The sequence below is a fragment of the Phyllobates terribilis genome, unplaced genomic scaffold, assembly GCF_046119375.1.
Source record: "Phyllobates terribilis strain yellow unplaced genomic scaffold, ASM4611937v1 Scaffold_2__4_contigs__length_985480577, whole genome shotgun sequence".
Classification (NCBI taxonomy): Eukaryota; Metazoa; Chordata; class Amphibia; order Anura; family Dendrobatidae; genus Phyllobates; species Phyllobates terribilis.
Genome location: NW_027362762.1, coordinates 381,339,703 through 381,483,881, shown reverse-complemented (window position 1 = coordinate 381,483,881; position 144,179 = coordinate 381,339,703). Strand labels below are relative to the sequence as shown.

The window sequence follows — 144,179 nt, the reverse complement described above, 5'->3', positions numbered from 1 at the left end:
ATTTGTAGGCCGGTCTGAGAGATTATGTAGCCCAGAAATGGAAGAGAGGTCTGCTCAAAGATGCACTTCTGATATTTAGCGTAGAGGTGGTTCTGCCTGAGCCTGAGCAGGACCTGACGAACATCCCTCCGGTGAGTAGGAAGGTCCGGAGAGAAGACCAAGATATCGTCCAGGTACACCACCACGCAGGAGTAGAGAAGGTCACGGAAGATGTCATTGACCAACTCTTGAAAGACGGCAGGAGCGTTACAGAGACCGAAGGGCATTACAAGGTACTCATAGTGGCCGTCCCGGGTGTTGAATGCCGTCTTCCACTCATCCCCCTGACGGATACGGACCAGGTTATACGCCCCATGGAGATCCAGTTTGGTGAAGATTCTAGCCCCCCTCAGGCGGTCAAATAATTCAGGAATGAGCGGGAGGGGGTATTTATTCTTCACTGTAATCTGGTTAAGGCCTCTATAATCTATACATGGACGGAGTGAGCCGTCCTTCTTTTTGACGAAGAAGAAGCCTGCTCCCGCCGGGGAGGTAGATTTCCGGATAAATCCCCGGGCCAGATTCTCCTCAATATATTCTGACATGGACCGGGTCTCCGCTGCGGACAAAGGGTAGATACGCCCACGGGGAGGAGTAGAGCCGGGAATCAGGTCGATTGGACAATCGTATGGTCTATGAGGGGGTAATGTCTCTGCTTCTTTTTTATTGAAGACATCCGCATAAGACCAATAGGGAACCGGTAGACCGGGTAGACTGACTGGGGTAGGAGAAGGACAAGCAGGATGAACGGGAACTAGACAAGTCCTATGGCAGTCCTGTCCCCAGCGAAGGACCTCTCCGGTCTGCCAGTCAAGCACGGGTGCATGTTTCTGGAGCCAAGGTAGGCCTAACAAGAGTGCGTGAGAGAGTCCAGGCAGAACATGAAAGGAGATGCTCTCAGAATGCAGCATTCCCACCTGCAGAGTTATGGATTCGGTGATGAGTTGGATGGGATGTGGTAAGAGGCCCCCATCCATGGTGGCGACAGATAAAGGTACGGCCAGAGGTTTGGTGGGAATGCGGTATTTCTCTACCAGAGACTGAGAAATGAGATTTCCAGCAGCTCCTGAGTCAAGTTGAGCCAGTTCGAAATAGCGGTTCTCTCCGCAGGAGATAGAGACTGACAGCATCAGAGATGGAGAGGGTTTACTTTTGTCTAGGGCGACCTCTCTGAGCGATCCTAGGCACAGGTGTTTCCCGACCTCTCTGGGCAGGAACGGATCCGGTGCTCCTTACTGCCACAGTAGAAGCAGCTCCCCTCGGCACGGCGTAAGTCTTGACGGGTTTTGACCATCTTGGTCTGGTCGACCTGCATAGGCTCAGGTGAGTGTGCCTGGGGAGTAACGGAGGGAGTGACGGGTTTCTGGAAGGTGGGGGCTAGACGTGGAAACCTCCTCTCACGGGTAACCTCTTTGGCGCGCTCCTGGAATCGGATGTCAATCCGGGTGGCAAAAGTTATTAAGTCGTCGAGAGTGGTAGGAATGTCCCGACCGGCGAGTTCATCTTTAATACGGCCGGACAGACCATCCCAGAAGACAGACACCAGAGCGTCGTTATCCCAGGCCAGCTCCGAAGCAAGGGTACGGAACCGTATGGCATATTGGCCCACGGTGAGATCTCCTTGACGGAGGCGTAGCAGAGACGATGCGGATGAGGTCTTCCGTCCGGGTTCGTCGAAGACTTTCCGGAAAGCCGTGAGAAAGGCTGGCAGGTCGGACACCAGGGGATCTCCTCTCTCGCACAGAGGATTTAGCCAAGCCAGAGCCTCCCCCGTGAGGTGGGACATGATAAAGGCTACTTTGGACCGGTCGGAGATAAACTGGTGGGACAAGAGTTCAAAGTGCAGGGTGCACTGGTTTATGAAGCCCCGAGCTTGAGCGGAGTCACCTCCGAAACGAGGAGGTGCAGAAAACCGGGGTCCGGGACAGGATACCATGGTATTGGTGGGCAGCGGCGCTGCCGGGTTGCGAGTCATGACACTAGCGGTGGTTGCAGGTGGAGCAGAAAGAGTGTCCAGGCGAGAGTTGACACTCCGCAGGTGACTCAGGATGGACTCCTGTTGGGACCTCTGACGGGACAGTTCATGACATAGGTCCGAGAGCGAGGGAGCTTGGGTGCCACCGGATTCCATGGCCCGAGCAAACTGTAACGGGTCTGGGAGACGGAACCTCTGAGCAACTATACAAGGGGGCGGTCCTTGTAAGGAAGCGGGTGGCTCCCAGGGAAGATGGGCAGGTAATCACGGCAAGTTACAGGGACAGTCTCTGGGTAGAAGGGCAGGTAGTCACGGCAAGTGACAGGGACAGTCTCTGGGTAGAAGGGCAGGTAGTCACGGCAAGTGACAGGGACAGTCTCTGGGTAGAAGGGCAGGTAGTCACGGCAAGTGACAGGGACAGTCTCTGGGTAGAAGGGCAGGTAGTCACGGCAAGTGACAGGGACAGTCTCTGGGTAGAAGGGCAGGTAGTCACGGCAAGTGACAGGGACAGTCTCTGGGTAGAAGGACGGGTACTCACGGCAAGTGACAGGGACAGTCTCTGGACAGGCAGGTGGTCACGGCTAGTGACGTCAGAGCCTCCAGGTAGGCTAGCAGGCAGGTAGCAGGTGAGCGCTCCTAGGTGAGCAGGCGAGAGTCTCTGGACAGGCAGGTGGTCACGGCAAATGACGGCGGAGCCTCCAGGTAGGCTAGCAGGGAGGTAGCAGATGAGCGCTCCCAGGTGAGCAGACAGAAGTCTCTGGACAGGCAGATGGTCACGGCAAGTGACGGCGGAGCCTCCAGGTAGGCTAACAGGCAGGTAGCAGATGAGCGCTCCCAGGTGAGCAGACAAGAGTCTCTGGACAGGCAGATGGTCACGGCAAGTGACGGCGGAGCCTCCAGGCTAGCAGGCAGGTAGCAGACGAGCGCTCCCAGGTGAGCGGGCAGGCAGGTCCATAGACAGATTGACAGGTGTCGGAAGGCAGACCGTCGGACCGCAGGCTTGCAAGCAGGTACACGGATATCTGGCAGGTATCAAGCAGGAATCAAGCAGGTGACTGGCAGGTAACAGGCAGGAATCTGGCAGGTGACTGGCAGGTAACAGGCAGGAATCTGGCAGGTGACTGGCAGGTAACAGGCAGGAATCTGGCAGGTGACTGACAGGTAACTGGAAACAGGACCTGAGGGCTGAAGCAGAGTGAAGGCTTTGGAACAACATTGCTCGGGCACCTCCATTTTGGAGGAGGTGCCTTATATATGGTGAAGTCCTCCGGCCATTGGCCGGGGACTCCTTAGGACGGCGCGCGCGGCCCCTTTAAGAGAGGGGGAGCGCGCGCGCGCCCTAAGCACCGTGACCGGGAAGCAGCGCGCGCTGCCAGCAGAGCGGGAGGAAGACGCCGGGCACAGAGCGGAGAGGTGAGGGGAAAAGCGTCCCTGCCTAGCAGGAGGCAGGGACGCCGGCGCTACAATTGGCATGTGCATTTGTGATATTTCACCCATAATCCCAATACAAAGCAATAGTTATACCCATATTCCTATTGAATGTAGATGAAATATGTTCCTGGGCATGTGTATTTGTGATATTTCACCCATAATCCTCATACAGAACAATAGTTATACCCACATTTCTATGAGAAGTAGATAAAATATGTTCCTAGGCATGTATATTTGTGATATTTCACCCATAATCCCCATACAGAACAATAGTTATACCCATATTCCTATTGAATATAGATAAAACATGTTCCTGGGCATGTGTATTTGTAATATATCACCCATAATCCCCATACAGAACAATGGTTATACCCTTATTCCTATCAGAAGTAGATGAAATATGTTCCTGGGCATGTGTATTTGTGATATTTCACCCATAATCCTCATACAGAACAATAGTTATACCCATATTCCTATCAGAAGTAGATGAAGTATGTTCCTGGGAATGTGTATTTGTGATATTTCACCCATAACCCCCATACAGAACAATAGTTATACCCATATTCCTATGAGAAGTAGATGAAATATGTTCCTGGGCATGTGTATTTGTGATATTTCACCCATAATCCCCATACAGAACAATAGTTATACCCATATTCCTATTGAATGTAGATGAAATATGTTCCTGGGCATGTGTATTTGTGATATTTCACACATAATCCCCATACAGAGCAATAGTTATACCCATATTCCTATTGAATGTAGATGAAATATGGTCCTGGGCATGTGTATTTGTGATATTTCACACATAATCCCCATACAGAACAATAGTTATACCCATATTCCTATCAGAAGTAGATGAAATATGTTCCTGGGTATGTGCATTTGTGATATTTCACCCATAATCTCCATACAGAACAATAGTTATACCCATATTCCTATTGAATGTAGATGAAATATGTTCCTGGGCATGTGTATTTGTGATATTTCACCCATAATCCCCATAGAGATCAATAGTTATACCCATATTCCTATTGAATGTAGATGAAATATGTTCCTGGTCATGTGTATTTGTGATATTTCACCCATAATCCCAATACAGAACAATGGTTATACCCATATTCCTATCAGAAGTAGATGAAATATGTTCCTTGGCATGTGTATTTGTGATGTTTCACCCATAATCCCCATACAGAACTATGGTTATACCCATATTCCTATCAGAAGTAGATGAAGTATGTTCCTGGGCATGTTTATTTGTGATATTTCACCCATAATCCCCATACAGAACAATAGTTATACCCATATTCCTATCAGAAGTAGATGAAATATGTTCCTGGTCATGTGTATTTGTGATATTTCACCCATAATCCCCATGCAAAGCAATAGTTATACCCATATTCCTATTGAATGTAGATGAAATATGTTCCTAGGCATGTGTATTTGTGATATTTCACCCATAATCCTCATACAGAACAATAGTTATACCCATATTCCTATCAGAAGTAGATGAAATATGCTCATGTACATGTGTATTTGTGATATTTCACCCATAATACCCATACAGAACAATAGTTATACCCATATTCCTATCAGAAGTAGATGAAGTATGTTCCTGGGCATGTTTATTTGTGATATTTCACCCATAATCCCCATACAGAACAATAGTTATACCCATATTCCTATCAGAAGTAGATGAAATATGTTCCTGGCCATGTGTATTTGTGATATTTCACCCATAATCCCCATACAGAACAATAGTTATACCCATATTCCTATGAGCAGTAGATGAAATATGTTCATTGGCATGTGCATTTGTGATATTTCTGTCACGCTGTCTCTGTATACTGGAGGTAGGGGGCCTAAGCTGACCCTAAGCTGGGGCCCTGACTAGTCCCTCAACCTGGAGGTACTGTTAAAGGTACAGAGGTCCAGGCCGCCAGCGTAACCCCTACCTCCTGAGGATCCCTGCACCTAAGTAATCTAGTCCTGAGAAGGACCCCGATCACAACAAAAGGGGACAAGTAATAATATGCCCACACACAGTACTTAGACGAACGAGACAGTACAAGGGAAAAACCAAAACCACCTTGCATACAACAACTACACAACTACAACAGAGGGAACACCAACGGGAAAGGAGATAAATGATAAAGCGAGGAAGGGAAAAAACACTCCAAATACACTTATCTCAGAAACTCCAAACACCACGATCCGCTCTGTTAGTCTGAATGAAATGCTTTCACCGACACTTCCCAAACAGACCAGCAGGCATTTGAAGGAGTCTCACTACAGCAGTATTGATTGCAGCTGGGCGAGGCTGGACCTCGTCTAGCACAGAGAGAGAGAGAGAATTAACTCCCTCACTGCCGAAAAACACAAAGCACCAACAAGTCAGCTGCGAGAAGTCAGGCTGTGTACTCGTGACGATCTTCGTGGCGACACACCCGTGACAGCCACTCCTCCAATGCCAGCTTAATGGCCAATAATTCTCGGTCTCCTATAGAATAGTTGCGCTCGGAAGAGGAGAAGAGTTTGGAGAAGAAGCCGCAAGTTACCATTCTCCCGGAAGACGATTTTTGGGTAAGTATCGCTCCGGCTCCAGAGGAGGAGGCGTCAACTTCCAGGAAGAATTGCTTGTTGCCGTCCGGGCGATGCAGCACCGGGGCGGAAGAGAAAGCCTGTTTTAAGGAAAGAAAGGCCTCCTCAGCTTCGGGCGGCCATTCTCTGGAATTAGTGCCTTTACGGGTGAGCGCAGAGATTGGGGCAGTCCGGGAAGAGAAGTGCGGTATGAAGAGGCGGTAGTAGTTGGCGAAGCCCAGGAACCGCTGAATAGCCTTCAACCCCTCTGGTCGAGGCCACTTCTCGATGGCAGACAGTTTCTCAGGATCCATTTGTAGGCCGGTCTGAGAAATTATGTAGCCCAAAAACAGAAGCGAGGTCTGCTCAAAGAGGCACTTCTCATATTTAGCGTAGAGGTGGTTCTGCCTGAGCCTGAGCAGAACCTGACGAACATCCCTCCGGTGTGTGGGGAGATCCGGAGAGAAGACCAAGATGTCGTCCAGGTACACCACTACGCAGGAATAGAGAAGGTCCCGGAAGATGTCATTGACCAACTCTTGAAAGACGGCGGGAGCGTTACAGAGACCGAAGGGCATTACCAGGTATTCATAGTGGCCGTCCCGGGTGTTGAATGCCGTCTTCCATTCATCCCCCTGACGGATACGGACCAGGTTATACGCCCCACGGAGGTCCAGCTTGGTGAAGATTCTAGCCCCCCTCAGACGGTCAAATAATTCCGGAATGAGCGGAAGGGGGTATTTATTCTTCACCGTGATCTGGTTAAGGCCTCTATAGTCTATACAGGGACGGAGTGAGCCATCCTTCTTTTTGACGAAGAAGAAGCCTGCTCCCGCCGGGGAAGTAGATTTCCGGATGAATCCCCGGGCCAGATTCTCCTCAATATATTCTGACATGGATCGGGTCTCAGCAGAGGACAAAGGGTAAATGCGCCCACGGGGAGGAGTAGCGCCGGGCATCAGGTCGATTGGGCAGTCGTATGGTCTATGAGGGGGTAATGTCTCTGCCTCCTTTTTATTAAAGACGTCCGCATACGACCAATAAGGAGCCGGAAGACCAGATAGATTGGCTGGAGTAGGAGAAGGACGGACAGGATGGACGGGAACTAAACAAGTCTTATGGCAGTCCTGTCCCCAGCGAAGGACTTCTCCGGTCTGCCAATCAAGCACGGGTGCATGTTTCTGAAGCCAAGGTAGGCCTAGCAATAGAGCGTGAGAGAGTCCAGGCAGAACATGAAAGAAGATGCTCTCAGAGTGCAGCATTCCCACCTGCAGGGTTATGGATTCGGTGATGAGTTGGATGGGATGTGGTAAGAGGCCCCCATCCACGGCAGCGACAGATAAGGGTACGGCTAGAGGTTTGGTGGGAATGCGGTATTTCTCTACCAGAGACTGAGAAATGAGATTTCCGGCAGTTCCAGAGTCAAGTTGGGCTAGTTCAAAATAACAGTTCTCCCCGCAGATGATAGAGACCGACAGCAACAGGGATGGAGAGGGTTTACTCTTGTCTAGGACGACCTCTCTGAGCGATCCTAGACACAGGCGTTTCCCGACCTCTCCGGGCAGGAACGGATCCGGTGCTCCTTACTGCCACAGTAGAAGCAGCTCCCCTCGGCACGGCGTAACTCTTGACGGGTTTTGACCATCTTGGTCTGGTCGACCTGCATAGGCTCGGGTGAGTGCGCCTGGGGAGTAGCAGGAGAAGGGACAGGTTTCTGAAAGGTAGGGGCTAGACGTGGAAACCTCCTCTCACGGGTGACCTCTTTGGCGCGTTCCTGGAACCGGATGTCAATCCGGGTGGCAAGAGTTATTAAGTTGTCGAGAGTGGTAGGTATGTCCCGACCGGCGAGTTCATCTTTAATACGGCCGGACAGACCCTCCCAAAAGACAGACACCAGGGCATCATTATCCCAGGCCAGCTCCGAAGCAAGGGTACGGAACCGTATGGCATATTGGCCCACGGTGAGTTTTCCTTGATGGAGACATAGCAGAGATGATGCGGATGAGGTCTTCCGTCCGGGTTCGTCGAAGACTTTCCGGAAAGCCGTGAGAAAGGCTGGCAGGTTGGACACCAGGGGGTCTCCTCTCTCCCATAGAGGATTTAGCCAAGCCAGTGCCTCCCCCGTGAGATGGGACATGATGAAGGCTACTTTGGCCCGGTCGGAGATAAACTGGTGGGACAGGAGTTCAAAATGCAGGGTGCATTGGTTTATGAAGCCCCGAGCTTGAGCGGGGTCGCCTCCGAAGCGAGGAGGTGCAGAAAGCCGGGGTCCGGGGCAGGATGCCATGGTATTGGTGGGCAGCGGCGCTGCCGGGCTGCGAGTCATGACACTAGCGGTGGTTGCTGGTGGAGCAGTCAGAGTGTCCAGGCGAGAGTTGACATTCCGCAGATGACTCAGGATGGACTCCTGTTGGGACCTCTGACGGGACAGTTCATGACATAGGTCCGAGAGCGAGGGAGCTTGGGTGCCACCGGGTTCCATGGCCCGAGCAAACTGTAACGGGTCTGGGAGGCGGAAACTCTGAGCAACTATACAAGGGGGCGGTCCTTGTAAGGAAGCGGGTGGCTCCCAGGGAAGACGGGCAGGTAGTCACGCAAGTGACAGGGACAGTCTATGGGTAAAAGGGCAGGTAGTCACGGCAAGTGACAGGGACCGTCTCTGGGTAGAAGGGCAGGTAGTCACGGCAAGTGACAGGGACAGTCTCTGGGTAGAAGGACGGGTACTCACGGCAAGTGACAGGGACAGTCTCTGGGTAGAAGGACAGCAGACAGGTGACTGGTGAGCGCTCCCAGGTGAGCGGGCGAGAGTCTCTGGACAGGCAGGTGGTCACGGCAAGTGACGGCAGAGCCTCCAGGTAGACTAGCAGGCAGGTAGCAGGTGAGCGCTCCCAGGTGAGCAGGCAAGAGTCTCTGGACAGGCAGGTGGTCACGGCAAGTGACGGCGGAGCCTCCAGGTAGGCTAGCAGGCAGGTAGCAGATGAGCGCTCCCAGGTGAGCAGACAAGAGTCTCTGGACAGGCAGGTGGTCACGGCAAGTGACGGCAGAGCCTCCAGGCAGGCCAGCAGGCAGGTAGCAGATGAGCGCTCCCAGGTGAGCGGGCAGGCTGGTCCATAGACAGACTGACAGGTGTCGGAAGGCAGACCGTCGGACCGCAGGCTTGCAAGCAGGTAAACGGATATCAGGCAGGTATCAAGCAGGAATCTGACAGGTGACTGGCAGGTAACTGGTAACGGGACCTGAGGGCTGAAGCAGAGTGAAGGCTTTGCAACAACATTGCTCGGGCACCTCCATTTTGGAGGAGGTGCCTTATATATGGTGAGGTCCTCCGGCCATTGGCCGGGGACTCCTTAGGACGGCGCGCACGTCCCCTTTAAGAGAGGGGGAGCGCGCGGGCGCGCGCGCCCTAAGCACAGTGGCCAGGAAGCAGCGCGCGCTGCCAGCAGAGCGGGAGGAGGACGCCGGGCACGGAGTGGAGAGGTGAGGGGAACAGCGTCCCTGCCTAGCAGGAGGCAGGGACGCCGACGCTACACCTGTGCATGTGTATTTGTCATATTTCACCCATAATCCTCATACAGAACAATAGTTATACCCATATTCCTATCAGAAGTAGATGAAATATGTTCCTGGGCATGTGTATTTGTGATATTTCACCCATAATCCCCATACAGAACAATGGTTATACCCATATTCCTATCAGAAGTAGATGAAGTATGTTCCTAGGCATGTGTATTTGTGATATTTCACCCATAATCCCCATACAGAACAATAGTTATACCCATATTCCTATCAGTAGTAGATGAAATATGTTCCTGGTCATGTGTATTTGTGATATTTCACTCATAATCCCCATACAGAACAATAGTTATACCCATATTCCTATGAGAAGTATATGAAATATGTTCCTTGGCATGTGTATTTGTGATATTTCACCCATAATCCCTATACAGAATAATAGTTATACCCATATTCCTATTGAATGTAGATGAAATATGTTCCTGGGCATGTGTATTTGTGATATTTCACCCATAATCCCCATACAGAACAATAGTTATACCCATATTCCTATGAGAAGTAGATGAAATATGTTCATTGGCATGTGCATTTGTGATATTTCACCCATAATCCCCATACAAAGCAATAGCTATACCCATATTCCTATTGAATGTAGATGAAATATGTTCCTGGGCATGTGTATTTGTGATATTTCACCCATAATCCTCATACAGAATAATAGTTATACCCATATTCCTATTAGAAGTAGATGAAATATGCTCCTGGACATGTGTATTTGTGATATTTTACCCATAATCCCCATACAGAACAATGGTTATGCCCATATTCCTATCAGAAGTAGATGAAATATGTTCCTGGGCATGTGTATTTGTGATATTTTACCCTTAATCCCCGTACAGAACAATAGTTATACCCATATTCCTATGAGAAGAAGATGAAATATGCTCCTTGGCATGTGTATTTGTGATATTTTATCCATAATCCCATACAGAACAATAGTTATACCCATATTCCTATTGAATGTAGATGAAACATGTTCCTGGGCATGTGTATTTGTGATATTTCACCCATAATCCCCATACAGAACAATGGTTATACCCATATTACTATCAGAAGTAGATGAAGTATGTTCCTGGGCTTGTGTATTTGTGATATTTCACCCATAATCCCCATACAGAACAATAGTTATACCCATATTCCTATCAGAAGTAGATGAAATATGTTCCTGGGCATGTGTATTTGTGATATTTCACCCATAATCCCCATACAGAACAATAGTTATACCCATATTCCTATTGAATGTAGATGAAACATGTTCCTGGGCATGTGTATTTGTAATATATCACCCATAATCCCCATACAGAACAATGGTTACACCCATATTCCTTTCAGAAGTAGATGAAATATGTTCCTGGGCATGTGTATTTGTGATATTTCACCCTTAATCCTCATACAGAACAATAGTTATACCCATATTCCTATCAGAAGTAGATGAAATATGTTCCTGGGCATGTGTATTTGTGATATTTCACCCATAATCCCCATACAGAACAATAGTTATGTGACGGGGTATGCGACAGAGCAAGAAGAGACCACCGGACTAAGAACAATCCAACGGGATTTATTGAGGCAGGCAGCATACCAAATCAAATATCCATGTTATTCCTGATGTCCATAATAAGTCCAAAATCACAGACAGACGTGAGGTCTTGCCGCAGCTAAGAGCCCTCACCCGTTCTCTCCAGAGATCTCCCAACACAACACTGGTCACGCATAAGTTCCTTGTCTTGGGCTACTGGGAACAGCCCAAGGGTAGGGGAGGAGAGGTTCCCACCTCCTAGTCAATGGTTTGGTCCATTGCATGGCTCCGATATGTCTATATGAATGTGTATTGTGAGTTCTCCCCCGGCTTAGGAGAACAATGGGGAGTCCTCTAGTTGTGTTGACATAAGCCTAAGTTAAATGATGATGGAGGAACAAAGTTATACAGAAATGCAGGACAGGGCAAACTATGTATCATGACAATTCCTTCCCCTCCAATTTTGTGTACGTACGAGGGACCTCTACAGGTCGCTTGTTAAGTACACACAGGCAGAGCTGACCAGACTCAGGGCTCCTGAGTCCATCTGCATTTTGGTGTTGGCTGCCTCTTCTATAATGTATGGTAAAGTTATAGGGCTGCAGAGCCAGGCTCCATCGTAGTAGGCGTCCATTGTCCCCAGAAGCTCTGTTCAGCCAGGTGAGGGGATTGTGATCAGTAACCACAGAGAATTCTCGTCCATACAGATACGGCTTTAGTTTCCGGAGGGCCCACACTATAGCCAGACATTCTTTTTCCACAGTTGCATAGGCCACTTCTCGGTCCAGCAGTTTCCTGCTGAGGTAGGCGACGGGGTGCTTGTCCCCCGCTGCATTCACCTGGCTGAGTACAGCTCCCAATCCATAAGCAGAGGCGTCCGTCTGCACAATGAATCCCCTCTTGTAGTCTGGAGCAGCCAGAACAGGGTCACAGACCAGGGCGTCCTTCAGCCGGTTAAAAGCCTCCTCACAGGCTGGAGTCCAGATTACCAGCCTGGGCATCGTTTTCTTGGTCATGTCGGTAAGAGGCTTGGCCACAGTGCTAAAATGAGAAACAAATTTTCGGTAATAGCTGGCAGTGCCCAAAAAAGCCATAACTTGTTTCTTAGTTTGGGGTACAGGCCAGTCTCTAATAGCCTGGATTTTTGCAGGTTCCGGACGGAGCTTCCCTCCTCCTACTCTATGCCCTAGGTACTGGACTTCACCCATCCCCAATTGGCATTTATCGGGTCGAATGGTTAGGCCGGCTGCAAGAATCCGGTCAAGAACAACTACTACTTGATTCAGATGTTCCTCTCACGTCTGGCTGAAGATGGCGATATCATCTAAGTAGGCACAAGCAAAGTCCCCACATCCCCGGAGGATCTGATCTACCATTCTCTGGAAGGTTGCCGGGGCATTTTTCATTCCAAAAGGCATGTTTAGAAATTCATACAGACCAAAGGGGGTTATAAAAGTGGACCGTTCTCTCCCTTGCTCCGTCAGAGGAATTTGCCAGCATCCCTTACTGAGATCTAAGGTAGTGACATATCGGGACCCAGCCAGTCGGTCTAGAAGTTCGTCAATACAGGGCATTGGGTAAGGATCACTGACAGTATGGTCATTAAGTCGTCTGTAGTCCACACAAAATCGAGTACTCCCATCCTTCTTGGGTACTAACACCACAGGAGAGGCCCAAGGGCTATGAGAGGCCCGGATTACCCCAAGCTGTAACATTTCCTCTAGTTCGTGCTGCATGGTGTTTCGAACTGATTCAGGTACCCGGTATGGAGCCTGTTGTATGGGACGGATACCCTGAGTGTCCACATGATGTTGGGTGACGGTGGTTCGACCTGGTTGAGATGAGAAAGCAGCCCGTCTCTGTTGAAGCACTCCCAGCATCTGGTCTTTCTGTAAGGGGTCCAGGTGATCTCCTAGAGGAACCTGTTGCACAGTGGAAGGGGCTCTCGCGGCTTCCACGAGATCAGGTAGGGAGTCCTCTTCCTCGTGACCGTCTTCTGAAGCTAGCCGACAGCTTGCTGTCATTGGAAGGTTCCGGTCGTGGTATTCCTTAATCATATTCACATGAACAGTCTTTTGTCTTAGTCCCTGATCATCTAAAGCAAGAAGGTAATTGGTATCATTTAGTTTCTGGAGAACCCGGAAGGGACCCTCCCACGTGGTCTGCAGTTTATTTTGTGGATGGGGAATAATCATTAAGACCTGTTGTCCTTCTACAAACTCCCGATAGCGTGCCTTACGGTCATACCAGGTCTTCTGTCAGGTTTGAGCCATACGCACATGACTCTGGGCAAAACTAGCAAGTTGAGCCAGGGTTTCTCGCAGCTTTAGGACATAAGGGACAACAGGGGCTCCTGTATCTTCAACTTGCCCCGCCCAGTATTCATTGAGCAGAGTTAAGGGTCCTCGCACCTTTCTCCCATAGAGGAGTTCAAAGGGGGAAAACCCGGTGGACTCCTGAGGAACTTCCCGATAGGCAAACAAGAGATGGGGTAGGTACTTCTCCCAGTCTGAATCTCTGTCAGTGAAGGCCCTCAGCATATTCTTCAGAGTGCCGTTAAATCGTTCACAAAGTCCATTTGTTTGTGGATGATACGGTGTCGTTCGAATCGCTCGTACTCCACAGGTGCGCCACAGACACTGGACTAGCTCTGACATGAACTGGGAGCCTTGGTCCGACAAGATCTCACTGGGAAATCCTACTCTGGTGAAAATGGTAACCAGGGCCTCGGCCACCTTGGCTGCAGAAATACTTGACAAGGCCACAGCTTCCGGATATCGGGTGGCATAGTCCACAACAGTGAGAATGTACTGCTTTCCTGATCTACTTGGTTTAGCCAGAGGCCCAACGATATCGACAGCTACTCTTTGAAATGGTTCTTCTATGATAGGGAGTGGTTGCAGAGGTGCCTTTGGGTGATCTCCGGGTCGCCCTCTACGCTGACATATATCGCAAGTTCGGCAGAAATGCGCCACTGCCTGAGAAATCCCTGGCCAATAGAAGGTTTGAGTCAATCGTCTCTCGGTGCGGGTTTTGCCTTGATGGCCAGCAGTAGGAATATCATGAGCAAGGTGTAATAGGGGAATTCTGTATTTCTGAGGAACAATCATCTGTTTGTTACAAGTCCAGGGCTTATCTGGGGAGGCAGCATTGGTAACCCTATACAAAAGTCCATTTTCTCGGATAATTCTTTCCCCGTTCTCCCCTAACTGCCCTATCTCAGCTCGTGCTCTAAAACTAGCTAGGGTGGGGTCAGTATCGACCTCTCGTCGAAACTGAACTCTATCCCAGGTATCACTCACATTGTCCCCACAAGAAGAATCACTCACCGGCTGTGTCGGCGGTTCTGGTGGCCTCATTTCCATGGAGGAGTTGTAGGCGTCCCCAATTGCTGCTCTCTTGGCTTGACTTCTGGTTACCGCACCGACAAAGTGGCAATGCAGATGTCCCACATCATTTCCTAAAAGAACGTCTGCAGGGAGGCCGCTCATCACACCGACCACACATTGTTTGGCCCCAAAGCCATAATCGAGGGTCACCCTCGCTCTTGGAATATATCTCTGGGTGCCTCCAGCCAATACAATGGCAATTCCTGGTCCCTTTTGAATTGCTTCTGGCTGAAGTACTCGGGGATCGGCTATGGTGAGAAAAGCCCCAGTGTCATGGAAGCCAACAACTTTTTGGCCATCCAGCACGACCTCCTGTAGATGTTGGTGCTGAAGGTCAGAAGAACAGGTGGCTGGGGCTCGCACCTCATAGACTCCTGGTATGGGAGCTAGGGTATCGGAGTCACTTGGCAAGTCATCAGGGACTGAATCCAGCTCTTCTCCTGGTGAGAGTGTCTGTAGATAACAAACCGGCAAAGGCGGTCTGTAGCCGTCCTGTATCCGAACACCTGGACATTGAAATTGCAGATGCCCAGGCTGCCCACATCTATAACATCTGCGCTCTGGGACTCTTCCCCCACGTCGTAGTCCCGAAGGTGGAGCAGGAGTAATGCGAGGCCCAGTCACACGAAGGTCACCATGAGTTGATGGTCTATTGGGATGGTGAATATGGGAGGCCGAAGGACCAGGGGCCGCCATCGTCGGGGGGCTGGTAGTTCTTTTCTCACTGAGTAGTAGTTTTTTCCATTGAGGCTTGATGGTGAGAGCCTCATCCGCTAGAGCTGCAGCTTCCTCCACAGTGGCTGGTCTCCTTTCACGCACCCATTCTCGGATCTCAGCGGGGCACTTGAAGTAAAACTGCTCTTTCAAGATGACCTGGAGGAAGGCCCCCCAAGTTAAGGCCTCCTCTCCCTCCAGCCAGCGATGACATATTTGTTTGAGTCTGTGGGTATACATCTTGAAGGACACCTCCCCATCACAGGCCAAAGTACGAAACTGGGTCCTATAAGTGTCTGGGGTCACAGCGTAGTGTTCCAGAATAGTCCGTTTAATGTCTGCATACTCACAGTCCCCCCGAGGGTCCATAGCTCTATAGGCTGCGGCAGCTCCACCCTCTAAGAGCCCCACCAGATGTCGCACTCGCTCTCTTTCTGGGACTTCCATTAATCGACACTGAAGCTCAAAGTCCTGGAAGAAGCCCTCAATGTCACCTGCAGCCTACTGGAATGGCTTGAAATCTTTGCGGGACACTCTGGGGAGTTCCCTCATGGTGGGTGCTGGGGTTACAGTCTGTCTGGCGCTTCTAGCTGCTTCCAAAGCTATCTGCCTCTCCAGCAATGCCATCTCCTTAGCTTCTCGCATGACCTCCATCTTATAGTCTATGGAGACCTCCTCTCCCATCATTGCCATCTCCTCCTCGTACCACACAGCCCACTGACTTTTTTGGGTATTTACCTCTGCCTGCCGCCTTTCCTCCATTTGCCGTGGAGGTGCTTCCTCAGTGTCCTCTTGCAGTCGAACTCCTTCCAAAGCCTCAGTTAGCCGCTCCTTGGAGAGTCCCTTGTAGCTGACCCCCAGTTCACGGGCCTTTGTTTGTAAGCTCACCACAGTCCAGTTCTTGTACTCTGAGGCTCTGGTTCCAGAAGTTGATGGGCTGTTGTCCTCCATTCGTTCTGCTCTGATGCCACCGCTGCCAACCAGCTTGTGACGGGGTATGCGGCAGAGCAAAAAGAGACCACCGGACTAAGAACAATCCAACGGGATTTATTGAGGCAGGCAGCATACCAAATCAAATATCCATGTTATTCCTGATGTCCATAATAAGTCCAAAATCACAGACAGACGTGAGGTCTTGCCGCAGCTAAGAGCCCTCACCCTTTCTCTCCAGAGATCTCCCAACACAACACTGGTCACACATAAGTTCCTTGTCTTGGGCTACTGGGAACAGCCCAAGGGTAGGGGAGGAGAGGTTCCCACCTCCTAGTCAATGGTTTGGTCCATTGCATGGCTCCGATATGTCTATATGAATGTGTATTGTGAGTTCTCCCCCGGCTTAGGAGAACAATGGGGAGTCCTCTAGTTGTGTTGACATAAGCCTAAGTTAAATGATGATGGAGGAACAAAGTTATACAGAAATGCAGGACAGGGCAAACTATGTATCATGACAAGTTATACCCGTATTCCTATCAGAAGTAGATGAAATATGTTCCTGGGCATGTGTATTTGTGATATTTCACCCACAATCCCCATACAGAACAATAGTCATACCCATATTCCTATCAGAAGTAGATGAAATATGTTCCTGGGCAGGTGTATTTGTGATATTTCACCCACAATCAACATACAGAACAATAGTTATACCCATATTCCTATCAGAAGTAGATGAAATATATTCCTGGGCATGTGTATTTGTGATATTTCACCCATAATTCCCATACAGAACAATAGTTATACCCATATTCCTATTGAATGTAGATGAAATATGTTCCTGGGCATGTGTATTTGTTATATTTCACCCATAATCCCCATACAGAGCAATAGTTATACCCATATTCCTATTGAATGTAGATGAAATATGTTCCTGGGCATGTGTATTTGTGATATTTCACCCATAATCCCCATACAGAACAATGGTTATACCCATATTCCTATCAGAAGTAGATGAAATATGTTCCTTGGCATGTGTATTTGTGATATTTCACCCATAATCCCCATACAGAACAATGGTTATACCCATATTCCTATCAGAAGTAGATGAAGTATGTTCCTGAGCATGTGTATTTGTGATATTTCAACCATAATCCCCATACAGAACAATGGTTATACCCATATTCCTATGAGAAGTAGATGAAATATGTTCTTTGGCATGTGTATTTGTAATATATTTCCCATAATCCTCATACAGAACAATAGTTATACCCATATTCCTATTGAATGTAGATTAAATATGTTCCTGGGCATGTGTATTTGTGATATTTCACCCATAATCCTCATACAGAACAATAGTTATACCCATATTTCTATGAGAAGTAGATGAAATATGTTCCTTGGCATGTATATTTTTGATATTTCACCCATAAACCCCATACAGAACAATAGTTATACCCATATTCCTATTGAAGGTAGATGAAAAATGTTCCTGGGCATGTGTATTTGTAATATATCACCCATAATCCCCATACAGAACAATGGTTATACCCATATTCCTATCAGAAGTAGATGAAATATGGTCCTGGGCATGAGCATTTGTGATATTTCACCCATAATCTCCATACAGAACAATAGTTATACCCATATTCCTATTGAATGTAGATGAAATATGTTTCTGGGCATGTGTATTTGTGATATTTCACCCATAATCCCCATACAGAGCAATAGTTATACCCATATTCCTATTGAATGTAGATGAAATATGTTCCTGGGCATGTGTATTTGTGATATTTCACCCATAATCCCCATACAGAACAATGGTTATACCCATATTCCTATCAGAAGTAGATAAAATATGTTCCTTGGCATGTGTATTTGTGATATTTCAACCATAATCCCCATACAGAACAATAGTTATACCCATATTCCTATCAGAAGTAGATGAAATAAGTTCCTGGGCATGTGTATTTGTGATATTTCACCCATAATCCTCATACAGAACAATAGTTATACCCATATTCCTATCAGAAGTAGATGAAGTATGTTCCTGGGCATGTGTATTTGTGATATTTCACCCATAATCCCCATACAGAACAATAGTTATACCCATATTCCTATGAGAAGTAGATGAAATATGTTCATTGGCATGTGCATTTGTGATATTTCACCCATAATCCCCATACAAAGCAATAGTTATACCCATATTCCTATTGAATGTAGATGAAATATGTTCCTGGGCATATGTATTTGTGATATTTCACCCATAATCCTCATACAGAACAATAGTTATACCCATATTTCTATGAGAAGTAGATGAAATATGTTCCTTGGCATGAATATTTTTGATATTTCACCCATAAACCCCATACAGAACAATAGTTATACCCATATTCCTATTGAAGGTAGATGAAAAATGTTCCTGGGCATGTGTATTTGTAATATATCACCCATAATCCCCATACAGAACAATGGTTATACCCATATTCCTATCATAAGTAGATGAAATATGTTCCTGGGCATGAGCATTTGTGATATTTCACCCATAATCTCCATGCAGAACAATAGTTATGCCCATATTCCTATTGAATGTAGATGAAATATGTTCCTGGGCATGTGTATTTCTGATATTTCACCCATAATCCCCATACAGAGCAATACTTATACCCATATTCCTATTGAATGTAGATGAAATATGTTCCTGGGCATGTGTATTTGTGATATTTCACCCATAATCCCCATACAGAACAATGGTTATACCCATATTCCTATCAGAAGTAGATGAAGTATGTTCCTGGGCATGTGTATTTGTGATATTTCAACCATAATCCCCATACAGAACAATGGTTATACCCATATTCCTATGTGAAGTAGATGAGATATGTTCTTTGGCATGTGCATTTGTGATATTTCACCCATAATCCTCATACAGAACAATGGTTATACCCATATTCCTATCAGAAGTAGATGAAGTATGTTCCTGGGCATGTATATTTGTGATATTTCAACCATAATCCCGATACAGAACAATAGTTATACCCATATTCCTATGAGAAGTAGATGAAATATGTTCCTGGGCATGTGTATTTGTGATATTTCACCCATAATCACCATACAGAACAATAGTTATACCCATATTCCTATTGAATGTAGATGAAATATGTTCATGGGCATGTGTATTTGTGATATTTCACCCATAATCCCCATACAGAACAATAGTTATACCCATATTCCTATTGAATGTAGATGAAATATGTTCCTGGGCATGTGTATTTGTGATATTTCAGCCATAATCCCCATACAGAGCAATAGTTATACCCATATTCCTATTGAATGTAGATGAAATATGTTCCTGGGCATGTGTATTTGTGATATTTCACCGATAATCCCCATACAGAACAATAGTTATACCCATATTCCTATTGAATGTAGATGAAATATGTTCCTAGGCATGTGTATTTGTGATATTTCACCCATAATCCTCATACAGAACAATAGTTATACCCATATTCCTATCAGAAGTAGATGAAATATGCTCATGGACATGTGTATTTGTGATATTTCACCCATAATCCCCATACAGAACAATGGTTATACCCATATTCCTATCAGAAGTAGATGAAGTATGTTCCTGGGCATGTTTATTTGTGATATTTCACTCATAATCCCCATACAGAACAATAGTTATACCCATATTCCTATCAGAAGTAGATGAAATATGTTCCTGGTCATGTGTATTTGTGATATTTCACCCATAATCCCCATACAGAACAATAGTTATACCCATATTCCTATGAGAAGTAGATGAAATATGTTCCTTGGCATGTGTATTTGTGATATTTCACCCATAATCCCCATACAGAATAATAGTTATACCCATATTCCTATTGAATGTAGATGAAATATGTTCCTGGGCATGTGTATTTGTGATATTTCACCCATAATCCCCATACAGAACAATAGTTATACCCATATTCCTATGAGAAGTAGATGAAATATGTTCATTGGCATGTGCATTTGTGATATTTCTCCCATAATCCCCATGCAAAGCAATAGTTATACCCATATTCCTATTGAATCTAGATGAAATATGTTCCTGGGCATGTGTATTTGTGATATTTCACCCATAATCCTCATACAGAACAATAGTTATACCCATATTTCTATGAGAAGTAGATGAAATATGTTCCTTGGCATGTATATTTGTGATATTTCACCCATAATCCTCATACAGAACAATAGTTATACCCATATTCCTATTGAATGTAGTTGAAACATGTTCCTGGGCATGTGTATTTGTAATATATCACCCATAATCCCCATACAGAACAATAGTTATACCCATATTCCTATCAGAAGTAGATGAAATATGTTCCTGGGCATGTGTATTTGTGATATTTCACCCATAATCCCCATACAGAACAATGGTTATACCCATATTCCTATCAGAAGTAGATGAAGTATGTTCCTGGGAATGTGTATTTGTGATATTTCACCCATAACCCCCATACAGAACAATAGTTATACCCATATTCCTATTCAATGTAGATGAAATATGTTCCTGTGCATGTGTATTTGTGATATTTCACACATAATTCCCATACAGAGCAATAGTTATACCCATATTTCTATTGAATGTAGATGAAATATGTTCCTGGGCATGTGTATTTGTGATATTTCACCCATAATCCCCATAAAGGACAATAGTTATACCCATATTCCTATTGAATGTAGATGAAATATGTTCCTGGGCATGTGTATTTGTGATATTTCACCCATAATCCCCATACAGAACAATAGTTATACCCATATTCCTATTGAATGTAGATTAAATATGTTCCTGGGCATGTGTATTTGTGATATTTCACCCATAATCCACATACAAAGCAATAGTTATACCCATATTCCTATTGAATGTAGATGAAATATGTTCCTGGGCATGTGTATTTGTGATATTTCACCCATAATCCCCATACAGAACAATAGTTATACCCATATTCCTATGAGAAGTAGATGAAATATGTTCTTTGGCATGTGTATTTGTGATATTTCACCCATAATCCCCATACAGAACAATGGTTATACCCATATTCCTATCAGAAGTAGATGAAGTATGTTCCTGAGCATGTTTATTTGTGATATTTCACCCATAATCCCCATACAGAACAATAGTTATACCCATATTATTATCAGAAGTAGATGAAATATGTTCCTGGTCATGTGTATTTGTGATATTTCACCCATAATCCCCATACAGAACAATAGTTATACCCATATTCCTATGAGAAGTAGATGAAATATGTTCCTTGGCATGTGTATTTGTGATATTTCACCCATAATCCCCATACAGAATAATAGTTATACCCATATTCCTATTGAATGTAGATGAAATATGTTCCTGGGCATGTGTATTTGTGATATTTCACTCATAATCCCCATACAGAACAATAGTTATACCCATATTCCTATGAGAAGTAGATGAAATATGTTCATTGGCATGTGCATTTGTGATATTTCACCCATAATCCCCATACAAAGCAATAGTTATACCCATATTCCTATTGAACGTAGATGAAATATGTTCCTGGGCATGTGTATTTCTGATATTTCACCCATAATCCCCATACAGAGCAATACTTATACCCATATTCCTATTGAATGTAGATGAAATATGTTCCTGGGCATGTGTATTTGTGATATTTCACCCATAATCCCCATACAGAACAATGGTTATACCCATATTCCTATCAGAAGTAGATAAAATATGTTCCTTGGCATGTGTATTTGTGATATTTCAACCATAATCCCCATACAGAGCAATAGTTATACCCATATTCCTATCAGAAGTAGATGAAATAAGTTCCTGGGCATGTGAATTTGTGATATTTCACCCATAATCTTCATACAGAACAATAGTTATACCCATATTCCTATTGAATGTAGATGAAATATGTTCCTGGGCATGTGTATTTCTGATATTTCACCCATAATCCCCATACAGAGCAATAGTTATACCCATATTCCTATTGAATGTAGATGAAATATGTTCCTGGGCATGTGTATTTGTGATATTTCACCCATAATCCCCATACAGAACAATGGTTATACCCATATTCCTATCAGAAGTAGATAAGATATGTTCCTTGGCATGTGTATTTGTGATATTTCAACCATAATCCCCATACAGAACAATAGTTATACCCATATTCCTATTGAATGTAGATGAAATATGTTCCTGGGCATGTGTATTTGTGATATTTCACCCATAATCCTCATACAGAACAATAGTTATACCCATATTCCTATTGAAGGTAGATGAAAAATGTTCCTGGGCATGTGTATTTGTAATATATCACCCATAATCCCCATACAGAACAATGGTTATACCCATATTGCTATCAGAAGTAGATGAAATATGTTCCTGGGCATGAGCATTTGTGATATTTCACCCATAATCTCCATACAGAGCAGTACTTATACCCATATTCCTATTGAATATAGATGAAATATGTTCCTGGGCATGTGTATTTGTGATATTTCACCCATAAACCCCATACAGAACAATGGTTATACCCATATTCCTATCAGAAGTAGATAAAATATGTTCCTTGGCATGTGTATTTGTGATATTTCAACCATAATCCCCATACAGAGCAATAGTTATACCCATATTCCTATCAGAAGTAGATGAAATAAGTTCCTGGGCATGTGTATTTGTGATATTTCACCAATAATCCTCATACAGAACAATAGTTATACCCATATTCCTATCAGAAGTAGATGAAGTATGTTCCTGGGCATGTGTATTTGTGATATTTCACCCATAATCCTCATACAGAACAATAGTTATACCCATATTCCTATCAGAAGTAGATGAAATATGGTCCTGGGCATGAGCATTTGTGATATTTCGCCCATAATCCCCATACAGAACAATGGTTATACCAATATTCCTATCAGAAGTAGATAAAATATGTTCCTTGGCATGTGTATTTGTGATATTTCAACCATAATCCCCATACAGAACAATAGTTATACCCATATTCCTATTGAATGTAGATTAAATATGTTCCTGGGCATGTGTATTTGTGATATTTCACCCATAATCCTCATACAGAACAATAGTTATACCCATATTTCTATGAGAAGTAGATGAAATATGTTCCTTGGCATGTATATTTTTGATATTTCACCCATAAACCCCATACAGAACAATAGTTATACCCATATTCCTATTGAAGGTAGATGAAAAATGTTCCTGGGCATGTGTATTTGTAATATATCACCCATAATCCCCATACAGAACAATGGTTATACCCATATTCCTATCAGAAGTAGATGAAATATGGTCCTGGGCATGAGCATTTGTGATATTTCACCCATAATCTCCATACAGAACAATAGTTATACCCATATTCCTATTGAATGTAGATGAAATATGTTTCTGGGCATGTGTATTTGTGATATTTCACCCATAATCCCCATACAGAGCAATAGTTATACCCATATTCCTATTGAATGTAGATGAAATATGTTCCTGGGCATGTGTATTTGTGATATTTCACCCATAATCCCCATACAGAACAATGGTTATACCCATATTCCTATCAGAAGTAGATAAAATATGTTCCTTGGCATGTGTATTTGTGATATTTCAACCATAATCCCCATACAGAACAATAGTTATACCCATATTCCTATCAGCAGTAGATGAAATAAGTTCCTGGGCATGTGTATTTGTGATATTTCACCCATAATCCTCATACAGAACAATAGTTATACCCATATTCCTATCAGAAGTAGATGAAGTATGTTCCTGGGCATGTGTATTTGTGATATTTCACCCATAATCCCCATACAGAACAATAGTTATACCCATATTCCTATGAGAAGTAGATGAAATATGTTCATTGGCATGTGCATTTGTGATATTTCACCCATAATCCCCATACAAAGCAATAGTTATACCCATATTCCTATTGAATGTAGATGAAATATGTTCCTGGGCATGTGTATTTGTGATATTTCACCCATAATCCTCATACAGAACAATAGTTATACCCATATTTCTATGAGAAGTAGATGAAATATGTTCCTTGGCATGAATATTTTTGATATTTCACCCATAAACCCCATACAGAACAATAGTTATACCCATGTTCCTATTGAAGGTAGATGAAAAATGTTCCTGGGCATGTGTATTTGTAATATATCACCCATAATCCCCATACAGAACAATGGTTATACCCATATTCCTATCATAAGTAGATGAAATATGTTCCTGGGCATGAGCATTTGTGATATTTCACCCATAATCTCCATGCAGAACAATAGTTATGCCCATATTCCTATTGAATGTAGATGAAATATGTTCCTGGGCATGTGTATTTCTGATATTTCACCCATAATCCCCATACAGAGCAATACTTATACCCATATTCCTATTGAATGTAGATGAAATATGTTCCTGGGCATGTGTATTTGTGATATTTCACCCATAATCCCCATACAGAACAATGGTTATACCCATATTCCTATCAGAAGTAGATAAAATATGTTCCTTGGCATGTGTATTTGTGATATTTCAACCATAATCCCCATACAGAACAATAGTTATACCCATATTCCTATCAGAAGTAGATGAAATAAGTTCCTGGGCATGTGTATTTGTGATATTTCACCAATAATAATCATACAGAACAATAGTTATACCCATATTCCTATCAGAAGTAGATGAAGTATGTTCCTGGCCAAGTGTATTTGTGATATTTCACCCATAATCCTCATACAGAACAATAGTTATACCCATATTCCTATTGAATGTAGATGAAATATGTTCCTGGGCATGTGTATTTGTGATATTTCACCCATAATCCCCATACAGAGCAATAATTATACCCATATTCCTATTGAATGTAGATGAAATATGTTCCTGGGCATGTGTATTTGTGATATTTCACCCATAATCCTCATACAGAACAATAGTTATACCCATATTTCTATGAGAAGTAGATGAAATATGTTCCTTGGCATGTATATTTTTGATATTTCACCCATAAACCCCATACAGAACAATAGTTATACCCATATTCCTATTGAAGGTAGATGAAAAATGTTCCTGGGCATGTGTATTTGTAATATATCACCCATAATCCCCATACAGAACAATGGTTATACCCATATTCCTATCAGAAGTAGATGAAATATGGTCCTGGGCATGAGGATTTGTGATATTTCACCCATAATCTCCATACAGAACAATAGTTATACCCATATTCCTATTGAATGTAGATGAAATATGTTCCTGGGCATGTGTATTTGTGATATTTCAACCATAATCCCCATACAAAGCAATAGTTATACCCATATTCCTATTGAATGTAGATGAAATATGTTCCTGGGCATGTGTATTTGTGATATTTCACCCATAATCCTCATACAGAACAATAGTTATACCCATATTTCTATGAGAAGTAGATGAAATATGTTCCTTGGCATGAATATTTTTGATATTTCACCCATAAACCCCATACAGAACAATAGTTATACCCATATTCCTATTGAAGGTAGATGAAAAATGTTCCTGGGCATGTGTATTTGTAATATATCACCCATAATCGCCATACAGAGCAATATTTATACCCATATTCCTATTGAATGTAGATGAAATATGTTCCTGGGCATGTGTATTTGTGATTTTTCACCCATAATCCCCATACAGAACAATGGTTATACCCATATTCCTATCAGAAGTATATAAAATATGTTCCTTGGCATGTGTATTTGTGATATTTCAACCATAATCCCCATACAGAACAATAGTTATGCCCATATTCCTATCAGAAGTAGATGAAATAAGTTCCTGGGCATGTGTATTTGTGATATTTCACCAATAATCCTCATACAGAACAATAGTTATACCCATATTCCTATCAGAAGTAGATGAAGTATGTTCCTGGCCAAGTGTATTTGTGATATTTCACCCATAATCCTCATACAGAACAATAGTTATACCCATATTCCTATTGAATGTAGATGAAATATGTTCCTGGGCATGTGTATTTGTGATATTTCACCCATAATCCCCATACAGAGCAATAGTTATACCCATATTCCTATTGAATGTAGATGAAATATGTTCCTGGGCATGTGTATTTGTGATATTTCACCCATAATCCCCATACAGAACAATGGTTATACCCATATTCCTATCAGAAGTAGATAAAATATGTTCCTTGGCATGTGTATTTGTGATATTTCAACCATAATCCCCATACAGAACAATAGTTATACCCATATTCCTAATGAATGTAGATGAAATATGTTCCTGGGCATGTGTATTTGTGATATTTCACCCATAATCCCCATACAGAACAATGGTTATACCCATATTCCTATCAGAAGTAGATAAAATATGTTCCTTGGCATGTGTATTTGTGATATTTCAACCATAATCCCCATACAGAACAATAGTTCTACCCATATTCCTAATGAATGTAGATGAAATATGTTCCTGGGCATGTGTATTTGTGATATTTCACCCATAATCCTCATACAGAACAATAGTTATACCCATATTTCTATGAGAAGTAGATGAAATATGTTCCTTGGCATGTATATTTTTGATATTTCACCCATAAACCTCATACAGAACAAGAGTTATACCCATATTCCTATTGAAGGTAGATGAAAAATGTTCCTGGGCATGTGTATTTGTAATATATCACCCATAATCCCCATACAGAACAATGGTTATACCCATATTCCTATCAGAAGTAGATGAAATATGGTCCTGGGCATGAGCATTTGTGATATTTCACCCATAATCTCCATACAGAACAATAGTTATACCCATATTCCTATTGAATGTAGATGAAATATGTTCCTGGGCATGTGTATTTGTGATATTTCACCCATAATCCCCATACAGAGCAATAGTTATACCCATATTCCTATTGAATGTAGATGAAATATGTTCCTGGGCATGTGTATTTGTGATATTTCACCCATAATCCCCATACAGAACAATGGTTATACCCATATTCCTATCAGAAGTAGATAAAATATGTTCCTTGGCATGTGTATTTGTGATATTTCAACCATAATCCCCATACAGAACAATAGTTATACCCATATTCCTATCAGAAGTAGATGAAATAAGTTCCTGGGCATGTGTATTTGTGATATTTCACCCATAATCCTCATACAGAACAATAGTTATACCCATATTTCTATGAGAAGTAGATGAAATATGTTCCTTGGCATGTATATTTTTGATATTTCACCCATAAACCCCATACAGAACAATAGTTATACCCATATTCCTATTGAAGGTAGATGAAAAATGTTCCTGGGCATGTGTATTTGTAATATATCACCCATAATCCCCATACAGAACAATGGTTATACCCATATTCCTATCAGAAGTAGATGAAATATGGTCCTGGGCATGAGGATTTGTGATATTTCACCCATAATCTCCATACAGAACAATAGTTATACCCATATTCCTATTGAATGTAGATGAAATATGTTCCTGGGCATGTGTATTTGTGATATTTCAACCATAAGCCCCATACAAAGGAATAGTTATACCCATATTCCTATTGAATGTAGATGAAATATGTTCCTGGGCATGTGTATTTGTGATATTTCACCCATAATCCTCATACAGAACAATAGTTATACCCATATTTCTATGAGAAGTAGATGAAATATGTTCCTTGGCATGAATATTTTTGATATTTCACCCATAATCCCCATACAGAACAATAGTTATACCCATATTTCTATGAGAAGTAGATGAAATATGTTCCTGGGCATGTGTATTTGTGATATTTCACCCATAATCCCCATACAGAACAATAGTTATACCCATATTCCTATTGAAGGTAGATGAAAAATGTTCCTGGGCATGTGTATTTGTAATATATCACCCATAATCGCCATACAGAGCAATATTTATACCCATATTCCTATTGAATGTAGATGAAATATGTTCCTGGGCATGTGTATTTGTGATATTTCACCCATAATCCCCATACAGAACAATGGTTATACCCATATTCCTATCAGAAGTAGATAAAATATGTTCCTTGGCATGTGTATTTGTGATATTTCAACCATAATCCCCATACAGAACAATAGTTATACCCATATTAGTATCAGAAGTAGATGAAATAAGTTCCTGGGCATGTGTATTTGTGATATTTCACCCATAATCCTCATACAGAACAATAGTTATACCCATATTCCTATCAGAAGTAGATGAAGTATGTTCCTGGGCATGTGTATTTGTGATATTTCACCCATAATCCTCATACAGAACAATAGTTATACCCATATTCCTATTGAATGTAGATGAAATATGTTCCTGGGCATGTGTATTTGTGATATTTCACCCATAATCCCCATACAGAGCAATAGTTATACCCATATTCCTATTGAATGTAGATGAAATATGTTCCTGGGCATGTGTATTTGTGATATTTCACCCATAATCCCCATACAGAACAATGGTTATACCCATATTCCTATCAGAAGTAGATAAAATATGTTCCTTGGCATGTGTATTTGTGATATTTCAACCATAATCCCCATACAGAACAATAGTTATACCCATATTCCTATGAGAAGTAGATGAAATATGTTCCTTGGCATGTGTATTTGTGATATTTCACCCATAATCCCCATACAGAATAATAGTTATACCCATATTCCTATTGAATGTAGATGAAATATGTTCCTGGGCATGTGTATTTGTGATATTTCACTCATAATCCCCATACAGAACAATAGTTATACCCATATTCCTATCAGAAGTAGATAAAATATGTTCCTTGGCATGTGTATTTGTGATATTTCAACCATAATCCCCATACAGAACAATAGTTATACCCATATTCCTATCAGAAGTAGATGAAGTATGTTCCTGGGCATGTGTATTTGTGATATTTCACCAATAATCCTCATACAGAACAATAGTTATACCCATATTCCTATCAAAAGTAGATGAAGTATGTTCCTGGGCAAGTGTATTTGTGATATTTCACCCATAATCCCCATACAAAGCAATAGTTATACCCATATTCCTATTGAATGTAGATGAAATATGTTCCTGGGCATGTGTATTTGTGATATTTCACCCATAATCCTCATACAGAACAATAGTTATACCCATATTTCTATGAGAAGTAGATGAAATATGTTCCTTGGCATGAATATTTTTGATATTTCACCCATAAACCCCATACAGAACAATAGTTATACCCATATTCCTATTGAAGGTAGATGAAAAATGTTCCTGGGCATGTGTATTTGTAATATATCACCCATAATCCCCATACAGAACAATGGTTATACCCATATTCCTATCAGAAGTAGATGAAATATGTTCCTGGGCATATGTGTTTGTGATATTTCACCCATAATCTCCATACAGAACAATAGTTATACCCATATTCCTATTGAATGTAGATGAAATATGTTCCTGGGCATGTGTATTTCTGATATTTCACCCATAATCCCCATACAGAGCAATACTTATACCCATATTCATATTGAATGTAGATGAAATATGTTCCTGGGCATGTGTATTTGTGATATTTCACCCATAATCCCCATACAGAACAATGGTTATACCCATATTCCTATCAGAAGTAGATAAAATATGTTCCTTGGCATGTGTATTTGTGATATTTCAACCATAATCCCCATACAGAACAATGGTTATACCCATATTCCTATCAGAAGTAGATGAAATATGGTCCTGGGCATGAGCATTTGTGATATTTCACCCATAATCTCCATACAGAACAATAGTTATACCCATATTCCTATTGAATGTAGATGAAATATGTTCCTGGGCATGTGTATTTGTGATATTTCACCCATAATCCCCATACAAAGCAATAGTTATACTCATATTCCTATTGAATGTAGATGAAATATGTTCCTGGGCATGTGTATTTGTGATATTTCACCCATAATCCTCATACAGAACAATAGTTATACCCATATTTCTATGAGAAGTAGATGAAATATGTTCCTTGGCATGAATATTTTTGATATTTCACCCATAAACCCCATACAGAACAATAGTTATACCCATATTCCTATTGAAGGTAGATGAAAAATTTTCCTGGGCATGTGTATTTGTAATATATCACCCATAATCCCCATACAGAACAATGGTTATACCCATATTCCTATCAGAAGTAGATGAAATATGTTCCTGGGCATGAGCATTTGTGATATTTCACCCATAATCTCCATACAGAACAATAGTTATACCCATATTCCTATTGAATGTAGATGAAATATGTTCCTGGGCATGTGTATTTCTGATATTTCACCCATAATTCCCATACAGAGCAATAGTTATACCCATATTCCTATTGAATGTAGATGAAATATGTTCCTGGGCATGTGTATTTGTGATATTTCACCCATAATCCCCATACAGAACAATGGTTATACCCATATTCCCATCAGAAGTAGATAAAATATGTTCCTTGGCATGTGTATTTGTGATATTTCAACCATAATCCCCATACAGAACAATAGTTATACCCATATTCCTATCAGAAGTAGATGAAATAAGTTCCTGGGCATGTGTATTTGTGATATTTCACCCATAATCCTCATACAGAACAATAGTTATACCCATATTCCTATCAGAAGTAGATGAAGTATGTTCCTGGGCATGTGTATTTGTGATATTTCACCCATAATCCTCATACAGAACAATAGTTATACCCATATTCCTATTGAATGTAGATGAAATATGTTCCTGGGCATGTGTATTTGTGATATTTCACCCATAATCCCCATACAGAGCAATAGTTATACCCATATTCCTATTGAATGTAGATGAAATATGTTCCTGGGCATGTGTATTTGTGATATTTCACCCATAATCCCCATACAGAACAATGGTTATACCCATATTCCTATCAGAATTAGATAAAATATGTTCCTTGGCATGTGTATTTGTGATATTTCAACCATAATCCCCATACAGAACAATAGTTATACCCATATTCCTATGAGAAGTAGATGAAATATGTTCCTTGGCATGTGTATTTGTGATATTTCACCCATAATCCCCATACAGAATAATAGTTATACCCATATTCCTATTGAATGTAGATGAAATATGTTCCTGGGCATGTGTATTTGTGATATTTCACTCATAATCCCAATACAGAACAATAGTTATACCCATATTCCTATCAGAAGTAGATAAAATATGTTCCTTGGCATGTGTATTTGTGATATTTCAACCATAATCCCCATACAGAACAATAGTTATACCCATATTCCTATCAGAAGTAGATGAAATAAGTTCCTGGGCATGTGTATTTGTGATATTTCACCAATAATCCTCATACAGAACAATAGTTATACCCATATTCCTATCAGAAGTAGATGAAGTATGTTCCTGGGTAAGTGTATTTGTGATATTTCACCCATAATCCTCATACAGAACAATAGTTATACCCATATTCCTATTGAATGTAGATGAAATATGTTCCTTGGCATGTGTATTTGTGATATTTCACCCATAATCCCCATACAGAGCAATAGTTATACCCATATTCCTATTGAATGTAGATGAAATATGTTCCTGGGCATGTGTATTTGTGATATTTCACCCATAATCCCCATACAGAACAATGGTTATACCCATATTCCTATCAGAAGTAGATAAAATATGTTCCTTGGCATGTGTATTTGTGATATTTCAACCAGAATCCCCATACAGAACAATAGTTATACCCATATTCCTATTGAATGTAGATGAAATATGTTCCTGTGCATGTGTATTTGTGATATTTCACCCATAATCCTCATACAGAACAATAGTTATACCCATATTTCTATGAGAAGTAGATGAAATATGTTCCTTGGCATGTATATTTTTGATATTTCACCCATAATCCCCATACAGAACAATGGTTATACCCATATTCCTATGAGAAGTAGATGAAATATGGTCCTGGGCATGAGCATTTGTGATATTTCACCCATAATCTCCATACAGAACAATAGTTATACCCATATTCCTATTGAATGTAGATGAAATATGTTCCTGGGCATGTGTATTTGTGATATTTCACCCATAATCCCCATACAGAACAATAGTTATACCCATATTCCTATTGAATGTAGATGAAATATGTTCCTGGTCATGTGTATTTATGATATTTCACCCATAATCCCCATACAGAACAATGGTTATACCCATATTCCTGTCAGAAGTAGATAAAATATGTTCCTTGGCATGTGTATTTGTGATATTTCAACCATAATCCCTATACAGAACAATAGTTATACCCATATTCCTATCAGAAGTAGATGAATTAAGTTACTGGGCATGTGTATTTGTGATATTTCACCCATAATCCTCATACAGAACAATAGTTATACCCATATTCCTATCAGAAGTAGATGAAGTATGTTCCTGGGCATGTGTATTTGTGATATTTCACCCATAATCCTCATACAGAGCAATAGTTATACGCATATTCCTATGAGAAGTAGATGAAATATGTTCCTGGGCATGTGTATTTGTGATATTTCACCCATAATCCCCATACAGAACATTAGTTATACCCATATTCCTATTGAATGTAGATGAAATATGTTCCTGGGCATGTGTATTTGTGATATTTCACCCATAATCCCCATACAGAACAATAGTTATACCCATATTCCTATTGAATGTAGATGAAATATGTTCCTGGGCATGTGTATTTGTGATATTTCACCCATAATCCCCATACAGAGCAATAGTTATACCCATATTCCTATTGAATGTAGATGAAATATGTTCCTGGGCATGTGTATTTGTGATATTTCACCCATAATCCCCATACAGAACAATAGTTATACCCATATTCCTATGAGAAGTAGATGAAATATGTTCTTTGGCATGTGTATTTGTGATATTTCCCCCATAGTCCCCATACAGAACAATAGTTATACCCATATTCCTATTAGAAGTAGATGAAATATGTTCCTTGGCATGTGTATTTGTGATATTTCACCCATAATCCCCATACAGAATAATAGTTATACCCATATTCCTATTGAATGTAGATGAAATATGTTCCTGGGCATGTGTATTTGTGATATTTCCCCCATAGTCCCCATACAGAACAATAGTTATACCCATATTCCTATGAGAAGTAGATGAAATATGTTCATTGGCATGTGCATTTGTGATATTTCACCCATAATCCTCATACAGAACAATAGTTATACCCATATTCCTATGAGAAGTAGATGAAATATGTTCATTGGCATGTGCATTTGTGATATTTCACCCATAATCCCCATACAAAGCAATAGTTATACCCATATTCCTATTGAATGTAGATGAAATATGTTCCTGGGCATGTGTATTTGTGATATTTCACCCATAATCCCCATACAGAACAATACTTATACCCATATTCCTATTGAATGTAGATGAAATATGTTCCTGGGCATGTGTATTTGTGATATTTCACCCATAATCCCCATACAGAGCAATAGTTATACCCATATTCCTATTGAATGTAGATGAAATATGTTCCTGGGCATGTGTATTTGTGATATTTCACCCATAATCCCCATACAGAACAATAGTTATACCCATATTCCTATCAGAAGTAGATGAAATATCCTCCTGGACATGTGTATTTGTGATATTTCACCCATAATCCCCATACAGAACAATAGTTATACCCATATTCCTATCAGAAGTAGATGAGATATGTTCTTTGACATGTGCATTTGTGATATTTCACCCATAATCCTCATACAGAACAATGGTTATACCCATATTCCTATCAGAAGTAGGTGAAGTATGTTCCTGGGCATGTGTATTTGTGATATTTCAACCATAGTCCCCATACAGAACAATAGTTATACCCATATTCCTATCAGAAGTAGATGAAATATGTTCCTGGGCATCTGTATTTGTGATATTTCACCCATAATCCTCATACAGAACAATAGTTATACCCATATTCCTATCAGAAGTAGATGAAATATGTTCCTGGGCATGTGTATTTGTGATATTTCACCCACAATCCCCATACAGAACAATAGTTATACCCATATTCCTATTGAATGTAGATGAAGTATGTTCCTGGGCATGTGTATTTGTGATATTTCACCCATAATCCCCATACAGAACAATAGTTATACCCATATTCCTATGAGAATTAGATGAAATATGTTCTTTGGCATGTGCATTTGTGATACTTCACCCATAATCCCCATACAAAGCAATAGTTATACCCATATTCCTATTGAATGTAGATTTAATATGTTCCTAGGCATGTGTATTTGTGATATTTCACCCATAATCCTCATACAGAACAATAGTTATACCCATATTCCTATCAGAAGTAGATGAAATATGCTCATGGACATGTTTATTTGTGATATTTCACCCATAATCCTCATACAGAACAATAGTTATACCCATATTCCTATGAGAAGTAGATGAAATATGTTCCTTGGCATGTGTATTTGTGATATTTCACCCATAATCCCCATACAGAATAATAGTTATACCCATATTCCTATTGAATGTAGATGAAATATGTTCCTGGGCATGTGTATTTGTGATATTTCACTCATAATCCCCATACAGAACAATAGTTATACCCATATTCCTATGAGAAGTAGATGAAATATGTTCCTTGGCATGTGTATTTGTGATATTTCACCCATAATCCCCATACAGAATAATAGTTATACCCATATTCCTATTGAATGTAGATGAAATATGTTCCTGGGCATGTGTATTTGTGATATTTCACTCATAATCCCCATACAGAACAATAGTTATACCCATATTCCTATCAGAAGTAGATAAAATATGTTCCTTGGCATGTGTATTTGTGATATTTCAACCATAATCCCCATACAGAACAATAGTTATACCCATATTCCTATCAGAAGTAGATGAAGTATGTTCCTGGGCATGTGTATTTGTGATATTTCACCAATAATCCTCATACAGAACAATAGTTATACCCATATTCCTATCAAAAGTAGATGAAGTATGTTCCTGGGCAAGTGTATTTGTGATATTTCACCCATAATCCCCATACAAAGCAATAGTTATACCCATATTCCTATTGAATGTAGATGAAATATGTTCCTGGGCATGTGTATTTGTGATATTTCACGCATAATCCTCATACAGAACAATAGTTATACCCATATTCCTATTGAAGGTAGATGAAAAATGTTCCTGGGCATGTGTATTTGTAATATATCACCCATAATCCCCATACAGAACATTGGTTATACCCATATTCCTATCAGAAGTAGATGAAATATGTTCCTGGGCATATGTGTTTGTGATATTTCACCCATAATCTCCATACAGAACAATAGTTATACCCATATTCCTATTGAATGTAGATGAAATATGTTCCTGGGCATGTGTATTTCTGATATTTCACCCATAATCCCCATACAGAGCAATACTTATACCCATATTCATATTGAATGTAGATGAAATATGTTCCTGGGCATGTGTATTTGTGATATTTCACCCATAATCCCCATACAGAACAATGGTTATACCCATATTCCTATCAGAAGTAGATAAAATATGTTCCTTGGCATGTGTATTTGTGATATTTCAACCATAATCCCCATACAGAACAATGGTTATACCCATATTCCTATCAGAAGTAGATGAAATATGGTCCTGGGCATGAGCATTTGTGATATTTCACCCATAATCTCCATACAGAACAATAGTTATACCCATATTCCTATTGAATGTAGATGAAATATGTTCCTGGGCATGTGTATTTGTGATATTTCACCCATAATCCCCATACAAAGCAATAGTTATACTCATATTCCTATTGAATGTAGATGAAATATGTTCCTGGGCATGTGTATTTGTGATATTTCACCCATAATCCTCATACAGAACAATAGTTATACCCATATTTCTATGAGAAATAGATGAAATATGTTCCTTGGCATGAATATTTTTGATATTTCACCCATAAACCCCATACAGAACAATAGTTATACCCATATTCCTATTGAAGGTAGATGAAAAATTTTCCTGGGCATGTGTATTTGTAATATATCACCCATAATCCCCATACAGAACAATGGTTATACCCATATTCCTATCAGAAGTAGATGAAATATGTTCCTGGGCATGAGCATTTGTGATATTTCACCCATAATCTCCATACAGAACAATAGTTATACCCATATTCCTATTGAATGTAGATGAAATATGTTCCTGGGCATGTGTATTTCTGATATTTCACCCATAATTCCCATACAGAGCAATAGTTATACCCATATTCCTATTGAATGTAGATGAAATATGTTCCTGGGCATGTGTATTTGTGATATTTCACCCATAATCCCCATACAGAACAATGGTTATACCCATATTCCCATCAGAAGTAGATAAAATATGTTCCTTGGCATGTGTATTTGTGATATTTCAACCATAATCCCCATACAGAACAATAGTTATACCCATATTCCTATCAGAAGTAGATGAAATAAGTTCCTGGGCATGTGTATTTGTGATATTTCACCCATAATCCTCATACAGAACAATAGTTATACCCATATTCCTATCAGAAGTAGATGAAGTATGTTCCTGGGCATGTGTATTTGTGATATTTCACCCATAATCCTCATACAGAACAATAGTTATACCCATATTCCTATTGAATGTAGATGAAATATGTTCCTGGGCATGTGTATTTGTGATATTTCACCCATAATCCCCATACAGAGCAATAGTTATACCCATATTCCTATTGAATGTAGATGAAATATGTTCCTGGGCATGTGTATTTGTGATATTTCACCCATAATCCCCATACAGAACAATGGTTATACCCATATTCCTATCAGAATTAGATAAAATATGTTCCTTGGCATGTGTATTTGTGATATTTCAACCATAATCCCCATACAGAACAATAGTTATACCCATATTCCTATGAGAAGTAGATGAAATATGTTCCTTGGCATGTGTATTTGTGATATTTCACCCATAATCCCCATACAGAATAATAGTTATACCCATATTCCTATTGAATGTAGATGAAATATGTTCCTGGGCATGTGTATTTGTGATATTTCACTCATAATCCCAATACAGAACAATAGTTATACCCATATTCCTATCAGAAGTAGATAAAATATGTTCCTTGGCATGTGTATTTGTGATATTTCAACCATAATCCCCATACAGAACAATAGTTATACCCATATTCCTATCAGAAGTAGATGAAATAAGTTCCTGGGCATGTGTATTTGTGATATTTCACCAATAATCCTCATACAGAACAATAGTTATACCCATATTCCTATCAGAAGTAGATGAAGTATGTTCCTGGGTAAGTGTATTTGTGATATTTCACCCATAATCCTCATACAGAACAATAGTTATACCCATATTCCTATTGAATGTAGATGAAATATGTTCCTTGGCATGTGTATTTGTGATATTTCACCCATAATCCCCATACAGAGCAATAGTTATACCCATATTCCTATTGAATGTAGATGAAATATGTTCCTGGGCATGTGTATTTGTGATATTTCACCCATAATCCCCATACAGAACAATGGTTATACCCATATTCCTATCAGAAGTAGATAAAATATGTTCCTTGGCATGTGTATTTGTGATATTTCAACCAGAATCCCCATACAGAACAATAGTTATACCCATATTCCTATCAGTAGTAGATGAAATATGTTCCTTGGCATGTGTATTTGTGATATTTCACCCATAATCCCCATACAGAACAATAGTTATACCCATATTCCTATTGAATGTAGATGAAATATGTTCCTGTGCATGTGTATTTGTGATATTTCACCCATAATCCTCATACAGAACAATAGTTATACCCATATTTCTATGAGAAGTAGATGAAATATGTTCCTTGGCATGTATATTTTTGATATTTCACCCATAATCCCCATACAGAACAATGGTTATACCCATATTCCTATGAGAAGTAGATGAAATATGGTCCTGGGCATGAGCATTTGTGATATTTCACCCATAATCTCCATACAGAACAATAGTTATACCCATATTCCTATTGAATGTAGATGAAATATGTTCCTGGGCATGTGTATTTGTGATATTTCACCCATAATCCCCATACAGAACAATAGTTATACCCATATTCCTATTGAATGTAGATGAAATATGTTCCTGGTCATGTGTATTTATGATATTTCACCCATAATCCCCATACAGAACAATGGTTATACCCATATTCCTGTCAGAAGTAGATAAAATATGTTCCTTGGCATGTGTATTTGTGATATTTCAACCATAATCCCTATACAGAACAATAGTTATACCCATATTCCTATCAGAAGTAGATGAATTAAGTTACTGGGCATGTGTATTTGTGATATTTCACCCATAATCCTCATACAGAACAATAGTTATACCCATATTCCTATCAGAAGTAGATGAAGTATGTTCCTGGGCATGTGTATTTGTGATATTTCACCCATAATCCTCATACAGAGCAATAGTTATACGCATATTCCTATGAGAAGTAGATGAAATATGTTCCTGGGCATGTGTATTTGTGATATTTCACCCATAATCCCCATACAGAACATTAGTTATACCCATATTCCTATTGAATGTAGATGAAATATGTTCCTGGGCATGTGTATTTGTGATATTTCACCCATAATCCCCATACAGAACAATAGTTATACCCATATTCCTATTGAATGTAGATGAAATATGTTCCTGGGCATGTGTATTTGTGATATTTCACCCATAATCCCCATACAGAGCAATAGTTATACCCATATTCCTATTGAATGTAGATGAAATATGTTCCTGGGCATGTGTATTTGTGATATTTCACCCATAATCCCCATACAGAACAATAGTTATACCCATATTCCTATGAGAAGTAGATGAAATATGTTCTTTGGCATGTGTATTTGTGATATTTCCCCCATAGTCCCCATACAGAACAATAGTTATACCCATATTCCTATTAGAAGTAGATGAAATATGTTCCTTGGCATGTGTATTTGTGATATTTCACCCATAATCCCCATACAGAATAATAGTTATACCCATATTCCTATTGAATGTAGATGAAATATGTTCCTGGGCATGTGTATTTGTGATATTTCCCCCATAGTCCCCATACAGAACAATTGTTATACCCATATTCCTATGAGAAGTAGATGAAATATGTTCATTGGCATGTGCATTTGTGATATTTCACCCATAATCCTCATACAGAACAATAGTTATACCCATATTCCTATGAGAAGTAGATGAAATATGTTCATTGGCATGTGCATTTGTGATATTTCACCCATAATCCCCATACAAAGCAATAGTTATACCCATATTCCTATTGAATGTAGATGAAATATGTTCCTGGGCATGTGTATTTGTGATATTTCACCCATAATCCCCATACAGAACAATACTTATACCCATATTCCTATTGAATGTAGATGAAATATGTTCCTGGGCATGTGTATTTGTGATATTTCACCCATAATCCCCATACAGAGCAATAGTTATACCCATATTCCTATTGAATGTAGATGAAATATGTTCCTGGGCATGTGTATTTGTGATATTTCACCCATAATCCCCATACAGAACAATAGTTATACCCATATTCCTATCAGAAGTAGATGAAATATCCTCCTGGACATGTGTATTTGTGATATTTCACCCATAATCCCCATACAGAACAATAGTTATACCCATATTCCTATCAGAAGTAGATGAGATATGTTCTTTGACATGTGCATTTGTGATATTTCACCCATAATCCTCATACAGAACAATGGTTATACCCATATTCCTATCAGAAGTAGGTGAAGTATGTTCCTGGGCATGTGTATTTGTGATATTTCAACCATAGTCCCCATACAGAACAATAGTTATACCCATATTCCTATCAGAAGTAGATGAAATATGTTCCTGGGCATCTGTATTTGTGATATTTCACCCATAATCCTCATACAGAACAATAGTTATACCCATATTCCTATCAGAAGTAGATGAAATATGTTCCTGGGCATGTGTATTTGTGATATTTCACCCACAATCCCCATACAGAACAATAGTTATACCCATATTCCTATTGAATGTAGATGAAGTATGTTCCTGGGCATGTGTATTTGTGATATTTCACCCATAATCCCCATACAGAACAATAGTTATACCCATATTCCTATGAGAATTAGATGAAATATGTTCTTTGGCATGTGCATTTGTGATACTTCACCCATAATCCCCATACAAAGCAATAGTTATACCCATATTCCTATTGAATGTAGATTTAATATGTTCCTAGGCATGTGTATTTGTGATATTTCACCCATAATCCTCATACAGAACAATAGTTATACCCATATTCCTATCAGAAGTAGATGAAATATGCTCATGGACATGTTTATTTGTGATATTTCACCCATAATCCTCATACAGAACAATAGTTATACCCATATTCCTATCAGAAGTAGATGAAATATGTTCCTGGCCATGTGTATTTGTGATATTTCACCCATAATCCCCATACAGAACAATAGTTATACCCATATTCCTATGAGAAGTAGATGAAATATGTTCCTTGGCATGTGTATTTGTGATATTTCACCCATAATCCCCATACAGAATAATAGTTATACCCATATTCCTATTGAATGTAGATGAAATATGTTCCTGGGCATGTGTATTTGTGATATTTCACCCATAATCCCCATACAGAACAATAGTTATACCCATATTCCTATGAGAAGTAGATGAAATATGTTCATTGGCATGTGCATTTGTGATATTTCACCCATAATCCCCATACAAAGCAATAGTTATACCCATATTCCTATTGAATGTAGATGAAATATGTTCCTGGGCATGTGTATTTGTGATATTTCACCCATAATCCCCATACAGAACAATACTTATACCCATATTCCTATTGAATGTAGATGAAATATGTTCCTGGGCATGTGTATTTGTGATATTTCACCCATAATCCCCATTCAGAACAATAGTTATACCCATATTCCTATGAGAAGTAGATGAAATATGTTCATTGGCATGTGCATTTGTGATATTTCACCCATAATCCCCATACAAAGCAATAGTTATACCCATATTCCTATTGAATGTAGATGAAATATGTTCCTGGGCATGTGTATTTGTGATATTTCACCCATAATCCCCATACAGAACAATACTTATACCCATATTCCTATTGAATGTAGATGAAATATGTTCCTGGGCATGTGTATTTGTGATATTTCACCCATAATCCCCATACAAAGCAATAGTTATACCCATATTCCTATTGAATGTAGATGAAATATGTTCCTGGGCATGTGTATTTGTGATATTTCACCCATAATCCCCATACAGAACAATACTTATACCCATATTCCTATTGAATGTAGATGAAATATGTTCCTGGGCATGTGTATTTGTGATATTTCACCCATAATCCCCATACAGAACAATAGTTATACCCATATTCCTATTGAATGTAGATGAAATATGTTCCTAAGCATGTGTATTTGTGATATTTCACCCATAATCCCCATACAGAACAATAGTTATACCCATATTCCTATCTGAAGTAGATGAAATATGCTCCTGGACATGTGTATTTGTGATATTTCACCCATAATCCCCATACAGAACAATAGTTATACCCATATTCCTATGAGAAGTAGATGAAATATGTTCATTGGCATGTGCATTTGTGATATTTCACCCATAATCCCCATACAAAGCAATAGTTATACCCATATTCCTATTGAATGTAGATGAAATATGTTCCTGGGCATGTGTATTTGTGATATTTCACCCATAATCCCCATACAGAACAATAGTTATACCCATATTCCTATTGAATGTAGATGAAATATGTTCCTAAGCATGTGTATTTGTGATATTTCACCCATAATCCCCATACAGAACAATAGTTATACCCATATTCCTATCTGAAGTAGATGAAATATGCTCCTGGACATGTGTATTTGTGATATTTCACCCATAATCCCCATACAGAACAATAGTTATACCCATATTCCTATGAGAAGTAGATGAAATATGTTCATTGGCATGTGCATTTGTGATATTTCACCCATAATCCCCATACAAAGCAATAGTTATACCCATATTCCTATTGAATGTAGATGAAATATGTTCCTGGGCATGTGTATTTGTGATATTTCACCCATAATCCCCATACAGAACAATACTTATACCCATATTCCTATTGAATGTAGATGAAATATGTTCCTGGGCATGTGTATTTGTGATATTTCACCCATAATCCCCATACAGAGCAATAGTTATACCCATATTCCTATTGAATGTAGATGAAATATGTTCCTGGGCATGTGTATTTGTGATATTTCACCCATAATCCCCATACAGAACAATAGTTATACCCATATTCCTATCAGAAGTAGATGAAATATCCTCCTGGACATGTGTATTTGTGATATTTCACCCATAATCCCCATACAGAACAATAGTTATACCCATATTCCTATCAGAAGTAGATAAAATATGTTCCTGGGCATGTGTATTTGTGATATTTCACCCATAATCCCCATACAGAACAATACTTATACCCATATTCCTATTGAATGTAGATGAAATATGTTCCTGGGCATGTGTATTTGTGATATTTCACCCATAATCCCCATACAGAACAATAGTTATACCCATATTCCTATGAGAAGTAGATGAAATATGTTCATTGGCATGTGCATTTGTGATATTTCACCCATAATCCCCATACAAAGCAATAGTTATACCCATATTCCTATTGAATGTAGATGAAATATGTTCCTGGGCATGTGTATTTGTGATATTTCACCCATAATCCCCATACAGAACAATACTTATACCCATATTCCTATTGAATGCAGATGAAATATGTTCCTGGGCATGTGTATTTGTGATATTTCACCCATAATCCCCATACAAAGCAATAGTTATACCCATATTCCTATTGAATGTAGATGAAATATGTTCCTGGGCATGTGTATTTGTGATATTTCACCCATAATCCCCATACAGAACAATACTTATACCCATATTCCTATTGAATGTAGATGAAATATGTTCCTGGGCATGTGTATTTGTGATATTTCACCCATAATCCCCATACAGAACAATAGTTATACCCATATTCCTATTGAATGTAGATGAAATATGTTCCTAAGCATGTGTATTTGTGATATTTCACCCATAATCCCCATACAGAACAATAGTTATACCCATATTCCTATCAGAAGTAGATGAAATATGCTCCTGGACATGTGTATTTGTGATATTTCACCCATAATCCCCATACAGAACAATAGTTATACCCATATTCCTATGAGAAGTAGATGAAATATGTTCATTGGCATGTGCATTTGTGATATTTCACCCATAATCCCCATACAAAGCAATAGTTATACCCATATTCCTATTGAATGTAGATGAAATATGTTCCTGGGCATGTGTATTTGTGATATTTCACCCATAATCCCCATACAGAACAATACTTATACCCATATTCCTATTGAATGTAGATGAAATATGTTCCTGGGCATGTGTATTTGTGATATTTCACCCATAATCCCCATACAGAGCAATTGTTATACCCATATTCCTATTGAATGTAGATGAAATATGTTCCTGGGCATGTGTATTTGTGATATTTCACCCATAATCCCCATACAGAACAATAGTTATACCCATATTCCTATCAGAAGTAGATGAAATATCCTCCTGGACATGTGTATTTGTGATATTTCACCCATAATCCCCATACAGAACAATAGTTATACCCATATTCCTATCAGAAGTAGATGAGATATGTTCTTTGACATGTGCATTTGTGATATTTCACCCATAATCCTCATACAGAACAATGGTTATACCCATATTCCTATCAGAAGTAGATGAAGTATGTTCCTGGGCATGTGTATTTGTGATATTTCAACCATAATCCCCATACAGAACAATAGTTATACCCATATTCCTATCAGAAGTAGATGAAATATGTTCCTGGGCATGTGTATTTGTGATATTTCACCCATAATCCTCATACAGAACAATAGTTATACCCATATTCCTATCAGAAGTAGATGAAATATGTTCCTGGGCATGTGTATTTGTGATATTTCACCCACAATCCCCATACAGAACAATAGTTATACCCATATTCCTATTGAATGTAGATGAAGTATGTTCCTGGGCATGTGTATTTGTGATATTTCACCCATAATCCCCATACAGAACAATAGTTATACCCATATTCCTATGAGAATTAGATGAAATATGTTCTTTGGCATGTGCATTTGTGATACTTCACCCATAATCCCCATACAAAGCAATAGTTATACCCATATTCCTATTGAATGTAGATGAAATATGTTCCTAGGCATGTGTATTTGTGATATTTCACCCATAATCCTCATACAGAACAATAGTTATACCCATATTCCTATCAGAAGTAGATGAAATATGTTCATGGACATGTTTATTTGTGATATTTCACCCATAATCCTCATACAGAACAATAGTTATACCCATATTCCTATGAGAAGTAGATGAAATATGTTCCTTGGCATGTGTATTTGTGATATTTCACCCATAATCCCCATACAGAATAATAGTTATACCCATATTCCTATTGAATGTAGATGAAATATGTTCCTGGGCATGTGTATTTGTGATATTTCACCCATAATCCCCATACAGAACAATAGTTATACCCATATTCCTATGAGAAGTAGATGAAATATGTTCATTGGCATGTGCATTTGTGATATTTCACCCATAATCCCCATACAAAGCAATAGTTATACCCATATTCCTATTGAATGTAGATGAAATATGTTCCTGGGCATGTGTATTTGTGATATTTCACCCATAAACCCCATACAGAACAATACTTATACCCATATTCCTATTGAATGTAGATGAAATATGTTCCTGGGCATGTGTATTTGTGATATTTCACCCATAATCCCCATACAGAACAATAGTTATACCCATATTCCTATGAGAAGTAGATGAAATATGTTCATTGGCATGTGCATTTGTGATATTTCACCCATAATCCCCATACAAAGCAATAGTTATACCCATATTCCTATTGAATGTAGATGAAATATGTTCCTGGGCATGTGTATTTGTGATATTTCACCCATAATCCCCATACAGAACAATACTTATACCCATATTCCTATTGAATGTAGATGAAATATGTTCCTGGGCATGTGTATTTGTGATATTTCACCCATAATCCCCATACAAAGCAATAGTTATACCCATATTCCTATTGAATGTAGATGAAATATGTTCCTGGGCATGTGTATTTGTGATATTTCACCCATAATCCCCATACAGAACAATACTTATACCCATATTCCTATTGAATGTAGATGAAATATGTTCCTGGGCATGTGTATTTGTGATATTTCACCCATAATCCCCATACAGAACAATAGTTATACCCATATTCCTATTGAATGTAGATGAAATATGTTCCTGGGCATGTGTATTTGTGATATTTCACCCATAATCCCCATACAGAACAATAGTTATACCCATATTCCTATCAGAAGTAGATGAAATATGCTCCTGGACATGTGTATTTGTGATATTTCACCCATAATCCCCATACAGAACAATAGTTATACCCATATTCCTATGAGAAGTAGATGAAATATGTTCATTGGCATGTGCATTTGTGATATTTCACCCATAATCCCCATACAAAGCAATAGTTATACCCATATTCCTATTGAATGTAGATGAAATATGTTCCTGGGCATGTGTATTTGTGATATTTCACCCATAATCCCCATACAGAACAATACTTATACCCATATTCCTATTGAATGTAGATGAAATATGTTCCTGGGCATGTGTATTTGTGATATTTCACCCATAATCCCCATACAGAGCAATAGTTATACCCATATTCCTATCAGAAGTAGATGAAATATGCTCCTGGACATGTGTATTTGTGATATTTCACCCATAATCCCCATACAGAGCAATAGTTATACCCATATTCCTATTGAATGTAGATGAAATATGTTCCTGGGCATGTGTATTTGTGATATTTCACCCATAATCCCCATACAGAGCAATAGTTATACCCATATTCCTATCAGAAGTAGATGAAATATGCTCCTGGACATGTGTATTTGTGATATTTCACCCATAATCCCCATACAGAACAATAGTTATACCCGTATTCCTATCAGAAGTAGATGAGATATGTTCTTTGACATGTGCATTTGTAATATTTCACCCATAATCCTCATACAGAACAATAGTTATACCCATATTCCTATGAGAAGTAGATGAAATATGTTCATTGGCATGTGCATTTGTGATATTTCACCCATAATCCCCATACAAAGCAATAGTTATACCCATATTCCTATTGAATGTAGATGAAATATGTTCCTGGGCATGTGTATTTGTGATATTTCACCCATAATCCCCATACAGAACAATACTTATACCCATATTCCTATTGAATGTAGATGAAATATGTTCCTGGGCATGTGTATTTGTGATATTTCACCCATAATCCCCATACAGAACAATAGTTATACCCATATTCCTATGAGAAGTAGATGAAATATGTTCATTGGCATGTGCATTTGTGATATTTCACCCATAATCCCCATACAAAGCAATAGTTATACCCATATTCCTATTGAATGTAGATGAAATATGTTCCTGGGCATGTGTATTTGTGATATTTCACCCATAATCCCCATACAGAACAATACTTATACCCATATTCCTATTGAATGTAGATGAAATATGTTCCTGGGCATGTGTATTTGTGATATTTCACCCATAATCCCCATACAGAACAATACTTATACCCATATTCCTATTGAATGTAGATGAAATATGTTCCTGGGCATGTGTATTTGTGATATTTCACCCATAATCCCCATACAGAACAATAGTTATACCCATATTCCTATTGAATGTAGATGAAATATGTTCCTGGGCATGTGTATTTGTGATATTTCACCCATAATCCCCATACAGAACAATAGTTATACCCATATTCCTATCAGAAGTAGATGAAATATGCTCCTGGACATGTGTATTTGTGATATTTCACCCATAATCCCCATACAGAACAATAGTTATACCCATATTCCTATGAGAAGTAGATGAAATATGTTCATTGGCATGTGCATTTGTGATATTTCACCCATAATCCCCATACAAAGCAATAGTTATACCCATATTCCTATTGAATGTAGATGAAATATGTTCCTGGGCATGTGTATTTGTGATATTTCACCCATAATCCCCATACAGAACAATACTTATACCCATATTCCTATTGAATGTAGATGAAATATGTTCCTGGGCATGTGTATTTGTGATATTTCACCCATAATCCCCATACAGAGCAATAGTTATACCCATATTCCTATCAGAAGTAGATGAAATATGCTCCTGGACATGTGTATTTGTGATATTTCACCCATAATCCCCATACAGAGCAATAGTTATACCCATATTCCTATTGAATGTAGATGAAATATGTTCCTGGGCATGTGTATTTGTGATATTTCACCCATAATCCCCATACAGAGCAATAGTTATACCCATATTCCTATCAGAAGTAGATGAAATATGCTCCTGGACATGTGTATTTGTGATATTTCACCCATAATCCCCATACAGAACAATAGTTATACCCATATTCCTATCAGAAGTAGATGAAATATGCTCCTGGACATGTGTATTTGTGATATTTCACCCATAATCCCCATACAGAACAATGGTTATACCCATATTCCTATCAGAAGTAGATGAGATATGTTCTTTGACATGTGCATTTGTAATATTTCACCCATAATCCTCATACAGAACAATAGTTATACCCATATTCCTATCAGAAGTAGATGAAGTATGTTCCTGGGCATGTGTATTTGTGATATTTCACCCATAATCCCCATACAGAACAATGGTTATGCCCATATTCCTATGAGAAGTAAATGAAGTATGTTCCTGGACATGTGTATTTGTGATATTTCCCCCATAATCCCCATACAGAACAATAATTATACCCATATTCTTATGAGATGTTGATGAGATATATCACCAGGCGTGTGTAACCCCCGATATTCTACACATAATAGTTACAATCTTTTTTCCCTGGTTCTATTATTAAACTTTAATCCAGCCCTGTGGATGTTCTGATTCATTTAAGTATTTCCATTGAATTTCCTCTGATTCTTTCTATATTACACGTCAAGAGTTAAAAACTGCAATTTCTTCTAATCCAGTATCAAGGCCTGAAGTCATTTCCTGGTCTGCATTTGAAAAATGTGCTGCCATCTAGTGGTCGAGTCTAGCATCGCAGCCCATCATCCCAATATGCAGTTTAGTACGTCCCATAATTTACTAGCCATTTACTGCAATGATAAGGCTGTCGTCAGGCTGCAGACTACACATTGATGTCATCTGCTGATGGTTTTTATTTCCATATATATCTGTTTTGTATCCACATCCTATTCCCAGCATGCGTGCTACCCCACAGAGCAGTGTATCTAATCCCAGCCTGAGTGCTACCCCACAGAGCGGTGTATCTAATCCCAGCCTGCGTGAAACCCCACAGAGCGGTGTATGTAATCCCAGCCTGCGTGCAACCCCACAGAGCGGTGTATCTAATCCCAGCCTGCGTGCAACCCCACAGAGCGATGTTTCTAATCCCAGCCTGCGTGCAACCCCACAGAGCGGTGTATCTAATCCCAGCCTGAGTGGTACCCCACAGAGCAGTGTATCTAATCCCAGCCTGCGTGCAACCCCACAGAGCGGTGTATCTAATCCCAGCCTGAGTGCAACCCCACAGAGCGGTGTATCTAATCCCAGCCTGAGGGCTACCCCACAGAGCGGTGTATCTAATACCAGCCTGCGTGCAACCCCACAGAGCGGTGTATCTAATATCAGCCTGCGTGCAACCCCACAGAGCGGTGTATCTAATATCAGCCTGCGTGCAACCTCACAGAGCGGTGTATCTAATCCAAGCCTGAGTGCTAACCCACAGAGCGGTGTATCTCTTCCTAGCCTGCGTGCTACCCCACAGAGTGGTGTATCTCTTCCTAGCCTGCGTGCTACCCCACAGAGCGGTGTATCTAATCCCAGCCTGAGTGCTACCCCACAGAGCGGTGTATCTAATCCCAGCCTGCGTGCTACCCCACAGAGCGGTGTATCTAATCCCAGCCTGCGTGCTACCCCACAGAGCGGTGTATCTAATCCCAGCCTGCGTGCAACCCCACAGAGCGGTGTATCTAATCCCAGCCTGAATGCTACCCCACAGAGCAGTGTATCTCTTCCCAGCCTGAGTGCTATCCCACAGAGCGGTGTATCTAATACCAGCCTGCGTGCAACCCCACAGAGCGGTGTATCTAATCCCAGCCTGAGTGCTACTCCAGAGAGCAGTGTATCTCTTCCCAGCCTGAGTGCTATCCCACAGAGCGGTGTATCTCTTCCCAGCCTGAGTGCTACCCCACAGAGTGGTGTATCTAATCCCAGCCTGAGTGCTACCCCAGAGAGCAGTGTATCTCTTCCCAGCCTGAGTGCTATCCCACAGAGCGGTGTATCTAATCCCAGCCTGAGTGCTACCCCACAGAGCAGTGTATCTCTTCCCAGCCTGAGTGCTATCCCACAGAGCGGTGTATCTCTTCCCAGCCTGAGTGCTACCCCACAGAGTGGTGTATCTCTTCCCAGCCTGAGTGCTACCCCACAGAGTGGTGTATCTCTTCCCAGCCTGAGTGCTACCCCACAGAGTGGTGTATCTCTTCCCAGCCTGCATGACACACATTACACCACTGCGCCCATAGAAGTGGACAGAGCGGTGTCACTCATTACACTGCTGCACCCATAGAAGTGGATGAAGTAGGGCCACACGTATCTAATCCCATCCTGTGTGATACATGCCACTGAGATCTTTATCTAATCCCATCATATGTTATACACAACACATCCCTGTTTCTAACCCCAGCGTGTGCTACAGTCTGTGTATCTAACTGCAGTATGTGTTATACTCTGGGTATCTAACCCCAGTGCGTGATACAGCGAGCAGCACCAACTGATAGAATCAGCGCTGTCGGCCGTCCTTGGTGACACTGTCTACTTATCAGTATCACTTTGCAGTCACCAATAAAATGGCTCCGCACTATGATCCTAAGGGATTGCTCACACGTGCACTGAGTGCTACAGTATGTGATGTTTTATCGGATAGCACTCCGTCCAATGTTATTCTATGGGGCAGAGCAGCTCTGCAATTATTTTCTCATGCCAGTGCATTTGAGAATCGGATCGTGCGCACACATACAAGTCTATGGATGCGTATGAAACATTGGACTGCACTCAGATGTCATCCGAGTGCAGACCGATTACCGAGGAATTGCTGGCAATGGAGGAGATGTAGAAATTATTTTCTCTGTCTCCTCTGCACCTGTGCTGCGATTTCTTTATGGGAGAACAGGAGCACAGTGCACTGACAGGCTGAGTGACCACGTAGCGTTTTTCAAGCGTTTATGCTGCGGAATTTCCGCAGCATAAACGCTTGTGAAACGCTAGGTAATCCGCACCCCATGGTCCCCAAGGGGATTCCGCATGTTCTATGCACATGCTGCGGATTTTTCCGCAGCGTTTATGCTGCGTACAAAAATCCGCAGCATGTCATTTAATTTTGCGGAAGCCCTGCGGAACTCCCGCCATTAACTTGCATTGAGACGCATAGAAACTGCGACTGTACATTTCTACAAGCGGCTTCTATGCGTCTCTATGTGCGGATGGTACCCAGTTCTGGAGGAGAGAAGACTCTCATCCAGACCTGGGTACCATTCTACCTGTAAAAAAAGAATAAAATAACAAATAAAGTTTATATTCACCTGTCCGGCGCCTTCTCTCTGAATGCCGGCATCGCTTGAGGACCTGCGGTGACGTCACAGTCATGTGACCGCAGGCCCTTCACCGCTCTGTCTCGCGATATGCCGGCAGCCGGGAACCAGACAGGAACGAGCGCTGCAGCCACGCCGGGACCTCGGGGGTGAGTATAGCTTTATTTTAAGCATTGTTTTACGGTCACACTATATAAATCCATGCTGTTTGCATGGATTTATACAGTGTGACCTAGTTGTCAAGCACTTTCCAAGTGATGCTATCGCCTGGAAAGCGCTTGTCAATCTGCATGCGGAAACGCATGTGAATCCGCATGTATTCTGCAGGAAAAACGCATGCACAATCTGCATGCATTTTTTCTGCCAGGGAGATGCAGAAATGCTGCAGAAATTTTCTGCTTCATTTCTGCATCGTGGGCACATAGCCTAAAGAGTTTGACCGAGTGTCATTTGCATAATTAGCCCTATTCTCTTGAATAAGAGAATCGACAGTGTGAGGGAGCCCTTAACTTTATCCTCCCTTATCCTTTTGCAAACACCGATAAGGAGAGGGGAACAGTGACATAAGGCACATGTGAGCAGATCCTGCCCACATTTACTTCAGTTGTAATGTGAGCTAGCAGTACACAAGTTTTTAATGGCAAATTTCAGTAGCTGCTCCCCCTTGTATTCAAAAGTGGAAAATATCATTTTTTGTAAAAAAAAAATTGTGAAAAAAATCGGAAATATGTATCAGAAATAATTAATAATTTGCTTTTGTCCTCATTTTCCGAGACCAGTAACGTTTTCAATTTTCAGGATATGGCGCTGTGTGAGGGCTTATTTTTTGCTCCCTGAACTGATGTTTTCAGTGATACCATTTTGGGGTAGATACAAAGTTTTGATCACTTCTTAATGCATTTCATCGAAAAGATGAAATTCTGGCGTTTGGATTTTTTTCAGCATTAGGGCCGGATGTCAGTCAGTGCTGGGGGAGCGGTTACTGCCACTGCTCTCTATGCACAGAGCGGTGACTGAATCTGTGCCAGTGCCGCCCCAATGACTGAATGCCGAATACTGCTGGGAGAATAAAATTCATTTCCTCCTGGCAGTGGGGCTTTCAGTGCCGGTGCCGCACAGTGTCAAAATGCTATTAACCTGCAGATTAACCCCCTATTTGCAGGTTAATAGTGTTATTTTATATGTCAGGTTTCCTTTAAATTCTTCCAATGTTGACCTATAACAAATGGTTATGTCTAATGCTTTGGTCAGGGGTATAACAGGACAGGAGCTGTAGTAATAATCTAGTCAGGAACATGGCATACACAACTCTATAGTGCAATATTAAAAGAATAAACTGCAAACAAAAATAGTGTGACTGACTGTATTAGGAAGAGGACGTTAATACTCCTGTCACTACTTAAGATTTCCTTCCTGAAATGCAATATTAAACCACTCATTTGGTCCCTGCACATATACAAGTGTAACTGACGCACCCCCTGGGCCATGTTCAGGGGATACCCGGAGCCGGATCTGGGTAGGGGTAGTAGTCCTTGTGGCGGTGACCCGGTCCGTGCCCAGGGTGTCAAACTAAGTGGCAGTCTAAGGCAGTAGATGTTAACTTGATCGACTACGCCACCCGTTGAGTGCGGCTTTGAAGCCGCCGCTGCAGAACAGTCCACTGAGGCCAGGTGTATAAGGATGTGCAGCGTGGTGGTATAACCCCCAACGGGAGGGGTATGGCCTCAGGGCAGCAGGTGAAGATGAGGGGGGTTGTGACGGTGCAGTAAGAAGAGTCAGAGTCAGGAGATGCAGTTTCAGGGGTTTTACTCACAAGTGTTCTCTCAGTCACTCTGGCCTTGAGTGACCACCCGAGCCGTGCTGCGTCCACCAGGTCCTGGACTCGGCTAACCCCCAGGCAGATTCTGGGTTCTTAGGGTTCCCTCTGGTCTTCCACTCTGGGCCTTTCTTTCTCCTCTCTCCTCTGCAGGCTTGGCTCTGGAGCTGGGCCCAGCCGGAGCCACAGCTCCCTGTCAGCCCTCCTGGCTGAGCTCCTCTGCTCTGCTCCTCCTCAGACTGACTGACTAAAAAGACCCTGTCCTAAGATGGTGCCCACCTTATATACTCCCTCTATGTGTGAACCCAGGTGACCAGCACCCAATGGGCTCCTAGCTTTACCCAGACTACTCCCCCTATCTGCCCCTACACTACTGGGATGTTCCACCCCCCTCCCACTCCAGCCAGGGACAGACGCTGTCGTACCTGCACATATACTGGTGGGAGTACCGTTGTTCTGTCCCCCGGAAATGGGATGTATGTAGTGCATGCAGCCTACTAAGCTCAGTTCCACACTCCATCCTTACCCGGGAGTGGAATACCACACCTCTGGCTTGAGGTGTAATACCCCTGTAGCAGCCGAATCCTCAGGGTGCTACATTCCCCCCTGGTAAATCACAGCACGTCCTCGGGCTGTAAAAGAGCAAAAACATAAAACATACAAGCTTTTTAAAGTGCACTACATATAAAATATATAAACAGTAACCTTCAATCATCCCTTTATGGGAGGTACTTCTCTTTTAAAATGTTACGGACACATCATAAAATAATATTAACTCTTTCATCATAATAAAACTTTTCATATAAAACATTTTTGACCTCTGGCCACTTGTGCAAATTGTGACCAGGTAAGTGCCACAGTCTCTGGTAGAAAAAACAGTTTCCTATAAAACCAGTAGGGGGCGCTTTAAGAAGCGCAACTATTTACAAGGGATATGGCCGCTCTCAGTCCTCGGCCAGTGGGGAAAAGGGATGGCTGCTCACAGTCCTCAGCCTGTGGGGAGATGGGACACACTGGAACAGTTCACTGGTCCCAACAGGGACTATATCTTACTGGCAACAGTTATTGTACCTTCACGGGTAACTATTTACAGTGCTCCTACTGTACATCAGTGGCGACATCCTCCTGCTCCTGCCTGAGGGTAATCTTCAGACCCGTCCGGGTCCTCTTGTTCCTCCTCACACCGCAGCTCCTCCTCAGTCAGGCGATGTACATGAAGGGCATAGGGTCCTTTGGCACACTGGTGCCGGGTGAAGGTGACCTCATCTCCCAGGTAAAGGTCACGACCTCTGTGTCCCTCCGGCAGATGGCTTTCTACGTCTCTGCGGGTGACAAAGACGTCGCCGGGGGTTCTGTGGTCCCGTATAAAACCCCACCCGTGCTCCATTTGGAATTTTATTACAGTCCCGCTGGCACGGGGACCGTGGGCAGTACGGGGGTTTCTGCGGGCCCGGCGCTTTTGCTCGGCGCTCTGGACTTGGAGCCGCTCCTCGCGGACCCGCCTCTCTCGTCGCTCCTTAGCAAAAACCTCCAATTGTTGCCGGCAGCACTCCGTACGCTGGGCTGCGGCTGCCCGGGTCTCCTCGGTGAATCCCATCAGGTCCTCACCGGTAGGGTCCCACTCAAATTGGGCGTCCTCCAACGGAAGCGGATCGAGTTTGGCGGGCGCAGGAGCCGGAATTAGAGGCTCATCCAGAGGCCGTTCCCTCCGGAATCGAGGATGAATATATTCAGGTGGCCACACGAAGAGCAGCCCGTCCTGGGTGGTGTTTTGTGCGGAGCGGTCTTCGCCCAGACGGGGTGATGTGGAGGCAGAGGGCGCTGTGGTGTTTGCGGCGCCCAGGGGCTCCTGGCCTTGCGTCCAGGCCGAAGGTAGTCTGAATACAAAGGGCGCTTTAAAGGCTGCGGCGCCCGGGTCTACCAGGCCTTGCGACCAGACCGGTGGCATGATGGAGGTAGAGGGCGCTGTGAAGACAGCGGCGCCCGGGGGTACTTGGCCTTGCGACCAGGCCGGGGGCGCTTCTTGCTTGGCCGCGCTCTGAGTCGAGGCGCATGACGTAGCAGGGGGCGTGGCCGCGGCTCCTGCCGCTTGAGGCCTAGCTCGGAGCGGTGACGATGCAGCAACGTGAGTGGTGAGTGGGGTCTCGGGCTCTGCGACGGGGAGCTGGGGCAGGCTTGCGACCCTCGGGCACGGGGTGTTGTCGTCCCCATTACCTGCTCCCTTTCCTTCAACTCCCTCCGCGGCGTCGTCTCCGGCCGTCGTCCCTCCTGCACCTTCCTCAGAGGCGGACATGCTCCTTGTCATGGGTGGCGTGCTTCGCTGGCGGGTTCCAGCCTGCTGGGCCATCTCCTTGCTCCACTCCGCCAGCGCTTCCTGCTGTACCCGGGCCATCTTCCGTGCGAGGCCCTCCAGCGCGGTCTGTGCACGCTCCCGATCTCCGGGGAGCTGCGCCAGAATTTCCAGCAGGCCTTCTGGAGTGGCGGCCTGCAACAGGCTCCTGACCACAGGGTCGGTGCTGCCTGACTCTCCCTCCATCTCCGGGTGTGTTCTCTCTAGACTCCTCCAAGCTGCTCCCATCTTCTCTCTTTTGTTCTCTCTCCGCCCCCATTCAGGGTGGTTCCGGGGCAACTTGGTGATTGTCAGCTCCAGGGGCAGTTCTCTCACACTGATGGACATCTCAATCATTGCAGTCTCTGCTGGTGGGGGCGGTCTCCGCTTTTGGCGCCATTCTTCGACCTGGCCCACGATGGGAGGTGGTCTCTTGCCACCCTCTGGCACGCCCATAATGGCGTCCGCTCTGCCAGGGTGGGAAATCTTCTTAGATGGCGGGAATCGCTTCCCAGTGGCGGGAAACACTGCAGATGGCGGGAAAAGACTGCAGATGACGGGCAAATGGCGGGAACCGATCCGAGATGGCGTCCGATGGCGGGGACCCTCCGGAACCGGCGGGAGACTTCTTTTTGAGGTAAATGCGAACTTTTCTTCAGGCACGCAGTACCCGGTGGTTGCGGGCACGTAATCCTGCCGACTACGCCAAAGTTGACGCACCCCCTGGGCCATGTTCAGGGGATACCCGGAGCCGGATCTGGGTAGGGGTAGTAGTCCTTGTGGCGGTGACCCGGTCCGTGCCCAGGGTGTCAAACTAAGTGGCAGTCTAAGGCAGTAGATGTTAACTTGATCGACTACGCCACCCGTTGAGTGCGGCTTTGAAGCCGCCGCTGCAGAACAGTCCACTGAGGCCAGGTGTATAAGGATGTGCAGCGTGGTGGTATAACCCCCAACGGGAGGGGTATGGCCTCAGGGCAGCAGGTGAAGATGAGGGGGGTTGTGACGGTGCAGTAAGAAGAGTCAGAGTCAGGAGAGCCAGTTTCAGGGGTTTTACTCACAAGTGTTCTCTCAGTCACTCTGGCCTTGAGTGACCACCCGAGCCGTGCTGCGTCCACCAGGTCCTGGACTCGGCTAACCCCCAGGCAGTTCCGGAGCGTGGTCCTGAGCTCCCTTCTCCCTCTCTGTCTCTGGCCATTCCCACCAGGGATCCACCTTTGGCCGGCTCCCTCGGGTCTCTTAGTGGTCAAACCTCCTCTGGGTTCCCTGACCCTATGCTTGGTGTGCCTTTCTGGTGGATTTGGTGAGGGTCGTGGCAAATCTTGACCACGACCTCCGGTTCCTGGCTGAGGATAAGTGGCCTCCACCAGTTCGGGTTCCGGTACCCGTGTCCGCCAACCCTTCACCCTTTTTGGTCTGATTCTGGGTTCTTAGGGTTCCCTCTGGTCTTCCACTCTGGGCCTTTCTTTCTCCTCTCTCCTCTGCAGGCTTGGCTCTGGAGCTGGGCCCAGCCGGAGCCACAGCTCCCCGTCAGCCCTCCTGGCTGAGCTCCTCTGCTCTGCTCCTCCTCAGACTGACTGACTAAAAAGACCCTGTCCTAAGATGGTGCCCACCTTATATACTCCCTCTATGTGTGAACCCAGGTGACCAGCACCCAATGGGCTCCTAGCTTTACCCAGACTACTCCCCCTATCTGCCCCTACACTACTGGGATGTTCCACCCCCCTCCCACTCCAGCCAGGGACAGACGCTGTCGTACCTGCACATATACTGGTGGGAGTACCGTTGTTCTGTCCCCCGGAAATGGGATGTATGTAGTGCATGCAGCCTACTAAGCTCAGTTCCACACTCCATCCTTACCCGGGAGTGGAATACCACACCTCTGGCTTGAGGTGTAATACCCCTGTAGCAGCCGAATCCTCAGGGTGCTACATAACCTAAAAAATTTTAAACATCTGACCAAAATATATCAAAACCTAAGCTTTTCACCTCGGTCTTCATCCGACTGACTGATATAATGTCTGGGTCTCGCCATGTAGTGAAAGTTCATTCTAAAATTAAAAATATTTCTCAATTTGTAAAAAAAATACTTATTTCTGTATATTTTTTCTATCGAGGACTTCTTATCAGATGTGATTGATCAAAGTATCAATATCACGATATTCTTATATAAAAAATGTATTGATTTATTCTTGGATTCTCCATTAAAAAGAATGACTTTAATAGTTACATAAAATAGTTATATAGTTACAGAGTGATTGTCCATTTGTCCATAATTAGCTTAATAGTTGGGATCCTGAATGGTAGATGACGTCTGTCTGTGTCCAGCATGTGTGTCAGGATGACACCATGTGTCCGGGTAAAGAACGTGTCTCCTTGGGCCTACATCAGCAGCTGTCTCACACACAGATCCTCGTTCAGTGTCCTGTGAAATGGCAAGAACCCCCACCGTCTCTAACATGGGCTTTTATAGGCCTGTCATATAGCACCTGTTCTTCTGCATATGGCACTGAACTAAAAATACACAAATAGCGCATGTTATCTAGAAACTCTAGCACAATAGCTGATGCAATCTTATGCAATGTATGGTACAGAATTCAGAATAAAATGAATATCCGTAATTAATATATAACACAATTTTACTTTGTCTGCTGAATCCAGTAAAATTAGAAATAAGTCAATTAACCAAATTCAGATGCAGCAGATTTGCTTTAATATATTTTAAGCAAATTGAATTTGCCATTTAAAGACATTTCTTTTCCTAGAAGTTTCCCCACCCCAAAGCTTGATAAACGTGTTTGAATTGAAAAAAAAATAAAAATTAAGTAATGTATCTCCCCAGCACTTGTCTGGCCCACCGAGCCTCTCCCTCTGGCTCTGGTCATGCCTCAGAGCTCTCCGGTGCTGGCTAGGCCTGACAACATCATGAGGCCTAGTTAGCGCTGAAGAATAACTAGGCCTCATGCCATGTTATGATGTTGTGAGACCTAGTCACTGGAGGCACCGAAAAGTCCAGAATAGAACTAGACCTGACTAACTGTTCCTAGGCATGTATGAAGCAGTCAGCTTAGTTCACGAGCTTCGCCGGTCAGGCCAGGTATCATGGACGTACGAATTCAGCCTAAGTAATGCTGGCCAACATGCTCTATAGATTTAATCTGTGATATGACATTAAAAGTTCACAGCTACATTTATTGGTACTTTGCATCACTTTCTTAAAAAAGAGGAAACCAACCATCCTTACATATACAGATGTTTTATTTTAATGAAAACTTATAAAAGAATACAAGCACCATTTGTCTTTGTGTGTCAGAAACATCAATGTTTTCCTTATATCACTAAGGTGTGACGTTAAGCCTGGCATTTCTTGCTATACACAATACATATCTGTAGGACTCCTTTCACCTGACGTAGGCCAAAAGAGTGCCGTCAGGGGTATACATCAAGAGATCCTCCCAATGTATACTTGTGAGATAGGGCTCTAAGTGTGACATGAAAGTAGCCTAATTTGCACAACTATATTTTAGCTTTACTAAATGTGACCCTGCACAAATTATGATATGCGTGATGCAACAGGACTAAAGTATAAGACCATAAACAGATCAGTTACATGGATCGTAGCTGTTCTTTTTAACCCCACAGGTTCACTGCTAAAGAATATATTATTGCCAATGAGATAGAGAGATGTGTCTACTGCATTCTTTTTTTTCAGGATAGGACTAATAATCATCATAATTCACCGAAGCTCCATGTCGGAATGTGTTTGGATTGCGTGGTCCAATTGGTGCATCTTCATCATAGTGGTGGTGGTGAAAACCTCCATAATATTCCGTCCCAGCACGGCGTTGGTTCATCCAGTAATCTGCATCGTCTTCATATTTCTGTGTTGAGAAAAGTATGGTGTACGGTTACACTTCATCGATGTGTATAAGCATTTATACTATTTTTTGTGTGTAAATAATACCACTATGCTCGACGAATGGCAAACATGGTGTGAAAAGAGCTGATTTACTAATTTATATAATTTGTTGACAACATATCTACAAAAATGATGTCCCAGCTACAGAATGTGACCACTTCAGCCGTTAAAGGTCCGTTTATATGAACTGACTGGCGGCACTAAACGACTGCCAGTCGGTAAACATTTACTGATCAGCGGTGCTGAAGCCTTGCTATGCGTAGCACAGGCAATCGGATAATCACAGCTTCAAGTCTCCTAAGAGAACTAGTGAAATCAATCAAAACATCGTATCTACCCCAAAATTGTATCAAGAAAAATGTCAAAAACAAGCTATCACCCGGCCCCAGATCCCGAAAAATGAAAATGTTACAGGTCTCTGAAAGTGGTGACACAAGCAAAAACATTTTTTTCATACAAATTTCTGAATTTTTTTTCACTACTTAAATAAAAAAAAAACGATACATGTTTGGTATCAGCGAACTCGTACTGGCCTACAGAATCATATTACCAGGTCAGTTTTACCATGTAGTGAACATGTTAAATAAAATACCCAAAAAACAATTGTGGAATTGCACTTTTTTTTGCGATTTAACCGCACTTGGAATTTTTTTGCTATTTTCCAGTACACTACTTGGTAAAATGAATAATTTCATTCAAAAGATCAACTCGTCTCTCAAAAAACAAGCCCCCATATGGCCAGATTGACGGAAAAACTAAAAAATTATGGCTCTGGGAAGAAGGGGTGAAAAAAACTAAAGCGCTAAAACAGAAAATCGCATGGTCATGAGTGGGTTAAACAAATTTACCTGGAAAACACCCTCTAAAATATTCACATTGATTGATGAGTATTTTGTTAAATGAGATTCATCTTTTTAATATCCCACAAGTTCCAAGCATTAATAAGTAGTGGAAATTAGATATAGTAGAAAAGTAAATTAAAAGTGTTGCACCTCAGCTCACTTGGGCAGAAGTAGAAAATTGTGGATATTTAGGTTAATACTCTTTTGCCACATTTCATGTTTAGTTTCATTCATAAGCAAGTTTCAGGAGATATCTAAATGTCAGATAATGAACATTTCTGGACTGATCATGATTTTAATCTATAAAGATAGTATGCAGCATTTAGCACAACTTACTGTTTCATCAAAGCCCATGTAGAGGAAATGCTGGTACCACTGCTGCACCTCAGGGCGACTCCTATCCCAGAGCTGGCGCTTTGATCGCTTTAGTGTATTCAGAAACTCATTGGCTTTGTTCCCATCTACAGATACAATCGTTTTTGCAGGTTCCTTAGCTGATTCCAGGCAATAAGGAATAGAATTGAAAATCTGAGATTAATTACATGACCTACTTGACATCAAATTAAAAAAAAGCTGTGCACAGATATACAGTAAATAGCTATTGAACCCGTTCTACGCCCAAGTGGCGAGCATTTTTATTGGTATATGGTCTCTCATCCTGCCCCTATCTTGTGCCCCCACCCCGTTATGTGCTGGCCCCATCCTGTGTCCCCATCCTGTTATGTACTGCCTCCCTCCTGTTATGTGCTCCCACCATCCTGGTATTTGTGCTGCCCCCATCCTGCGCCCTCATCCTGTTACATGCTGCCCCTATCTTGCGCCCCCACCCCGTTATGTGCTGCCCCTGTGCCCCCATCCTGTTATGTGCCGCCCCCATCCATCCAAAAAAAAAAAATACACTACTACGCACCTTTTCCCCCTCTCCCTTGCAGCGCGTCCTCGATCTCCGGCGAGTCTGGAGGAGGAGTGTGGCGCTGGAGTTCGCGCCTGCACATTGCGCAATCTCCAGCGCCATTTTGTTGAAGACAAATTTGCACACTGCAAATTTGTCTCCAACAGAATAGCGCTGGAGATCGCGCTATGCACATGTGCGAACTCCGGCGCCACACTCCTCCTCCAGACTCGCCGGAGAGCGAGGTATGTAGCCTAATGGCGCCAGAGTCAGCGGTATGCGGTGAGCGCTTCCGCAAACCGCGATCTCAGTCACCACAGTCCTTCACCCCGGCCTCGTCCTCCTCCCTCTCACCTGAAACAGCAGATGTTTTCTTCTGTCTGGAGCCAGACTGTTAGCCAATCTATAGAGGCTTCGGACAGAGGGATGCATCTACGGTTATATTATAGATATTATCACTTCGGACAGAAGGACACATCCCTGTTTATATTATAGATTCCACTAACTGAAATATTCATCCAAGGGTTATGCCATGTCTGTCATCAGAATAGTTGTTAAAGGGAACCTGCAAAGATGACACATGCTGTCCAAACCACAGGCAGCATGAATGAGTAACAGACCCTTATAGCATACACGTAACATGCATTTTAGACCCCGGCATATTCTCATTGGTTTTTAGCAGGCGGAATCCGCCTGAAAAAGATGTTGTGTGCACATACCTTTAGTGAACACGTACTTTAAAATATGTGGTGAGGATGACTAGTCACGGAGATAGGTTCCCATCAGCTGCTATCAACTCACTCTGCAGGTCTCTTCCTATGTATGCATAGGACACAGGGCCAGGACTCAGGGTAAGCGACCGTGTAGGGCGCTACCTCATATGTCCCTCAGGAAGGTGTTGGGGGGCGCAATTTGAAAAGAATATTATTACAATTAACTATGTCTGGGGGGTGCCCTGCACATTTCTTAGTGAGTCACTACATAGTGATGGCCAGAGCGCAGACACACAGGTGAACAGTGTCAGTGAGTCACTAACATAGCCCAGCGTTCGGCCTGCAAGCAGGGATGGGATTCACTCGCTTTGTATTGGTTCCCCCAAACTGGTTGTTACAATGACAGCCGGCTTGGCAAACCAACAGATGCTTATCCAGTTCCCAGCATTCAATTGCATTTTCATCTTTAAGACGCAAATACAATTGAAGATATGAGCGCTGGCAATGCAGGGGCAGATGAGCACTAATCAGCTGCATACACTGATGTGCAGCATGACAAAGTCCTGATCATGATGTCTGGACCAGATGGAGCTGAAAGGGATGAGAACAACTCCAATCAGAGAATATATCCCCTATAAGGTACTAAATGTCAATGTTTATATATGCTACTGACTGTGGCGGTAATCTGAGTGAGAGTAGTTGTCAAAGCTTGTTACCTGATTCACTGACCTATTTGGGAAAGGGCGATAGGGGTCCTGTTAGAGGAGGGGGGCTCCAATGGCCTCATCTGCCTGGAGCACAAAAATACCTTGTCCCAGTCCGAACTTGACTAGTCATCCTTGCCCATGACCCAAATTATGAAGAATGTTTTCTCTATATTTGCAATAACTGAGCCTGTCTCTTATTCTTGCTGCACAATGTTCATTTTGAACTGTCGAAACTCCTGAGATATCAGTTTTAGTAGAAATTATTATCCTCCATAAAGTAATCTGGAGCATCTCTTCTGTGTTAACGTCATTGTCTGTCCTAACTCTGTGTTGTGCCATTCCTCTATTATGAATAAATTGACAACTGGATGTTACCATTTGCTTTGTCAAAGAGGTGTGGCCCACGCACAATCTGATAGGGTCATTGGCCAGGGTCACACCTCTAAGTGATAACACACAATTCTAAAATGATTTATACACTTTTAGGAGAAATGACTGTGGAATCGTACAACGCAAAGCTATTAAACAGAGGACTCCACGCTTTTACTAAACTAGATCTGCCAAAAGAGCGCGTCAGTAAGTGTCCTGTTGTGTTGGCAATAGAAAGATTACAGGGCAATTCTTTAAGTTTAGGATTATACTGTAAGCAGAAACGGACTCACCTTCTCTTTTCTGAAGCATCATTCGCAGTTTGTTTCCACTTGAAACATCTAGAAATATATTACATATTTATCATTGCTTGGGAACAGCATTCAAAATTCATCTGTTTAAAACTTTTTGCCATACATCCTTGACTAGTCCTGTATAAAGCATTGTGGAAGTGAAAACACTGTTGTTGCGGTATCTTATATGTACTTAAATGAAATCTGAAATTAATGAGCTGTTAAGGGCAAAACCATTGTTTTTTTTGCAGATGTTTTATTATTAGACCAATATGAGTGGAAATGTGGTGCCCCTGCTGCGCATTGGTGCCACAGAACCTAGAAGGGTGCATAGATGGATTTCTCCACAAGAGGCCCTCACTACATGCAAACACCTCCACCTTCCACCTCATACCAGCAGAGGGAGCCCTGATAGGGATATATAAAGGGAAGGTGGAGCCAGGCAGCTCAGTCAGTGTTCAGTCTGCAGAGAGACAGGATGTAGCTGCATGCAGGCTGCTGTGTGAGGCAAGCTAGGCCTCCAGCAGCCCTGAAGCCTAGTGAGGGCCCCGAGCGGCCGAAGGCAAGTGGAACTAAGGAGGCAGAGGAGCATAGTAACCTCACCCCGATTTATATACCGGACACCGGGTCCGCGCCTACAGGGATCTTTATGACCCGTAGGAACAACCGGAATCCCTGGAGAACTACAAGTCCCAGGTTAACCAACCGCTGACCACAGCAACAGGGTTAGGTACCACTAAGGCTCCAGCAACCAGGAATAGTGGGAACCAGGAGAAAACCCTACTGCCAGGTCAGTAGGTACAAGAAGGAAGCAGTAAGCAAGCCAGGCCTAGCTCCAGGCAGGCCCGAAGCTTAGAGAGTAAAAGACACAGATCAGGAAGCCTTACACCCGCTCACTGGGGAGAGTCCAGAAATGTACCCTTCGCCCTGAGTGCCCTGGACCGTATCTGCATCACCACCAGTAAAGGTATTGAAGTTTGCCCTTGTGTGTGTGCCTGTACTTCCTCTGGGACCGTCCTGCCGTCTCTCTCCTGCTTCCACCATCTTTCCACACCTCTACACTGCCCTGAGGCCTGCTCCACCTGCGGGGAGCCGTCCCATCATAGCTGCCCTGCCCCTAACATCAGCCTCAGTGGACTGCCGCAGCGCTGGTAACCTCTTACCAGAATCCACAGGTGGCGTCACAAATTATTCTAAAACCCCTATAAATATAATCAATCCCCATTTTGTTGACCGCCCTGGGCCACGGACCGGGCCAGCCACCGTGATTTCCCCCAAGCATCTGAAGGCCCGGCTGCCGAGTACCCCACGGCCCTGGGGGCGCGTCAACTTCTGGCGTCACGAACAGGATTTCGTGCCCGCTGCAACGACGGAGTATTGTGCCCGTTGCCACCGGGTACTGTGCGCCTTTAATAAGAACTGTGTGTTTAACTGTGGCGAAGATCGCCGCCATTACTGTGTTGCCGCGCGGGAAGAAGGGCGTAATCGCGGGAAACTGAGAGGCGTACCTGCTGAAGCGCGCGAAGCCCAGAACACGCCCCACGCCGCGACGACGAACCAGGAAGCGCAAGGTCCTGGAAGGAGTCCAGTGAGCGCCCTGACGTCAGACGCAAGCGACGCAAGGTCCTGAAAGAAGACAGTCGCCTGCGGAGCTGCGGCCTACCGGAAGAAAAGTAAAGAAGGTAGGCCACGGTTCACTAGGGGGGCGCAGCAATGTCCGAAGCCCAGCAGAACGCCGCGGCCCTCAACAATGCCCCCGCAGGAGTCTCTTCGTCCGGTGCAGCTCAGGCAGGAGCAGTCGCCGCACCAGCAGGAGCTGTGGCACGGATGGTGCCCATGGCTCTACAGCATGCCGTAAATGTTCAGAGGGTGAGGGAACTGTTGGAACAGGACACTCTGACTGAATGGGAGGATGACCAGGACGGGTCACCCACCTCCCATAACCAGGCGCAGCCCAGGAGGGGGCGCCCTTGAGCTACTAGTTTCCCGGTAGCTCTCATGTAACCTAAACTTGGAGTCCGTGAACTATGAGCGGTCCCACCATTGTACGTAGTTTGCACCTCCTGAGGTGCCCCCTGGTGGTTTTCACAAGACCACCACCACTAAAACCTGCTTGGCGTGGCCAAACCAGTGGTCCTGCACCAGTCCTGCAGCCTGCCCAGGACCTTCGTTCGGGGTTTGGAGCAGGTCCCCCACAAGCCAGCTTACCCGGATGAGAGGGACATACCCGAGGAGGGATCTCATCAAAACTGGTCATTGCAGAACGTAAAGTTGTGTTGCTGCTAATGTGCGTGTGCAGCCCACAAACTGTTTCCTTGTACATAATTGCACTCCCTGGAGTGCCTCTAAAGCTACCTATGCAGTGAAATGGACACCCTGTTAGGGGACTCGCTGACATTTGCTCAAAAACTTTAACTATTGTATATATGTGTATTATTGATTATGTTTTTGCAACGTTCAAGAAAAGTGCCTCCCATAAAGGGAAGAAATGTTATTGTTAACCTGTTATGAAAATTGCTTCAGTCCAGGAGTACTGAGTTTTACTAGGGGGTAATGTGGCGCCCCTGCTGCTCATTGGTGACACAGAACCTAGAAGGGTGCATAGATGGATTTCTCCACAAGAGGCCCTCACTACATGCAAACACCTCCACCTTCCACCTCATAACAGCAGAGGGAGCCCTGATAGGGATATATAAAGGGAAGGTGGAGCCAGGCAGCTCAGTCAGTGTTCAGTCTGCAGAGAGACAGGATGTAGCTGCACGCAGGCTGCTGTGTGAGGCAAGCTAGGCCTCCAGCAGCCCTGAAGCCTAGTGAGGGCCCCAAGCGGCCAAAGGCAAGTGGAACTAAGGGGGCAGAGGAGCATAGTAAGCTCACCCCGATTTATATACCGGACACCACGTCCGCGCCTACAGGGATCTTTATGACCCGTAGGAACAACCGGAATCCCTGGAGAACTACAAGTCCCAGGTTAACCAACTGCTGACCACAGCAACAGGGTTAGGTACCACTAAGGCTCCAGCGACCAGGAATAGTGGGAACCAGGAGAAAACCCTACCGCCAGGTCAGTAGGTACAAGAAGGAAGCAGTAAGCAAGCCAGGCCTAGCTCCAGGCAGGCCCGAAGCTTAGAGAGTAAAAGACACAGATCAGGAGGCCTTACACCCGCTCACTGGGTAGAGTCCAGAAATGTACCTTTCGCCCTGAGTGCCCTGGACCGTACCTGCATCACCACCAGTAAAGGTATTGAAGTTTGCCCTTGTGTGTGTGCCTGTACTTCCTCTGGGACCGTCCTGCAGTCTCTCTCCTGCTTCCACCATCTTTCTACACCTCTACACTACCCTGAGGCCTGCTCCACCTGCGGGGAGCCGTCCCATCATAGCTGCCCCTAACATCAGCCTCAGTGGACTGCCACAGCGCTGGTAAGCTCTTACCAGAATCCACAGGTGGCGTCACGAATTATTCTAAAACCCCTATAAATATAATCATTCCCCATTTTGTTGACCGCCCTGGGCCACGGACCGGGCCAGCCACCGTGATTTCCCCCAAGCATCTGAAAGCCCGGCTGCCGAGTACCCCACGGCCCTGGGGGCGCATCAGAGACAAACCTAAAATGAATGTCCACCCTCAAACACAATTGTGTTGCTTTTTTATTTTAAGTTGATTAATTATTGAGTGGTGATTTCTTAAAGTGAATCTTTTGCCAGGTTTTTGCCACCTAATCTAAAAACAGCATAATGTAGAGACAGAGACCCTGATTCCAGGGCGGCTCACTGGGCTCCTGGGCGGCTCACTGTACATTTTATAAAATCCTTGTTTTATCAGCCCAGCCCAAGCATTATTGAAGGACTAGTAAATCTGCAGCCTTGTAGTCCTCCATATTCTTGAGCTCTGTATAACTCCACCTACACCACTGGTTGGCAGATTTCTGTGTGTGCACAGCATGCACAAAAAGCTGCTAATCAGTGATGTAGCCTGGCTTATAAAGAGCTCAGCATTCAGAGAACTGCTAGATCTGCAGCACATATAGCAGTGATTGTATCAAGCAGCCCAGTAAGTGACATATCGTCCTACCCCACTTTCCTCTGCTTGACTGACAGGTCACTGGTTTAACTACATCGCAATGGGGCTGTCAGAAAAGCAAAGGAAGGTGGTGCTTGGTGGGGAAAAAAGCTGGACAGCCAGAGGCTTGGGAAGTGCTTTGACACTCCCAGAGCACCTAATGCTCATTTGCATATTTTTCAATCAGGGAGAAACAGATTGCATAAGTAGAGGTGTGAAGGCAGAGCAACAAGACCATATAAATAGTTTGGTGTGGGGGAGGGGTCTATCCTTCTGACAGATTCTCTTTAATATATCTTTATTGCAGTCAAAGCTTATTTTTTTCTTCCATAGAGCTATTAATTCTCTTGCAGATTGTTGGAAACCTGTCATTAGATTCATGCTGCCGTCAACCACGGGCAGCATCAATCAGAGTCTGGTTGTGTGATTACAGCCAGGTATTTTCACTCTGAAACATTGCATTGTTTCATAGAAACCACAGTATGAAAAACCAGCCGGGGACTATAAGTAGAGACCCGACTAGTCCAATCAAATTTCTGGATGGCTTCTTCCCACCCCACTCTCCATGATTTATGTAGACACATGTAAGAGACATGTCAATCAATATGAATTGACTAACTCCATGGAGTTGTGTAATGGTCTGCAGCGTATATTGTACACATGCGACTGCTGTGACTGGTGATTAGGGAATTGAAGTAGTGGATACTGATTGTATATTTTTATTAGATTTGCAGTTTCTTCTTTTTCCCAACTTTTCAATAACCTTTTAAAGTTTGAAATCTGGATAGATGTGTTTATTACATGTGAAGTGTGACTAGTGTTGTGAAAACTTGCAGGTCAAGCCACCTGTCTGTGAGTCTACCTTGGGGCAATTGTAGACATGGTTTATCTGTTACACTAAAGCTCTTTGAACTGTGAGCATTGATCATTATTATGTTAAAAGGGTAGTCTCAGCTTATTTTTTACAAGAGTGCACCGCGCCCAGCCCCTGACTTCCTGCTTTGCTGGGGGCGATGCACTCCTGGAAACTGACAACTCAAAGTGGCAGTGAAACTATGGTTGCACCACTGGTACAAGTATGAGTGCTGACCCATGCAACTGTGGCAGAAGACAGTAAAACTTCAGGAGAACTCTTATAGGATGTGCCATTATGGAGGAAAGACTGCCATCTGCTGGCCAGACAAGATCAACCGGAACCAAGTTGCGCTAGAAGATTTCAAAGGGGGAGTAAATTCAGATGCCGGACCTGATCAGGTGACCCACATGAAGGATTTCCTGAATATAAAAGCCCTGGGCGCCAAACCGCAGGCAGATTTGGCGCCAAGCTGCAGAGCAGATGTGCTCTAGAGGTGCCGCAGAGCCCAGCGTGACAGGCCTCAGCCGGAGGCTTGCGTCAGCTAAGTGCCGGACGCCGCCTGATAAGGTCCGGACCCATCACAAAAGTGCCCCGAGTTCTGCGCATGTTGGCCTGGGATCTGACATCGCATGTCAAGAGCCGAAGTCTGGACCCCCTTTCCCCAAGCCTGAGAGACTATCGTTGACGGTCAAGCCGAGAAGAGCAGAGAGAAGACTGTGACTGGAGAGGCAAGCTAGCAGTAGTGGAGGAACAGCGCGAGTGAGCAGGGCCGTCATCTCCAACTTTCACTTACGGTACCGGGGACAGTTGGGATTAGGACTTCAGGTTGGGAGGGGGCCGGTTGGTGCGTGGGAGACTCAACAGGACCTGATTGACTATATCCGGAAGAGACTTGTGGCCTAGCAGGAACAACCGATGACCCCCGCTTGGGTCATATAGATAGAAAGAGGACTTACGTTGTGACTCCCACGACTGGGTGCACCGCATTACAGAAAAGAACTTTACTGTTACTTACTGAAAAATTCCTTTTTGTTATTTCAAGTTACTGTTTATTTCTATTGTTACTAACCCCGTTTAAAATAATTGTTATACATATAAAGTGGTTATATCAACCCCTGACTGTTCCCGCCTCGTGGTCTCTGTGCTTTGCATTCCAGCACCTGTGTTACACAACTAACAAAGGCAACTTTGCCTCGTGGGTACAGAAAAAGCAGAGGGAACTAAAGCTGGTCAGATCCACCAATCTGGCTAGTATAGAGTCTGCTAGCGGAACAAGCTTCTTACATAGGTAACCGGCCACTTTAAGACAGCATGGTGGTCAGTAACTAGACAACAAGCTGAAGACATTAGAATTAAAGTTCCTCTGTTATCGAGAACTGAGAAGATATTTAATAAGTAAATTGCAAAGTTGCTTGATTTTACTTTGCAATTGTAACTGCATAAGAACTTGAGACCACCTCTTTACAATTCTATATTCCTCTTCGTGGTGGTCACTGTAGACTCTATAAACAAAAAAAAAAACATGATGTCACTAAGAAGACTTCAGCATCTTCTTCCAGTTTCTTGTATATTTAAAGCACCACTCCAGCATTTTTTTTTATTTTACCACTGGAATGATATCACTATTGTAAGTTCCCTGCCTCTAGTAATATACTTGCCAGCCGCCGTCTTCTTCTGTTATCGGTGCCACTCCGGTCAGTCTTCTGCAGGTTGTGACCTGCAATCTAGAAGTCACTACTCAATGTAAGTCTATGAGAGCCAGAAAAAGGCCAGAATGAGGCCCTCATAGACTTACATTGAGAGAAGGTGAGAGTTACCTCTGACTTCCGGTCAGTCAGAGGTTGCGGTCACAAGAGGGCGGATCGGGACCGGTGCAGAACTGCAAACAGCAGAAGACGGCCTCTGGTGAGTATATTACTAGGGTCAGGGAACTTGCATTAGTTGCACCTCTCCAAAACTAAAATAAATAAAGGTTTAACTTTACACAGATGTGTCCATTCTTGAATGCTGCAGGCTCTTTAGGTGATATATTCCTGGTAAGATACACATAAGAACAAAGCCAGCCGAACCAACTGATTTTGACCAACTATTTTATATGTATAGAGGCCATCTTCAATGATAGACAATGTTGAGGAAAAAAAAAGTTTGCATGTTAAATTTGATCCCTCAATCCATATATTCCCAGGGGCCTGCCACTAGAGGCGTCCGGTAGTGGTTACTCTTCTCTTCCCATCAAAAAGACATGCATGCAGAGCTAAAAAATACTAATACAGTTTTAATAGATGACAGATGCCCCCTATTTTGCACCACACTTTTATGTAAGTCCAGTTTTGCCAGCAAACCCCACAGAGTATATGGTAGTATGCATATATTGCTGCTATATAAGCACATGGTATAGTAATGGCCATTTACACAGGCCAATAATGATCATTAATACGTATGATCAGTGCCTAAACCTGCTCAGCGATCAAACGACAATAGGTGTGTGCATTTGTCATTGATTGCATCCTTTATGCAAAAAATTGTCATCACCACATTTCCTTGTGTAATTAGGCATTTACCTATTTATTGGAATGGAAATTGTAGAAGGTCGGAGAAACAAAACTTTGCACAATAAATTCTTTGAAAACTTTATGATTGTTAAATATTTAAATAGATATAAATGAGAGTTAATAGATTTTCTATGTTGTTGATCATTTCTCTTGACGGACAATCTATCTGCCCATGTAAAAGAACATTTTGTTTTTTTGTAGTACACTGGGATATTATAATAGCTCATTTTAGAGTGGTCTTTATTTCTTATAATATATACATAAGTAACAGATAGTACTATATATTACTTGCAGCTCTAGAACACGCCTAGAGATTCTCAGTAGACAACAATAATACCACGAGGTTGTCCAGATCATAAACTTAAAGGTAACACCTAGCTGAGACATCTTTCATCAATGGGAACTGTCTGGATGCTCAGTAAACCACAACTGTATCTGAAATATTTGGCTGACATGAAAATATGGATTTGTCCAATGTGGAATTATCACTCAATTCGGACAAATCTACAGGAGAATAAATGGTGACCTTGACTTATCTATACTAACAACCGGCAATGCAATTTCTACACTGCATAATGAATGAGGCATATCCCTGAATATTAAGATCTATGCTGTAAGGAGTAACAAAGATTTGATGTTTAACGCAGCCAAAGCCGACAACCTTGCATCACTATCTTACTGTTTTTCACTATTTCTAAAGTCTTGCAGGCAATTTACATAGAATTTGGATTTTTGATAGTAAAGGAGAATTGAGAACAAGATTTGTGTTCTGATATATAAATTCACTTTTGTATTTTGTGTGGCTGTTTCTTTGTTAGTAGTAAATATTCACAATATAATAGCAGCATCTTAGCATTATTTATTAATATCAACTTTCTCTACAGAGCAACTGGAATCAAGTTTTATAATCTTCTGGAAATTTGTACATTAAACCTTTGAAAATAAAGTAAGCAAGTGAACCCTGTAGATTAGTAAGCAGCCATACTCACCTGGACATACAAGTACCATGACCAGAAGAACCAAGAACAGACATGATGGTCCAAGATGTTGTCGTAGGAACGAAAGAAGTCCCATCTTGTTGGTAAGAAAACCTCGGTTAGTCCTTACCTAGAAGTAAATGAGAAGAGATAGTTCATTAACCTTCCCATGCCAGTAAAACGTGATTAAGTAGGTGGGTATGAAGGGTGGGTACAGAACAGAATCATCTTTTCAGCAGTGACCTTTTTCATTGAAGGTTACTTCAGGCCATTTCTAATGAATGCTGGCAGTAATCAACATGACATCTAGGTGCAAACACATCTCCTGTAGACATTTTCCTTTGGCGTGTATACAGGTATTCACATTGTAGATAAACACATTGCTTGACAGATTTCCTGTCTATAAAGTGTAAAAAAGTTAACCAGAATGTAGAAACATAGCACGGTTCTTGTATTTAAGGAATTAGAAGCAAACATTTTAGCAGAAAATGATATTTAATTTGATCACACATGTCACACAGAAGCATTATTCTTCATTTACACATAGAGATATGTGTTGTGTGTGTATACAGTTCCGCAACCTCACTAGCTGCACACAGCACTTGGCTCTCTCCTGAATCTCTTAACAGCATACTAATATATAAATTATGAGCCATAGGAATCATTAAGTCACTCACTTTTAAGGTCCTTACTTTAAGGAACTTTGTATGACTCAATAGACAATATAAACATAGCTGCCAAAAGTCTCAAATTCACCAGAACTGTCCTTATCTTTGCAGATACAGTCTTGGCAGTCTTGGACCAAATAGGGGTGGAAATAAAAAATAGGGTAGATCTAATTGGAAGATAGGTGTTTCTGAATGGCATGGGGGTGGGGCTCAAACATGTCTTTACTACCAACAGTAATGTTGGTAACTACTGTATGTATACCTCAGATTTTCACACAAGTACTAAAAGTAGATAACCACAACCTAATCAAACAAAAGAGTCAAAATATTGTACTTTGTATTTTAAGTCTGTAAATTTAAAAATTATGTGAATCTTTGTTTTCAGTATCAGGTGTGACACAAGGTGGTTACAATAGTGTAGCAATAACTGCATCTAAACATTTCCCTTTTTGCCCATTCCTCCCTACAGAACACCCTTAACTCAATTATCTTGGTGGGTTTTCTCCATGAACTGGTTGCTTTAGGTCCTTTCACAACATTTCTATAGGAATAAGGTCAAGACTTTTATTTGGCCATTCCAAAACTTGTATTTTATTTTTCTTTAAGTATTCTTTTGTAGAACAAGTTGTGTGCTTTGGATAACATCCTACATGAAGATGGACTTGCCGCCTGCCAGATATATCTTGAAGCCAATGAGATACACACAATTACATACCTACTTACTAGTGGCTAAACATTTCTGTGCTTCTTATCTATACTAATTAAGGATTCACTCTCTGAGCTCAGTTTGTTTGTTGTTTATTAAATGTCCATTATACCATGTATCTGCTCTGTGTGTGTGTGTGTGTGTGTGTGTATATGTATATGTTATATATATATATATATATATATATATATATATATACACATATACACACACATACACACACACAGCGGTGAAATAAGTATTGAACACGTGACCAATTTTTTAAGTAAATATATTTCTAAAGGTGCCATTGACATGAAATTCTCACCAGATGTCGGTAACAACCCTTCCAATCCACACAGGCTAAGAAAGCAAACCATAGATGTCCATAAATTAAATTGCATGTAATAATGAGAAATGACACAAAGAAAAAGTATTGAACACGCTTACTGAAATTAAGTTAATACTTTGCACAAAAGCCTTTGTTGGTGATGACCGCTTCAAGACACCTGTATGGATGAAACTAGTTGCATGCATTGCTAAGGTGTGATTTTGGCCCAATTCTTGGACAACAATTCTGATAATTCTTTTCACTCTTCTGTCTGAAATTTTGCGGGGAGCACCTGGTCGTGGCCGGTTTATGGTGAAATTATGTAATTTCCACTTCCAGATTATGTCCCCAACAGTTTTCACTGGAACCTTCAGTAGTTTAGAAATTATTATTCTTCAGTCACCTCCAGAGCAGAATTCACTATTCTGTTACATGATGACATAGAATAGTGTGCGCATCTCTGGAGGTGACTGGAGGATAAGACCAGATGTAACAGCAGAATAGGGACTGCAGCTCTGGAGGTGACTGGACATCACGTCTTATCCTCCAGAGCTGTACTCACTATTCTGCTGTTAGACTGTGTCTTATCCTCTAGTCACCTCCAGAGCTGCGGTCACTATTCTGTGTCATCATGTAACAGAATAGTGACCACAGCTCTGGAGGTGACTGGAGGATAAGACCAGATGTAACAGCAGAATAGTGACCACAGCTCTGGCAGATAAAACAAGATGTAACAGCAGAATAGTGACCGCAGCCGATGAAACCAGATGTAACAGCAGAATAGTGACCGCAGCTCTGGCAGATAAAACCAGATGTAACAGCAGAATAGTGACCGCAGCGGATGAAACCAGATGTAACAGCAGAATAGTGACCGCAGCTCTGGCAGATAAAACCAGATGTAACAGCAGAATAGTGACCGCAGCGGATGAAACCAGATTTAACAGCAGAATAGTGACCACAGCTCTGGAGGTGACTGGAGGATAAGACAAGATGTAACATCAGAATAGTGAGTGCACTTCTGGAGGTGACTGGAGGATAAGACCAGATGTCACAGCAGAATATTGACCGCAGCTCTGGAGGATAAGACAAGATGTAACAGCAGAATAGTGAGTGCAGTTCTGGAGGTGACTGGAGGATAAGACCAGATGTAACAGCAGAATAGTGAGTGCAGTTCTGGAGGTGACTGGAGGATAAGACCAGATGTAACAGCAGAATAGTGAGCGCAGCTCTGGAGGTGACTGGAGGATAAGACCAGATGTAACAGCAGAATAGTGAGCGCAGCTCTGGAGGTGACTGGAGGATAAGACCAGATGTACTGTAACAGCAGAATAGTGAGCGCACCTCTGGAGGTGACTGGAGGATAAGACCAGATGTAACAGCAGAATAGTGACCGCAGCTCTGGCAGATAAAACCAGATGTAACAGCAGAATAGTGACCGCAGCTCTGGCAGATAAAACCAGATGTAACAGCAGAATAGTGACCGCAGCTCTGGAGGATAAAACCAGATTTAACAGCAGAATAGTGACCACAGCTCTGGAGGTGACTGGAGGATAAGACAAGATGTAACAGCAGAATAGTGAGTACAGTTATGGAGGTGACTGGAGGATAAGACCAGATGTCACAGCAGAATATTGACCGAAGCTCTGGAGGATAAGACAAGATGTAACAGCAGAATAATGAGTGCAGTTCTGGAGGTGACTGGAGGATAAGACCAGATGTAACAGCAGAATAGTGAGTGCAGTTCTGGAGGTGACTGGAGGATAAGACCAGATGTAACAGCAGAATAGTGAGCGCAGCTCTGGAGGTGACTGGAGGATAAGACCAGATGTAACAGCAGAATAGTGAGCGCAGCTCTGGCAGATAAAACCAGATGTAACAGCAGAATAGTGACCGCAGCTCTGGAGGATGAAACCAGATGTAACAGCAGAATAGTGACCGCAGCTCTGGCAGATAAAACCAGATGTAACAGCAGAATAGTGACCGCAGCTCTGGAGGATGAAACCAGATGTAACAGCAGAATAGTGACCGCAGCTCTGGCAGATAAAACCAGATGTAACAGCAGATTAGTGACCGCAGCTCTGGAGGATGAAACCAGATGTAGCAGCAGAATAGTGACCGCAGCTCTGGCAGATAAAACCAGATGTAACAGCAGAATAGTGACCGCAGCTCTGGAGGTGACTGGACATTGTATCTTATCCTCCAGAGCTGCGGTCACTATTCTGTGTCATCATGTAATAGAATAGTGAATGCTGCTCTGGAGGTGACTGCAGAATAAGACATCACGTCTTATCCTCCAGAGCTGCACTCACTATTCTGTTTTTACATTGTGTCTTATCCTCTAGTCACCTCCAGAGCTGCGGTCACTATTCTGTGTCATCATGTAACAGAATAGTGACCGCAGCTCTCGAGGTGTCTGTCTTTGTACCCCAGCGTCTGTCTGTCTCTTGTGCCCCTCCCCCTCCCCATCTCCACAGCTCAATCATACAGCCGCTCAGCTCTCACACAACCTATCTCCTGCTTGGAGTCGGCAGCATGAGCACAAGGCAGCTTCCTGGTGGAGGAGAAGGCCCCGCCCACTGCTGTGACATCATCCAGGGGGAAACTGGAGCTCACAGCATAGCTGTGGGCTTCAGAAAGATGACGCCGATCTCCTCCCATAGGTGTGACCTGGACAGCCCAGTGGGCGTGCCCAGGTCACAGCTAAAGCTGTTTCAATGCGGCATATGCAGTCGGAGGCCGACTGCAGAGTCCTATGTACAGGGGCTGCCGTATTTGAGGTGTGTAACTGCTGTTACACACCAGCAAATGCAAATGGCAGCCCCCAGCTGTTGACTAAAATAATAATAATAATAATAATAATAATAATAAAAAAACGGTTCAAACAGTGAATTTAATTTTGTATTAAAAATAACTGATTATATAATCAATAATTATTAATACAAAAAAAAAACTGCGGCACCTTCCCTTTAACCTCATGCATTCAGCCATATTAAAACCAATTTGAAAATGGCAGAGAAGGCTTATTACAATAAACTGACATACTCATAATGTCTAACCCCTGTAGATCTAGCACAGACCACTTCGGTGGTCGGCACCAGTCAGGAAGTCATTGCGTTCAGTTCTTTGAGCGCCTGGCTGTTGAGGCCTTTGATTGGCTGCAGCAGTCTAGAAAAGCATCAAGGCCTGCTATTATAACATCACGTGGCAGAGCGTTCCATAGTCTCACTGCTCGTACAGTAAAGAATCACAATCTGTAATGATGATTAACCCCTTTACAGTATGACGATTTTCAGTTTTTGCTCTTTTGTTTTTTCCTCCTCTTCTTCCAAGAGCCATAACTTTTTTATTTTTCCATTGACATAGCCATATGAGGGCTTGTTTTTTTGCAGGATGAGTTGTATTTTTGAATGACACCATTCATTTTTGTCATTGGTTTTTGGGGTTTGTTTTTACAGTATTCATTATAAGATAAAATTGACTTGGCAATATGATTCTACAGGTAAGTATGATTGTGATGATACAAAACATGCTATGGTTTTTTTAAGTGGTGAAAAAAAACAAACCTGTGATTCGTAAAAAAAAAAAAAAAATTGCTTATGTCGCCATTTTGTGAGATATGTAATATGAGATATTTTCAATTTTCGGTCGATTGATCTGTATGAGGGCTTGTTTTTTAAGACCTAAGCTGATGTTTTTATTGATACCTTTTTGAGATAGATACAATGTTTTGATCGCCTCCCATAGCATTTTTTTTAGGCGTGGCAGCCATAAGACCTCAATCGATTTTTTTTTTTATTGTGCCGTTACCATTTCGGTTAATTCATTTTATATTTTGATAGATCAGACTTTTATGAATGTATCGATACTACATATGTGAGTTTTTTTTGTTGTTTTTTTTTTAATTTTAACATTGTATGGTAATTCCAATTTTTATATTTTTATTTTTTTATATTTATAAAAACTTTTTTTTTTTTAGTTTTTAACATATTTGTTAATCTTCTTAGGGGATTTGAAACTGCAAACAATAGACAAAAGGTTGATTGGTCAACCGCCAATTTATGTTGCGAAGAAGAGATTGAGTGCTTATTCCACTGGAGCAGCATTACTCCCTACGTCATCAGAAAATTTATATTGTACAAAAAGTAGTATACCAAGAATAGGCACAAAATGGCATGTTTTTTTTAATTATTTTAATTTTCTACCCTTGTATCTAAAAAAAGTTATTACACCGCAGAGTGAAGCACAGCAACCTTTCAGGTAATATACCCTTCATAAGGCTAAGATCCAAACAGAAAAAATGGAGTAACCATAAACCACCAATAAATATAAAAATAAATATTTTATTGAAACAATTTATTAAAAATAATAATCACCAGTAATATGAGCATGTCAAATAAGGAGGAAAAAGGCAAAGGAGTGCAACAACAGGATCCAATATAGAATTCTACAATGCAGTGTGCAATATGCCTATAAGAACAGTCTCCAACCAGCATATAAGGTAAGGGGCAGAGGTAGCCATACAAGATGAAAAGAGGCTGAAAAAAATAGGTAAAAGTAGATGTTTCTTACCCATAATCAGGGAGGATCGGTGTTGGGCTCGCCAACACTAAGAGTAGGGTATGTGTGGAATGTCCTTCTTGGACAAAAAAATTTCAAAAATCCACTTGTACCATTATATGAAGGGATAGAATCACTGGGCTGTCTAGGGATCCAAAGAGAGAGTGTGGAAATTATTATTGCCCATAGAAGAAGAAATCCATTGGTACAACAAGCAGTGGATGTAGACTGCATTGCTCTACAACCACTGCCTGTTACTGCTGCTTTTATTACCTTGGCAGCAGCTACCTAGCAATGGTCTTTAAAGTTGAGTTTGCTGTCCACTAATACGCACAAGTCTTTTTCAGTGACGGTTTTAGCCAGTGTTTTATGAATAAGTACATAATTGTATATTTATATATGTTAAACTTCAATTACCATTTTCTGGCCCAAGCCTCCAGCTTCCTGAAATCCCTCTGTAATATTATATTATCCTTCTCTGTGTTCATTACATCCATAGCTTAGAATTATGTATAAACATAGAAATACTATTCTGTATGCTTTCAACAAGGTCATGAATAAATATATTATAAACAAGAGGGTCCAATTATAACAGTGCACGGTCAGCGGAAGACTGGCAGCACTTAAAAGAGCTTTCATGAATAGGCTCTGCTCTAGCCACTCCATCAATCATGTCTCAGAAGGACCCTGGTCTTCATAATTTAACCCCTATACAGGGATCTGGATTTTTGCAGGGGCCCCTGGATTAAGTCCATGAAGAGAGTAATGGCCGTTGGAGCAGGGTAGCAAAAGATAGTCAGAAAGCTGGGTCAGTACCAAGAGGTTAGGATAGGAACAAAAGGTGTCAGGTAGTAGAATGGTAAAAAACTAGCCAAGTTCATTAACAGAATATCACATGCAAGACCAAAGAAGTAGAATGGTCAAAACACGAGCCAAGATCAGTATGAGGAAATCTTATGAAAGATCAAAGAAACAGAAGTACTAGGACTGAATCAGGTTAAATCTATAACTGGTACTGAAAACAGGGAGCTAAGTGTTTAGAAAATGTAAAGGCATGCCCAAGGTTCAGAGCAGCAGGGAGGTAACAAGACTAAATATGAAAAATTTTCCCACAAGGTCCCTTTCTGGATGCACAACAAGTCACAGAATGCTAACCAGAAGCAAAAGGAGCGAGTATAGACATAGATGTTACACCAATGCTGACCTTCCTGCTCCTTGACCTGACAGTGACAAGTATAATCACTAGTGTTGAGCGAGCACTAAAATGCTCGGGTGCTCGAAGCTCGGGCCGAGCTCACTGTGATACTCGGGTGCTCAACCCGAGCAACGAGCCCAATGTTAGTCTATGGGAGACCCGAACATTTTTGCGGCGGCTCCCCCGGCAGTCTGTAGAAAGCCTAAAAAGTGCCCAAAACGATAGTGACAGTGCTCAAATGACATGGGGACAGCATGGGGATCGCCCCTGGAAGCATTTCTGACCCCCAGGTCACTGCTGTCAACAACGTGGTCAGAGGTATTAAGCCACTTTTACAGGCTCACAATAAAACGTTCAAAAACTAAAGTGAAAGTGCTTTCCTGTGAAATATGTTAACCCCTTAACGACCATGGGTCTTTCTGTTTTTGTGTTTTCCTTTTTTGCTCCCCTTCTTCCCAGAGTCAGAACTTTTTTAATTTTCGTTCAATATGGCCATGTCAGGGCTTATTTTTTGCGGGACGAGTTGTACTTTTAAACACCATCACTGGTTTTACCATATCGTGTGCTGGAAAATGGGAAAAAAATTCCAAGTGCAGTGAAACTGCAAAAAAAATGCAATTCCACAGTGGTTTTTTGGGTCCTTTTTTTACCACGTTCACAGATTGCTAAAACTGACCTGCCATCATTATTTTCCAGGTCGTTACGAGTTCATAGACACCAAACATGTATAGGTTCTTTTTTATTTAAGTGGTGAAAAAAAAATCCAAAGCTTGCTAAAAAAAAAAAAAAAAAATGACGCCATTTTCCGAGACCTTTAGCTTCTCCATTTTTCGGGATCTGGGGCCAGGTGAGGGCTTATTTTTTGCGTGCCGGGCTGACGTTTTTATTGATACCATTTTGGGGTAGATCCGATGTTTTGATCGCCCGTTATTGCATTTTATTGCAAAGTTGTAGCGACCAAAAAAACTTAATTCTGGCGTTTAAATTTTTTTTCTCGTTACGCCGTTTACTGATTGTATTAATTCTTCTTTTATATTGATAGATCGGGCGATTCTGAACGCGGCGATACCAAATATGTGTATGTGGTTTTTTTTTTATATATATATATTTTATTTTGAATGGGGCGAAAGGGGGGTGACTTAAACTTTTATATATATATATATTTTTTTTATTTTTTTAAAAACTTTTTTTTTTACACTTTCTGCTTGCTTCTATAGTCTCCAGAGGAGACTAGAAGCAGCAGTTGTCTGATTGCTTCTACTGCATACAAGCGATGAGCAGATCGCTTGTATGCAGGAGAAATGCTCACTTGCTATGAGCGCTGACCACTAGGTGGCGCTCATAGCAATTGAGACATGACAACCACAGGCGTCTGCTGCAGACCCTGAGTTGTCATGCCCACCCATTGGTGACCCGCGATCACGTGACAGGGTCACTGATGGGCGGGGCTTAGGACTCCCGGAAGCGCGAGTTATATGCCACTGTCAGAGATTTAACATGTTAACAGCCGCGGGTGGATTGCGATTCCAATAATCAGCTGACATGTGCTCGCTTCAGTGCGGGCTCACCGCCGGAGCCCCCGCTGAACCGGCCTTCCCGACCTGGTGCGTACTATTACTGACCAGGTCGGAAAGGGGTTAAGGAACATCCTTTCCAGGGTAAAGACTTGTGTATAAGGTAAAATAAATAACCAAAAACAAAAATACTCCTCCACAGCTTGGGCTATGTTCACAAGTAGCATTTTTTATGCGTTTTTGCACGTTTGTATTGCTTTCAACCGTGACAAATGCATTCACCGGGAAATGTCATTTTAACATTTTGCAACCTTATCTGGCCATGTGCTGTGTGACACATGCATACAGTGCTAAAAAGACATGGGAACAGCATGGGGAAGACCCCTGGAAGCATCTCTGACACCCAAGTCACTGCCTAAAAGTGTGCCCATCAGAAGTGATCCTTGCCGCATCAGAAGATGCAGACTTGCAACTATCCCCGTGCAAGTCCTTGTCCCAGGGCAGTGTTCAATTGTACCTCCCCCATAACTTTCAATACAAGCGCAAGTATGCATCCTGCCACCCACCCACCCCCAGGCTGCAATACCATACTGCTAGCTTGCTTGCACTTGAAATTGGGCCTTTTAGGCATGTGGAGGTGGAATCTGGCCACCATGTCATGGCTGCGTCGGTAGCCTGGTATTCATACTCAGTCCCCAGCCGCCCGGCGGCCGGGTGTCCACGCTTGGTCCCCAGCCGCCAGGGGGCGGCCGGGTGTCCATAAACGGTCTCCTGCCGCCCCTATTTATCCCGGTGCGCCTTATACACAAGCGCGCATACCAAAACATTACCTGTGCCCTCCCCAGTGCATTTAGTGGGAAGGACAGCCTAACCACAAACACGTGGACAAGTGAATGTGGCCAGGAATGGTCCATCTCACTGACGCCTTCACACTGGGTTAATATTGTGGAAGCCGGGACACAGTTGGACACTGGGATGCAACACGTCCTCCAGACATAGAGGATTGCGGGTCCTGGGTCAATCAGGCTTCAACACAAAGTTCAAAAGGTAGACAGCAGCAGTGGTCGGCCTCCTACACAACGAGTAAATTATTCATGATCATGAGGCCATCCACCTCCTTAGCTTTCTGTTCCTTTGAATGCAAGCGCATGTATGTAGTAGCAGCTAGGCCTGAGGTGGTCAGCGTTTTGGCGCATATTCTACCTCCTTCGAGGATTGCTGGATGTTTTCCTGCTACTATCCCAGTTCTAGGACTCCCGTTAAAACAAAGCTTCAGGTGATGAATGATGGATGAGGTAGTGGCAAAGGAGAAAGAGCAGGAGGAACAGGGACCATTCACATCAATATCAGGCCAGTCAACCACACATGTCTTGTAGGATATGTTTCTGTACCAAAAGGAGCGGTTCAGCTACACAGTTATAAGGCATACAGTGAATGCAATGCCTACCAAAAATTTCGAGCCACTCCAATGCCCCTTGGAAGTGACATGGAGGTCAGAGGGCCTTAACTAAACCGTTTTTTCCATTTATAGCAACTGGGTCTCCTGTACACTGTTGGCCTAATCAGGGAATGGAAGGCTTTCCAAAAATTATTAGGCACTGCAATGCCCCTTGAAACAGACGTGGATTACAGCGTATTAAAAACCTTCTACCCATTATTGGGGAGTGGGTCTCCCTTAGTGTTCACCTATGCATTGAAAAGCAAAAGCTGACAAAAATTAGGAGGAAATGCAATGCCCGTTGCAAGAGTCGTGGAGGTTAGAGGTAATTAAAAACAACATGTCAATGCCCCTTGGAAGAGCTGTGGAGTTCAGAGTGGTTTAACAAGACGGTTTTAATGCCCCTTAGAAGAGACGTGGAGTTCAGAGTGGTTTAACAAGACAGTTTTAATGCCCCTTGGAAGAGATGTGGAGGTCACAGTAGCTTAACAAGATGGTTTTAATGCCCCTTGGAAGAGACGTGGAGTTCAGAGTGGTTTAACAAGACAGTTTTAATGCCCCTTGGAAGAGTGGTGGAGGTTACAGTGGAATAAAAAGACAATATCAATGCCCCGTGGAAGAGACGTGGAGGTCACAGTAGCTTAATAAGACGCTTTTAATGCCCCTTGGAAGAGTGGTGGAGGTCGCAGTGGAATAAAAAGACAATATTAACGACCCTTGGAAGAGACATGGAGGTCACAGTAGCTTAACAAGATGATTTTAATGCCCCTTACAAGAGCCATGCAGTACAGCATATTAAAAACATTATTCCCATTATTGGGGAGTGGGTCTCCCATAGTCTTTGCCTATGCCTTCCAAGCAAAAGCTGCCAAAAATTAGGAAGGGGGAACTTGCAATGTCCCTTACAAGAGTCATGCAGTACAGCATATTAAAAACATTATTCCCAATATTGGGGAGTGGGTCTCCCATAGTCTTTGCCTATGCCTTCCTAGCAAAAGCTGCCAAAAATTAGGACAGAGGAACTTGCAATGCTGGCAACATGGACCACGGTCACCCTGGTGGTATAGTGGTCGTGGAGGCTGAGGATAAGGAGAAGAGCAAAAAACAGCCGAAATGAGGAAGCGTATACCCATGTGTGGGTGTGAAGTGATGCATGGGAATACACCTCCCGAAATAACACAGTGGATTTGACTTTATGTTACTCTGCTGTCATTTGGTGGTGATGAGAAGTCTGGCCCAATCCAGCCCTTGTTCATTTTGATAAGGGTCAGCTTGTCAGCATTGTCAGTTGACAGGCGAGTGCGCTTATCAGTTATAATTCCCCCAGCGGCACTAAAAACACGCTCCGATAACACGCTAGCGGCAGGGCAGGCCAGGACCTCCAAGGCATACAGAGTGAGTTCATTCCAAGTGTCCAGCTTGGATACCCAATAATTAAAAGGCACAGAGGAATCACGGAGGACGCTGGTACTCCCTCACCATCTTTTGAAACTTTCCACTCCTTGTGAGAGTACCCTACGCCTCAGGGCCTGTAAGCTGGGCAGGTCTCAGAAAACTGTCCTAGAACATTGACAGTGTTCCCCTGCCTCTGCTGGATTGGAGTTGCGTCTCTCTCGCCTGTATGCCTTAGTTGGGCAGCGAACTGTGACCTCTGCCGCTACCGTGTTCAGATGGGAATTTTTTAATAGTTCTGCAGCAAGGGCCTTCTGGTACTGCCCCATTTTTGTAGACCTCTCCAACTCAGGAATAAGAGAGTGAAAGTTCTCCTTTTAGAGGGGGTCTAAAAGTGTCATCAACCAGTAATGACTGTCACCCAACATTTTGACAATGCGAGGGTCACGGTTAAGGCAGCGTAACATAAAGTCAGCCATGGGTGCCAGACTGGTAACAGGCAAGACTTCCGTGTCCTCACCAAGATGACGACTGATAGTGTTGAGCGATCACTAAAATGCTCGGGTGCTCGAAGCTCGGGCCGAGCTTACCGTGATACTCGGGTGCTCGACCCGAGCAACGAGCCCAATGTTAGTCTATGAGAGACCCGAGCATTTTTGCGGCAGCACCCCCGGCAGTCTGTAGAAAGCCTAAAAAGTGCCCAAAACGATAGTGACAGTGCTCAAAAGACATGGGGGCAGCATGGGGATCGCCCCTGGAAGCATTTCTGACCCCCAGGTCACTGCTGTCAACAACGTGGTCAGAGGTATTAAGCCACTTTTGCGGGCTCACAATAAAACGTTCAAAAACGAAACTGAAACGGTTTTCCTGTGAAATATGTTAAGGAATTTCCTTTCCAGGGTAAAAACTTGTGTATAAGGTAAAATAAATAACCAAAAACAAAAATACTCCTCCACACCTTGGGCTATGTTCACAAGTAGCATTTTTTATGCGTTTTTGCACTTTTGCATTGCTTTCAACCGTGACAAATGCGTTCACCGGGAAATGTCATTTTAACATTTTACAACCTTATCTGGCCATGTGCTGTGTGACACATGCATACAGTGCTGAAAAGACAAGGTATCAGCATGGGGAAGACCCCTGGAAGCATCTCTGACCCCCAGGTCACTGTCTAAAAGTGTGCCCATCAGAAGTGATCCTTGCCACATCAGAAGATGCAGACTTGCAACTATCCCCGTGCAAGTCCTTGTCCCAGGGCAGTGTTCAATTGTACCTCCCCCATTCCTTGCAATGCAAGCGAAAATATGCAGCCAACCACCCACCCACCCGCAGGCTGCAATACCATACTGCTAGCTTTCACTTGAAATGGGGCCTTTTAGTTTGGAGGAGGCCGAAGCTGGCCACTACCTCATGGCCGCTTCGGCAGCGAGGTATCCATACTCTGTCCCCAGCCGCCCGGCGGCCGGGTGTCCACGCTCGGTCCCCAGCCGCCAGGTGGCGGCCAGGTGTCCATACTCGGTCCCCAGCCGCCCTGATTTCTCCTGTCACCTTCCCCCACACTTTTCTTAGCCTGGCCTGCTTTAGGGCAGCATTGGACGAGCCCACCAGAGAACCAGACAACTCCGGTGGGCCCTGGCTTCTCCATCAGGGGAGTTGAGAGTGCCTAGGTGAGGAGCATGATGATGATGATAGAAGTTAGCATCTGCTTTGTTTTCTTGGAATGCAAGCACATGTATGTAGTAGCGGCTAGGCCTGAGGTGGTCCGCGTTTTGGCGCATATCCTACCTCCTCCGAGGATTGCTGGATGTTTTCCTGCCACTCTCCCAGTTCTATGACTCCCGTTAAAACAAAGCTTCAGGTGATAAATGATGGATGAGGTGGTGGCAAAGGAGAAAGAGCAGGAGGAACAGGGACCATTCACATCAATATCAGGCCAGTCAACCAGATATGTCTTGTAGGATATGTTTCTGTAACAAAAGGAGCGGTTCGGCTACACAGTTATAGGGCATACAGTGAGTGCAATGCCTACCAAAAATTTCGAGCCACTCCAATGCCCCTTGGAAATGACATGGAGGTCAGAGGGCGTTAACTAAACCTTTTTTTCAATTTATTGCAACTGGGTCTCCCGTGCACTGTTGGCCTAAGCAGTGAATGGAAGGCTTTCCAAAAATTATGCGGAACTGTAATGCCCCTTACAAGAGCCATGTGTGGCACCCCAGGGGTCTGGTCACCACAGTAATAGAGATATTATGTCGGAGAGCAAGTGGGAGGTTTCCTGGTCAGAATCCCTTAAACATGCAACATCCTCCTGCCCCAGTCCTGGGAGGGGAGAATTCTGCCCTTATAAACTGGATCTGGGGCGGGGTTGAGTGAGTCAGAGAACAGTCAGAGTCAGAGTGAGACCAAGGGAAAGTAACAGCAAGGAGCTCTGTAGGAGCTAGGAGCTAAAGACCATGGGCTGGAAGCTGAGCAGAGCTCGCCCTGGCCGAAGACAATAGGAACCGGACACAGGAGTCCGAAGCTGTGAGGACTTATATATCCAGCAGCAGAAACCAGCCGGCAGGGGATTTCGGGTCCTCTGGCCATAGAAGCCCGGAGGCTCAGTCACAAGCAAGGGACCAGCACCGCCGTCGTAGAGCGGAGGCTAACAGAAGGCCCCAAGTCACCAGCCATACGGGTGAGCACTACACGGTACACTCAGGGACTTGGGCTACTTCTACCCGCTTACAGCAAGGTAGCCAGGAAGAGTGCAGACAGATGGGGAGGTCTACAACTCCACCTGGCCAGGGGAACTCCTGCTTGCTCACAGACTGACCAGGCCTCTTATGCTAGCCAGTACTCCCGGGAGGGTCTACCTTATAATCATCAGTAAAGACCCTGAACTGCACTGCAAAGACTCTGAGTCGTTCCTGCTGCGCTCGTGCACCATCACCCCCATCATCCACACTCACTGCCCTGAGGCTATACTCCTCCCGAGGGGAGTGATCCCATTCTATGCTGCGCACACAACACCAGCCTCAGCGGTCTGCCTCGCAGCGGTGGTACTCCCTGACCGCAATCCACGGGTGGCGCAGTCGGACAATTAACCTCAAAACCTAAGAAAGACTGCCACTGGTTTGACCAGCCTGAGCCACGGGGCCGGGTGACCGCCACGGAGACTACAGACCCCAGAGACCCGGCACCGGGTATCCCACACACGTGTACACACGGCCCAGGGGGCGCGTCACATGCAGTACAGCATATTACAAACATAAGTCCCATTATTGGGGAGTGGGTGTTCCATAGTATTTGCTTATGCCTTGCAAGCAAAAGTTGCCAAAAATTAGGACGGAGCAACTTGCAATGCCCCTTACAAGAGCCATGCAGTACAGCATATTACAAACATAAGTCCCATTATTGGGGAGTGGGTCTCCCATAGTATTTGCTTATGCTTTCCCAGCAAAAGCTGCCAAAAATTAGGATGGAGCAACTTGCAATGCCCCTTACAAGAGCCATGCAGTACAGCATATTACAAACATAAGTCCCATTATTGGGGAGTGGGTCTCCCATAGTATTTGCTTATGCCTTGCAAGCAAAAGCTGCCAAAAATTAGGACGGAGCAACTTGCAATGCCCCTTACAAGAGCCATGCAGTACAGCATATTACAAACATAAGTCCCATTATTGGGGAGTGGGTCTCCCATAGTATTTGCTTATGCTTTCCCAGCAAAAGCTGCCAAAAATTAGGACGGAGCAACTTGCAATGCCCCTTACAAGAGCCATGCAGTACAGCATATTACAAACATAATGTTATGTTCTGCTACCAAAGCTAAGGAAAGAGAGGAGATCTGTCCCTACTATAAGACTCAGCTGAATCCCTACGATGTAACAGGGAACCTGATCCTGCGATCAGACCTGCTAAAGTCCTAATCTAGTCTGTACGGAGACCTATAGATGTGAGGAGGGAATCCCTACAAGTACTAAGGACTGGGAGGAATATGGGACACCTCCTAACAGAAATAGTAGCAGACAGACGAACAAACAAAATAGATAGAACATAGAGGTCCGTAGACCAAGCAAACTAACAGAGTTAGATACAGAGCACAGGCTAGCTAGAAAGTAGATATACAATGAAGTCCAGCAAAGCCAGAAGGGCGGAGCAGGATTAAATAGGCCAACAAGGTCATGTGACCAGCAAAGGAAAAAAAACCTAACAGCAAGGTTCTAACAGTACCCCCCCTTCAAAGAGGATCCTCCGGATCCCCTAGGACCAGGCTTATCAGGAAATCTCCTGTGAAACGCTCTGATAAGTCTGGACGCGGAAACATCATCTGACCTCACCCAAGAGTTATCCTCGGGTCCGAAACCTTTCCAGGCCACAAGATACTGCAAACTACCTCTATACCGTCTAGAGTCAAGGATGCGAGAAATTTCATATTCCCCGTCCTCCACCACCGGAGGAACAGAGGCAGAGGCGTCACCATCCGACACAACAGCTTTTTTTAACAGAGAGACATGAAAGACCGGATTAATTCTCCAGGAGGTAGGAACCTCCAACCTAACAGCAGATTGGTTGACAACCTGAAGCACCTTAAAGGGCCCTACAAACTTGGGACCCAATTTCTTAGAAGGAATCCTCAACCGCAGATTCCTAGAGGACAACCAAACCATGTCACCAACAGCGAACAAAACCTCCTGTCGTTTCCTATCAAAGTAGTCTTTAGATTTTCTGTTGGCCTCCTGAAGATTACCACGCACATCCGTCCAAACTCTTTCCAAATCACCGGAAAAATTCTCCTCCTCAGGCACGGCAGATCCCAACTTGGAGAACGACCCAAACGACGGATGTCTCCCAGAACAACAAAAAAAAGGCGAACAACCAGCAGAAGAAGATGTATGATTGTTCAGAGCAAATTCGGCAAGTGGCAGAAACTCAGACCACCCCTCTTGATTGTCTGCCACAAAACAACGCAAGAACTGCTCAACATCCTGGTTTTTCCTTTCTGTCTGGCCATTAGATTCAGGATGATATCCGGACGAAAACGACAAATGAATTCCCAACCTGTCACAAAAGGCACGCCAAAAACGAGCCACGAACTGAGGACCCCTATCAGAAACAATGTCAGTAGGAACGCCATGAAGTCTGACAATTTCCTTGACAAAGGCCTTAGCGAGAGTTTTAGCGCAGGGCAGTTTGACGAAGGGAACCAAGTGACACATCTTGCTAAAACGGTCCACGACCACCCAGATGACAGTAAAACCCTCAGAGGAGGGAAGGTCAGTTATAAAGTCCATAGCCAAATGTGTCCAAGGAGCACTGGGGACCTCCAAAGGACAAAGCAACCCCGCAGCAGGAGTATGTGAGGACTTAGATCTAGCACATATAGTACATTGGCGCACCCACTTAATGACTTCCTTCTGCCATCCAGGCCACCAAAAACTGCGACCCACCAGTCTCTTGGTCTCAGAGATTCCGGGATGACCTGCCAACCGAGATTCGTGACACTCAACAAACAAATCTCTCCTAAAGGTCCCAGGCACAAACAACCTCCCATGAGGAGTGTTAGATGGGGCATTCTCCTGAGCTTTAAGAATCTCATCTTCCAAAACGGAGTCTAAAGCAGCTATCACAACACCTTCTTGTAAAATGTTTTCCTCTTTCTCAGCACCGACTATGGGAGAAAAACTGCGAGACAAGGCATCCGCCTTAACATTCTTAGTACCAGGGATGTAAGTAACGGAGAAATTAAACCGCGAGAAAAACAGTGCCCACCTAGCCTGACGGGCATTCAGGCGCTTGGCAGCATCAAGATATATCAGATTTTTATGATCCGTAAGAACCTGAACGGGAAATTCCGCACCTTCCAAGAAGTGGCGCCAGTGTTCAAATGCGAGTTTAATAGCCAATAATTCCCGATTACCAATATCGTAATTCAGTTCAGTCTCCGAAAATTTTTTTGAAAAAAAGGCACAGGGATGTAATCCATCCCCGTTATCCTGAGACAATACTGCGCCAACCCCCACAGAGGAAGCATCAACCTCAACCAAAAACGGCCTAGTAACATCAGGCTGCATAAGGATGGGAGCAGAGGTGAACCTCTCCTTGAGATACACAAAAGCTTCAATGGCCTCAGAAGACCACTGAACCGCATCAGCACCTTTCCTGGTGAGATCAGTCAGAGGTTTGACAATACTAGAAAAATTTTTTATGAATTTTCTGTAGTAATTGGCGAAACCCAAAAACCTCTGTATCGATTTCAAACCAATAGGCCTAGGCCATTCCTGCACAGCCTGAACCTTAACCGGATCCATCTCAAAACCTTTGCTGGAGATAATGTAGCCCAAAAAACTAATTCTCTGTACAGCGAACTCACATTTCTCCAGCTTAGCAAAAAGCGAATTGTCCATTAATAACTGTAATACCTCACGCACGCTCCGCCAATGAGACTCCAGATCTGGCGAATAAATCAAAATGTCATCCAAATACACAACCACATTTTTACCGATCAAAGGTCTAAGGATGTCATTAATCAGATTCTGAAAAAATGCAGGAGCATTAGTAAGACCAAAAGGCATAACCAGATTCTCAAAATGACCCACAGGAGTGTTAAAAGCAGTCTTCCATTCATCACCCTCCTTCATGCGCAACAGATTGTATGCCCCCTTAAGGTCAATTTTAGAGAACCACTTGGCCCCCAATAACTGGTTAAACAGATCAGGAATCAATGGCAGTGGGTAAGGATTGCGTACCGTAATTTTGTTAATCTCACGAAAATCCAGACAAGGACGTAAACCGCCGTCCTTTTTTTTTACAAAAAAAAATCCAACCGCCACAGGAGACTTAGAGGGCCTAATGTGACCGGCGGCCAAACTTGTCTGTATGTATTCCTCCAAAGCCTTCCTCTCAGGAATGGTAAGGTTAAATAAACGACTTTTAGGAAGAGTCGCTCCAGGGACAAATTCAATAGAACAATCATAGTCTCTATGGGGAGGCAAAACCTGCGATTCCTTCTCAGAAAAAACTCTCCAAAAATCCTGAATAGGAACAGGCAATTCTCCCCTATCCACAGCTGCAATACGCCCGTTACAACACTTGTCATAACATTTATGGCTCCAGGATTTAATTTCACTGGTAGACCAATCCAGTACAGGATTGTGAAATTTTAACCAGGGCAAACCCAATATTACTGGAGAAGGCAAGTTATTCAACACTACCAAATCCAATTTCTCATGGTGAACACCATTAATAGTGAGAGGAAATTCACTGACCTTGAAAGTAATATTCTTCAAAGGGGAGCCATCCACAGAAACCACAGCAATGGGGGATGATAAAGGTTCAGGTTTTAAATTGAGTTTTTCCACGAATCCCCCATCAATTACATTCAGTGTAGACCCGCAATCAACAAACACCCGAAATTCCATTAATTTTTCCTGAGCAATCGTGGAAGCAGCTAAAAATATACCCTTGGAATTTAAACAGGCAATACGGGCGTGACTGACCATTTTTTTTTCTTTCTTCATACGAAGCTCACAGCCTTTAATCAAATGACCAGATTTTCCGCAATAGAAACACAAGCCTTCTGAAAAACGACGGTCTTTTTCTTGAGAGCGAGGTGCCACCGATCCAATCTCCATCGGTTCACCACTGTTAGTACACACATTATCATAACCAGAAACTGACATAGCAGAGGATTTGCTCTCATTAACCCTAGCACGCAGTCTTCTATCCACCCGTATAGCTAATTGCATAGCCTGTTGCAAATCCTCAGGTGTAGGATAAGCAATTAGCAGGTCTTTAACCCTTTCACTGAGCCCAGCAAGAAATAGACTTTTCAGAGCAGAATCGTTCCACCCTGTTTGAGTGGACCAACGACGAAAATGAGTACAATATTTTTCGACATTACCTGATCCTTGTTTTAAACGTCTCAACTCAGTCTCAGCTGATGCCACACGGTCAGGATCATCATATAATAGTCCTAAAGCAGAAAAAAAACTATCCACTGATCTGAAGCATGTATCACTAGGTTGCAAAGAAAAGGTCCACTCCTGAGGCTCTTTGCGCAAAAGTGACATTATGAACCCTACGCGCTGGGATTCATCCCCAGAGGACTTGGGTCTCAAACGAAAATACAATAAGCAAGCATTTTTAAATGAAAAAAATTCTCGATGTTCACCAAAAAATAAATCCGGCAAACATACCTTAGGCTCCAAGAAATATGCTCCAGGACAGTTACTCACGTGCTGACGGAGCTCGGCCACTTCCAGAGAGAGTCCCTGCAGGTGTTTAGCCAAATCCTGAACCGACACCATGATGGAACAAAAAAAAAAAAAAAAAAAAATCTTTCCTTAGAGAATTTGCAGGCTGGACTTACTGTTATGTTCTGCTACCAAAGCTAAGGAAAGAGAGGAGATCTGTCCCTACTATAAGACTCAGCTGAATCCCTACGATGTAACAGGGAACCTGATCCTGCGATCAGACCTGCTAAAGTCCTAATCTAGTCTGTACGGAGACCTATAGATGTGAGGAGGGAATCCCTACAAGTACTAAGGACTGGGAGGAATATGGGACACCTCCTAACAGAAATAGTAGCAGACAGACGAACAAACAAAATAGATAGAACATAGAGGTCCGTAGACCAAGCAAACTAACAGAGTTAGATACAGAGCACAGGCTAGCTAGAAAGTAGATATACAATGAAGTCCAGCAAAGCCAGAAGGGCGGAGCAGGATTAAATAGGCCAACAAGGTCATGTGACCAGCAAAGGAAAAAAAACCTAACAGCAAGGTTCTAACACATAAGTCCCATTATTGGGGAGTGGGTGTCCCATAGTATTTGCTTATGCCTTGCAAGCAAAAGCTGCCAAAAATTAGGACGGAGCAACTTGCAATGCCCCTTACAAGAGCCATGCAGTACAGCATATTACAAACATAAGTCCCATTATTGGGGAGTGGGTCTCCCATAGTATTTGCTTATGCTTTCCCAGCAAAAGCTGCCAAAAATTAGGACGGAGCAACTTGCAATGCCCCTTACAAGAGCCATGCAGTACAGCATATTACAAACATAAGTCCCATTATTGGGGAGTGGGTGTCCCATAGTATTTGCTTATGCCTTGCAAGCAAAAGCTGCCAAAAATTAGGACGGAGCAACTTGCAATGCCCCTTACAAGAGCCATGCAGTACAGCATATTACAAACATAAGTCCCATTATTGGGGAGTGGGTGTCCCATAGTATTTGCTTATGCCTTGCAAGCAAAAGCTGCCAAAAATTAGGACGGAGGAACTTGCAATGCTGGCACCCTGGTGGTATAGTGGTGGTGGAGGCTGAGGATAAGGAGAAGAAGATTAAACAGCCGAAACGAGGAAGAGTATACCCATGTGTGGGTGTGAAGCGGTGCATGTGAATACACCTCCCGAAATAACACAGTGGATTTGACTTTATGTTACTCTGCTGTCATTTGGTGGTGATGAGAAGTCTGGCCCCATCCATCCCTTGTTCATTTTGATAAGGGTCAGCTTGTCAGCATTGTCAGTTGACAGGCGAGTGCGCTTATCAGTTATAATTCCCCCACCGGCACTAAAAACACGCTCCGATAACACGCTAGTGGCAGGGCAGGCCAGGACCTCCAAGACATACAGAGCGAGTTCATTCCAAGTGTCCAGCTTGGATACCCAATAATTAAAAGGCACAGAGGATCACGGAGGACGCTGGTACGATCGGCAAGGTACTCCCTCACCATCTTTTGAAACTTTCCACTCCTTGTGAGAGTACCCTGCGCCTCAGGGCCTGTAAGCTGGGCGGGTGTCAGAAAACTGTCCCAGAACGTTGACAGTGTACCCCTGCCTCTGCTGGATTGGAGTTGCATCTCTCTCGCCTGTACGCCTTGGTTGGGCAACGAACTGTGAGTTCTGCAGCAAGGGCCTTCTGGTATTGCCCCATTTTTGTAGACCTCTCCGCCTCAGGAATAAGAGAGTGAAAGTTCTCCTTGTAGCAGGGGTCTACAAGTGTCACCAACCAGTAATGACTGTCACCCAACCCAGCATAACATAAAGTCAGCCATGCGTGCCAGACTGGTAACGGGCAAGATTTCCGTGTCCTCACCAAGATGACGACTGACCATGCTCTCCTCCTCCTCCTCCTCTTCCTCCTCCCCCCTGTCCTCAGGCCACCCACGCTGAACCGACGGTATGACACTTGTACAGGTACTACCGTCTACAACGCATGATAGCAGCTCCTGTTCTTCCTCCTCCTCCTCCTCCTCTCCCTCATTGTCCCCCAATGCACGTTGGGATGAGATGAGGCTGGGCTGTGTGTAATCACCCGCTATGGCTTCTTGATCCATCTCATCATACTCTGGCTGCAATGCCTCCTCTTTAATTCTCTGCAGAGGGCGTTGCAAAAGACAGACAAGTGGGATGCTGACACTAATGATGGCATCATCGCCTCTCACCATCTTGGTGGCCTCCTCAAAGTTTGTCAGGATGGTACATATGTCAGACATCCAGGTCCACTCCTGAGGTCTTATGTGTGGAGTCTGACCTGAATATCGACGGCCTTGTTGCAGCTGGTACTCCACAACTGCTCTCTTCTGCTCACAAATCCTTTGCAACATGTGGAGGGTAGAGTTCCAACGTGTGGGGACATCACACACCAGTCGGTGTGCCGGAAGCTGCAAACGCTGCTGCAACACAGCAAGGGCGGCGGAAGCTGTAGCCGACTTGCGAAAATGAGCTGACAGGCGGCGTACTTTCACGAGCAGATCTGGCAACTCGGGGTACGATTTAAGAAACCGCTGAACCACGAGGTTAAGCACATGAGCCAGGCATGGTACGTGTGTGATCTCACCTCGCCTCAGAGCCGCCACCACACATTGTCACACACGACCATGCCGGGATGTAGGTTCAGCGGTCTCAGCCACAGATCTTTCACAGCTGTCCACAACTCACAAGCAGTGTGAGGTTTATCACCTAAGCTTATGAGTTTCAGCACAGCCTGTTGCCGCTTGGCGGAGGCAGTACTGCAATGCTTCCAGCTTGTAACTGATGTGGTGATATCTGAGATGGAGGCTGAACATGAGGAGGAGGAGGAGGATGCGCAGGAGCTGTACACTGTGGGGGCAACTCTGACTGACATAGGGCCCGCAATCCTCGGTGTGGGGAGGATGTGTTCCGTCCCAAGGTCCGACTGGGTCCTGGCTTCCACTATGTTTACCCAGTGTGCCGTCAGAGAGATGTACCGTCCCTGGCCACAAGCACTTGTCCACGTGTCCGTTGTCAGGTGGACTCTCCCAGTAACTGCGTTGTTGAGGGCACGGCAGATGCTTTGGGACACGTGCTTGTGTAGTGCGGGGATGGCACACCGGGCAAAATAGTGTCGGCTGGGGACCGAGTACCGAGGGACGGCCACCGCTATAAGATTACGGAAGGATTCCATCTCCACCAGCCTAAAAGGCAGCATTTCCAATGCAAGCAGTCGTGAAATGTGCGAATTTAGGACTGTGGCCTGTGGGGCGTTAGCTGCGAATTTCCGCTTTCGTTCAAAGGTCTGGGATATGGACAATTGAACGCTGCGGTGGGATGTGGACGTGGACATTGATGCTGTTTCTTGAGAAACTGCCATAACAAGTGAAGACTGAGAGGAGGGGGCATCGTTACATGCAGTATGGACAGGGGATTGCCTTGCACACACAACAGGGGGTTCTATTGCACGCACAACAGTGGAAGAAGCAGTGGTGACACCCGCTGACACTGGTCGTGGACCCTGGGTTTCGCCCCACAAAGTCGGGTGCTTTGCTGCCATGTGCCTGATCATGCTGGTGGTGGTCAGGCTGGTAGTTTTGTCACCCCTGCTGATGCTGGCATGGCAGGTGGAACATATGGCCTTTTTGGGGTTATCAGCAGAGTCTTTAAAAAAATTCCAGACTCTGGAAGACCTACCGCTTGTACTGGCAACGTCCCTCGTGTTGGTGTTACGGGGAACGGTTGCCTGCCTTCTGTCTGCAGCCACCACACTGCTTCTTCCTGCCTATTGGGGTACTCTGCCTCCCTCACCCTGTGTGCTGCTGGCCTCGCTCTGCATGTCCTCCTGCCACGTTGGGTCAGTTACTAGATCATCCACCACCTCCTCCTCTTCCACTTGCGCACCACGATCCTCCTCCTCTCTTCCTGGCAATTGTGTCTCGTCATCGTCCACCTCTTGTGACAGATTGCCAACGTCGACTTCCTGTGGCCGTGGCTGTTCAAATATTTGGGCATCGCAACATGGGATCTCCTCTTCCACCACTTCAAGCGTATCAGGCGAGGGGCCCAAATATGGAAATGGACCAGTGAACAGCTCTTCAGAGTGTCCAAGTGTGGGATCACTTGCTGTCTGACGACACTCGGCATGGTGGGAGGAAGGAGCATCAGGGTGAGGAGGAGTATGCGGTCGAGACTCACGGCTACTAAGAGTTGACCGTGTGGAAGACAGACCGGAGGTGGTGGTGCCCAGGTAACTGGAAGTATTGTCTGCTATCCAATTAATAATCTGTTCACACTGATCAGTTCTCAATACTGGTGTTGTTCTGTGCTTCCCTAGTAATTCGGTCAAGAAGTGGGAGCGAGAAGATGTGGCTGTTGGTTGTGGCAAATTTTCACCTTGGCCACGGCCCCGTCCTCTGCACGAACCATCACCAGAACGTCCACTTCCACGTCCCTTGCCACGCGCCTTGCCCATTGTAAATGAAGTAAAATAGCTTACACTTGCACTATCAATGGAAAAAGGGTAATAAAGAGTAGATTAGAACCGTGGAAGAGGAAAACCACAGTTATTGTTTACTGGGGTATACCACACTTTTTTAAATAGAGATATTTGCGGCTGAACAGTGAGCGACACACTCAAACTGCTTTTTTTTTAGATACCAAAGGCCCAAAACTGGATAGTACAGCGATTTGACCCGTGGAACTGCGAAACCACACTGGGATGTCGGGCCTACACAAGACTATTTTCAACAGATATATTTTTGTGTCACAACAGTCAGGAGACACTACTGTTTTTCTTTACGGAAAAAACTACCAAAACCTGAATAATAGAGATTTTTTACCATGGGATGGCAAAACCACAGTTATTGTTTACTGGGGTATACCACACTTTCTTAAATAGAGATATTTGCGGCTGAACAGTGAGCGACACACTCAAACTGCTTTTTTTTTTAGATACCAAAGGCCCAAAACTGGATAGTACAGCGATTTGACCCGTGGAACTGCGAAACCACACTGGGATGTCGGGCCTACACAAGACTATTTTCAACAGATATATTTTTGTGTCACAACAGTCAGGAGACACTACTGTTTTTCTTTACGGAAAAAACTACCAAAACCTGAATAATAGAGATTTTTTACCATGGGATGGCAAAACCACAGTTATTGTTTACTGGGGTATACCACACTTTTTTAAATAGAGATATTTGCGGCTGAACAGTGAGCGACACACTCAAACTGTTTTTTTTAGATACAAATGGCCCAAAAGTGGATAATACAGAGGTTTGAACCGTGAAACTGCAAAGCCCCACTTGTATTTCTCGGGCCTACACCAGACTATTTTCAACAGATATATTTGTGTCTGAACAATCAGGAGACACTATTTATTTTTTACGGCAAAAAAATGCCAAAAGCAGGATAATAGAGATGTTTTACCGTGGAACAGCAAAACCACAGTTATAATTTACTGGTGTATACCAGACTTTTTTGAATATATATATATATTTGCGGCTGAACAGTGAGCGACACACTCAAACTGTTTTTTTTAGATACAAATGGCCCAAAAGTGGATAATACAGAGGTTTGAACCGTGGAACTGCAAAACCACACTTGTATTTCTCGGGCCTACACCAGACTATTTTCAACAGATATATTTGTGTCTGAACAATCAGGAGACACTATTTATTTTTTACGGCAAAAAATGCCAAAAGCAGGATAATAGAGATTTTTTACTGTGGAACAGCAAAACCACAGTTATAATTTACTGGTGTATACCAGGCTTTTTAAAATATATATATATTTGTGGCTGAACAGTGAGCGACACACTCAAACTGTTTTTTTTAGATACAAATGGCCCATAGAACTGCAAAACCACACTTCTATTTCTCTGGCCTACACCAGACTATTTTCAACAGATATATTTGTGTCTGAAAAATCAGAGGCACACTTTTTTTTTTGGGGGGGGGGGGGGGGGGAACACCAAAAGGTTAATAAGATGGGTATTTGTACATTGTGAAGGAGAAAAAAAAAAGAGGATTTAGATAAAAAAAAAGGATTTTTCCTGGCCCCCGGGACCTGGAGCTAAGTCCAGCAATTTCAGCAACAGGAGCAGCACACAGGACTGTAATGCAGCGTTTGCTGGTATAACCACTGCGTCTCCTATACAGCCTGCCTGCCTGCCTGATATACCTGGGATGGATATTAGTCCTGAGAAGGACTGTTTGTTTGATCTGGCAGCCTTTACAGACCCTACACTAACTATTTTGCAGGATATATCTCTCCCTAAATCAGCAGCGCTGTCCCTACGCTGTCTGATCCGGAGCGACTGTGTCCAAGATGGCGGCGCCCGGTTTTAAATACTCGAGGTGACGCTGTGCAGCCAGCCAATCACTGTAATGCCCACAAACAACATGGCTGCGGCATTACAGTGACTGGATGGCAATCCCTGCATGTTTATTGGCTCTGTAAAGAGCGCCAAACATGCAGGGCGGAGACCCGAGCTCCCGCCCAAGTAACCCTGAAATGCTCGGTGCTCGCTGAACATCCCGAGTAGCGTGATGCTCGGGCGAGTACCGAGCAGTGTCGAGCATGTTCGCTCAACACTAATAATCACCCATTTAGGGATTAGTTTTCCCAAATTTTTTTAGATAAAGTTTGAATTATAAGTTGGTAACTAGTTCTTGATGGCACTATAAATGTTTGCCTTTTGGTGATTTAGTTTCAGTAATATTTGTAAGTTGACTCATCTGTTTGTGTGACTATAACTTTTCATGTTTTTAGAAATACCTTTCTTGTATTTTCATGTCATTGCTACACATTTCACATTTGAATATTTGTTTTTCATCATTCTTTACCAAACTGTCAAACAATTTTACCAAACTAACAAAATCTAATGATACATCTGATAGGATTTTCACAACTATGACATTAAGCATATTCATGTAGTACATTTTGTGCCATTTGTATAACAAATCATGGACAGAAGTAGAATACACTTGGCTGGAAAATTTACCTGTACAATCCACTTATCTAAACCTGTCACTTTTAAGTGAATGTGACAATTTTTTTTATTTTTCATATCCTAAATTATCATATAAATTTAAGTGGAAAAAAACAACAGAAATTAGGCAATTTTCACACTGGCATTTAGGCCTAATAATTGTTTCGTACAGGTCACAATAGATGCCTTCTTAATGAACATATTGCACTTTAGCATTTTGCAAAATAATCATTAAAGGGTTTCCCCATAATTGAACATTATCCCCTATTCTGCGATAACGGGATAACTTACTGATTGCTGAGGGACTGACCTATCAACTCTGTAGGGTCCCACATGAATAGGTCAAAGGTCAAGCATGTGTGGCACCCCTGAGGGTTCGGTCGCCACAGAGGGGACCGGTCCCTAAACTAGCAGAGTTCTTCAAGCCTCAACTAGGAAACCGGAGGCTGCAGTATTTCAGGTACTGCAGCCACAGTCCACATCTGTCTCACCAAGAAGATAGCCATAGAGGACCCAGGGGACAGAGAAGACGTTACCCGACAAGGTCCGCGGTCACTGGATTGGGACATTAGGTGTGAGGTACAGGGAGACGGCCAGAAGGAACACACAGAAGGGGGTCCCGCTATGTACTCCGGAGGTACCTGAGGGTTGGCTGAACCCCTCCCTGAGTAAGCACAGGACGAAGTGGGAAGTTGCCCTGGCCCTGGTAACTTGAAGTCTGAAAATCATGAGTAAAACCCTGAAGACTGCACCCCGCTGTCTCTGTCAGTTATTGCTGCTGCGCCATCACTCCCTGCACTACACTGCACCACGAGTGCTACTTCCATAACAGCAACATCTACACTGCCCTGGAGCTAAGCTCTGCCTGTGGAGAGCTGAACCAACTCTGCTGCATTCACATCGGCTCCAGAGGTTCTGCACTGCAGCGGCGGCTCCATATAGCCGCATACCACAGGTGGCGTCACGAACTGTATATAAAAACTTTAGAAATCCCCTGTAAATATCCCCTTTTTACTGACCGCCCTGGGTCACGGACCGGGTCACTGCCACTGTGACATCTCCCTTAGCAACGACTGGCCCGGCACCAAGTACCCCACGGCCCAGGGGGCGCGTCACATGCACACCTTAGAGGAGCACATACTCTACCTCCACACTGTTCAACTCGGCTGAGCCCTATTTTTGGGATCACCGAGGGTTACAGCAGTTGGACCCTTAGTGATCATTTAGTTATACACTATTCTATGAATAGAGGATGATTTTCAAATGCTAATAAACCCTTTTAACTTATCAATTTGGTCATATTGTAAAGTAGTAGAAGAAAGCTGCCACCCCTAAAGAGATTTACTGATATGGCTGTTTTATGTGTATGCTGTTGAATGGTATACTATTATTGCAATACACTGATGTATCATCATATATACAGTACAGACCAAAAGTTTGGACATACCTTCTCATTTAAAGATTTTTCTGTATTTTCATGACTATGAAAATTGTACATTCACATTGAAGGCATCAAAACTATGAATTAACACATGTGGAATTATATACTTAACAAAAAAGTGTGAAACAACTGAAAATATGTCTTATATTCTAGGTTCTTCAAAGTAGCCACCTTTTGGTTTGATGACTGCTTTGCCCACTCTTGGCATTCTCTTGATGAGCTTCAAGAGGTAGTCACCGGAAATGGTCTTCCAACAATCTTGAAGGAGTTCCCAGAGATGCTTAGCACTTGTTGGCCCTTTTGCCTTCACTCTGCGGTCCAGCTCACCCCAAACCATCTCGATTGGGTTCAGGTCTGGTGACTGTGGAGGCTAGGTCATCTGGCGTAGCACGCCATCACTCTCCTTCTGGGTCAAATAGCCCTTACACAGCCTGAAGGTGTGTTTGGGGTCATTGTCCTGTTGAAAAATAAATGATGGTCCAACTAAACGCAAACCGGATGGAATAGCATGCCGCTGCAAGATGCTGTGGTAGCCATGCTGGTTCAGTATGCCTTTAATTTTGAATAAATCCCCAACAGTGTCACCAGCAAAGCACCCCCACACCATCACACCTCCTCCTCCATACTTCACGGTGGGAACCAGGCATGTAGAGTCCATCCGTTCACCTTTTCTGCGTCGCACCAAGACACGGTGGTTGAAACCAAAGATCTCAAATTTGGACTCATCAGACCAAAGCACAGATTTCCACTGGTCTAATGTCCATTCCTTGTGTTCTTTATCCCAAACAAGTCTCTTCTGCTTGTTGCATGTCCTTAGCAGTGGTTTCCTAGCAGCTATTTTACCATGAAGGCCTGCTGCACAAATTCTCCTCTTAACAGTTGTTGTAGAGATGTGTCTGTTGCTAGAACTCTGTGTGGCATTGACCTGGTCTCTAATCTGAGCTGCTGTTAACCTGTGATTTCTGAGGCTGGTGACTCGGATAAACTTATCCTCAGAAGCAGAGGTGACTCTTGGTCTTCCTTTTCTGGGGCGGTCCTCATGTGAGCCAGTTTCTTTGTAGCGCTTGGTGGTTTTTGCAACTGCACTTGGGGACACTTTCAAAGTTTTCCCAATTTTTCGGACTAACTGACCTTCATTTCTTAAAGTCATGATGGCCACTCGTTTTTCTTTACTTAGAATTTGTATTATGACAAGAAAAAAGCAGCTAACAGTCTATTCAGTAGTCTATTCAGCTGTGTATCCACCAGACTTCTGCATAACACAATTGATGGTCCCAATCCCATTTATAAGGCAAGAAATCCCACTTATTAAACCTGACAGGGCACACCTGTGAAGTGAAAACCATTTCTGGTAACTACCTCTTGAAGCTCATCAAGAGAATGCCAAGAGTGTGCAAAGCAGTCATCAAAGCAAAAGGTGGCTACTTTGAAGAACCTAGAATATAAGACATATTTTCAGTTGTTTCACACTTTTTTGTTAACTATCTAATTCCACATGTGTTAATTCATAGTTTTGATGCCTTCAGTGTGAATGTACAATTTTCATAGTCATGAAAATACAGAAAAATCTTTAAATGAGAAGGTGTGTCCAAACTTTTGGTCTGTACTGTACTAATGCAAAGTATTGTAATTTTATGTTTAATGTACCTGCTATTCTCTGTAGAATAGTTCTATCAAGTACACCAGTAAAATCCAGTTTATTTTTAAAACATGGACTGAATTCTTCCTTGACTGCACTGTAAGGCTGGGGTTCCAGTGTCATCAAGTAATATGTGGTCTGGAGGAAATTATCTGCTGAGGTTAACATCACACACACCCTGAGGAACCCATTTTACTGGTGTCTATGGTAGCAGCAAGACACCTCCGCACGTGCGACCCTTATAATATGATCCTAAAAAAATCTGATAAAGGTTTATGCACTGTATTAGACTCTTCATTGCTAACATCTACTAGATGTTTTAAGAAGCTGTTTTTACTGCCCATTATATTATCATACTCTACCACCTTAATGGAGTAACAGGGCTGGTACTCTCGATCTGGCCTTGTGCATCCAGGCCAGTAGGTAACCACAGTTTACAGATGTTCATTTGTAGTGAATATGATGCCTTAAAATCACGGACAGTGCCTAATACCGAGTGGTTTCCCTATTTCCTTAACAGTACACGCAGGACAAGAGTTGCACAGTGTCAGAAAAAATCCATGCCAGTGATGGTGGGTGTCCCAGCTCTCTGGCCCCTTCTTGTCAGACAACGGATGTATATCCTAGTGAAATGTCATAAATGTCATCTCTGCATAATATACAGTCATGGCCAAAAGTTTTGAGAATGACACCAAAATTATATTTTCACATGATCTGCTGGCCTCTGGTTTTTATTAGTGTTTGTCTGATGTTTATATCACATACAGAAATATAATTGCAATCATATTATGAGTACCAATAGGTTATATTGACAGTTAGAATGAGTTAATGCAGCAAGTCAATATTTGCAGTGTTGCCCCTTCTTCTTCAAGACCTCTGTAATTCTCCCTGGCATGCTCTCAATCAACTTTTGGACCAAATCCTGACTGATAGCAGTCCATTCTTGCATAATCACTGCTTGCATTTTGCCAGAATTTGTTGGTTTGATGATTGACCACAAGTTCTCAATGGGATTAAGATCTGGGGAGTTTCCAGGCCATGGACCCAAAATCTCTATGTTTTGTTCCATGAGCCATTTTATTATCACCTTTGCTTTATGGCAAGGTGCTCCATCATGCTGGAAAAGGCATTTTTGGGTGCCAAACTGCTCTTGGACGGTTGGGAGAAGTTGCTCTTGGAGGACATTCTGGTACCATTCTTTATTCATGGCTGTGTTTTTAGGCAAGACTGTGAGTGAGCCGATTCCCTTGGCTGAGAAGCAACCCCACACATGAATGGTTTCAGGATGCTTTACAGTTGGCATGAGACAAGACTGGTGGTAGCGCTCACCTCTTCTTCTCCAAATAAGCTGTTTTCCAGATGTCCCAAACAATCGAAAAGGGGATTCATCAGAGAAAATGACTTTGCCCCAGTCCTCAGCAGTCCACTCCCTGTACCTTTTGCAGAATATCAGTCGGTCCCTGATGTTTTTTCTGGAGAGAAGTGGCTTCTTTGCTGCCCTCCTTGAAACCAGCCCTTGCTCAAAGAATCTCCGCCTCACAGTGCGTGCAGAAGCACTCACACCAGCCTGCTGCCATTCCTGAGCAAGCTCGGCACTGCTGGTAGTCCGATCCCGCAGCTGAAACAGTTTTAAGATACGGTCCTGGCGCTTGCTGGTCTTTCTTGGGCGCCCTGGAGCCTTTTTGACAACAATGGAAGCTCTCTCCTTGAAGTTCTTGATGATGCGATAGATTGTTGACTGAGGTGCAATCTTTGTAGCTGCGATACTCTTCCCTGTTAGGCCATTTTTGTGCAGTGCAATGATGGCTGCACATGTTTCTTTAGAGATAACCATGGTTAACTGAAGAGAAACAATGATACCAAGAACCAGCCTCCTTTTAAAGTGTCCAGTGATGTCATTCTTACTTAATCATGACTGATGGATCGCCAGCCCTGTCCTCATCAACACCCACACCTGTGTTAATGGATCAATCACTAAAACGATGTTAGCTGCTCCTTTTAAGGCAGGACTGCAATGATGTTGAAATGTGTTTTGGGGGTTAAAGTTCATTTTCTGGGCAAATATTGACTTTGTAAGTACAGTAATTGCTGTTAAGCTGATCACTCTTTGACATTCAGGAGTATATGCAAATTGCCATTACAAAAAATGAAGCAGTAAACTTTGGAAAAATTACTATTTGTCTCATTCTCAATACTTTTGGCCATGACTGTATATGTAAACTGTATAATGTATATGTTGTGGTATAATATATACAGTATGTATATACAGAATATATAAATATATTTATATATTACCCTTTTTTATTTCTCTACTCTTGCACTTCATGGATTTGGAAAAGTTGCAATTTCATACATCCTTAATCAGTTTATCTGACATTATTCAGTGTAGCAAAACACAATATTAAATAATGGGTAGAACACTTACTTCAAAAACAACAATCATTACCTATTTATGCGTTTCAAAGTGTAACCCACTTCTATTTCAGGAAATTAAAAACCAGATATGTTTTTTTATTTCCTGAAGAAGAAGGGGGTTAACACTTTGAAACGCATTGAAAAATAATAGAAACTGGTATTTTAGAATACTTCTGGCGTTCGACGTTTCTTCAAAAGCTGGAAGCGCGGATATGGACCACAAACTTTCCATGTTTTATTTGCTCTTCTGGTGAAATCACCCGAGGATCTGCAGCAGCCTTTCAACTCTGGATCAGGTTAGTATATATCGATACAATTTCTGTTATTTATCAACCAAATAAGAACCTATCCCTGCGCTATTTTTTCTCCTCAACTTTTTTTTGTATTTTCCACATTCCATAATAGCTCAGTGTGTTACTAGGTTGATTCCCAAGCCAAATTTCACTGGTTCCAATTGAGGAGCAGCTATGAAGATTTCTCAAGAAAAGAGAAACAGCATCATTCAGCTCATCGATAGCGGTCTCTCGACTAAGAATTGCCAAACTGCATCATGTGAGTGCCATGACAGTTACAAGAATACGAAATGAAGTCTGTCCAACCATTCAAAAGCCAAGAGGTGGACGTCCAGGTAAAATATCGGAGTCAACAAGTCAACTCATCACAGTTCTGGTGCAACAAGCACGGCAATGGAGGTGGCTCGTATGCTTCTTAATAGTGAGATCACAGACATCCATGCAAGCACTGTGCGATGCACGTTACACAAGTCTGGAATGGTGACTCAAAAAATGGTGAACAAGCCTAAACTTCAATATCGTCATAAGAAACATTGGCTCGAGTTTGCAATAAAGTACGAAAAGTGGACTGTAGAAGATTAGAAACTCGTGATTTGAAGCGATGAGATGAAAGTCAATAGACTAGGCTCTAATGGATGCGAATGGGTTTGGAAGAAACAAGGAAAAAAGGGGCTAACGAATCGAGAAATTGAAGGAACTGTCGAGTTCGGTGAAGGAAGCCTGATGATATGGGGTTGTTTCACAACCAAAGACGTTGGATACTTGACCAGGATCAATGGTAATCTCAATGCTGAGCTACATGTGAGTATTCTACCAGACGAGTTACGTCATACACTCGAGTACTTTGGTTTTGAAAAGGACAACATAGTGTTCCAGCAGGACAACGACCTGAAGAATACGTCGAGTTTGGCGAAGAAATGGTTCAATGACAATGAAGTAGAGGTGCTGAATTGGCCCCCATAGTCCCCAGACCTCAACCCAATCGAACTCTTATGGGTAGAGTTGAAGAAAAAAACTGTATAAATACCCAAGCGAGTCGACCAATATGCACCAACTTTGGGAATGTGTAGAAGATACCTGGGATCAGATTTCGGTTGAGATATGTCTGAATCTGATCAATAACATGCCCAGAAGGATTCAGGCAGTGTTGAGAGCCAAAGGTAGATTTACAAAATATTGACAAAATAATAAAAATAAAAATTTAGATTTTTATGAGCAAAACAGTAGCAAAGCAGTGACATGACAAAAATCTGCATAACTAATCATATGCCAATAGTTGCAAGTAAAATGTATGTATAAGATAGCGTAGATGATTATCTATAAAATGATGGCAGTCTCACGTTGGAACCAGTAGTAGATAGTAAGATATGAAACCTGAAAGTCAAAAGTTCACAACATTGTTACCCTTTTGCTCGTCAGTGTAGCTTTACCAAAATGTATCCAGGTACACAGGAAAAAAAAAAAAAAAAGCTTTTGAGACTGCTCAGGCCTCTTCATCAGGCTAGTATAACCCAAAATCCGAAGTCACATATTTATACACAATAGGGCACGGAAATAATGCAATAGATGAGACAGGTGATGAAAAGCAGAGCTATTACTATGCTAGAGATAAACACTTCTGGCTGTAAATATTTTAGCAGTTCATAGAGAAGGACTGTGAAAGTTTTATTGTTTGGTTCAATTACTGGTATTAAAAGGTAACTTCAAATCTCAGAGAGAAAGAAGAGTCTCGGAATATAAACTAATGGTAACCTTGGCACCTTCAGAGCAGGAATGAATCTGTCACATGGATTTATGTCATTCTACATCAACTAAGGAATGTGCCCATCAGAATTGTGGGGTCATCACAACACTGCACCAAACAATAAAACTTTCACAGTCCTTATCTATGAACTGATAAATTATTTACAGCCAGAAATGTTTATCTCTCCCATAGTAAGAGCTCTGCTTTTCATGACCTGTCTCATCTATTACATTATTTCTGTGCCTATCGTGTATAAATATGTGCCCCTTCAGATTTTGGGCTATACTAGCCTGATCAAGAGGCCTGAGTAGTCTCGAAAGCTTGCCAATCTGTTACCATCTTTTCAGTTAGCCATTAAAAGGTATCAGCCACTGAGAACTCTCAAATCTAAATATTTTTCCAGCTACACAGAATTCAGTAATTGATTTTGGTCTCAGTTTGAAGACGGGAAACTTCTATTATGGACATTGGCCTGGCTTTATCTTTGCTAAATAATTTTATTTCGCTTTAGACTGTTGCACAGATCTTTTAATAAGCAGCTCACGTCATAAACTTGACATCTTCTATAATACTTTGTAGATTATCGTTTCTTAGCAGTAGAAATCCTCATACTTTGTCTATTCTAATAAAGGTGACATTCACTTTCCCTTATATTTTCACAACCAATTCTCCTTCATATCCCAGCCACCCAATAGTGTATGGATAGTTTTATTGACACTGTGAAATACAGTCAGTGCTTTCAGCTGTTAATGCCTTTACTGCATATTTTCACGTGAGTGTCATTCTGGATCTATATGACAGCTTCTTGTTAAGTATTCCTGCAGAGACATGTAAGCCGGGCCAGAGATTCATTATTCTGCTCACAGCTTTGTCCATGTGGCTGCTGTTTTTATGTCTGTCCGATGTGTAAATAATAGAGATAAGCCGATCAATCCGCAGAGGGTCGAGTTAGAGTTGAATTTCTTGAAATTTGCGTTTTAACGCGAACTTGAACAATCGGCGATTCAATTCGTGAAGACTGTTGGGAAAAAAAATGCCCGGTGCCATTTCACACGTGACTGAATACTCAGCAAGCGTGCTAATGGCTTCAGGCGTGGCCATGCGGTCTTCCCCATAATGCCCCGCATCAAGCAGTTCACATGGTCTTGCCCAGTCAGTCAGGGAGGGATGTTGCAGCCAGTATAAAAGATAGGGGCCAGCCAACAAACGCCATTTTATGCATGTACCGTATAGGGATAGGAGCTCAGAGCACACAGGATAGGGATAGATAAAGGCCTAATGCAATTGTGGTGTACTCCTTCATAGATGAAATACTAGACTGAAAATAGGAGTGATAGTCTCATTCTGTGAATACTAGTCCAAATAATCAAATGATATTTAGAGAACTGCTATAGCTGTATGATCCACTGTATGTGTGACTGTGAATTTATTAATCTGTGATATACTGCAGTAACAGCACCATAATAATTGTTTTATTTTTCATACAGTGCAAGCAAGGAGGGTCAGTATTAAACCCCTCAGTGCTAACTCAGAGTGTTATACATTTATTTTCCAGACAATTAGAGGCTTTTTAGTTGCGCGATTTGCTGCAAATTTATTCGTTGCAAATTGAATCTCCTAGTAAAATTTGGCGAAGCCAGCGAATTGGAATTTCAAAATATGCGGTCATCTCTAGTAAATAAATATGAAAGACCTGATTTTGTGGTGTAGGAGCAATGCATCAATTAACATTTTTATATGAGATAGTTAGACTGTTCGTTTTCATTTATCGCTTTGTACTTTATCTATTAAAAAGTAATCCAATTTATTCACAGAAATATTGACCTCATTTTAATCTTTTAACTGGAATCAAATATCCCCTTCAGTGGGAACTCATAACAGCATGGTGATAAGCAGATCACTGTGTCAGCTTTTGTTAAAAAAAAAAAAAAAATTACTTTTTTTTTTAAAGCCATGCTGTACAATTTTTACCTCTTTCCGACAAGGCAGTATTTCATTTTGTGCTTTTTTCTTTTCTTATTTAAAACAGATAACGTTTATAAAAATATTACACATGAAGGAGACAGTCATATACAATGTGTCATTAGGATAAATCTACCGTATATACAAGAAGAAGATTCTAAAAATATATCCACATATAATATGCAGCATACAGAAGTTAGTATGAGTGCATACATTAATCAGATCTGAGTACAAACAAATTCAACAATAAGACAAGGGAAAAAAATCAAAAATAGGCTAAAAGCGTTACCTTCGTTTTAATTGTTATTTCATAAACCAATAATACACATGAAAAAAACAACTTTGTAATATATCTTATAAAAATAAATCTGTTTCTTTCTCTGATTAATCATTTTCAAAATTCTCAATTATCAGGTAAAATCTGTATTCAGTGAAGACAGATTGTTACATTACTGAGGTAGGAGATGGCATTTACTGCTAATAAAATTCTATGTAGATGAAATTAAAAAACAACATATGTATTCAACATGACAGACATATAGAAATATTGGTGTGCGAGCCAATAGGGGAGCCCCTGTAGGAAAGAGATACCAACCACTATGCAAAACAGTAAATGCAAAGTGTAGGTATATAGTGTATTAATCAGGTAACTAATAACAAAAAGTAATATCAAATATACACAGTCACACAGTAATTCATTCTGGAGTACCCAATAAAGTAATTCCCCAAAACTTGAATCACATAAAGTTCAGATAGCGCATGTAGTAGTCAAAACATATAAGCTTCACCCAACAAACTCCGACGCGTGTGAGGACAGGTGTATGTAACTCATCTCTGATCTGCTCCCAGCACTTTGTGATCACACACAGCTCTTCAGTGAGACCAATGAGTAACCAGACTGTCTGTCATTACATGTCTCACACTGAGAAACCTGCTCTAAGCCATTGTGAGGGAATGTTCTTCTTTCCTATGTGTGTTGCTGCCTGCTTATGGTTGGTCTACCTCATGTAGGGGGGAGAAGTACATAGCCCTCAGGAAAAATTTCTGGTAACAACTTCTTAGTCGTTACCAGAGATTATATATTTATACCTAAAAATTATAAGCCAATATCTAGACAATAGAGAGTAGAAATTAAAAAATAAAAAAGTTTTATTCATCTTTGCAGCCACTATTCCATGATGTGGTCAGTTTAGCATGCTCAAACTGGTGAAGGGTAGTGTTGAGCAAGTATGTTCTGTTCCGAGTATGCTCGGGCTCCGAGTAGTTACAGCTGCTCGGTGATATGTTTGAATCGCTTCCGTGTGCATGATTTGCGACTGTTTGACAGCTTTATTACATGTGAGGAATGTCTATTTCTTACACATTCCTCACATGTAATAAAGCTGTCAAACAGTTGCAAATCAGGCACACGGGAGCGATTTAACCTTATCACCGAGCAGCTGTAAATACTCGGAGCGTACTTGGACAGAACATACTCGCTCAACCCTAGTCCCCAATCCTATCATAATGTCCCCTGTCATGAAATAATGTCTCTCATTCTGTAATAAAGTCCCTGTCCTGTAGTAATGTCCCCATCCTGCTCCCATCTTGTAGTAATGTCCCCATCCTGGTCCCATCTTATAGTAATGTCCCTATCCTTGTCCCATCTTATAGTAATGGGCCCATCCTGGTCCCTTCTTATAGTAATGTGCACATCCTAGTCACTTTTTATAGTAATGTCCTCATCATGGTCCCATCTTGTAGTAATGTCCCCATCCTGGTCCCATCTTATAGCAATGTCCCCTTCTTATAACAATGTCACCCATTCTGCTGTTCTTTACAGACAAATATAAAACAAATTCTCACCTGACCTCACTCCCTCAGTAAACAGCATCCTCTTCCTCCTCCACAGCCGGGGCGCTTAACAATGACGACATGTGTGGCTGCACCGGGACACCGATGTCAGCAACTGGCCTCTGATTGGCTAGTGGCTGGTATATGTATTGCAGTGCAGAGAGCCGGTCTCTGCACCGCAATACATTTCAATTGAATGTGCATTCAAGGACGCACATTCAATTGAAAAGAAGCGCTGACCTTGGCGGCCCCTAAACTGAGCCACAATCATCCCAGGGGTCCAAGGGCCGCACAACAGAGCTTCAGGGGCTGCATGCGGCCCACGGGCCACGTGTTTGTGGCCTCTGATTTAGAAGCTAAGATTCTGGGCATGGCTACAGAGCTTGCTGTGTGTCTTGTCTTGAAAAACACTGGGATATTGAGTCAATTATAAAGTAAGACTGCTTTTTATGCTTATTAGATGGGCCTTCCACTTCAGAAAAATCTGTTTTAGAAAATAAGTCAATTCTCCATTACATAACAATTCTGGAACATGTCTTTTTATAATTGCACATTGTACTGTTCCTGTTACACTTCCTGGAAATGTATGAACAAATTGGGTGTTACCAGTTGGGGGTGTGTCCCTCAAGAATAATAGAAAGGTAGAGTTGGAAGGGGCCTCCAGGGTCATCTGGTCCAACCCCCTGCTCAATGCAGGATTCACTAGATCATCTCAGACAGATGTCTGTCCAGCCTCTGTTTGAAGACTTCCATTGAAGGAGAACTCACCACCTCTTGTGGCAGCCTGTTCTGCTCATTGATCACCCTCACTGCCAAAAAGTTTAAAGAATGATTAAATAGCTATAGTATGTCTTTGGAGTGTGGGAAGAAACCCACGAAAACACGGGGAGAACATAGAAACTCCTCGCAGATGCTGTGCTTTGAACCTAGGACCCCAGTGCTGCAAAGCAACAATACTAACCACTGAACCACCGTGCTGTCTGATAGAAAGTAGCCATAGATCATATTTCAAGCGTTGGCCAGCATTCAAACCCGGGTAAACTGCTTGGAAGGCAACTATGCTGACCACTACACCGCCAATGCATGAAACTATCCAATCAGAGGTGATAGAATCATATTGTGTAGGGACACACCCTATGACAAGGAGAATAGTAACTCCCAGTTGTTCAATCAGTCATACATTTCTAATAGGAGTTACAGAGGTATAACATATAAAAGATTTATAAGAAAAGATTCTCCATCATTTTTTATGAGAAATACAAGTATTTATTGATATGGGCATGACAGGCATGTCCAGAGAACTGACAGATCCTCTTTAAAAGTAGTATAGATCTCCTTTATGTACTTTATTCACGTGTGCCTGACTTGACCCAACTTGACTGACACTTTACCTCCATGGGCCTATCTGAAGAAGAAAGGTCTAGGTTGTATGAGTAAGACAGATCACCATAACCTTCACATATGATGTAGTCTCTGCCCTAAGGAAAGTATGCATTCCTCTTGTGATAACATAATGGAAAACTGTATCATACGTAACCTGGTGCTCAATCAAAATTGACACTACCCTTTAATTCTCTCACTGCTAACACGGTATATACAGCATACTACATACTATATTATGTATACTATGGTGTCTCACCTCTCATCCCATATATGTCAGGAAATAAATACACCTAGAATGATCTCATTCTTGAAAATTTGTCTCGTTACAATTTATTTCCTAGCCTCTAGCTATTCGTTTTTTCATTCTCTTTATCTCCTGGATCTATTACAGTTGCCAGGATTCATATACAATAACGCAGTAAGAATATATGAAGCAATAAGTCCTGACATTGCATTATGAATGGTTTTTAAAATGAGTAAAATACAGAATATTTGCCTCTAACATCAATAATTCCCCTTCGCGTTTTTAAAATTTCTGTGAAGTCATCAGTCAATCATTCTTGTTTTTGGGAATATATAGTCACATACAATATTATTTATTTTACTCACTTATATAGCGCCATCATATTTCACAGCGCTTTAGAAACATCAGCATCACTGTCCCCATTGGGGCTCACAATCTAGAATCCCTATCAGTATGTCTTTGGAGTATAGGAAGAAAGCGGAGAACCCGAAGGAACCCACGCAAACACGGGGAGAACATACCAACAGGACCCCAGCGCTGCAAAACTACAATTTGATGCCATTATGGAAGCCATGTTTACCAGATTTCCCCAAAACCCTGACAAACCTGCCTACTGAAGGTGTTATGCCCAGAGCATGCGTACATAGCCAGATGGAGAGACAAACAGCCACTGCTTTTCTATCCTATGCACCACCATGTGATATCTCTATAATATGGCGTCCGAAGGTGCATACCTCAATTTTGGTTTCTCTTAGATTCAAACAGAACCTGATAGAAATAAAAAAAAAATGTACATCTCTATATAAAAACAAAGCTATGCAGGGGTACAGTATAGCCCCATATAGTGCCATAGTGACGACCATATGCCAGCTTTATAGAGAAACATGTTGTACAGAGCTTCAATACAGAGCTATACAGATACATGTACAGCTAAAGACTGGTAAGTATGAATTACAACAGTCGTATTGGTTTTCAGACAGACATAGGAAATAATAGATTTTTTTATAGCTTGATAGAGGAGGACTCAAGCAGTTTTATTTTTTGTGAAGTATTAAAATAAAGTGTTAAAGTCACTAAGAGAATGGAAAAAAACAAATGTAGATCTTACATCGTCAATGATCAACTGGCCACATTTCATCTTGGTGCTGGGACCCTCAGCAATCAGCTTTAATCGATAGGGATATTCAGCTGTACGACCACAGTGTGAGCAAGTCATTACACACTACCCATTGTAGTCAATGGGTAGTCTGTGTATTTCATGAGTGTGCCAAGTCCTCCAGAGGAAGATGTGTAGGCATTACTTCTGTCCACTTACTGAGGTGCTGAACTTGGAACTCACCTCTAATTAACTCAATATATCTTAAAAAGGTATTACGTAAAATCCAGTATCCATATGCAGTAAAAACCTAAATGATTTTTTTTATGGTCCAGTAAAAAACTCAACAGACATATAGACACACCTGTCACTTACGTGCTTTCGGTCCTTAAGGACCCTTAATTAGAACATCAACTTTAGCCTGCCATAAACTGAGTTCATTAAGGTTACTCTGTTAATCACTGTAATCATGTCCTCATATTTTCAATATGTACAGATTTAGAAAAGCTGGTGTGACTATTTCTTTTAGGATTGCCATTAAAGGGAACCTGTCATGTCCCCAATCAGTATTAACCTGTAGATATGGGGTTAATCTGCCAGTTATTAGCATTCTAAATCTGCTTCTGGCTTTCAGCAATACAGGCTTGCCAGCATCGCGTCAGTCACTGCTCAGTATACAGTGAGACGCCGCTGTAAGCACGCTCCGGCACTTTGATTGACAACCATCTTTGCAGTGTATTAGTGCATCACATAAGTACAGAGCCGGCAATCAGTCATTGCCGGGACTCGTTTACAGCTGCCACTCACTGTATACTGAGCAGTGACCAAGGCCGTGTCGGCCACACCTCTGTGACTAAAAGCCTTAGGGTCACGGGAGGAATGAAGTTAATTTCCTCCCAGACCAGACAGATTTACAATGCTAATAATCTTCAGATTGACTTGATATCTGCAGGTTAATAGCGTTTGGGGACATGACAGGTTCCCTCTAAAGGGGTATTCCCATCTCCAAGATCCTATCCCAATATGTAGTAGGTGTAATATTAGCAAATATCTCCAATATGAAATGTAGAATATTTTTTCTGATTTGCTATCTCTTTCCTCATGTGCAGGCATCGCAGGACCTTAGGTATCCATGGTTACGTCCACTGATAAAGTCACAGTTAGTTAGCTAGTTGCTAGTGGTCGTAACCATGGATACCTAAGGTCCTGCAATGCCTGCACATGAGGTAAGAGAGATGGCGAATCAAAAATACTATACATTTCTAATTGGAGATATTTGGTAATATTATTATTATTATACCTACTACATATTGGGATAGGATCTTGGAGATGGGAATACCCCTTTAAGTGTGTCGCATTCTTTAACATGAGCTACATAAATTGACTTCTGAACTTCACCATATTTTCCGTGCGCCTTCAAAATGACATACTTGCAATGATAAATATGATCCATCATGTTTCAAGACTACCATATAAATACTGGCTTAGGGTATGTGCACATGTTTAGTTTTCGCAACAGATTTTTTTGCTGCAAGAATGTTGGCAGGAAAAATGCTGCAGAAGAAACCTGAGTTTTTGCATGCATTTTCGGGAGCTTTTAATTGCGTTTTTTTCCCTACTAAATTGAATGGGTGAAAAATGCTGCAAAAATTCTGAAAGAATTGACATGCTGCAGATTTGAAAAAAAATGCTTCTAAGGCTATGTGCACACATTGAGTATTTGGATGCAGAAGTTTCTGAACCATTTCTGCATCTTTTGGCAGGAAAAACACAGCTACAAAAATGCAGCTATTTCGATGCGTTTTTGTATGCATTTTTCATGCTTTTTTGGACAGAAACGAATGCTATAGAGATAGATAATAGAAATAGATAGATATAGATAGATAGACAGACAGACAGACATATAGACATATAATCGCACAACCCCCTGCCGTTATAAAATTGCATCGTGTGGAGCTTATTGGACAGCTTTTTATGATTAAATAAATGAAAAAACGATGTCCCTGCTCATTGGGCCCTTCCCAGCCTAAAAATACCAGCCCTCGGCCGCCCCAGAAGTGGAGAATCACATTAGATGCACCAAATCTGGCATTTGGCTTTGGCTCTTTCCGATGCCCTGGTACGGTGGCAATCAGGGTATTGGGGCTTGGAGTCAATGTCAGCTGTGAACTGTCCAAAAACACAGCTGGCAACAAGCCCTGGTGTTAGTAATGGAGAGGTGTCTATCAGACACCCCCATTGCTAACCCAGTAAGAAAAAGGAAAAACACACACACAAGAATACTTTATTCAAAAAAACACTCCCCGACACGTTCCCTCGTTCACCAATTTCTTTGAAAGAAAAGTTCCCACGCAGGTAGTCCACCGAATCCAACGTAGTCCAGAGCTCAAAGTGAGCAGGAACATGTGTTTATTTCTCTCGGTTTACGTTTTTCAGGTTTCCATTTGTGGACTACGTCGGATTTGGTGGACTACGACGGACCTGCATGGAAACTTTTTTTAAAGTAAATTGGTGGACAAGGGATAGTATGGGGGAGTGTTTATTTCAACCAGGGCTTGATGTCAGCTATGTTTTGGGACACTACTTAGCTGACATCAACTCCAAACCCCATTACCACGATTACCACGATTGCCACTGCACAAGTCAAAGCAAAGCGCCAGAATTTGCGCATCTAATGTGATGTGCCACTTCTGGGGCTGGCATTTTTAGGCTGGGAAGCGCCATAAACCATGGACTTTCCCAGCCTGATAATATCAGCTCACAGCTGTCTGCTTTACCTATGATGGTTACAAAAAAATTGGGAAGAACCCATGTCGTTTTTTTTCATTCATTAATTTATTTATTTAAAAGATGTCCAATAAGCTCCACATGGTGCAGTTTTATAATATGTTGGGGGGTTGTGCAATTGTATGTCTATGTGTCTGTCTATTTATATATATATATATATATATCTATTATCTATATCTATTATTTATCTCTATACCATTCACTGCTGTCTAAAAATGCATGCAAAAAACGCAAGCAAAAACACTGCAAAAATGCTAAAAAAAGCAGCAAATACGCAATCATTTTTAGACTTACATTTTTATAATGTTTTTGACTGAATTCATTGAAGTCAATGGGTAAAAAAACCACTGAAAAAAGACTGAAAAATTGACATGAGGCAGATTTGAATCTGCACCAAAGTCACAAATAAGCAACATGTGCATGATAAGTCAGGATTCTTATTCACTTTGTTGGCATCAGGAAACCCTTTAGATTTTGTAACAAATCCGCAGGGCAAAAAATGCAATGTGTACACACAGCCTAAAGGCTCCAATGGAAAAAATAAGCAACATATGTAGAAGATTCCAGAAATCTCATGCACCTTGCTGTTACTGTAAAACAGAGTTTTTTTCTCGCACAAAAAATGTAGCAAAAAGTAACATGTGAACAAGCCTTTAGATACTATTTTGTGACATTAAATGATTTGCCAAATACTGGGCAAACCCTTATTGATGGCCCCAGCATGTTGCATAAATTTAAAAAAAAATCAATATTTACCTCCGCTCTTAGCCTGCTGGTCAGCGGACGTAAACACTACTCTTCTGTTCAGGTCAAATTGTGAAGGCTGCAGATGATCAGTGGCTACTGATTGGCTGCATGGGTCATGTGACATTTTTATGTCATGTGGCAGACACAGGGCTGAGAGCAGATGAGAAACAATGGTCCAGGAGGTAAGTACACTTTTTTTTAAGTGAATCTGCTACCTGGTTTTTGCTGATACCATCTGAGAACAGCATGATGTAGGGACAGAGACCCTGATTCCTGCACTATATAATTTACTCAATTGCTTCATATCACTTTGATGCAATCATTGTTTTATTTGCTGCAGATCTAGCAGTTCTCTGAATGTTTTAACATGAATTTTAACATTGAAACAACCAGAGAGAAAAAGTATAATGGCAATACAAGTCTCTTCTGTGTTCTGAATTCGCTCCAGGCTTTTGCCTCCAAATGCAAAATCCTCATTAAAATGGCAACGTGTCATGTGACATGAAGATTGCGGTGCCGCAAAAACTTTGTAAAAAGTCCATTCCTGTTTTTTTTTTATTACAGGTCGCAGGATACATGTGACGTTGTCTCCATAGACTTTTGTATGAGACAAGTCATGTTTACTACAGCCAAATTACAAATCTAAAATGCTTATGTGGCAGAAAGTCACAGACAACTCACACAAAGCTTTTTAGTCTTATGATTGGGCTGAGAATTTGTGTAGCCCAAGCCTAATTGTAGTAACAACTTTGTCATTTTTAACCAACAATACAACAGTATCATTATAGATTACTAAATAATTAAATCAGTGGAATCCATTTAAATTCACATTGAATTGTGATATGAATTCTACAGATATACGGTAACCAATAACAAATTAGCAAAAAAGCAATTAAACATGTCACATTTGCTTACGTTTTTACCTTCTGTATGATAAGCAATAACACATAGGTGAGATTAAGGTATGAAAGAAGAAATACAGTAAATCATAGGGAGAGTTCTGTGCACTAACTTTATGGGCTTAGCACTCTCTGCCATGTTAAATAGCTCACTCACTTGCAATATGTAAAATTGTAACTGAGCAGTTTATTTCTGAGCCTATTCTGGAATGAGCTTCTGTTACTTTTTTAAGTGTTTCTTTTTTCTAAAAATAAAAGAGAAAAAACATATTTATTACTTTACCTCTTAAGTGATGTGCTTTCCAAGTGCGTGTCAGTATACAAGGCGTCTTGTGTCCCTCTGCTGCACAAGGTATTCCTTATATACCCTGTAGCTGTACGTAGTGTTTTCAAATCTAGTTGGACAGGAGGTGAACTCATATGAAAGGCACTTTCATTAAAAAAAAAATTATGAATACCAGACCTTCTGTAAAAAAAAACTGTTTGGCAGGGGATGCTATAGCTGCGGGACTCAGGTTTCTGTATTTTCACAAATGCCACATCCTAATCTGAAATTACTTGCAGATGTGTAGTAAAGTTGTATCCTAATTCTTTGTATGCCCTTAAAACAATATAAATTAGACTGTCACTGTATTTTATATGGAAATGTAATATAAATAAATGAGGGACAGGTACGGACAGTGTAAGATTTGTCATCCAACAATCATTTCTACGATATGTTTTACTTTGAAAGGGGTAAAATCTTTATAAAAGAGGAAAAAATAATCAAGGAAAACAATATGGGAAAAAAAACAAACTGGGTGTGAACACAGTAATCAAAAAGGTGCATAGAAATACTCAGAATGAGCCCCACGACTTACCATTACTTGTGCCAAACATAACTTTATAAAAGTTCAAGTCCACCATTCAATTCTGGTACAGAATTCTGCATTTATTGCTTTCATAATTCAGGTATTTAGGGAAACTTAGAGTTTCTGACTCGATAACTTATATGAGTGTATCTGCATGCAAGTACCCCTACAAGGAGCTAATTCCTCCCTCAAAACTAGCAAATCCTTCATTAATGTACCAATTTCTTTACTTTAGCTTAATCACCCTGAAAGACTGAGATCCATTGCTCCTCCTCTCAGAACTATTTAACAGGTGCTACCATCTTAACCAAATTACACCTGCATGGATCTTATAACCTAAATAAATTAAATAAAGGGAACTTCTCAGGATTCATGTTGCCCAAATAGCAGTCAACATGAATGGCATCTTGGCTGCCCAATTGCAGCTGGGCATATTATTCTCTGAAACGCTGTGGTGTTCCCGAAGTGATATATTTCAAAACTCAGCACCATAGCTTGAGACAATATTTGTCCAGCCCCCCCAGCCAACTTATGCCAAATTGACATGTCTTTGTGACAGATTGCCCTATTTGTTCCACTAATAATTGAATCCATCACTACCAGCACCTGTCTGATTTGACCTGCTCTCCTATTCCCCTTCTTACAGGAGCAGACATTCCGCTGGCTTTTAGAGGACATGTTTTGCTACAAAAATACTACCCCTTATCCATCTCCCAATTTAGAAAACTTGTTGGGGTGTTTCAGATTAGGGCTAGTCTCCCTAACATTCTTTCCTCCATCCAGCCTTCTTTCACCAAGTTAGCTGCCTCATTGTCATGCAGTTCCATGCTACCACCCCCCCCCCACACACACACACACACACACACACACTCATCTACCCCAGCTAGCACCTTCTCAGCGAGCAGCAAACTCTTTTTCATGATGTCAATGGATGTAAGTGTTGTAAGTTTCTCATTTAAGCCATGTTCACATGGTTAGTACTTAGCTAGTATTTTACATTAGTGTTTGTAAGCCAAAACCAGGAGTGGCTGAAAAATGCAGAAGTGGTGACGTGTTTCTATTATACTTTTCCTCTGACTGTTCCACTCCTGGTTTTGGTTTACAAATACTGATGTAAAATACTAAACGTCGCCTTAGCTGCAGTATCTGGGCTTTCAGATGCACGTAATGAGCACACATCCAGCACAGCAGTATGCACCTTTAAACGGCTCTCCAAAGATTGCAAACATGACAAAATGTACATTGAATGACTGTCATGACTCGGTTTGGGGATCTGATCTGGTTACCTGATGCTTCATGGTCGGTTCTTCTGCCTGTTGAGCTATTGCTTTTTTCCTTCCATGTCCAAATGCTGTTTGTTCCTTTTGTCTTTATTCTCCTTTCTGCAGGTTCAGACAGTGTGGCTGCAGATTCAGCTACCGTCGGAGCAGCTTTAGGTTCGGGTGCCGCCATAGTGGCTTCAAGTTCAGATACCACGGAGCTGCCTCAGGTCCAGGCACTGCAGGAGTGGCATCGGTTTGCTCCTTTCCAGGTGTTTTCCATTTTCCCATTTTGGTTTGCCTTATCACGTTCTGCGTGAGGCTTCATATAATATCCCTTCTCTGCACTTCCTTGCTGGCTATATTTCCTGGTGGATGTACATAGGAGTTCCAGATCTTTAACTTGGGATTTACTTTGCTGGGTAAACTCCAGTGTTATTCTTGCAGTAAGTTGATTTGCTTTCCCTCCCAACACCTTTTCTTTTTACCACAGTTAGATTCTTGTGAGGTCTTACTTGTTCCATTTATTTTTGGTACTCCTTAAATCTCACCCCTCCACTTTATTTGAAGGTGTCTTAATTTCTCACTTTGGGTTCTCGTATCTCTCCTCACACTTTCCTTTCTCCCTTTTGGTACTGTGTTGCGGCCTCCCTTCTGGTTGCTCAGGAGGTATGAGAAACCCTTTGACGATCTATTAGGGAGCCAGGTCCGAGGTGGTGTTTTAGTTCTGCGGATAGTGCCTTTCTAGTCTGTGCAGAGACCAGTTGGGTGTAGGTGCCGTGTTTCCCTGGTGTGAGTGTGAACACTTTCATAACAATGACCTTGTCAACTTGGAGCACATTTTATTAAGGGGATGGAAGAGGTAACAAATAGGTATTTAAACAATAATATCAGTGAGAAAAACAAATCACTCTCTACTCAACTCCCTAAAGTCACTGAATATTAAGTCACACAATACGTGCAAGCTCACTCACTTTTTCAGAGGCTTTACAAGATACTTTCTTGTCCTTATGTCGTACACATGGATAGTGGACCTACTGCGCCACTATCCAGACTTACCTTTGGAGCGGAGTGGCCACCTGGTTTTTGCTAGAGCTCCTGATGGTGGAGTTAGGCTTGAGCTTCAGGTGACTGCCAGGTACCACTCCAATGGCAGTCCCCAGTACTGCGGCTGCTTGGGGTCAGGATCGCAGACACAGACTCAGAGTTCCAGGCAGGACTGGATGCTAATGCAGATTCAGTGCGGATCCTGGAAAACTTGAGAGGACAGTGTCACACTGTCACAGAATACTGGAGGTAGGGGGCCTAAACTGACCCTAAGCTGGGGCCCTGACTAATCCCTCAACCTGGAGGTACTGTTAAAGGTACAGAGGTCCAGGCCGCCAGCGTAACCCCTACCTCCTGAGGATCCCTGCACCTCAGTAATCTAGTCCTGAGAAGGACCCCGATCACAACAATTGGGAACCAGAAATAATATGCCCACACACAGTATTTAGACGAACGAGACAGTACAAGGGAAAAACCAAAACCACCTTGCATACAACTTCTACACAACTACAACAGAGGGAACACCAACGGGAAAGGAGATAAATGATAAAGCGAGGAAAGGGAAAAAACACTTCCAAATACACTTATCTCAGCAACTCCAAACACCACGATCCGCTCTGTAAGTCTGAATGAAAAGCTTTCACCGACACCTCCCAAACAGACCTGCAGGGATATGAAGGAGTCTCACTAAAGAAGCATTGATTGCAGCTGGGCGAGGCTGGACCTCAGCTAGCCCAGAGAGAGAGAGAATTAACTCCTTCACTGCCGAAAAAACACAAAGCACCAACAAGTCAGCTGCGAGAAGTCAGGCTGTGTACTCGTGACGATCTTCGTGGCAACACACCCGTGACAGACAGACACTGGTCCAGGTTCAGACAGTGCGGATCCTGGAACATTTGACAGGACGGAGACTGGGGCAGGTTCAGACAGTATGGCTTCAGGTTCAAGTGCTGCCGGAGCGGCCTCAGGTTCAGGCGCCGCCGGAGTGACTTCAGGTTCAGGTGCCGCCGGAGCAGGTTCAGGTTTAGGCACCATTGGAGCTGCTTCAGGTTCAGTTAACACGGGCAACTCAGCCAGCTATTGGCTGGAGGCAAATTCAGAGTGCGCACGCTGCCCCTTTAAGAATCGGGGAGCACGCACGCACTAGGCATGCTGTTGGGAGACCTACGCAATGTGCGCAGGCCCAGGGGTCCAGGTAGCAGTAGCAGGGAACGGAAATACCGCGTGCGGCCGGGGCAGTGAGTATGTCGGCATCCCTGCCGGGAGGAGGGAGGCAGAACATGCAGGGAAGCCAGAATTGTAATCACACCTTAGCTGCAATACAGTATGCAATGCACTCTTTTGATTTTATTTTGGACCTCTGATGGTCTATTGATAAGTAGCTGTCCACTAGTGAGCAAACACTTTCTTCACAGCCTAATACATTTGCTGAGACTACCTCTTGAAGCTCATCAAGAGAATGCCAAGAGTGTGCAAAGCAGTCATCAAAGCAAAAGGTGGCTACTTTGGAGAACCTAGAATATAAGACATATTTTCAGTTGTTTCACACTTTTTTGTTAAGTATATAATTCCACATGTGTTAATTCATAGTTTTGATGCCTTCAGTGTGAATGTACAATTTTCATAGTGTGACCAAGCTGACAAGCACTTTCCAAGTGATGCTAAAATCACTTGGAAAGCGCTTGTCAACCCGCATGCAGAAATGCAAGTGAAGAACGCTTCACTTCCGCATGTCCCTGGCAGGAAAACGCATGTGACGCGCCCCCTGGGCCATATTCTTTAGGGGGAATATCCGGAGCCGGATCAGATGGGAGTTGTAGTCTTCCGAGTGGCTGTGACCCGGTCCGTGCCCAGGGTGTCAAACTCAGTTGTATGTGGCAGTCCTTACTGATGTTACTAAGTTCTTTTTGTCGACTACGCCACCCGTTGTATTGCGGTCACTACGGCCGCCGCTGCAGCAGGGTCCGCTGAGGCTGATGGTGTAGGTGCAGCTTGTGATGATATAACCCCCAACGGGTGGGGTATAGCCTCAGGGGGTCAGGTGCAGAGGATGGGGGTTGTGGTGGTGCAGCATAGATGGTAATGAAGACAGAGTCGGGTTATGCAGTTAAGGGTATTTACTCACTGCTGATGTTCCGGTCACTCCAGCTTCGAGTGACCTCCCGAGCCGTGCTGCATCCACCAGGTCCTGGATCCAGCCAACCCCCAAGCAAGTCCGGAGCGTGACCCTGAGCTCTCCTTCTGTCCTTTCTCTGGCCGTCCCCACTATTGATCCACCCAGGTCCAGCTCCCTCGGGCCTTCTGTTGGGAGACCCTTGGCCTCGGGTTCCCTGACCCTCCACGTGGTATGCCTTCTTGGTGGATGTGGTGGGTGACCGTGGCAAACGCTGCCCATGGTCTCCGGTCTCTGGCTGGGGAGTGTTTTTGCCCCCACCAGCTTGGGTTCCGGTACCCTGTGCCGACTCTTCACCCGTGGATTGGATTTGGGGTCTTAAAGTCCTCTCTTTTCCCCCTCTGGGTCTTTCTGGCTTTCTCCTCTCTCTCTCTCTGGGGCTGCTCTGCTCCTCTTCCTCTGCTCTGCTCTGACAAAAGGCTGACAGACTGACCCTGTTCTTTGATGGTGCCCACCTTATATACACCCTCTATGTGTGAGCTCAGGTGACCAGCACCCAATGAGCTCCTATCTTTACCCAGGCTGCTCCCCCTATCTGCCCCTACACTACTTGGGATGTACCACCCCCCTCCCACTCCAGCCAGGAACAGACTCGGTCGTACCTGCACATTTCTAAGTGGGAGTACCGTCGGCCTGTTCCCCGGAAATGGGATGTGTGTAGTGCATGCAGCCTACCGAGCTCAGTTCCACACTCCATCCTTACCCGGGAGTGGAATATCACACCTCTGGGTTGAGGTGCAATACCCCTGTAGCAGCCGAATCCTCAGGGTGCTACATTCCCCCCTGGTAAATCACAGCACGTCCTCGGGCTGTAAGACATAACACCAAAAACATACAAATTTTTGCATAAACATATAAAACATTATATATATATAAAACATTCTCGTCGCCTCTGGCTCCTCCTCCGGTCACTGTGCAACGTGTGACCGGGTAAAGTGCGACAGTCTTTCTGGAAAACTGGTTTTCCTATAAAACCAGTAGGGGGCGCTTTAGGACGCGCAACTATATACAGGGATATGGCCGCTCTCAGTCCTCGGCCAGATATTAGGGAGGAATGACCGCTCTCAGTCCTCGGTCAGTGGGATTAAAGGAATTACGGGTAACAGTTCACACTTGCTGGTCCCAACGGGGACTATATTAGCAACAACAGTTTCAGTTTCAGTTTCAGTTTACTGTTTCAGTTTACTGTGCCCCGACGGGCAACTATATACAGCTTCTGCTTCGCTGTCCTTAGCGACGGCGTCCTCCTGCTCTTGCTTTTTGGTTACCTTTGGCTCTAGTTTCAGACCCGTCCGGGTCCTCTTGTTCTTCCTCCTCACACCGCAGCTCTTCCTCCGTCAGGCGATGCACATGGAGGGCGTAGGGACCTTTGGCACACTTGTGCCGGGTAAAGGTGACCTCGTCCCCGATGTAAAGGTCACGACCTCTGTGCCCCTCCGGCAGATGGGACTCCACATCTCTGCGCGTGACAAAGACGTCGCCGGGGGTGTTGTTGTCTCTGATGAAGCCCCACCCGTGCTGCAGGTTAAACTTTATTACAGTCCCGGTGGTGCGGGGACTGTGCGCTGCACGGGGGTCCCTCCTGGTTCGGCTCTTCTGCTCGGCGCTCCTTATTTGGGCCTGTTGTTCCCGGACCCGCCTCTCTCTCCGCTCCCTCGCAAACTCCTCGAGCTGCTGTCGGCAACACTCAGCACGCTCCGCTGCAGCTGCCCTGGTTTCCTGAGTGAACCCCATTAGGTCTTCTCCGGTGGGGTCCCACTCAAATTGGGTCTCTTCAAGCGGGGGCGAGATCCTTATCACGGGCTTCGGAGCCGGAATCAGGGGTGCACACATGGCCCCAACCCTCCTCTGGCGCTCCAGTCCATAATATTCCTGGGGCCAGATGAAAGGCTGCCCGTCCGGCCACGTGTGCTGGGCAAACAAGTCCTCTCCCAGACGCGGCACCCTTGGTTTTACGGGTGCGGGCGCGGTGGTGGTGGCGCCCGGGTTGCCCAGGCCTTGCGGCCAGGCCTGGGGCACCTGGAAGGTGAAGGGCACCGTTAGGACGGCGGCGCCCTGGGCTACCTGGCCTTGCGGCCAGGCCGGAGGCTCCGCGGAGGTAGGGGGCGCTGTTGGTGATGCGACGCCCGGGAATTCTAGGCCCTGCGACCAGGCTGGTGGTACTTCCTGCTTGGTCACGCTCGGGGTCGGTGCGTGTGACGTCACAGGGGTCGCGGCGACGGCTTCCGGTTGGGGCCTAGTCTGCGTCGGTGACATGGCGTTTTCGGGCACAGCAGGGGGACTTTCGGGCTCTGCGACGGGGAGCTGGGGCAGGCAAGCTGTGTCCTTGTTTGGGGTATAGACGTCCCCTTTACCTGCCTCCATACGTTCGGCTCCCTTCTCGGCGCCGTCTCCGGCCTTGGGTCCTCCCGCGCCATCCTCAGAGGCGGTCTGTCTCCTCATCTTGGCTGGCGTGCTCCGGGTCTTGGTTTGCTGGGCCATCTCTCGGCTCCACTCCGCCAATGTCTCTCGCTGTACCCGGGCCATCCTCCGTGCGAGGCCCTCCAGGGCAGTCTGTGCACACTCCCGGTCTCGGGGGAGCTGTGCAAGGACCTCCACTAAGCCTAGTGGGGTCGTGGTTTCCAGCAGGCTCCTGACCAACGGGTCGGTGCTGCTCTGCTCTTCTTCCAGCAGGCTCCTGGCCAGCGGGCCGGTGCTGCTCTGCTCTCTCGCCATCTCCGGGTGAGCTTCTCTGCTACTCTTCTCCAGGCTCCCTGCCTCCGGGTGCGCTCGCTCTAGACTGCTCCAGGCGGCACCCATCTTCGTTCTTTTCTTTCGTCTCCTCCTACTTCGAGGGCGGTCCCGGGGCCACTGGGTGACTGTCAGCTCCAGGGGCGGTTCTTTCACGCTGACAGACACCTCTAGCATCACAGTCTCTGTTGGTGGGGGCGGTTTCCACTTTTGGCGCCATTTTCGGTCCTGGCCCACGATGGGAGGTGGCCTCTCGCCACCCTCTGGCACGCCCATAATGGCGTCCGCTCTTCCAAGGCGGGAAACCTTTGGAAATGGCGGGAATCGCTTCCCAGTGGCGGGAAACTCTGCAGATGGCGGGAAAACGCTGTTAATGGCGGACAACCGGCTGAAATCGACTGGTGATGGGGTCCGATGGCGGGGACCCTCCGGAACCGGCAGGAGACTTCTTTTTGAGGTAAACTCATTCTTTTCTTCAGGCACGCAGTACCCGGTTGTTGCGGGCACGTAATCCTGCCGACTACGCCAAAGTTGACGCGCCCCCTGGGCCATATTCTTTAGGGGGAATATCCGGAGCCGGATCAGATGGGAGTTGTAGTCTTCCGAGTGGCTGTGACCCGGTCCGTGCCCAGGGTGTCAAACTCAGTTGTATGTGGCAGTCCTTACTGATGTTACTAAGTTCTTTTTGTCGACTACGCCACCCGTTGTATTGCGGTCACTACGGCCGCCGCTGCAGCAGGGTCCGCTGAGGCTGATGGTGTAGGTGCAGCTTGTGATGATATAACCCCCAACGGGTGGGGTATAGCCTCAGGGGGTCAGGTGCAGAGGATGGGGGTTGTGGTGGTGCAGCATAGATGGTAATGAAGACAGAGTCGGGTTATGCAGTTAAGGGTATTTACTCACTGCTGATGTTCCGGTCACTCCAGCTTCGAGTGACCTCCCGAGCCGTGCTGCATCCACCAGGTCCTGGATCCAGCCAACCCCCAAGCAAGTCCGGAGCGTGACCCTGAGCTCTCCTTCTGTCCTTTCTCTGGCCGTCCCCACTATTGATCCACCCAGGTCCAGCTCCCTCGGGCCTTCTGTTGGGAGACCCTTGGCCTCGGGTTCCCTGACCCTCCACGTGGTATGCCTTCTTGGTGGATGTGGTGGGTGACCGTGGCAAACGCTGCCCACGGTCTCCGGTCTCTGGCTGGGGAGTGTTTTTGCCCCCACCAGCTTGGGTTCCGGTACCCTGTGCCGACTCTTCACCCGTGGATTGGATTTGGGGTCTTAGAGTCCTCTCTTTTCCCCCTCTGGGTCTTTCTGGCTTTCTCCTCTCTCTCTCTCTGGGGCTGCTCTGCTCCTCTTCCTCTGCTCTGCTCTGACAAAAGGCTGACAGACTGACCCTGTTCTTTGATGGTGCCCACCTTATATACACCCTCTATGTGTGAGCTCAGGTGACCAGCACCCAATGAGCTCCTATCTTTACCCAGGCTGCTCCCCCTATCTGCCCCTACACTACTTGGGATGTACCACCCCCCTCCCACTCCAGCCAGGAACAGACTCGGTCGTACCTGCACATTTCTAAGTGGGAGTACCGTCGGCCTGTTCCCCGGAAATGGGATGTGTGTAGTGCATGCAGCCTACCGAGCTCAGTTCCACACTCCATCCTTACCCGGGAGTGGAATATCACACCTCTGGGTTGAGGTGCAATACCCCTGTAGCAGCCGAATCCTCAGGGTGCTACACATGTACAGTCCGCATGCGTTTTTTTCTGCCAGGGAGATGCCCTGGCAGAAAAATCCTGAGCATTTCTGCATCGTGGGCACATAGCCTTTGTGTGTTTGTTTTTCATGATTCCATAATTTTTTTTCCTCAGAATTGAGTGATTCCATAATTTTTTCCCTCTGCTTGGTCTGAAAAAATTTACCCTTACTGAGTACCACATTTTTTATCTTGATTTCTTTCAGTGTTTCTTAAAGTCGCCATTTGAAATGACTTTAGTTTTGTGCCATGTCTGTGATCTGCTTTTTTTCAACAACATTAAACAACTGAATGAACATCCTCCGAGCCTGGTGATTCCATAATTTTTACCAGGTTTGTATGATGTCAATTACAGGCCTCTCTCATATTTTTAAGTGGGAGAACTTGCACAAGTGGTTGCTGACTAAATACGTTTTTTTCCCCACTGTATGTCATGAAAAGCTTTTGAAAGGCTCAGAAGTCTGTTTAAGGCTATGTGCCCACTATGCGTTTTTTAAGCGTTTCCGCAGAGGCAATTCCGCTGCAGAAATGCTTAAAAAATGCTTGGTAGAAGGTCTGCCATGTTCCCCAATGATAATCCGCATGTGCTGTGCACATGCTGCGGAAATTTCCGCTGCGGATTATCATTGCGGAAAAATCCGCAGCACTACCAATTATTTTGCGGAATCGCAGCGTTTTCGCCGCAATTGACTTGCATTGGACCGCATGACATCCGCATCACTGCATCTGCACATGCGGATATCATGCGGATATCATGCGGATATCATGTGGTTCAATGTTCAATCTCCTCCAGACCCGGGTACCATAGTACCTGTAAAAAAAAGAATAAAATAAAAAATATACATTATACTTACCTTCTGATGGCCCCCTATGTTCTTATCCGATCCGTCCTGGCTTGCCGGCAGCTCGCGGTGGACTAAAAGGACCTGCGGTGACGTCATTTAGTCATGTGACGGGTCACGCGACCGCTAACGTCGGCGGTCGCGTGACCCGTCACATGACTAAATGACGTCATGGCAAGACCTTTTAGTCCACCGAGAGCTGCCGGCAAGCCAGGACGCATCACTAAGGAGACGGGGGCCATCAGAAGGTAAGTATAATATTTATTTTTTATTTTTTACCATTCTTTTACGGTCACACTATATAAATCCATGCCGTTTGCATGGATTTATATAGTGTGACCAAGTTGTCAAGCACTTTCCAAGTGATGCTAAAATCGCTTGGAAACCGCTTGACAAGCCGCATGCGGAAATGCATGTGAAAAACGCTTCACTTCCGCTTGTCACTGGCAGGAAAAATGCATGTAAAATCTGCATGCATTTTTTCTGCCAGGGAGATGCAGAAACGCTCAGGAAAAAATCCGGAGCACTTCCGCATCGTGGGCACATAGCCTAACAGATGCCTATGATAGATGTCATACAAAGGCATCTGTCAATCATAAACTTATGTGTTAAAAAACTTTGTTGCTTCACATATACATTTTTACTACAACCAAGTGAATGGAATAGCATAGTATACTGCACTATTCCAGAGATTAACTTGTGAGGGACAAATCAGTGATTATATTCAGTTTTCACTTCTATGGAATATGGTGGTGAGTTATCATGCCTCCCGACACCATCAGCAAAAAGCTAATTTCGTAAGTGGAAGTCACAGCCAGCGATAAATGTAGGATCACATGGTAATTCTTAAGATCAACATGGACACGACTCGTCCACCAAATGAACAGTTACTGCTTTGTTAAAGGCTCTTTACTCTGGTTATAGAAGGTGATTCCAAGAGGGATGTTCATATGCTCTAATAAGGCAAAATTATAGGAATTTTCTTCATGAAATAAACCTTTAGGGGCTTTATTGAGGCTACATTTTTTGTACACAGCATTTCAAAATACTCATATAATTAGCAAACAATTGAGCAAACAATTAATAAGAAAAAATTGACCGAAGAGGATGACACATGGATTACTGTTTAGAGTTAAATGGTTATGATCATGTTTGTATTTAATGCCTAAAACTGATGTCCCTGAGTTACATATGTGTTCTGTCTGTGTTTTTCAGAGAAGAAAAAGACTTGAACTCTATTTGCATATTTAAAATCCCAGAGGAGCATTTCATGGCCTTTAAGTCTCCTTACTCTGGCTTAGCACTCTCCACAAGGAGAAACATCCCCCCTTAGATCCTATGTCATGGATAGAATAAGCCCCTATTATTGCCTCTGGGGCTTTTCACATGTCTGTGGTTTTTCATCAATGGAGTGGAAATCACAGGTGAAACACTGACCAAACACTGCTGAAATTTGGAGCAAAAACACTGGTGAATCCCTGAAATACAGTCAGTAATTATCTCTTTCCCCTTTTCACTGGTTTACTTGTGTAAAGGATTCATCTGGTCATACTGTACATTTTGCTAGATGTAAGCGACATTCTTATACCGACATACAGTACAATTTACTGCTTGCTGCTCTCAGCAATTCTTATTCATTTTCCTCTTTGTATTAATTGATCCCTAGATCTTTGGATGACATCATTTAAATCCAGCTGTAGTCACGCGTTACCACTAATCATGCCTTTCACAGACTATCGGGGAAAATGAATGAAACTGAGCTGCCGGCCAAGAATACAAGATAGTCCAGTGTGAAATGCTAGACCTGAATATTCCAGAGACCATGCAGTTTTATTGATTCCCATGAATAGATTCTCTGCTTTTGTGAAGCATCAGATAATGAGTTACTTGGCATCGGCTACGTTCCCAAAAATATCAATGTCAGCATAAAATCTTGGCGGGATCATGGTGAGGTCAAGTCTGGTAAAATACATTATGGAAATATACTTAAAGTAGGTCAGCAGTGGAATGTAGAAGAAATTGTGATGATGTGTAAGGAGGAATAGAAAAAAAGAATCAAAATTTTAGTGTTATCTAACCACTAGGTTAGGATTATGTCACATTAATTAGCTTACTGGTTGAAACTAATAGCAATTGCTTTACCTTAGGCCTAATTTAGAAGTCTATTTTTAACATATGTGAAAAATAGTAATTACTTACTGGTAATTTGATTTTCCAGAACCCACAACAGCACCATACGAGAGAGAGGATCCACCCCCAAGGACAGATGGTCAGCAATTTTTTGGTCAAACAAGACACCCAAGGCTGATATCTGTACTTTAAGGATAATAACAGACAGACCGAGCTCCATTACTTTCTGTAAAAATTTTAAGATCTTAGCCCATGGTACCGGGTTTCAAAGGGATCTATATCTGAGAATTAAAAAAAAAACTCTTCCAGACCCTTGAATAAATCTTAGTTGTTACCTTCTTCCTACACCCCATAAGGGTAGAAACTAGATTTTTGGAAAACTCCTTTGACTCCAGAACCTGCACCTCAAATCCATGCTGTCAGATAGAAATTCTCTACCACCGGGAAAACTACTGGGCCCTGGGACAGTACATCTGGAATTTCCGGAAGAACCCATGGATCCCCCACTGCCATTAGTCTTAACCATGTGAACCATGTCCTTTTGAGCCAAAAGGGTGCAATCAGGATCAATTCGGCTTGGTCCGACCGAATCTTAACAGGATCAGGGAGATTGGTGGAAAGGCATACTCTAGTTCCTGCGACCATTTGTGGAGCAAAGCATTTACCCCAGAGGAGGATCCCCTCGGATCTAGGGAAAAATATTTGAGCACCTTCCTGTTGGTTTTGGATGCAAAAAGGTCTATCTGAGGCTGACCCTATCTACTATCTTCTGAAATATTGACTGGTTTAGAGACCATTTGTCCTGACATAGAGTGGTGTGAAACAGTGTTTGCCCCCTTCCTAATTTCTTATTCTTTTGCATGCATGTTTGTCACACTTAAATGTTTCATATCACAAAACAAATTTAAATATTAGATAAAGATAACACAAGTAGACACAAAATGCAGTTTTTAAATGAAGGTCTATATTATTAAGGGAAAAATAAATCCAAACCTACAGGGCCCTGTGTGAAAAAGTGATTGCCCCCTAAACCTAATAACTGCTTGGGCAACCCTTAGCGATAACTGACAATGAGTTTTTTACAATGCTCTGGAGGAATTTTGGCCCACTCAACTTTGCAAAATTGTTGTAATTCTGTCAGATTGGAGGGTTTCCGAGCATGAACTGCCTTTTTAAGGTCATGCCACAGCATCTCAATTGAATTAAGGTCAGGACTTTTGTTTTTCTTAAGCCATTCAGAGGTGGACTTGCTGATGTGTTTTGGATCATTGTCCTGCTGCATAACCCAAGTACACTTCAGCTTGAGGTCACGAACAGATGACCTGACATTCTCCTTCAGGATTTTTTAGACAGCAGAATTCATGGTTCCATTTATCACAGCAAGTCTTCCAGATCCTGAAGCAGCAAAACAGCCCCAGACCATCACACTACCACCACCATATTTTACTGTTGGCATGATGTTCCTTTTCTGAAATGCTGTGTTACTTCTACGCCAGATGTATTGGGATATACACCTTCCAAAAAGTTAAACTTTTGTCTCATCAGTCCACAAAGTATTCTCCCAAAAGTCTTGGTGATCATCAAGATGTTTTCTGACAAAACTGAGACGAGCCTTTTTGTTCTTTTTGCTCAGCAGTGGTTTTAGTCTTAGAACTCTGCCATGCATGCCATTTTTGCCCAGTCTCTTTCTTATTGTGGAGTCATGAACACTGACCTTAACTGAGGCAAGTGAGGACTGCAGTTGTTTGGATGTTGTTGTGGGGTGTTTTGCTACCTCTTGGATAAGTCATCGCTGCACTCTTGGGGTAATGTTGGTTGGCCGGTCACTCCTGGGTAGGTTCACCACTGTTCCATTTGTGCATAATGGCTCTCACTGTGGTTCACTGGAGTCCCAAAGCTTTAGAAATGGCTTTATAACCTTTTCCGGACTGATAGATCTCAATTACTTTATTTCTCATGTGTTCCTGAATTTCTTTGGATCGCAGCATGATGTCTAGCTTTTTAAGATCTTGTGGTCTACTTCACTTTGTCAGCCAGGTTGTATTTAAGTGATTTCTTGATTGAGAACAGGTGTGGCAGTAATCAGGCCTGTGTGTGGCTAGCAAAATTGAACTCCGTTTCCCAAAGATGTGATAAATCACAGTTAATTTATGTTTTAAGGGGGGGGCAATCACTTTTTCACACTTTTTTCCTGCTGCCTTCTCCAGTATCTTATCTAGGACTGACCCAAAAAGGAATTCTCCTTGGCATGGAATACTGCATAATTTACTTTTTGATTGCAGATCTCCTGCCCAGTTTTTTAACCAAATGCATGGTGAGCAGAGTTCGATAGAGCGCATGAGCAGGCCAAGAGTGTTTCTGCATCGACAGAGGTGTCCACTAAAAGATCCGCCGCCTTCTGAATGGTCGGGAAACTGGCCAAGATTTGATCCCACGGGCATTTGTTCTTTATCGGAGAGTGCAGCTGATCCAACCATATAATCAAGTTGCAGCGATATTTGGTTTAAATGCAGCCGCTCCCCACTCCCAGGCTCCTTTTAGGAAGCTTTCCACCTTTTCATCTAAGGGGTTCTTTAACAGCCCAGAGTCATCTAAAGGCAATGCCGATTTACAGGATACATGAGAGATGGCCACATCAATTTTCGGGGCCTTTTCCCAACTCTCAGAGATATCTGCTTCAAAAGGGTACTTTCTTTGAACCCCTTTTGGGATGAAACCTCTTTTATTTGGCTTCTTCCATTCCTTTTTTTTATATCAGGGAGGATACATTCTTATGAACTGGGAAATATTTCTGTTTTCTCCTCTTCAATGTCCAAACATTACGTACTGTACGGTTCTGGGCTCCTTAGTGTCTTCAATTTTCATTGTGGCCCTAACCGCCTTAACTAATCTATCCTTGTCCTTTGCTGGAAAACAAGGACAGCCCTCATTATCGTTTGAGGAAGAGGATGAAGATGAAACATCCAAATAAATCCCTTTAATTCACCATCTTCCAAGACCTTGTATAAACTTGTATACAACTTTTCCGCAGGAACATAAGGGGTCCTATTTTGAAGTCCCTTAAGTGAATTTATGCCCTCCGTCTTTACAATAACTTTTAAGTTATTTATAAGGGACTACGATTCCTCTGACACAACTTTTTGTTATAGAATGGCAATAGTTTTGCTCTACAAAGTGCACATTCCTTATTTTTTTATTTATTCAGTGCTTTTCTAGGCTTGCCCTATAAAATTTATCCAAGGGACACAACATTAGATTATAGGGAAAGAAGGGGGTTATTTAATTCACCCACCCCAGTAGCAGTAAGCAACCGTACATGGAGGGGCTGCATCTTACGCAGGATCTCTGGCTTGGCTATCATCATCCATTCTGTCTGCAGGATCACTGGTGGTGCAGCTAAGAATGGTAGGGAAAGCGCACCTTATATAATATCAGTTGCCATTTCACATTTCCCACCTGGCTGCGACGTCAGACGCCGGCACTTCCTCCCTGCGGGCATGTGAGCACAACATTTGCCGGCATCACTCTAGCCTGGATTGCGGTGTGCCCCTTGGGGAATGGAGCATCAGGGGCCCAAGCAGGTGTCATAGACTGCGGACTGTGCCCCTCCTCAGCCTCGGACTATCTGCTGGGAACTCCTGCGATCTCAAAGACTTCACGCCGAGACATCTCTCATATGGTGCTGTCGTGAGGATGAGAAAACAACTGATTTTCATCAGTGTTTGATCAGTATGTCAGCTTTAACCATCAGTGATTTTCTTGTATGCAAAAAAAATTGTAAAGCTACTTCTACCCATTACATTGTTAACACTGGAAATATCACATGGATTTCACACAGATGGCATCCAAGTGCTGTACATAATTTTCATGGAATAATAGAACTGTATGGGTGATTTTGATTCATGTCAAGGCACATCATAACTCAAACATATGATATAACACCATAAACACAAACAGAAGAGCACCACATAATGGGTAAATGTTCTATCCATGGAAAACCATGGATAGAACACGTACGTGAAAAAACAGATGACTGAATTAGGCCTTTTTCAGCTTTCTGAATGCAAAACTATCATCACTCAGTGCTGAATCTTTAGGCTATGTGCCCACGATGCAGAAATGAAGCAGAAAATTTCTGCAGCATTTCTGCATCTCCCTGGCAGAAAAAACGCATGTGGATTGTGCATGCGTTTTTCCTGCAGAATACATGCGGATCCACATGCGTATCCACATGCGTTAACGCATGCGGACTGACAAGCACTTTCCAGGCGATAGCATCACTTGGAAAGTGCTTGACAACTAGGTCACACTATATAAATCCATGCAAACGGCATAGATTTATACAGTGTGACCGTAAAAATAATAAAAAAAAAAGCTATACTTACCCCCGATCCCCCGCCGCGTGTGCTGTCGCGCTCCTTCCTGGTTCCTTCCTGGCTTGCCGGCATCTCGCGAGACAGCCTGCGGTCACATGACCGCGACGTCATCTCAGGTCCTGGAAGGAGAAGCGCTGCAGGGGCCGCCGGACAGGTGAATATAAACTTTATTTTTTATTTTATTCTTTTTTTTACAGGTACAATGGTACCCAGGTCTGGATGAGAGTCTTCTCTCCTCCAGAACTGGGTACCATCCGCACATTGAAACACATATTATCCGCGTGTACAAATGTACAGACACGGATTATATGCGTCTCAATGCAAGTCAATGGCGGCGCTTCCGCAAAATTAATGAACATGCTGCGGATTTATGAGCGCTGCAGAAACGCTGCGGAAAAATCCGCAGCATGTGCATTGACATTGCGGAATGCCATTGGGGACCATGGGGTGCGGATTACCATGCATTTTTGATGCGATTCCGCAGCGGAAACGCATGAAAAACGCATCGTGTGCACGCAGCCTTAGGCTGTGTGCCCACGTAGCATTTTTCAAGCGTATATGCTGCGGAATTGCGGAAAAACGCATGTATATCCGCACCCCATGGTCCCCAATGGGATTCCGCAAGTTCTATGCACATGCTGCGGATTTTTCCGCAGCGTTTATGCCGCGTTCAAAAATCCGCAGCATGTCATTTAATTTTGCGTTTCCGCAAGCGGAATTGCCTTTGTCCAATGCATAAAAAACGCAAGGCAATTCCGCATGTGGAAAACGCGTGATAAACGCGCGAAAAATGCTCGATAAACGCGTGCGGAATTCCGCATGCGTTTTTCCGGGAGAGGACTTGCATTTATGCAGCAGAAAATTTCTGCTGCATAAATGCAACGTGGGCACATAGCCTTATAGGTGTTATCTGATGTTTAGAAAAAAAATAGCAGCAAATATTTTAAAATAAATACAATATCTCTCAAATTTCGCATTGATTTAGTCCAGAAACTCTGACTATTCTTTTGCCCATTGTTTATAAGTGACCGCTGCAGCCAGTTATTGACTTTAGCATTCACATGCGGTACTATTGGCACAAAGGCTCCCATTCTTGTGCAATGATGCCATTAGTATAGCATGTGACCACTGTGGCCACTAATTGTTTGCAGCAGTCACATTTTAGTCGCTTTAAACAAAGACCAAGGAGACCACTGAGGCCTCTGTGCTGGATTGGTGGGGAAAGTGAAGAGGTGAGTATCAATTTTTAATATTTTATAACATTGAGCTGCTGTTTTTATTTTTTTTTCAAAGTTCAGATAATCCCTCGACTAATTGAATACTAATCCCAAATAGAGCTTTTGTGCAAGTCTTTGTGAAATTAATAGAGTTTCTTCAGGTGTACAGAAGCAAAAATAGAACACCTGTGCCCCCCAGGCTTAACTTTATGTCAAGGATCTGGAGCAGAAACACAATGCCGTAATGTAGGGAAATATTCTAAAGGTCAAAACTCTATCACTGCAGGGCTAACAAGGATGCCAGCAGGACATGACTTGTAGCTGAATTGTGACTACCTGCATGGCGCACAAGGCCTTCACTGGGTGTTATGGAGCTACTGTTAGGTTGTTAGGTGTATTATATGCATTCAAAAATCTCATTTACTTCTCCCAAAAGACATGTTGCTCTGTATCCTTCACAAAAAATAATGGGGGATGTGCAGACATCCATTAACTCTTTTTCATATACTCAGCATTGAAATTGCAACACCAAGAATGAAACGTTGTGTAATTACAAAAATTTCAAAATAGGTAGATATGTTAATGATGTGTAAATGAGGAAAAAATGGAAACAAAATATTAAAACATCTCGATTTATTCAGTATTGAGTATAAGCACCATGTGCTAAAATACACGTACTTACACACCTTGGCATGCTATCAATGAGATAATTAATGGTTGTCTGAGGAAAGTCCTCTCTCGCTGAATGCACTTGAGCAGCAAATCAGTTGTCCACTACTAGAACAACCCCTTCTCACTCGGAATGTTTACCCCCATGAAAATAAAAACAGTTAGGCTGTGTGCCCACGATGCATTTTTTAAGCATTTCCGCAGCGGCAAAAACGCTGCAGAAACGCTTAAAAAACGCACGGTAGAAGGTCTGCCATGTTCCCCAATGATAATCCGCATGTGCTGTGCACATGCTGCGGAAATTTCCGCTGCGGATTATCATTGCGGAAAAAAAAACGCAGCACTACCAATTATTTTGCGGAAGTGCTGCGTTTTCGCCACCATTGACTTGCATTGAAACGCATGGATTGCGCATCACTGCATATGTATATGCACATTCCACGCATTTCAATGTGCGGATGGTACCCGGGTGTGGAGGACAGGAGACTCTCCTCCGGACCCAGGTACCATAGAACCTGTGAAAAAAAGAATAAAATAAAAAATAAATGTTACACTTACCTTCTGATGGCCCCCACAGCGCTCGTCCTCCCATGCCGGCTGATCGCGGTGGACTGAAGGACCTGCGCTGACGTCATAGTCATGTGACGGCAGGTCCTTCAGTGCAGTGTACCGCGATCTGCCGGCAAGGGACAATGGAGCAAAGCAAGACTCCGGGGGCCATCGGAAGGTAAGTATAGATTTATTTTTTTATTTTTAACCATTCTTTAAGGTCACACTATATAAATCCATGCCGGTTGCATGGATTTATATAGTGTGACCAAGTTGTCAAGCACTTTCCAAGTGATGCTAAAATCGTTTGAAAAGCGCTTGTCAACCCGCATGTGGAAATACATGTGAAGAACGCTTCACATCCGCTTGTCCCTGGCAGGAAAAACGCATGTACAATCCGCATGCGTTTTTTCTGCAGAAACGCTCAGGAAAAATCCGGAGCTTTTCTGCATCGTGGACACATAGCCTGATACAGACCTCCAGTGCTGGCGCTGTTCCAGTGATGCCGACACTCACGTTTCCTGGGCTCACGTGTGGTTGTTATGACACATGAACCCTGCACCCAATCATCGCTAACGTCACTGTCCCTGCCTATGGATGTAATCAAGAGGAAGTGAGAGCTGCGGCTGGCCGCTCAGCTCTTCTTGATTACCAATACATCTGAAGGTGGGGACAGTGATGCCAGCACTGATTGGGCGCAGGGTTCACGTGTCATAACAACCACATGTGAGCCCAGGGAACGCAAGTGCCGGCATCGCTGGAACAATGTCGGCACGGGAGGTGTGTACAATTGTTTTTATTTTCATGGGGGTAAACATTCAGATCGAGAAGGGGTTGTCCTAGTAGTGGACAACCCTTTTAAGATTCCCTTCTCGCAGCTCCCTTGGCATTTGTCAACCAATTATGTCCCAGAGGTGCTTGGGAGACAAGGCTGGAGACACTGCAGTCTATGCAGGCTGCTCACCGTAGCAAGAGCAACAAGCGGTCTGGCGTTGTCATGTTGAAAAACGGCTCTGGAACGCTTTGTAGAAAAGCCCTTACCACTGGTTCCACAATTATTCCATTGCAAGTGAAATTGGTTTTCACATATCAAGTCTAAGGCGTCGAACAGTGTCTACACAAATCATCAGAAGGTGTCTGCACAATGTTGGGCTACGAGCCAGACATCCGGCTACAGGTGTTCTACAGAAGATAAGGTGCAACCTGAAGTCCAAAATATGCTTTATAAGGTTAGTCCTGCCCTGCTTTCTTCCCCATTGAAAGGTGAGCGGGGCAGGTCAAGTCACATCGACCAATACCATCTGGGCAGTGCATGTGATAGCCAATTACAGCGTACCTGTCCTGTTCTAATGAATACCTGCCGATCATGAACGCATCCTGGCTGGTATTTATAGAAGTGACGTCTCCTCTTGATGGGGGAAGTGAGTAGATAAGGACTAACCCTTTAGGCTTTGGTTGTGTTGCTTTCAGCCATATTATCTACTTTTAGATCTGTCATTCTTGGGTTACTGTTGTTTTTACAATACGCAGATTGCCACTGAGAAGTCATGGGATAAGCATGTGGCATGTTAATAGCCTGCAGATATAATACGTATATTCAGTTTACATTGTATTACCATTCCCCAGACACTTGTACTTGCAGTTATTGGTTATACATGACCAGTTATTAAATGAAATGAGTTTCTCTGTGTTATTATCGTCTGTCTGTAAGATGGAGCACAGGTGTAGATGTTTAATTCAGATTTTGTGCTTGGATGATTTTATTATTACATTACTGACAATGATATCGCAAACTTAATACACATCTGATTTTGTGGCTAGTAACGCTAGTTTACTGCACAGTGGAAATTTTTCATTGATAATTCCAGTTTTTTAGAGATGTAGCACAGAACTGCTTATGATGTACCGTTTTATGATTGTAAATATCATCAACTAGAAATACTACATAAACATAGCCTCTTTGTGTAAATTATATTTCCAGTTTTAAGAATTGTTCCATCTACTATAAATAAATAATCGATGGTTCAATAACTATCTAATATACTTTGTGTTTCAATCACCTATTACTATGAATATAATCCAAAAGGCACTCTGCTGTGATTTGAGGTTCTCGTGTCTAAGGTGGCAGCCTGACTGACTTCTAGTTTATTGAGGATATGAAGAATCTTCTAGTTTATTGTGGATATGAAGAATCTCCTAGTTTACTATGGATATGAAGAATCTTTTATCTTATTGTGGATGTGATGAATTCTACTAGTTTGTGAATATGAATAATCTCCTAGGTTATTGTAGATATTAAGAATCTTCTATTTTAGTACGGCTATGAAGAACCCTCTAGTTTATTGTGGATATGAAGTCTCTCCTAGTTTATTGTGGATATGAAGAATCTTCTAGTTTATTTACATTGTATAACACATCACAGCTGTGACGCATTTCGGCATTAAAGCGGTTTTAGAAACACTTGCGATAGAGCCAAAATTTGTCACAACTATTAATGTAAATAAACCAGAGAAGGTTGTTAATCTGGTACTATATGAGTGCTGGATTAACTGCCTTTTCTGAATCACTTAATGGGACTGACTTTTTTGCATTACTCCTTTGCACCATCAGGTCCATTGTAGACAATTGGGAAGGTGAGCTGAACTACACTTTTATCTTTACAGTGTAAATAAAGCAGAATATTCTTCGTATCCATATGAATGGCGGCTATTTATTGTTATTATCAGTCTCTTACTATTCAAGATCACTGCTTGCTGTCAGTAACTGGAAATATTGCTGTTTACATTCATGCAGCTGATGGATTTGATCTTGTGTAGATTCCTACATAAAAACAATCAGTATTGAGTTCAGGACCGAATCTGCTGCATTTATTTTGTTCACAGTGATATATTTTATCATTATGTTTACATATACTGATACATTAGAACAGTCCCATCACATATGAAAAAGTTGGATATGATAGATTTCAGTCAATAGATCCTCAATGGAGGATCAGAGTTTAAAGCAAACAATGACCTTGAAATTATTTTTATTAAGGAATTATAAAACCGCACATTGTATAGGAGAAGGTTCCAGAACTTCCCATACCTTACTGGTTAAAGGGATGTTACCTTTCTTTTTTATTTTTTAACAAATGTGTTTGACATGATTTTCAGGCACTTACTAATGTATAGATGTTACAGGTTCTTCTCCTTTACTTGTGCCATCTCCATCAGAGACTGCACAACTCTCCTGTTCTTAAATGGCTGCAGGTGGAGGAGTATGTGACCAGACCTGTCCATCATCCTGCTCCAATTGTAAAACAGCTTTCCCATGTGCAGTAGAGGAGACTAATCGAATGGTCTTGGTCATGTGATCTTCCATCAGCAGCCATTTTGAACACAGGAGTTCTGCACTAACAAGAGATGAGATAAATGGGCAAAAATTTCTGGAAGAAATCTGTTATGTGTGAAATCAGCCCCATGTAGACACTGATGTAGGAAAGTCATTGATAACTGGGGTGAAGGTGGTCATCAGTACACGCAAATAGGAGGTATGGGTAAAAAATGCACAGCAGCATGCTAGTGAGGATTTTGCTTGTATTATAGATTCTAAAACTATAGATTATAGTGGGTTGCAGGTCTTTAAAGGGGTTGACTTGGAACAACATATTGAACATAGGATAGGCCATCAGTATGAGACTGGTAAATGTCTAATACCGGCACCTCCAATGATCTGTTGAAATCTACTGAGGCAGTGGCCGAACATAAGCAGTGGATGGTGCAGAACACCCCATCTCTGTCTGTTGTTTAGAGGCTCCTGCTGGAGCAGATATCAGCAGATCAGTGAAGGTGCCGGGTGTTGGACACCCACCAATCTCATACAGTTTGTATGGGGCATCAATAGAGGTAAGTATCCAGCAACAGGTCCGGGAGAGCGTGATTAAAAACAATTTTTTATATCATGAATTCACTAAAATGCAAAAAAGAAAAAAAAATTGCACCTGTTCCCGATTTGGTAGATTTGTTTTAGCAAGACTGAAGATTCACCCAAACATACAGGCATAAAATGAGATTCTTAACTTCTTTTATTATTAACAAATATTTAAAACAAATGTCATATAAAATGGTTTACTGATCGCCCTTAGAAAATTTGATGTGGTCACTTGTAGATAACATTATATATTTTACATAATAAAAAAATCATACACGTATAATAGAGTAACATATGGTTTTCTCTGCTGATAGTAGTGCTGCATATCCTCACTTCTTGCTTACACAGAATCTTGTGGCTACATTTGTGCATATAGAATAATATAGTTAACAGAGAAAGGTAACATAAATATACTGACAGCATTTCATGTACAGTATAAAGAACAGTTAGGAAACTATTCTTCTTCATCAGGATCATTATAACCTAAATGGGATGCAAGAGGGAAGTGAGCCCAGTAGATCCTGGCCATTTCATTAGACTTGTCATAAGCAGCCAGTCTCCGCAGTTCCTCCACCCAGCCATAGAAATCAGAGGCAGACATACTCCAGTTTGGCATTTCTCGCTTCTCTCGAGTTTCAGCTGAAAAGTAATGACAAGTAAAATCATCAAAACCCAATTAATGTATTGCTATACTGTTCAATACAAGTACGTGGCTGTAAAAATCACAGAACTCCATCAGGACCTAACCTCAAAAGTGACAAATCCTAGAAACAATGTGCATTTCTCATGTTAAAGCAGTTCTCCAGGAATAGAAGAAAATAACTCACTAAAGGAGATGTCATTTTCTCTTGGGAGGTAATCACTATATGACAGATGCCTGTGAAAAAAGTCAGACTAGGGTGCCAAGGGCCCCCCAGTAACACCAACTCCAGGGCCCCACTTTTCAGCTACATGCAAATTTGACATTATTCTCATTCACAAATTTCTATAGCAATAAAATGGGCTGATTGTTAATTAAAAAGATGCTGCCTTTGTCTGTACATAGTGAATCAAGTATATTGTACCAAGTACTGCTCATATAATAGGGTGGCGGCCCACCGGAGGATTCTCCTGTTCTCCTGTGGGCCAGTCCAAGCCTGCCTGTAAGCATGTGCAGTGCGCAGCTCCGCTGCTGTGACCGTCATCTATACCCTGTACTGTCAAGCTATATCCAGGTCACAGCAGTCGCTCAGCATTCATAAAGACACGGTGGATAGCAGCCTGTATTTAGGCTGGGTTCACACTTGCATTTTGAAATTCCATTTGTCTGTTTTGTTCTAACAACAGACATACGAAATACATACCCCAAATATATACATTACATAACTGATGCAAACCAAAGCAGAAAGACCCCATTGATTATTATAGGGCCCAGCTGGGTTTTGTTATGTGTCAGTTTTTAGAACAGAAAAAAAAATGTCCTGCATGCAGAACCGACAGATACTTAATTTTTTTTCTATTCCCAGATAATCCCTTTAATGAGGTAAAGAGTAATAGGCCTAGTCATGTCCACCCACCTAAGCCGCCATTGTAAGATATGGAAATGCATTATTTAAGACATTTGCACTGTTCGTCACTATGATTAAAAGTTACTTATGTTAACCTGTTATTTCCCAGTCACAGATTGATAATGAGGGGCACCATTGTATTTTGTTTATTTAGTTTTTTAGTTTTACTTTAGAATTTTTTTTAAAGGGCTCTTCCTAGTTTTTTTTTAAGTATAGAGATTCAGATATAAAAAATAACATTCACCTTCCTGAGGTTCAGTGCTGCAGCCACGTGACCACTACTCCTATCACTGGGCTCAATGGCTTGAGCCATGAACATCAGCAGAGCTGCTGAGCCCAGTTATTTGCGGCTGCGATGGCCTACGGTACGATGTAGTCATGATGTCCAGCTGCAGGCTGTCAACAAAGACCCAAGCAGCAGTCGACATGGGTATGGTGAGCATTGGTGTGTATTGTTATTTTATAAGTCTGCAAGACAATATTAAATGAATAAAAAAAGAAATAATCCTGGGCAATGTACTAAAAAATGCAATAAAAGCATAAGAAAACTGCTGAATTTTATACAAGCGTGATGGGAAAAAAACATGGCATAAACAGAGACCATGAAAGCAATGAATATGCCATAGTTCAGCCTAATTTTACACCAAAACATAGTATTTTCTCAATTTAATCTGTTCTCTATAAAAACTTATATTACTAATGGAAAGATAGATATTAACAGATTAGGGATGTCCCATGTGAAAAATGAGATGACTAGAAGTTCAGCATTAATGCTCTTGCTGGTAGACGGTGACTCAATTTGATTCCATCATTTCCCTATTAAAGAACAGGGCTCCATCTTGTGGATGGAAGGTGTCATTGCAAATCACTAAAATCAGAGAAACACGATGCCAAGCAAAGAAAAATTTTAAGACAAATAAAAAACATTTTGCAATGTTTTTTGTATTTTTTTTTTGTATAACAAAAAAAGTTTTGAAACAGGTCATGCCATACACTGTGGTGTAGGAAATCACTGACCTGCACATTCAATCACAGTACAAAAGAAAATGTCGTTCTGGGGACACCCTGTCCTTAGAGGAGCCTGAGAGCTCAGAATAATGTATTGGTGCTGACGGGGAACTACTCCTACTGACTGAAAGTGTGAATATATATAATATACAATGACATAAATGTTGAACACATCATCAATTTTCTAAGTAAGTATATTTCGAAAGGGTGTTATTGGCATGAAATACCCACTAGATGTTGGTTACAAGTTACAACCCATCCACACAGGCAAAGAAATCACACCATAGATGTCCATAAATTAACTTATGTGTAATAATGAGAAATGACACGGGGAATAAGTATTGAACACGCTTACTGAAATTTAATTAATACTTTGTACAAAAACCTTTGTTAGTGGTGACAGCTTCAAGATGTGTGGCGCCCCTGAGGGTTCAGTCGCCACAGGGGTACTGCACCTCAGAATGAGGTGTGGTATCTCTTCTCCAAGGTAAGGATGGAGCACCACACAGGACCCCAACCACACACTCAACACTACACCACTCCAGTTCTGAAGGGGGCCTAAAAGCACCATAGTGCTGCCCCGGTCCTGAATGGAGGAGTTGAGGGGAACCAAAGTTAGGGAGAACCAAGTAGTGAGTGAGGGTGGAGGAAGCACTTTACTTTAGCACTTAATAGAATCATATATAACAGGAGGCCATTTTAATAACCGGGTCTTTAGTCGTGGGTCTTTGGGACAGCAGGTCAGCACAAGGCTGCCGTCGCCTCAGGGTCCACGGTTCCCGGTCTCAGGCCTCGAGACGGGGGATTGGGGCAGAGTTATAACCGGCTCTGTCCCCAGTCAGAGTCCAACCAAGAAGGCCCAGGAGGGGAGCAGAGGAGTTAGGCTCCACAGGCGAAAGGATCTCAGGGGGTGCGGACGGAGCGGAGTCGCCACCTGCATACCTTATTCTGGCCCTGCCAGAGAGACCCTGCCGCAAGAGGGGGTACCGGTCCCCGATTATCTGACTTTGCACTTCACGTCTCTGTCGGAAAAGTCCGGAGGCTTATGTGGATCCCAGGGGGATACGGACGAAGCGGAGTCGCCACCTGTATGCCCTAATCTGAGTTTATCCAGGGGGACCCGGCCTTACGCCACGTTCTCACCACCAGTCACCAAGAAGGGCACCCAGTCAGTCCGGGAGCTACACGCTAC

The 144,179-nt window shown here is 43.0% G+C and overlaps 1 protein-coding gene across 4 annotated transcripts; it reads right to left on the bottom strand.

Annotated features, from left to right (window-relative positions):
• Nucleotides 1-58,521: 58,521 nt before the first annotated feature.
• On the bottom strand, nucleotides 58,522-117,372 carry ECRG4 (ECRG4 augurin precursor). 4 transcript variants are annotated; one of them, XM_073670506.1, is made up of 6 exons: nucleotides 75,650-75,717; nucleotides 71,702-71,858; nucleotides 71,471-71,588; nucleotides 63,017-63,064; nucleotides 60,379-60,536; nucleotides 58,522-59,162 (listed from the first exon to the last, which is right to left on the bottom strand). In XM_073670506.1, exons 2-6 carry the CDS (start codon nucleotides 71,708-71,710, stop codon nucleotides 59,001-59,003), a joined length of 495 nt encoding a protein of 164 aa, XP_073526607.1. In that variant the 5' UTR covers nucleotides 71,711-71,858; nucleotides 75,650-75,717; the 3' UTR covers nucleotides 58,522-59,000. The 4 variants fall into 4 exon arrangements, with proteins under 4 accessions (XP_073526607.1, XP_073526608.1, XP_073526609.1 ...); XM_073670507.1 differs by lacking the exons at nucleotides 71,702-71,858; nucleotides 75,650-75,717 and adding an exon at nucleotides 117,218-117,372; XM_073670508.1 differs by lacking the exon at nucleotides 71,702-71,858 and having other exon boundaries at nucleotides 75,650-75,746.
• Nucleotides 117,373-144,179: the final 26,807 nt, after the last annotated feature.

Bases quoted from the DNA above. Each gene is read 5' to 3' on its own strand.
- ECRG4 (XM_073670506.1), bottom strand. The intron at 60,537-63,016 runs GTGAGTCCGTTT...GCCTGGAATCAG, and splicing joins GATGCTTCAGAAAAGAGAAG to CTAAGGAACCTGCAAAAACG. The intron at 59,163-60,378 runs GTAAGTTGTGCT...TTCTCAACACAG, and splicing joins ACATGGGCTTTGATGAAACA to AAATATGAAGACGATGCAGA.